The sequence below is a fragment of the Leopardus geoffroyi genome, chromosome B4 (genome assembly GCF_018350155.1).
Source record: "Leopardus geoffroyi isolate Oge1 chromosome B4, O.geoffroyi_Oge1_pat1.0, whole genome shotgun sequence".
In the NCBI taxonomy this organism is placed as follows: domain Eukaryota; kingdom Metazoa; phylum Chordata; class Mammalia; order Carnivora; family Felidae; genus Leopardus; species Leopardus geoffroyi.
Window position 1 is genome coordinate 114,973,625 of NC_059341.1, and position 144,179 is coordinate 115,117,803.

General features: G+C 36.9%; 1 protein-coding gene across 5 annotated transcripts; it reads right to left on the reverse strand.

The window, feature by feature from the left end:
- Positions 1 to 3,336: 3,336 nt before the first annotated feature.
- EEA1 (early endosome antigen 1) lies at positions 3,337 to 118,206 on the reverse strand. Of its 5 annotated transcripts, XM_045463564.1 has the most exons (31): positions 117,928 to 118,194; positions 97,089 to 97,181; positions 89,887 to 90,012; positions 85,206 to 85,330; positions 84,560 to 84,614; positions 84,402 to 84,467; positions 82,700 to 82,739; positions 81,182 to 81,295; positions 80,348 to 80,469; positions 78,819 to 78,974; positions 75,244 to 75,258; positions 71,898 to 72,014; positions 62,877 to 63,215; positions 56,796 to 56,945; positions 55,407 to 55,526; positions 46,332 to 46,535; positions 42,967 to 43,167; positions 40,469 to 40,582; positions 37,230 to 37,385; positions 35,357 to 35,496; positions 27,977 to 28,307; positions 26,785 to 26,886; positions 24,800 to 24,994; positions 18,659 to 18,841; positions 13,336 to 13,521; positions 11,534 to 11,665; positions 10,181 to 10,366; positions 8,991 to 9,229; positions 8,598 to 8,718; positions 7,669 to 7,767; positions 3,337 to 6,969 (listed from the first exon to the last, which is right to left on the reverse strand). In XM_045463564.1, the coding sequence occupies exons 1-31, from the start codon at positions 117,949 to 117,951 to the stop codon at positions 6,847 to 6,849; spliced, it is 4,374 nt and encodes a 1,457-aa protein (XP_045319520.1). In that variant the 5' UTR covers positions 117,952 to 118,194; the 3' UTR covers positions 3,337 to 6,846. The 5 variants fall into 5 exon arrangements, with proteins under 5 accessions (XP_045319520.1, XP_045319521.1, XP_045319522.1 ...); XM_045463565.1 differs by lacking the exon at positions 75,244 to 75,258 and having other exon boundaries at positions 117,928 to 118,196; XM_045463566.1 differs by lacking the exon at positions 89,887 to 90,012.
- Between the last annotated feature and the right edge of the window lie 25,973 nt (positions 118,207 to 144,179).

Sequence of the window (144,179 nt, forward strand, 5' to 3'; positions counted from 1 at the left end):
TTGAGTGAAGTATGGTGCTATTAGAATTTGTAAAGGGTGAAAGATCAGATGAATGGAGGGTCAGAAGGAAAGCAATGTCCACTGCTTGTGCTCAGTGTGAATTCTAGCATTTCACTTTGTGTATGTCAATAATGAAACCATATTTCCTACATGGCTCATAAACCAGTCGTAACTGCTTTACAGTCCTACCTCACATGCAATGATAATTCTTTTTTTAAACTTTTTAAAATGTTTATTTTTGAGACACACAGAGAGAGAGACATGAGCAGGGGAGGGGCAGAGAGGGAGACACAGAATCTGAAGCAGGCTCCAGGCTCCGAGCTGTCAGCACACAGCCCAACACGGGGCTTCAACTTCCGAACCGTGAGATCATGACCTGAGCTAAAGTTGGATGCGCAACCCACTGAGCCATCCAGGCACCCCTAAAGCGCATCGATAATTCTGATACAACTTTGGTTGCATTTTTTTTTTTTTTTTAATTTTTTTTCAACGTTTATTTATTTTTGGGACAGAGAGAGACAGCATGAATGGGGGAGGGGCAGAGAGAGAGGGAGACACAGAATCGGAAACAGGCTCCAGGCTCTGAGCCATCAGCCCAGAGCCCGACGCGGGGCTCGAACTCACGGACCGCGAGATCGTGACCTGGCTGAAGTCGGACGCCTAACCGACTGCGCCACCCAGGCGCCCCAACATTTTTAACAGATTAAGCAATCAATAAGGTCTATATTTAACAGTTTTTAAATTCCTATTTGCCAACAGTTTACTTACCTCAGGTATACTTGGTAATACCCTAAATTGAAAGTAGAAAATCCCAGAGATTAAATGCCCTTATTTTAAGGGGGAAAAAAGCAAGTGTCTGTTCCAGTTTCACCAGTTAACACTTTTATATGGGAGATTTTCATAGAAATAGTTAAGATAGCTTTCTCTGAACCTCATTTTTTGAGGAACGAACGATGAAGTTTGTCATAAAACCACTTTCTGGTTTGAGTGGTGTGTGTGCTGGCATAGAACAGCCAAGTTTATTTGGCAGAAAGCACTTGAAATGTCATTAGAATCTTTATCAAGTAAAAGTAGCTTGAATTATATTGTCATGGTGGAATATACTATTAACTTCATTTAAAAAAACGGGTTCTTATAGTCAGATCATATCAAGAGGAAATCCACAAATTTCAATTTCAGGAATGGTAACTTCTGCAATTTCCAAAACGGACGTATTGCACTTTTCAATTTGGGCTGGAAGATAAGTGATACGTTAACTGATCTCCTTAAGTTGGAGGATGAGACAGAGAGGATGGGGCTTGAGGAAGTCATGACATGCAGTTAATTCTTTGAGGAAAACACAGATTTCGCCACACTGCAGCATAATGGCTCTTGTCCAAGGGCCAAGCACTATTAGAAGGGAGGGGCAGTCTCTATATAATCACTTCAGATATTTATTAAGAATAAGTTGAATTAAAAGGAGAATCTCGAAAGCAATTAACTACTGTTAATGTCTAAGAATAAATGAGAAAAAAAAAGGGGAGGGCCAAGAATGGGGACTAGACTGCAGGTGAGTTCCTAGAGAGGGGACCTGGATGGGATTGAAAGCAATTACATCCAGAAGACAATACAGATTTGTGCAAGAGAAGATTTAGGAAGAAATATCTGACCAAAAAATAATATATGTATTTTAGAAAAAAAAATCAACAATCATCTTGTAGAAACTTTTAAATATTTAAAACCAACCTAAGAGGGAGGACACGGACCGGGATTAAGTGATCTCGCAAGATTCCTTTTAAAATCCTCTAAGTCCAGGGGCACCTGAGTGGCTCAATCTGTTAAGTGTCTAACTTCAGCTCAGGTCATGATCTCACAGCTTATGAGTTCGAGCCCCGAGCTGGGCTCTGTGCTGACACCTCAAAGCCTGCAGCCTGCTTCAGATTCTATGTCTCCCCCTCTGCCCCACCCCTAATCACACTCTGTCTCTCCTTCAAAAATAAATAAACATTAAATTTTTTTAAAAAAATCCTGTGAGTCCAGTAAGTAATTATATGTATAAAGAACTCGTTTACCCTTAAATCTCATTAAAGGGAAAGGCTGAGTAAATTAACATCAAGATGGAAAACAGCTGAAGAAGAATACGCTAGATGCAAAGAACTATTAGTATTCCCATGTTCATCACAGCACTATTCACAATAGCCAAGAAGTGGAAAACCCTTAATGTCCACCAACAGATGAACGGGTAAAGAAAATATGGCATATACATACAATGGAATACTATTCAGCCTTTGAGAAGAAGGAAATTCTGCAATTTGCAACAACAGAGATGAACCTCGGACATCACGCTAAAAGAAGTCAATCAGTCACAGAGAGACAAGTACTGTATGACTCCACTGACGTGAGGTATCGAAAGTAGGCAGACGCATAGAATCAGAGTAGAATAGAGGTTGCCAAGGGAGGGAGAAATGGGAAGTCACCAGTCAACGGCATAAAGTTTCAGTGAAGTGAGATGAGGAAGCTCTACAGGTCTGCTCTACTAGAATTTAAAAGCTGTCAAAGAGGGTAGATCTGTTAAATGGGATCACAATAAAATAAAATTTAAAAAAGAATATGCTACATATTTAAACTGAAATTCTATAGCACTCACAAAAGAACATGTCTAATATATAATCTAGGAAGTTCTTGAGGATATACACATTGAACTCTTCAGAGGGAAGCACATTAGAGTCAAAAAAAAAAAAAAAAAAAAAAAAACTTCTGGAATTTTGGTTCCCAGGAAAAACACAGTAATAAGCGACTGGTATACTGAGTCCTCAGAAAAGTGTCTTTAAATGGTCACCTGGGTACTAAACTTAGATGAACAATGAAAGAAGGAATGACTTTAATATTGTTTAGTATTTCTTCGTAGTTTTGTTCATTCTTCACAATAATGAATGGAATAAGAAGAGAATGTCTTAAGCAAAATGGCTTTAGTAATTTCTCTTGCAATTATGAACTTCATTCCTAATTCCTAAATTGAACATCAAAGCATACCCACGGTCTACATCCATGTGGAAAGTTCTAACAATCTGTAAATAAGTACAAAATGGTTAATATTTTGTATTCTTTTCATTTATTCTTATTTGAGAGACAGAGAGGGCGTGCACGAGCCGGAGAGAGGGGTGGGGGGAGAGAGAGAATCTCAAGCAGGCTTCACACTCGGTGAGGAGTCCGGTGCGGGGCTTGATCCCATGACCCTGGGATCATGACCTGAGCCAAAATCAAGAGTTGGACGCTCAACCAACTGAGCCACCCAGGCGCCCCATGTACTTTTTTTTTTTTAATAGAAAAAAATAATTTACAGTCACAGAATACATCTACTAGAAAGAAATGGTTTTTTAATATCATCTTTAACAAATTAAAAAAAACAAAATCAACAATTCAAGAAGGATCCTTCCATTTTTCTTTATACAGATTTAAATGCTGTTGTGTAATTTATCAGTTACATTTATAATCGATAACCTTCCACTCACTGAGTTTAGAAATTACAGTATTTACTGAGCTAAACTCTCTCACAAAATAAGGCACAACTACATGATCACAAGTAGTAAACACAATACAAACAATGAATCCAAAACCTAAATGAGAAAATATTCATGCAAAAGTTTCTATAGAAACTATGAATATATGATCCAGTTCAAGGAAGTACAGAATGTCATATACATAACTGCATCATGTTACAATAAATTCATTACTTCTACACAGAAAGAACTTAGCTATTTCCAATTCTATTTTATACAATTTTACATAAATTTAGTAAGTTTATGCACAATATTCACATCTGCAACAATAACAAATTGATCATTAAAATTCAGGCAAAGGGCAATTAAGACACGATAATGTGTGGCACATTATAATTACAGAATGCCATTCATCAAGCTCATGTCTAGGAATACTAAATTGATGGCACATTTAACTCTTATGGATCAAATCATCCATGGTTTTATAGCCAAAGTGCATTAAAAAAAATTGCTATAGTCAAATAGGTCATGAATATCAAAATATATGATCATAATTTGCTCTCCACTTAGAAGCTAAACATTTTTATGCAAATGCAAAGTTAAAAAAAAGTGGCTTCAAAGTTCTCAAAACTATAAAATAATCCAAAGCCTTTCTAAGAGAGATGGGAAACTAACAAATTTGGCAGTTACTATTTAACATTACTGTGAGGAAACTATCAAACTAGCTAATTCCACATTAAGAGGTAGTTGAACAAAATGTTATTTGTACACTGCATTGAGGTCTTTGTGTTTCCCTCTTTTTTCTTCAAAATGAACTAATCCTACACCAGCAGCTTTGTCTTCTTCCTATTAAAAAAAAAAATCTGTAGGTATACTTTATTGTACTCTAACCCAGCAAAACTTGATTTTAATTCACATTTCTATGCTGGGGTTTGGAATTTACTAACATGTGATGCCAACAGGCTTCGCATTAGAGCCAAGAGCTGGGACGTGCCACCCCTAACTCACTGACAAATAGTACCAGCAAACATCTAAAATGTAGAGCCAGTAAGAACTCAGAAGATGACTTTTTAGTTAAAAGAAAAAGAAAACCCTTTTTGTTTTCTTTAAAAACACATTAAATTAGTGAGAGTTAATAAGCACACACACAAAAAAGGTTCATTTCTGATAGCATTAGTGTAGTAGCCTATGGTAAATTATTCAGGACCTATAAAATGAGATTTAGCTAGATGAAAACTAGTGATTACTCAAACACATACAATTTTGTTTGTTGCCCTCCCGACATTTTTTTTGGTGAATATGTGGGTGGGTGGATAAGACGGGAAAAGGCCTTCAGCGCACCCAGTTAGGAGATGAAGTGAACAAATATTCTAACCTAGAATCCTCATGAAGTTTTACTATCTTAAAAAAAAAAAAAAAAAAAAAAGGTACTGTGAATATCTATTTTTCCAACATAGAAAATTTCTAAATTTCATATTAACTTCCTTATATTTAAAGTGTAGAATTAAGACTCTTTGAAAGGATTTATAAGCATATGAAAATGCATAAATAATTTTAGCTCAATTTATATCGTCCAGCTGTTGTTTTTAATAAAGAGTCATTGTATTTCTTCTTTATGTATGCTCAAGGATGTATGTCTATCCTAGTCTAGGGACACCATCAGGGTCCTTAGCTACTGACAGCAGGATTTACTTAACTGAGTTTTGTAAAATAATTAAATGAATATGACAATCTCTTCATTTATCGATGTTACAGGTAAAGCATAAACACGATAACTTTATTTCGGCATGATATTTGAAAGCAAGTGTATATTATAGACTATTGCAAACGAAATATTAACTCCCATTCTTCCTTATTATTACCAGATGATTACACTGCACAAATGTATAACTTTATATTTTTTCTCTAGAAAGAATAAACCAATATTAATGACCTCTCTACAGATGTTTCCCAAATTAAGAAGACTATGATAAATTAAAGTTCAATTCCATTGTTCAGCATACAAATAAGCTAACTTTTAATTACCCTTAATTAGCCATTCTGTTTCAGTTCTGATTATAACTTTGGGATTCCGAAATATATTTGTTTTTGGTGATATTCTATTCTCCAGCTGTTACTTTAAAGCAATTTCATAGCAGTATTTTTGCAAAGTGAAAAGATTTACCAGTTAATATGGAACCCCAAATTCATAACCATTTTAAATTTAAGTCAACTTCATAACTTTCAAAAATGTTTCCCTATTAGGTAAGAAGATGTAAAGTCGAATATTTAATGTCTCCTTCCCACGTGTATTTGTTTTCACAGATAAGACAAGAGCAATATCAGTTACTTGCTTTAAGATGCAAAATTATAAAACTATTACAGTGAAGCTGAGCCACGGTTCGAAAGGTTAAACCAAATAAAGGGAAAAATAGATCCATTAAAAAAGCAAACTCAGATTCCCAAAATGCTGGAGAGACAATCCGAGGGTATAACATAAAGGCTAATCTCCAAAACCTTCCTACTTACAAGAAACTGACAATAGAACCATTATACAATTTTTACGATTCATCCTCCAGCTGGGGGGTGAGGGTGGGTAGTTTTATAGAATTCTTAACAGTATGTGAGAGTTTAAACATGAGATAGAAAAAGACAAAGAAAAATTAACCCTAATCTTTAAAATACAACCCCAGGATAACCATAAAGTAAGCAAACTGATTTTACAGAGGTTTTCATAAAATCTACCCAAGAGAATTTAATCAATATTGTTAAAACAAAAACCATGTTCAAATTCATGGTTAGTACATATTTCAACATAAACTGTACTTAGAACACATGAGTAGTAAATTTATAACATAACAATGCAACTGAGCTATGGACCTATATATAAGAAAAAAAGAAAGTTTTATAGTTCTGTGCATGACTTCACCAAGAGAGTATCTAATATAATAATAATATAATGTGCTATTGTGCAACATATATGATGTGATAACATCACCCATGTACATTTTTGTATACTAAATTTGGGAGAAAAAAGTAAGCTATGGAAGCGTATATTCATGTCATTTGTGAACAATGAAATTATATTTAAAAAAATACATTGCTATTTTCTGTCCAAAGTTTATTTACATTTCATTGGCTAATTCTAAACTTGGCATGAAAGCTGTTCCAGGGGTTAAATGGAAAAAAGTAATGAAAGATGAGCCCAAGTCTCACAAAAATAGAAGAGTTTTACTTGATATTGATAACATTCCAAAATATATGAATTCTAATTTGGTCTAATATTGCAACCACTGTCCAAATCAAATAGTAGTCCAAGACCTCTATTAAGTGCATTTATTAAAAATCTAATGTTAGTGTAATACTATTCTGAAGTTGTGATAACCCATTATCCTTGCAAGTCATTGAAACATGCATCACAGACACGAACAGGCTTCTTAGAAGATGGAGTTAAGGCATTTTTGGCCGAACACTCAGCACAGAAGATATTTCCACATTGTCTGCAGTGATGCTGTAAATGACAAAAATTAAACAATTTCAAGCATAAAAACTACACCAAAAGCATGATGAGATATAAGAATACTGCAAACTGCACTGTGAATGTATAGTAACTTTCAAGGGATTAGTGTATTATTTAATAATATTTCAACATGTCAATTTAATCTTAATTTGAATGCTTTCTATTTCTCAGATACTGTGCCAAACATCTGATATAAAATTCATCAAGAATTCTCAAAAGAACCTCAAAAGAACATTCTTAAAAAGTGATAATAAACCACCTTGACCAGCTGAAAACCATTTCTATTTGCCAAGTGTTTCAGGCATAATTTCTTCAATAGGAATATAAACTTCACATGGTATTATTCACAATAAATATTTTTTTCATCTCTGCTTTTTCTTTAAAATAACCCAATAATGACTAAAACATATGAGTTAAACACATAATGACTAAACATATGGCCCAGTGGTTCAGAAAATGACTATTCCAGAGAGTAACTGAGTAGGAAGGCAAGGACAATACTTAAAACTAAAAATACATATGCTGACCAGAAACTAGACTGCATAAAATTTAATTATTCTATGTAGTTGTAAAGTTAACCAATAAATAGAAAAAAATTTTAAATCTGTCAAATACAAGATTTTGATGGTTAAAACATTGATACTGAGAAATAAAATCCAGAACCACAGCAATATGAACAAAATCATTTACCCGTCTCACTGTTACTGAAAAGCCTTTCCCACAGGCCATGCAGTTTTGTACTTCATTGTCTTCTGCCCACTTCCTATTTAACGCTTGCGTGTGTTTGATCTATCAAAAAGAAAAAAAAAAAAGGGGGGGTGTCCATACATTATAATACTCAACATTTTAAAGAATGATGGATAATTTCTAATTGGTGCCCAAGTTTCTCAAAATTTAGACTTATAGGCACCATGGGATAAAATTTTAAAAATCAGAAATACTTTGGTTGGCTTCCATTGTCAAAAGCTGCTACACTCTTAAGTCTGAATGACAAATTAAGTCAAATTTTTACCCTCAAAGGCACCGGCAATTTCTAATCTTTGGTGATTTCCCATCCCTTCTAACCCTAATGATCAATCCTTCCTAAGTACCCTGAGCACATATTCAGATCACTTCTTCAACACATAGCAGCTCGTCTGTTCCTTGATGTTCCTCAATTTTCCCAGAGCTGCCAATTCGTGAATGACAAGGCTTTCTAACTGATCCCTGGGGTCTCTCAGATTAATTCTTTATCACTTTTATTCAACTATCCATAACACCTACAATACTGCTATACAGATAGTAACCATTTAAAAGTTATTTATTAAATACAGGAGATTTTTTTTAAAGATTGAAAATACGCTGGGGTTTCTGGGTGGCTCAGGTGGTTAAACATCCGACACTTGGTTTTGGCTCAGGTCATGTTCTTGCCATCTGTGAGATCAACCCCATGTCGGGCTCTGCACTGATGGCATGGAGCCTGCTTGGGATCCTGTCTCCCCCTTCTCTCTCTGCCCCTCCCTTACTCAGGTTCTCTCTCTCTCAAAACAAAAAACAAAAAACAAAAAAGATTGCAAATATGCTTTCACTAAGAGTTAACTCCAGACTGAAAAACAGCCTCACATTACCAGATGACTTACTTGAAGGGATTGATTTTCTCTGCCCAGCTCCTGCACCGCTGCGGTTGTATTATCCAGCTTTCTTTGCAATTCTAGTACTTTGGTTTGAAGCTTTTCTATTTCACCTTCTCCTTTAAGACATCTAGAACAGATTGCAAAGCAATCATTAATTTTTTAAAAAAATTATCAAAGATCCTTCTAGAACAGAGATAAGAAACTACTTCGTAACCTCAAATATAATACTTTAATTTCAACTATCTGATCGTTTTAAGAGTAAGTTTTTAAATGGCTGCATAAATACCTGCGGGACCAATGTACTCTTCTCAAGACTCTTCTATTTAAAAAAATGTGAAAAAAGACAATCTTCTTGTCACTTAGAATGGAAACACACTAATTTTACTAGACATCAATCACCTTTCTAGTAGTGCTCTCCTTTCATCCTGATTATTCTGAACTGTGGCTTCTAATACTGCAATTTCACCCCGTAAGTCGTCCGTCTGTTTCTCGAGCTCGCTGACTCTACGTTGACTAGACTGCCACTCCTTCTTTACGGTGCCCAAGTTTTCATTTAATGCTGTAATCTGCATGGTAAGTTTAGCTTCATTTTCTTCATGCTTCTTCATTCCTATTTCTTTTTCTTTTATTTCGGAATGCTGAGAAAAGGAAGAACAGTGAGGAAAAAACCTATTCCTAAAGTAATGCAAAATAAATTTAAGTTAGCTATTGAACTTAAAATACTGGCAACATAAGTAATACTACTTCTTCAGGAAAGAAGGCAGGAGAATGTACTCATCTCATACTAATACAATTGATTCCACAAACATCTGTGTAATCTGAACTGGCTCAAAGGCCATAATGCTGAAATGAGAGTCAGCAAGCCTCTAAGAAGAACCACTAACATACAGCAATTTGAGGTTTTCGTTTTCCTCACTAGAACAGGGGAAGAACACATAGTTAGGGATAGCAAGGTGCCCTGGACACAAAGCTGGCATTTTCAGTCTCAAAATCCACATGTACCTCTTCTTCTATCAACCTGCCAAAAAAACAATTCCAAGCCATTCAACTCACTGTGTGAACTTGAAATCGCAAATCTTCAACTAAAACATTCAGCCCTCAAGTTATGTGGGGATATTTGGACTTAATTCAACAGAGGAAATCCAGATGCTTCCCATTTTGGCATGCACAATTTAGGGAAGGAAAAGTAGACTTTGGTCATCAAAATTCCACACTGAAGTTTCCGTTCTCCCTTATCAACACTCACTTCGACCAAACAAATGAGTTTAACATCATCAGCATTCATGCCATTTACCTCAATCTACATAGCTGTGGATTTGTTTGTTTTTCTGGCACTAAAAGTGTGTTTATTTTTTATGAGTTATGTTTCATTGAATTTTCACTTCTCTAAACCAAAATATAATTACAGACTAAAATATTTCCAATCACATATCAGCTATTTAAACAAATCAGATCTCCTTTCTCAATCAAAAAGTAAAATGCTAGGTAAGAGCACTTAAATCCTAACTTCCAAGTAGAAAAATCCTCTCTGACTGGATTGACTTACAAAATCAATTACAAAACACACTCCCCACCATTAACTTACTGACCAGTTTAGCCTCCTTCTCAGTAAACTCTTTCTTTAGTTCTTCTTCTTCCTTTTTCACCTGCTCTTTTAGCATTTGCTGGTTTCTCTTCTCCTGGTCAAGGGTTGCCTTCAGGGAATCTACTTTCCCTTGAAGCTCGAGTTTCTGCTGAATCAAAAGCTGTTTGGCATCCTTGAGATTTGTTACCTCCTATTGAAAAAGGCCAGAACTAAATCATCCTTTACAGTGAATATTTCAAAATGTAGCTGAAATTTATACAACTTATCCTAACAATATAAAAGAGTTTTAGCCTCTTCTCTTGTGAGATTCTTAAAGTTCAGTATTTCAAACAACTGGTTAAAAAGACGCAAGATTATTTATTTCCTGCTCAACAATCATTTAAACTCAAGTGACACTTTACATGCACGTTTTGATGAAATTATGTGAAGAACCTCTACCCCTTATTTTCCCTTTTCTCACTTAGCAAGCATTTATTGGTCACCACTGAGGCATCACACACTGTGTTAGGTTTTAAGGATGCAGATAAAGATTATATACATTACCTGCTTTAAGGAAGTCACAGTGTGTAAGAATATAATAGCATAAAGAGGTAATAAATTATAAAGCAAAATGGGAAGTATACTGATAGACATAAAAGGTGTTATTGAGAGCATTCAAGAGAGAATCTAACCTTTGAGAAAATGAATAACATTTTTACAAAGCAAATGACAGACAATTAGTTTCTTCAGCTGGCACCCTAGGTACACTTATGACAGGAAAGATGTTCCAAACAGAGTATTAAAAGATTTTAGGAAGAAAAACAACTGGAACACCAGAATCCCCTAAAAATCTTAATTCTAAACATAGGCATAATTTTAATTTTTTTTAACATTTATTTTTGGAGAGACAGAGAGAGACAGAGCACGAATGGGGTAGGGGCAGAGAGAGGCAGGGACACAGAATCCAAAGTAGGCTCCAGACTCTGAGCTGTCAGCACAGAGCCCAAGGCGGGGCTCAAACCCATGAACCCTGAGATCAAGACCTGAGCCGAAGTCGGACACTTAACCGACTGAGCCACCCAGGCGCCCCAACATAGGCACAATTTTCTAAATCAACAGCTCTGTTGATTATCATCTCAACAAATCTAAACTTTTAGACCTACTTTGCTTTATTCACTAATCTGCAAACAAAAGGAACATAGTTTCAACACATGTATATGGATAACACACAACACAGGGATGAGAGCAAGAGTATTTGTCAAAACAACAAAACTGCGTCTAGCACATAGTAGATTCTCAGTAAGATGTATATACATATTTTTTATTTAAATGACAATAATACAGGATAGAAGGAGGGACAATGATTATCTTAACATACCTTTATGCTTTCTTGCTTGTGAGACTTGAGTTCTTCACTCAATTTAGCAATTTCTTTTTCCTGTCTACACTTAATTTCCTCTATCTCTGCCAATTTAGACTTTTCATTTACTAGTTCTTTTTCTTTCAGTGACTGTAGAAAAATAATTTAAAAATAATTTTAAGTAAATACTTAGCTTAAAACTAATGTCATGAGAATAACTGCTACTGGGCATGACATGGTCTCTGCCCCTTTCTACCTAAGTTAACGTGAGCAAACTACTTACCTTCACTTGCCTCTGTGTCCTTATTTACACAATGTGAACAACTAATAAGAGCTTCATAAGCATTAGTTACTGTTAATACTGTGAAATAAATAGTGTCTAAGCAAGGAAAGAACACTATAAAATTTAGCCTATCGTTCTTATTCTTAATGCTATTATCATTATTACTATTATTACTATCAATGCCTTTATTTAAGGCGCCTAGCTAGTAGTGTGACATATTACCTAATTTAATATCAATACTAAATATAAATAGCTCTTTTTAATCCTCATGTGATAAGGAACAAAGGTTTAGAGAATAAAGGTTTGGAGAAGTGAAATAATCTATTAGAGATATAGTCAAAATTACAACAGTTCTGACTGAGCTAAAGCCCTTGCAACAAAGGCCTATGAAACTATAGTTCTCCCAGAATTTTCTAAACCCAAGACACAAATCATGAATATCATACCAGCTTCAATACCTCTACCTCCCCACAAAAACATCCCTTAATTTTTTTTAACTAAAAAGACTTTCAGGAATTGCACAATTAAGATACACCACAAACTTCTGGAATTGTATACTTCAGAATAATATCCTATCAGCTAATGGAAATATATTTCAACCATGAAACCAAAAATAAAGTGCTTCCTAGAATCTGAATTTCTCTTTCATATAGCATCTTAACTTTTAAACATAGTGGTCTTATAATACAAGGCTTTAACTTTATTTTTTTTAAGTTTACTTTTATTTATTTTGAGAGACAAAGAGAGAGAGAGAGAGAGAGAGAGAACGAGAATGGGGAATGGGCAGAGAGAGGGGGAGACAGAATCCCAAGCAGGCTCTGCACTGTTAGCATCATGGGGCTCAAGCTCACAAACAGGGAGATCATGCCCTGAGCCAAAATCAAGAGTCAGACGCTTAACCAACTGAGTGACCCAGGTCCCAAGGCTTTCAACCGTATAACTCAGCATCATTTATGTAAAATACACTCCCATTTCCCTAAGAAAAAGCTGGCTCTAAATTTTAAGAATTGTAAGAATAAGAGGAGCCTGGCTGGCTCAGTTGAAACAGCATGAGACTTTCGATCTGGGGATTGTGAGTTTAAGCCCCATGTTGGGTGTAGAAATTGCTAAAAAAAAAAAAAAAAAAAAAAAAAAAAAGTAGTAATAATAATAATAATAATTAAAAAAAAGAATTATAAGCATAAGAAGTATTTCTAGATCTTTTAATCTCATTCACACATCTAAAGAATATTATATAATAGTGGTGGGGCTATGATACCTGTTTCTAAATAACCAGGGGTCTACAATGTGAAAAAGATTTGTTTATAAAACTAAAAAGAGCAGTAAGAAAAATGAGTAGAAATGACAAGGGGGCTGTTAAGAAGTACTTCCCGGCATTAACATTCCAATTACCACGGTGTTGTATCAGAAACTAGAAGTCCATCTAAGGAGAGCTATTGAAGTGAAGTGATGCCCATATCGGAGAAGAGGTTTGACTAGATGATTTCTAAAGATACGGCAACTCTCAGATTCTAGATTCAGTCAGAAAATGAAATACCTTTTCTTTTTTAATATCTTGTAGCGTTTTACACTGCTCCTTCAACTGTTGCTCTTTCTTTGCTAAATCCTGCTCCAACGTAGCCGTGGAACTCTTCAGTTCTTGAATTAATTTATTTTGGTTTCCAATTTGATTTCTGTTTGAAATCAAGTCCTCCTGTGCTAGAGAAAGCTTCTCTTCTACAGACTTACAAAAAACAAACAAACAAAAAACCAATTTCCCCAAATTATTGTATGTCTTTTTTTGTTGTTTTTAGCAAATTTCAACACAAACATAACAGCGTAAGTATAGTAGAAAGAAATATACTATAAAAGGATAGCTTGTTATGCCCTTTAGTAATATCATGTAAAAGAGAAAGGACACTAGACCATTAACTCTCTTGCCTATGAAAAACATTTTAGTGTAAGATATTTAATAAAACTGAAGCAATTCCAAAACCTCTAGAAATAGTAAGTACTACTAGCTAAGTGATATTAAGGAATATCAAATAAAAAGGGATCTTATCGAACACACTTGTAATATATGAAAATATATACATATATGCCCCTTGACATGCTGAAATCCTCAATAAATAGTTTTTGTCTTGGGAAAAAAACAAAAAACAAAAACCAACAACTGTATTTCACATCTGCAAACCTGATCAAGTGAACCAAAAGAAGAAAGTCAACCAGATACATGGGGTTCTGTTTCTGAGAAGGCCATCACCCCATCCTCTTCACTTCCCATCGATGTGGCAGAAACAGTGTTGTCAGTTAACAATGCCCACAGTTACTGACTGTTCTAAAGCCCAGATATTTTGAGAAGCCAAAGCTTATGAAAAGGGCAAGCTTTGTGGCCCCTTAGATTTCAGACTGGGGTAGATATGGTAACAGGTGAGTAGTGGAAACTGGCAGGGACCTTGCCACTCTCAGCTGCAACTGCAAAGAATCAGAAGGGAAGGCAATGAACTCCACGATGCTCTTCTACCATTTGGAAGAAGTTAATCTTTCTTATTCTGGAGATACAGTTCCTTTGAAAAGGAGGGAGAAGATCTAATTTGGGAAGGATCCCTGCTGGCTAGGCTTGACTATAGTAAGCATCCAATGGAAAAGAAATAAACAAATACTTTTTAAATGAAGACTGTATTTAAGGGGTTTCTCAAGGTTCCCTAAAGAGACAGTTTATTCCTTACAAATAAACCCAGTTCTGAAGTCTTTCTGATATCAATGAAGTTTGATTTCCAGTGGCTTCTAGAGAACACTAAAAATCCCAAGGCTTCTTTTTAAAGAATCCTAAAGTCATCTAGTCCTTTACTAACCAAGCTGTTAGCCATTAACTGAGTATACTGGTAAGGTAAAAGACAGTCCTTAACTTAAAGAAGCTGGCTATGTAGCCCGAAAAACAGAACCACCACATAAAATGGAAGCTCTACGTAGCAGAAGAGCACTTGCTATAATGCCAAACGCACAGAAAAACAGCGAGTGCGAGAACTTTCCCTGAAATGTGTTTATGTAAGGCTCCATGGTACATGTGGGAACTGACATAAGCATCACAAAGGGTGAGAGTGATTTCAAATAAAGATAATAAAATTTGACAAAGCCTAGCCCATACGGTCTATAGCAATTATTATCAGGTAACAGAGGTCCTGATCTAATACTAAAGAACACCAAGGCTTGCTAGAGCCTGAAATTAACAGCTCCCCCAATCTCTGACCACAAGAATTCCAACCTGCCCATGGTTTAAATAATACTCAATAAAATTTTAAACTCCCAAGACCCAATGACTAAATCTTTAAAGTCAAGCTCAAAATCTGGGCTATGCTGACATACTGCTCTACCTTGTCTCTGAATATTTGTCAATGCCATTCAGTGATACACTGCCATGTATTTTAAATATTCCTTTTATCTTTCTTGTTATAGGCCATTTTATTTTCACCTACTCAGCATATCTTCCTTTGGGGAACTCCCGTCTCCCATTCAACAGTTTTGTGGGCCTATCTTTAACCCATTGACTCCCACTGGAACAAGCAAATCCCTGAGTAGATCAACTACCAATCTTGACCCTGAATACCACAATCAAATTACAGCAGTGTAGCTAAAAAAGAAATTTCTGCAGTGTTTTCTGGTAGCTATTGTTTTTTGTCTGCTCCACAATTTTACTCTTCTTTCAAAATAAACTTTTAAAATGTTTATTATTTTCTTGATGTCTGATTAAATGATATAAGGAATAGTATAAAGATTTATATTTAATTCTAAACTTATTATCCTAGAATTTTCACTTTACTCAGGGTGCAAAATGTACAGTTACATTCCACTTCTACCTTTCTTCGACAGCAAAGAATAGCACACAGCACAGCCGTTTGGAAATATACAGTCAACAAACATAAGTATTTCATAAATAATCCAGCAGATGGGGCTAAAAGCATGGATCAGACCAGCCTGTTTTCCATTCTACTGGTATCTAGATGTACAATGTCAGCCCACAGATGGCAGCCTTGACTTAGGTAGGTGTCATGCTACAAAGTTCTCAACCTCTCCCCTTCTCTCTCACATGCAACAAGATCATTCATCACTGAAGCAAAAGAAAAATAATGGCTGATAACCATCTCTTATTCTGGTCCATAAACATCATTTCAAGTTCTCGAGGAATTTACTTCTTTTTTTTAGCTTCCTAAGTAATTCAGATACTTCTCATTTTGGAAACATTAATAATAGAATTTAGCAATATTCTATTTCTTATTTATTTATTTATTTATTTATTTATTTATTTCAACGTTTATTTATTTTGGGGACAGAGAGAGACAGAGCATGAACGGGGGAGGGGCAGAGAGAGAGGGAGACACAGAATCGGAAACAGGCTCCAGGCTCTGAGCCATCAGCCCAGAGCCCGACGCGGGGCTTGAACTCACGGACCGCGAGATCGTGACCTGGCTGAAGTCGGACGCTTAACCGACTGCTCGTGACCTGGCTGAAGTCGGACGCTTAACCGACTGCGCCACCCAGGCGCCCCTCTATTTCATATTTAAAAATCCTAGTGATGATAAAAGAGTAAAGGGCTGTGAATCACAAGAACTGAGGTCTAATCATGGTTCTGTTATTGTGCAATTCTGGGTCTGTCACAAACCACGCCAGGCCTCACTCAGTCTTGTCTGCAAAAGGAGGCTTTGGAATAGAGGACCTAGCCATGCTTCTTAACAATTGGAAAACTCCTCAGCAGGCTTGACTCTCTGCCCTTCTCTTTTTTCTCCATGCCTTTGATTTGTTTTCATGTATAAAGTTATTAGTATACAACATAGCTTTCGAGCATAATAAAAACCATTGTTGGCTTAATGAAAGAATATTGATCAAAGATCTAAGTCCTGTCACCATGTAATGCTCTTGGGTAAATACTGTATCTGTATGAAAAAAAAGTGTGATTTCTATAGGACTTGTACAATCAATCATTAAGTTTCCTCTCCTTGATCAGCTAAACACCCTTCTAACCCATCCATATTCCCCATCCTTACTGTTACTGCCCACACCGCCATCGTGTGCACCTGGACCAAGTGCTGTCTCCTCTCTGGTCTCTACACTCAGCCCTGTTGCTCCATGATCCACTCCTTACTCTCAGCCAGTCCCTGGCCCAACCTACAGATCTGAGCAAATCTTTTCTGTGGTTCCCTACTGCTTTTACAATAAAGCCCAAACTCTTCCACAGACCTTCCCTGACTTTTAATAGTGTTCTAAAGGGGGAAAAAAAAAAAAAAAAGAAAGAAAGAAAAAAAGAAAAAGAATTTAAAGCTACTAAGGGAGCATAGCAAATAAGACATTTTCTAAATGTCAGGTGGTATTTTTTTTCTTATAACAACTGGGCACCATGAAAATTTTTTGACCCAAGTTTCCTATTTCTTTGTCAAATCATTAGTCACCCCTAGTTCCCTCAGTGCCCTTGCAGCCTGTCTGCATCCAGCCCTCCTGTTTCATCCTGTCTCTCTCATTAATCTCTTCTGCTCCATCCTCCTGAACTTTAAGCCCAGTTCTAGTCAATTCACACCTTGATTAATGGAATTTGTGGAGGAAGGGAGACAGCCTCTTCACTAATCTTCCTACGTCTTGTTTCCCCAGGTCCAAACCAAGCTATCTATACACCTCTTCCTGGTTAAGTTGTCCAAAGTACTGTCTTCTTCATTTTATTCCTCTGCTTAGACTCTTCACCCCCTCTCCATCCCCAAATATAAACTCCAATCATCTTTGCTCCGCATCTAAGAAACCTCACAATTTGATCCCAATCTTTCCAAATTTATCCTCCAAACACAAACCAGCATGCTAGCAACTGGTAACTGTCTCCTGCCTTTGTTCATTCCCTGCAGTACCTTTTCTCAAATGTGCCCCTGAGTAAAATGACCTTCCTCAGGACTCTCTATATATTCAAATTCTATATATCCTTGAGCACCTGTTCAAGTCCCACCTCCTTCAGAAAGCCTTCCTTATAACAGCCTATGATAAAATATAGACACAGTATATTTATGTTGTCTAAAAATATCCTGTGATATTCAACAAAATTCTTCAATAATGTACTTTAAATTAACAAATTAAAAGAAACCAGAAAGGAAAGAAACAAAAAGCATAACATTTCATGATGACAAAAAAAAAAAAAAAAAAAAAAAAAAAAGAAAGAAAGAAAAGAAAAGAAAAGAACTAGCTGAATCTTGTGGGAAAGAACACAAACGTTCCATTTATCTTACGGAACTCATACTTTAATAACACTGCATAAAAATTATTTATCTTTTTTCCATATTCTTCATTTTAATAAACATGATACATTAATCAAATAGATTTGTCAAGAACAAACAATATATGTTTAGATAATTATTTTTTTTAATGTATGAAATTTATTGTCAAATTGGTTTCCATACAACACCCAGTGCTCATCCCAAAAGTGTTTAGATAATTAGATTAAGGTTAAGTTTACTTTGAGCTATAATCTCCTAATTTTAATCATTAAACATTCTGGTAGTCTTGGAAAGCTGACCAACATAAAAACTAAAGTCAAAGTTATCTTTTTACATTTATAAGAAGACAGCTTTAGATAAGCTAATAATGTAGCAATTAGTATATTTCCAAATAATTTTACTGTTATGGATGTTATTTTTAAATGCCCATATTTAACATATGTCATATTTTGTTATAATATAAAACAATTTCATTATTAAAAAGCATATTACTCCAAAAATAATAATTTAATAGAAAACAAGCATGATATTCCACAAATACTAACATTATCTTGTCTATCTGGTCTCAAATCAACCATTTAATGAATGCCTATAAACAACTTCCTAATGTTTTTATGATATATTTTACTATACCTTAAGATCTTGCCTTGTGGCAAGAAGTTCAGATTCCTTCCCATAGAAATCAGATTGAAGCTGTTTTAGATTTTCCTGACTTTTTTCATAGGTATTTTGTAACACTGACATTTTCTCTTTCTCTGCTGCAAGTTCCTGGGCTGCTTGTGTTGACTGCTGCTGTAATTTATTCTCAAGCTCTGTCTGGAACACACAATAGTTATTTAGAACAGTATGCATATCACAAACCAGTTACAAATACAAAATGAATTCCACACAAGAAGATCCCTGAGAACAAATTAAACTGTATTTATGCCCTAAAAAACTTAAGAGATTTACAAAATACAAAATCCAATAAGTCCCCATTTAAAAACCAAAAAATGAAAAAGCATTGCATACAGAAAAAAAGCATTCTACTGGATAGTCCCAAGTATCAATGTCTCAGGAGACTGAGAGTAACAACCACATTCTGAAGGAAGATACAGTGCTAGATGCTTTAGAAGATGATATAATTTAAGGTTGAACTAAGGGAAATTTCTATAGGAAAGAAATAAAAAAGTCATTACCGCGTTCATCAGTTCTACTCCCTGAAATTCTAGAATAACTTAGGACATTTCTACAAGATTGTGTTTATTAACAACAAGGCAGAAAAAGAAATCTTGCAAAGATCTGACTCCTCTAAACACTAAACTTGTCTTTAGTCTTTACAAAGACTCAGAAGATATACGCAAATTATGACATAATTAAAATATATGTGTGCAGAGTATGAAAATAAGCACTGGCTTTTAAAATAAATACACTACCTCAATGCAACTTCTGTTTAAATGACCAGTGACCCCTTTGTTCCAAAACCCACTATTCATGTCCTTGTCCACAGCTGACTTCACCTCCCAGCAGTACTTGAAACAGTTGATAATGTTCCCTCCTAGAAACATTCTTCAACCTGGTTTCCAGGGCACCTATCTCATTGGTCATCCCTTCTTAAATTTTTTTACTAGCTCCTCTTCTTCTGTTTAACCTCTCAATATTGTAGGATGCCAGGGTTCTGACCTTCTTTTATTCCATATACAGTCTCTCTCTCTCTCTAGAAGATCTCAACTATACTCAACTATGGCTTTAAATATCATTTATTGACAACTGACTCCAGAATTTGTGTCTCTAGCCCTGATCTCTCTGCCTGAACTCTGGGCTCATTATAACTGAGTACTTCCCTGACCTCTCCACCTCAGTGACTGACAGAGATCTATCTCAAGCAGAACTCTTGATTCCTGACAGCAAGGCTGCTCATCAAAAAGCTTCTTTCCTCCAATAAATATGGTCAAGCCACAAATGTAGAGTTCTTTTTTTTTTTTTAAGGTTGATTTATTTTTGAGAGAGAGAAAAAGAGAGACAGAATGTGAGTGGGGGAGGGGCAGAGAGCAAGGGAAACACAGAATCCGAAGCAGGCTCCAGGCAGGCTCCAGGCTCTGAGCTGTCAGCACAGAGCCCCATGCGGGCTCGAACCTACAGGTTGCGAGATCATGACCTGGGCCAAAGTCGGCTGCCCAACCGACTGAGCCACCCAGATGCCCCTGTAGAGTTATTCTTGATTCCTCTTTCCATCACCTCTCATCATCTAATCTATCAGCAAGTCCTGATGACCCAAACTTCCAAAATAGATTTTCAAATCATCCACTTCTAACACTTTAATTCATTCTATCATCATGTACTGTCTGGACTATTGCAACCATTTTTCAATGTCTTCTCTGCTTGCTCCTTTATCTCTCTGTAGTTAGACTGCACCATTTTCTGCTCAAAATTCTCCAATCGATTCTAATTATCCTTAGAACAAAGTATATTATTCTCTGTTACCTTCTAATCTATAAATCTTCATGCATATGCTTTGGCCCTTATTTACTTCTCTGAGCTCATTTCATATTACTCTTCCTCTTTCCCACCACACTTAACCTACATTGGTCTTCTGTTTTTAGAAAATACCAAGTTTGTCATAGCTTAAGGTCTTTGCACTAGTTGTCCCCTTGGACCTTTGTATGGACAGCTCTTGTCTTTCAAGCTCAAATCTCTTCAGGGAAGCTTCTTTGGTCATCCAACATTTAGCAGGACTCAGTCCCATCACTGTCTTTCCCATCACCCTGTTTAGTTTCTTTCCCAGGAAAATGTAAGCTCCACAAGAACAGGTTCTTTATCTGTTCATGACTATATCTCCAGAACCTGAAACTGTGCCATGGCATAATATAGGTGCCTAGTAATATTTCTTAAGGGAATGAATGCAAATAGATTGGAGGTGGAAAAGCCTGGAATGACTCTTAAGAAGCTCTTATAATAGCCTGGTTAAGAGAACAAAATGGCCTGGACTAAGACTGTGACAGTGGGAAATGAGAAAAGGGAATGGATTCAATAGAGTTAGGAGGTAGGTTGACAGGAGGTGTGCTAACTGCCGATGGAGGAAAGGGGGTTTGATCTCCCTGTATGTTATCTCAGAACACCCCATGTCACCTCCTTTTCATTCCCTCCAATTTAGGTTCTTCATGATGAAGAATTCCTGTACATCTTTCTTCATCTTGAGGACTATACTGCACTTATATATTTTCTTTTATAGAATACTATTTTTTCTTTTTTTTTTCCTCCCCGCAAATCTAGTTTTCTTTCCCTTTCATCACCTTCATGGCTCTCAACTAAGCCCTCTGCAAAGTCTCAGTAATGACCATAAAAGCCCTTTGGGTTCATACTTGAGCCTTCATTATCTTTACTCTGACAGGATGATTCATTCATTTAAAAAAATTATCAATGGCTTACTTGTCAAAACACACAGTTCTCTGACTTTGAGAAACTCAAATCTATTAGTGGAGAAGTCAATTTAAAACAAAAACAAAACCAGACCAATGCAGCAGTTTGATAATTGCTTTAACAGACATACACCCAAACTTCCAAAGAAGGATACAGGAGGGTCAGTCATTTACAATTCATCCTTCACAAACCGACCAGTTTTTGCTCTAAAACAGGTCTGATCACACTCCTCCCTTCTTAAAAGTCTTTAATATTCCAATATTAAAATTGTAAAATGGAAACAACTATACAACATCTACTGTGATCTGACTTCACCTGATTCTTATTCTCCCTTATTCGCCTTATTCTCCCCTCGCTTCTTCACTTATCATGTACTCCAACAGCTAACCTTCTATAACAACATTTTCTAAGTCTTGCAAACTTTGCTAATATTGTTTTATCTCCTTGAAATATCTAAATTCCTCTTGTTTAACCTTTCACAATTATAATCATCTTCAAAGGCCCAGTGCAAATGCTAGTTTGCACTGGCTAGAAAGCCAGTCAAAATTTCCATTAAGTTCTAATTTTTCTATTTCTGTTTAAGTTCTGGTTTCATTCTCCTTTATACATTAGGGGTTTTTTTTTTTTCTTTTCCTCTTTACATATCTACTTCCTCATTAAATTACAAACTGATTGAGAGTTGGGGGCCATATCTTATTCATTCTGAATTCCCATAACAGATTCCAAATAAAGTTGGTGCAGGGGCCAATGACTTATAACCTACTTGCAGAATTCTTGATCTTTGGCTCTCAAACAATCATTTCCAAAGTGTGTGTGTGTGTGTGTGTGTGTGTGTGTGTGTGCGCGTGTGTGTAGCCACGCATTATATAAGTGTACACACACACATATTTATACCCATTTAAACATTATCTTTGTTTTTCCTATTTCACTGTGGGCCAGTGATTAACTGTCACAGACCATCGCTGCATAGTCGACCATGCACACTGACACACTTAGATCATAGTTTGCTATATTTCCACTTAATAGCCAAGAACCACTGTGCTTTACTGCACTGGGCACAGTAGTAGGCATTTTAAATACATTTTCTCAATCTTTACAACAACTCTATGATTCTATTTCATTTATCTCGGAAAGATAACCACTTCCCTGTGACCATAACCCTAAGGTGTGTCACATGAAACTTAAACTCAGATCTGACTAGCTACAACGTATGTCCTTCTTTCCATGCTACACTGCTTCTCAATAAAACCAAACAATACTTGCCTTTCAGTGATTCTCCAGTTAGTCTAAATTTATTTTTTTAAGTTTTATTTATTTTGAGAGAGAGAAAGAACAAGCAGTGGAGGGGTAGAGAGAAAGGAAAGAGAATCCCAAGCACTGCACTGAAAGTGCAGAGCCCAACATGGGGCTCGATCTCATGAATCGTGAGATCATGACCTGAGCTGAAATCAAGAGTCAGATGTTCAACTGACTAAGCCACCCAGGGGCACCTAGTTACTCTAAATTTAAAGTCTAATTTATAGCGGCTGGCTAGCCATTCAAAATTCCCCCCAATTTAAAAAGTGTGCTCCTTATTTTAGCATCCATACACTAACATAAATTAACTATATCCATGGCTGAATGCTTGTGTCTCCCCAAAAGTTCATATTGAAGCCTAGATCCACAATGTGATAATATTTGGAAATAGGACCTTTTTTTAAAAAAATATTTTAAAGTTTATTTATTTATTTTGAGAGACAGAGAGCACACGCGCATGTGAGTGCACACACATGCGAGTGCACACACATGCAGATGGGGGAGGGACAGACAAAGGGAGAGCGAATCCCAAGCAAGCTCCACACCGTCAGTGCAGAGCCAGAAGTGGTGCTCAGACTCGTGAACCATGAGATCATGGTTTCCTGAGATGAAATCAAGAGGCGGATGCTTAAGTGACTGAGCCCCCAGGTGCTCCTGGAGGTAGGACCTTTAGGTCATTAGCCCTCATACATGGGATTAGTACCCTTATAAGAAGAAACACAAGAGAGATAATCTCTCTTTCAGCCTTATGAGGCTACAGCAAAAAGCATCTACCTACAAGCCAGGAAATGGGTCTTCATATCACTGGATATGCCAGTGTCTTTATATTGGACTGCCCAGCCTACAGAACTGTGAGAAATAAACATTTACTGTTTAAGCCACCTAGTCTATGATATTTTTGTTACAGCAACCCAAACTAAGACAACTATCAATAAAAACATTTCCTTTAAATCTCATAATTCTTATGGTGTCAGCTAGTAAAGTCATACAAAGTATGGGCACATACATTAATCATAAATCTAAAAGAAATCATATTGTAATGAATAATTCAAGAGAAAATGTGTTCAAAATAGTTGGGCTTTTTTTTTTTTTTTTTTAATTCATGAAGTTATGATGCTATAGAAATGAAGATTTGGGGAATACCTGAATATGAGGCTAATAGATTTGGGAGAAAAGAATGACCTCAAGACATCAAATCATACAACAAAATATGCACTGTGATAATTACATCCTGACTTGGGATTATATGTAACACCAAAAATGCACAGGCAAATTTGTCTACTCTTGTTTATTAGAAAATTACTCTTTTGTAAAGTGGCATTAATAATGGTTATAAAAACAGTGGTCAACATAAATTACCTATTTGCAAGGTTAATTTTATTTTCTCTAGTAATATGATAGCCAACTCTTAATGATATGACATACTTTGTTCTACATAATAGAGATTTCACTTTTCTCTTTTCCATGGACCAACTGATATACACATACCAACAGTAGGGAAAAGCTTTTTGTTCAAATATTAAGTATAATACAACTTTGTCAACTCTTGGTGTGGACAAGTATTAAAACATACTTAAGAATAAAAAAATAGATACTTAATAAAAAATTAGAATAGTTTAGAAATGGAAACCATTAAAGACGTAACTTAAAATATCAAACAGTTATAACTCTATGAAACCTACATTCCTTAATTTTTTAAATGCATACCATTTTGTGGTTTTTGTTCTTATCTTCCCTTGGTAAGGATAATTTATTTTTAAATTCCTTTAAAATTTTCTAATACACTAGAGAGGTTATATAAATTACTCCCATCTCATTAAATGTTAATTGTTATTTATGTCTATCAAATCATTAGTACTAGAATTTTAAATAAACATTATCTAAAAGCGTAGTTATAGTGAATGGAAATCCAGACTTATATTATTTAATTACATGTTTAAGTGCTTTTATACATTAGAAAATACTTTAAAAAGTTGTGAGCACATGTAAATTTTTCCCTGTTGCAACTCATCTGTGTTATATTATCTTAACTGCAAAGACTGTCTTCCCATAGAAAGTAAACACATATCATATTACTACCTTCTGTGAAACAGCAATTTTAATTTCTCCTTGGAGTGCTTCAATTTGCTTTTTCTTCTGTTCAGTCAATTGCTTTAGCTCATTTATGTTCCCCTGAAGTTGCTGTTCTTCTTTTTCCTTTTGTTTTAAAGTATTCTGGGCCTGTGCCACTTGTCCCTGCATTGAACTGAGTTCCAAGTTCAACTGATGAGAAGTCTAAAGAAAATAAAATCTGTTTAGCATTCATTCCATGAAGACACATTTAGTACCTACTACACACCAAGCACTACTCAGGTAGAAACCACCACTCCCCTGATGGCCATAGGAGATCAACAGTAACCAAAAAAAAAAAAAAAAGAAAAGAAAAAATCCCTGCCCTCACGGAGCTTTCATAACTGAGACTATTTGCTATTAGATGACATGCTGGATTAATCGTCAATATTTGTTTAATCTTACCTTCCTTTCTAACTTGTAAATATATATTTGGATAGAACTTGTAAATGAGTGAAACTGCTATTACCTTGTATCATAGGAAATAGGAATATCAACATCAATCTTTAGATTGCTGGAATGTCTACTGACTTTCAAGAATATTCTCAAAATGCTAACTTAGTCTGATGGCCATGGTTAACCAAAAAGAACAGCTCCATATGAACTACGATAAAACTAAAATCATTTTTCGCAAGTATGTTTAGTATCTGTCTGATGACACTAAACTATACCATTCAATAGTTTCCTTATTTAGAGATCTGGGGCATATTGTGCTATTACTTTGTTTTTACAGTCTACTAGGATCTATTTCTGTTCAAAATTAGGTATTATAAAAAGTCACACTGAGGTTCCTCTGTGGTCAACGTGAACCACTATGATCTCCCACCCTTCCAGCCAAAGTCATGTTTTCATGTTTTATGCATATTATGAACCTAATTTGAGCATTTGACTATATTCGAAGTTAATTTTGAAAAGTTTCACTGCTACATATGGTTGCTTCAGCTCATCTCCAACACAAAGGGAAGCATTTTTGTGCAAAACAGAAGACGGGTAGCGTAACAATAATGATGATTATAATATGATAACCAATGAGAAACTGACAGCTAACATTGGAGCTTTTATTTGCTTATTTTGTTGAGTGTTCTATGGACCTTGAAATATATTAACCCATTTATCTCTTATAATAACCCTATGGCACAGATTCTCTTATTAGCCCCATTTTACTGCTGAGGAAACAGGAACACAGAGAAATTAAGTAATGTGCCTAAAGCAAGGCAAGTCAGCATAACAAGCAAATGGCACAGGCAGGATATAAATCTGGACAATCTGGACTCAGAGCTCAGGTAATAAGTCACCATAATTTTTCCAGTTAAAGGCTGGCATCTAAAACACAGGTGTCTTCTTTCCATCAACAACCAGACTATAATCACATTAAAGATTTCTCAGGACTAGGTTTTGCTGCTTTTATCAAATCATAGCTCTAGAAAAACTATATACCTGGGTTCTAACCGCAAGAGGTAGGTCTGCAGAGAATAACAGCTGTATATTATACCCATTTATTTACTCATTTGCTGGTTTGTTTTTGATGGACAGCAATAAAAGCATTAACCATAAAAGAATCTGTTGTTATACAACCATTAACATACCATTAAATATAAATGTCGATGAAATAAACAGCCCTTAAAATGTTATTTCTATTGAAAGCCTATCTAGATATTTTTTCAATCATAATAATGTACCCAAATCTAAGTTATCTAATTATAACTCTATAGTAAGTTGATTCAATTAACTTTATTAATTATAATCCTTTATTTTGGGTCTTTTATTATGAACTAGCTTAAATCTTTTTAGTAGTAGGTAGAACGCAAATGACAATTTTACACTATTTTTTTGTGATCCATTATGTTTCAGAGAAATAAACCTCCTTTGATCTAAGTATCAGTGTGAAAATATTTTGTAAATATAGAACTTATTATTCTTTACATATTTTATGTTACAGAAAAAGAAAATCTTACTTGCTTCTCTTTTTCAAGTGACTTTTTCAGTTCATTCTGTTGCTTAAGTGCATTTTCTGTCTGTACTTGAAGCTGATGCTTTAATTCTTTGCAAGTTTTTTCCTAAAACAAACAAACAAACAAACAAAAAACTACATTATGCAGAAGATACTTGTAGTAGGTTTAAGAACTCTGATTTATACACTTAGTAAGATCCACACATAGAAATAAACCAGAATCACTGATGGTTTAGAATGGGATGGAATCATCCATTTCAGTTATAAAACTGGCAAATATTACAGCAATAAAGGTAGAGGGACAGGAAAAGGTTAAGAACTTCTATCATCAATCATCAGCAGAATACTCTGGAATTCTCTGGAATCCACATTTTATATCACATAATTAATTATAATTAACTTGTCATGCTATTTTAAAAGCATAACAATCCTTAAGAAAATGGAAAAAAGGAAATTTTTTGTGAAAGAAAGCATTAAAAGAATAAATAAGGAATAATCACATATAACTTAAGAGGGAAGATGTACATGTAGGAGATGATTTCTCCAAACAGAAAGAAACATAAAAGTAACATACTAATACCATATATCTTTTATGCTACTAAACACTTTCACTGATCTTCACACTGAGAACAAAAGAATTTTACCTTTGCTGCTACTCTGTTTTTCTGGGTTAAAGTATTTCTGAGAATACATTCCCCGTTCAGAATTTCCTGAGACTGTGTGACTTTTTTTCCATATAGTTTAAATGTGTTTTATGGTATCTCCAAGGCATGGTATTATCTAGAGTTTTAGAATATTCAGTCGAGAAGTAGAAAGTTTATAGTGCCAGAATTAAAAGTCACGATCTTTCTGATCCTTTTCTGGTTTTTAGGCAAGTGAATAATGCCTGAACCAGCAGCTGTATTCTCTGTGAAAATTTCTCTGAGGACAAACAGGAGGCAGTCTCCCAAATCTAGCATCATACCAGCAATAAAGAAAAACTGTTTATTCAACTGAAAGTTTCCTGGGCCTCTGGAAAATTATACTCACAAACACCAATATCTTTTTCTCAGGTTAAGCAATCCCAGTTCATTTCCTCGCAAGAATTAAAATCATTTAAATGTAGGATAAAAAGTCATCAGTGAATTAAGCAGAAACAAAAGTACGTTTTAAATAAAAATCATTTCTACCTAACCAAGTAAACATAAACAACTAACCAAATCTAATATAGCAGCTTTTCCTTTCTGGTTTTCCTTTTCAAATTCACTTTTGGAGTTCTTCAAAGAATCAGAAACTTTTGATAAATTCTCTTTGGCCGCAGAAAGCTCTGTCATTAGAGTTTCTTTCTCCATCTTCGATTTCTGCAGTTCTGCTGCTGCTGTTTGGATTTTGTTATTCAATTCCTTGTGCTGCATCTTTGCATCTTGACTTAAATTTTCAATTTCTTGTTCAAGGATTTTTTTTTCTTCCTCTTGCTTGGTAAGCATTTGCTTAATATTTTCAAGAGCTTCAGATTTTTTCTGTAGTTCCAACTTTGTACTGGATACTCTAGATATTTAAGAAACAACTTTTTAAACGATGCATAATTTACCATGAAAAATTAATAATTATTGAGTTTTGAAACTTCCTTGTGTAGCTCAGAATAAAAATAAATTAATGTCATAAAACCACACAACTGAAAAAACCTTAAATGTGATCTGATCATGTAACAGAGATGATTTTCTTTGAGTCAAATAAGTTAGTGGTAAAGCTAAGACTACCTAACAATTCTCCTGACTTAATCCAGTCTTATCTATTGCAATAGATGCCCCCCCAAACTGTATATATAGCAGACCTTCTAACATATAGCACACCCTCTAATCTACAATAGCCAGAAAAGTTTTTCGTGTACCTTAAAGAACCTACTCACTGTGTTAGCCACCAAGCATATAGAGAATTTTGCCTCATTCCTTGAAAACATACAACACATTATGTTGTCTTTTAGGTATTAAACTTCAAAACATGATTAACCCAGAAAAAAATAAGGCAAATTTCATCTGAAGCACAGAGAAAAAAGATTTACTTTAATCCTAGAGCCTAACAGATTATTCAAGAAACTTGTTATCATTTGTCCCTTAACATAAATTTGCTACACCTGAATGAAAAAGCTGTAAGAATAAGGAAATGAAAATATAGCTTCAAGAAAGTTAAAAACTTCTATTGTTTTGATAAAATTATGAATAAAATTATGAACCATATTCAGTGAAATTATGCACTAAAAGAAAAACACATTAAAGGTAATTCTAAAAGTGAAAATGAAACTGGATGCAAAGTAATATTTCTTGAATACATACTATTTCTGATGCTTTATAATCAGCATAAATTCAATAATATGCTAAAGAGAGGTTGTTAAAAGATGTACTAGCCACATATTTGTGGAGTTGGGTATTCATACAATACCAGAATATTTACACTTTGAAAATTTTCAACTTTTAGTCCCAGAAACTTACTTTTACTTTCTAAGTGGCTAGAAAAGATGGGAGTTGGGTGCATTCATAGGATACTGCACCTCACTGATTTTCAAAGGTATAAATAGAAGTCATTACACTGGGGCACCTGGGTGGCTCAGTCGATTAAGTGACAGACTGTTGATTTCAGCTCAGGTCATGATCTCATGGTTGGTCATGAGACTGTGCCCACATCAGGCTCCGTGCTGGGCATGGAGCCTCCTTAAGATTCTCTTTCTCCCTCTCCCTTTATCCCACTCCTGTTCACACTCTCTAAATAAATTAAATAAATAAATAAATAAATAAATAAATAAATAAATAAATAAATAAACAAACAAACAAATTTAAAAACAATCAGAAAAGTCATTACATTAATATTATTTTACCTTTTTAATATAGTTATAATTCCTATCAAGCAACCGTAAATTAGGACTTGATATATATTACTATGCTACTTAACTTCCCCATAAATAATTATTATAAAATCATAAGATTATGTAAACCAAAGAAGGCAAAACAGAAATAAAGGCTTTCATGGTTACTATAAAACTTTATTTTTAAAAAGGGTACTAAAGTAATAAATCCACAATCATAGTTGGAAACTTTAACACCCCTTCTCAGAAACTGACAGAACAACCAGAGGGAAAAAAATGGCAAAGATACAGAAGGTTAAACAACTTTACTTGGAATGAATAAGTCAAGGGAACAAAAAGTACAGTATAGGGAACACAGCCAATGGTACTATAATAATGTTGTCTGGTGACAGATGGTAGCTACCATTTTGGTGAACACAGCATAACATACAGAGATGTTAAATCACTACGCTGTGCACCCTAAACTAATGTAACATTGTCAACTATACTCAAACAAAAAGAATTTTTTTAAACATTATCAACCACCTTGATTTAATTGATAGTTATAAAACACTTTATCTAACACAGAATACACATATGTGTACATGGAAAATTAACCAAGATAAGCCATACACTGGGTCATAAATAAGATAGTTTGAAAAGCTGAATTTTATAGAGTATGTTCTCTGTTCGCAATGGAATTAAATTAGAAGTCAATAAGTGTAAGCTATCTAGAAAATCTCCAAATATTTGGAAAGTAAACAATATACTTTTAACTAACCCAATATACTTCTAAATAACCCCATGCATCAAAAAAAAAAAAAAATCTCAAAGGAGATTAGAAAAAATATTAACTGTATAGTAATGAAAATACACCATAAGATGAGAGCTGGAAAGAGAATTAGATACATAGGTGTAGGTGGGCCTTGGGAAAGGGAAAACTTTACCCTGTTCTCTGGGTTGAGCCCTGGGATCAGAGATGAGGTTTAGTCAAATCCCAGATGTGTTTCCTTGGCCCTTTTTTTCCTATGTAGTACAGTAGAAATGCAAGACTCCACATAAAAAACATTTCCATAAAGTATATAGGCAAAAAAAATCCTTTAATATTAAAAGGTTTCCCTACCTCAAAATGATATAGAAGTCTCTGAGTGAGTTCTGAACCATACATTATTAGAACATAGACTAGAAATGGGCGCATTTACACTGAACCCATTAGAAACAGAAAGAAACACTGGGCCCATAGGGACCTCGGGAAGGAGAATAAGAACTAACTCAGAGGTGATCTTCATGAACTGATGACTGGGTTCCAGAGAAGACAAACTACTCAATGGGTGATATGAGGGATCAGATGTGCTCCCCAAATACCTGTGCACTGGTGTGAGAAGGAAGGCCATTTAAGGTATCGAATGTACCTCTACATCCTCAAATTCAAAGCATCAGGATCCACTCTACTAGATGTGAAAACAAGAAATCTTTCATCATCACTTCCAAATACAAAACCATGAAGGTGTCAAACAACTTAATCAACAGTCTGATGGGTTTTATTTCATTTTCCTGAAGGGTACCTTTCCCAGGCTCTCAGCTTCCATCTGTAGGACTGAGAGTCAAAACTCTTCATACCCTTGTTACAGATCAAGTGTGTCAACTCACAGTGGCCTACTTAACATATAAAGGCAAAGTCTACTGAAATGTGACTGGTCACAAGCCCTCTCATAAGACATCCAGATGAATGGGGTGGAACTGGTTTTTACCCATCATAATTCTGGTGAGTTTTGTGTCCATTGTAGATCTTGTAGCAAGACCCAAACCAAGCATCAACATCAAGAACAAGCTAAGAGATTAATTCTATCTTCGTAGTGAACAAAAGATAGCTCATCTTTGCAGCTTTAATCACTATTTAGGTTATGTCTGGAAGCACACACCCTCTCTGCCACCAAGGACATTTGAAATTTCATACATAAATTAATATTTTAGATTCTAATATCTTCTAAACTAACCCATCCTTATACTCAGAGCTTTCATAAGCCCATTAAGCACTTAGTGCAAACTAGAAAAGAGACAATCTTCCTCAAGGTAATTTACTCCATCTGTTAAAAAAACTGTCATACTATACTGATTTTACTAGACTAAGACGTGTAACTACCATCTGCAGAAGCCTGACATCTGGCATTGACAAAATACAAAGAGGGTGAGGAACTGAGAAAATGAAACAGATATACTACAAAAGGTAAACATTCACAGGGAAGGTTGCACATTAAAAAACTATAAAGAGAAGAGCAAACTAAACCTAAAATCTAAGGAAGAAAATGCTAAAGAGAAGATGAGGTATAAATTAAACACAAAAGTGACAAAATCAAATTACAAGATTCTTTTAGAAAATTGACAAACCCCAAATTAGACTGATCAAGAAAAAGAGAACACCAATTACTGCTATTAAGAATAATAAGACATCACTATAGACCCTACAGACCTTAAAAAGTATAATGATACTATGAACATTATACCAATAAATTTGAAGTTTAGATGAAATGGATGAATTCCTTCAAAAACACAAATTACCAAAACTGACTCAACTAAAATGTTAGAAAACAATAATAGCCCTGTATCTATTAAATAAATTGAACTCCAAATTAAGAAGCAACCCAGAGAGAACTTCAGGCCAGTTGGTTCATTGGTGAATTCAATAAAACATTTAACAAATAATACTCATCACATACAAACTCTTTAAGAAAGGAGGGGAAGAGGGAATACTATCAATTTATTTTTAAGACCAACATAACCATGATTCCAAAGGACACTGCAAACCAGTAGTCCTCATGAATGCAAAGAAAATTTTAAACAAAGTATTATCAAGTCAAATAGAGTAATATATAAAAAGAATAATACAGGATGATCAAGTGGGATTTATCCCAGGAAAGCAAAGTTATTTAATATTTAAAAAGCAATCAATAAAATTCACCATGTTAACAGAATAAAGGAGGAAAAACATATGATCATGACAATAGATGCAGAAAAAAGTTAATAAAAAAATTTAAGAAAACTAGTATATACAGAAATGTGCTCAATCTGATAAAGGAATCCACAAAAAACCTACAGCTAATTTCAAAATTAACAATGAAGTCTATCAAGGATATCTACTATCTTTTCACATTCAAATGTTCACTGGAGGTGTTGGCTAGCAGTAAGTCAAGAAAAAAGAAAAAACATCAGAGACCTACATACTGAAGAAAAAAAAAAAAAGGATAACTGTTGCCAATTCACATATATCAAGACTGTCCACTTGGAAAATTCTAAAAACTCTAGAAAACAAAAATGCAAACTTAACAAGGCTAGTCAACAGATAAGACTCAATTGTATGTTTATGCTAGCCACAAGTGATCACAAATTTATATTTAAAAAACAATTCCATTTGCAATAAAATTGAAAAACAAAGTTTTTAGGATTAAATTTAGCAACAGATATTCAAGATCCCTATTTTAAAAACAACAAAATGTTGACCAGAGATATTAAAGAAGACATAATTATTAGACATATACTATGTTCACAGATTAGAAGACTCAGTATTGTTAAAACATTAATTCTCTCCCAAAGTGAACTAGAGATTCACTGAAATTCCAATCAAAACCCAGTAATTTTATTTGTAGAAATGGACAAGTTAATACTAACATTTATATGTAAAAAGCAATGAACTTTACCAAGACAACCTTGAAAAAGAATTAAGTTGGAGAGCTGATACAGCCCTGATACCAAGAAGATACAAAAATCAAAATAGGACGGTATTGATGTCAGGATATCATATAGACACACAGACCAATAAAACAGAATAAAGCCCACAAATAAACTCACATATATTAGGTAAACTGCTTTTGACAAAGGCACCAAAGGCCACTCATTGGAAGAAAAAAGTTTTATCCACAAATGGTACCAGAACAACTTAATGATGTACAGGAAAAAAGGTGATCCTGGACTCCATCTCAGACCTCTCACAAAAGTAAGTTCAACATAGATCCTAGACCTAAATGTAAAAACTAAAACTGTAAAACTTCCAGAAGAAAACATAAGAGAATTCTTCATAAACCCTGGGGATAGGCAGAGGTTTTTTGGAAATGACATAAAACATTAAACATAAAATAAAAATAAATGGCAAATTGAATTCAAGCAAAATTTAAAACTTTTCACTGAAAGACATCACCAAAAAACAAAACAAAACAAAAAAAAAGCTGTTAGGAAAAGTCTTGATAATCTATTTGGTTAACTCAATGGCTATCTGGCAAAAAGAATCAGAACTTTGCATATATAAAGAACTCCTACAAATCAGTAATAAAAAGACCCAATGGGGAAAAATTTTTTAATAGGTGAAATAATTTAACAGACACTCCACAGCGAAGAAACGCAAATTAAACCCACAATAAGACCTCATTTCATATTCAATAAATAGCTAAAATTAAAGGACCAACAACACCAAATACTAGCAAGGATATGAAGCAATGAAACATTCCCAGTAGAAGTATAAAATGGTACAGCCATTTTGGGAAAAGGTTTCGTAATTTCTCATACAGTTAAACATACATCTACTCCACCACAGCCCTGTGCTTTCACAAAAATACTTGTATAAGAACGGATAGCATCTTTATTCATAACACCTAAAAACTGCAAACAACCTAAAAATACTCACCAACAGAAAACAGATAAACAAACTGTAATGCATTCAGTGGAATAATATTCAACTATACAGACAAAACTAAAAATAGTGCATTGAGAAAAAAAAAAAAAGCCAGTCATAAAAAAAAGAACATACTTGTATGATTTCATTTCAAAAACACACAACATTAATCTATGAAGGCTGAAAACAGAACTGTGGTTTTCTACAAGGTATTGACTAGAAGGGCACCCGAGGAAACTCCATGGGTATGAAAATGCTGTGGGTGGGAGGGCATATTATTACACAGAGTATACACTTACTAAAACTCAAAATTTTATATGTAAGATCTGTGCATTTAACAGTATGTAAATTTTACTTCAATAATTGTTAAAAGGTACACTGATTCTGGTGTTTCCCTTGTGTTCATAAATACGATCTGTCAAGATGTACCACAAAGCTAAAATAAGTCATTTCTTGTAAGAAAGTATACATTCCCTACTTGGTATAGTCCCTCAACACAGAAGCCTGGTTGCTCTTGGGTGATATATATAAATACTCCTCTATTTGTTAATTTCAGAATAATTTATTCAAATCAGTGAACAACTCAAAACAATTGCTTTAACCCAGATAAATGAATACCATATTACTGTTGAAAAGAGATTAGATGACCCAAATTTTCAGTCCTTTCTAGTGAAGGTAAATTTAACCATAGTATGATGGTTTTATTTTTCATTCAATATTAACATCAGATTATAGAACCAATAGGAAAAAACATATAATAAATCTTTAAGCACTGTGATAGCAAAACTGAAATCCCAAGAGTTTTTTAAAATATTTGAGAGGGAAAAGAGAAAATGGGAACGCACTCACACAAGCACGCACGCGCGCGCGCGCACACACACACACACAATGGGGGTGGTGGGCAGAGAGAGAATCCCAAGCAGGTTCTGTCAACGCAGAGCCTCACACAGGGCTTGATCCCACAAACCATGACATCATGACCTGAGCTGAAATCAAGAGTGGCACGCTTAACTGACTGAGCCTCCCAGGCACACCTGAAATCAGAAGATTTTAACACTTAGTTTATAATCCTCTCCCTTAAGTAGTTTAGCTTACATTTCTTTCTCCATTTCAAGTTGTTTACTCAATTCTGTGGCTCTAAGCTCTAAATCTGTATTCAGCTGTCTTTGCAGTTGTAGATCCTGCAAAGCTTGCTCCTTGTTTCCTTTAACTTCAAGAGTATCAGCTTCTAGTTTCTATGAAAGAAACAGAATACAGTAACCATTTTAATGTCAATAATTACCCATTTATTATTAAATATAACATTTTTGTTTATACTCAAATTGGTGTTGACATAACACAGAGTAATAACCATAAAATGTTTATGTTATAACAAAAAACACATTTTCCATTCTGAAGCCACTACTGAGTAAAGGAACTATTTATTTTGGAATCTTTCAGAGGACCTACCAGCAGGCTTTGTACATGACAGGCAGTCACCAAGTTTGTTTTTTAAAATTAACTCTAAATAACAGAATAAACTTAAAATAATTGTGTCTATTGCTAGGGTAAAAGTTATTAAGTCAAGTACGAAAAAACTAGGTAACAGGTTCATACATAGGCTCATTAACATATATTATCCTTTATATCCAGTAAACAACACTGATGTAATTGTAAATATTCAAAACTAAAATGGAGTTGTCATATCATCCTTCTCCTTAGTACCTATTGCCGCTAAATATAAAGACAGCTGAATTCCTGATATTGCACCTTTAAATTCTCAGTTTAGAGACTGTTGTTCCTCACAGTGTAGTTTCTGTCTCATACATATACATATAACTGTGTGCATTTTTGCAAATTTGCAAAATCAAACTGTTAAAGTTTGAATATATAGGAGTAATGCATTTTCTTGCATAGTTGTAAAAATTTTGCACCCTAAATATTTTATAAACCAACCTAGGTATCTATAGCTCTTACGCAACTCTTACAATAGATTTTTATGCAACTGTAAAATTTTGTAACAAATAATTACAAAAAACATATGGAATACTCCCTAAAATAATTACCAAATGTTAAAGATCTGATAATCACAAGAGACACTCTCGGTTCTAAACAATTATTTGTAAAAGATACCCAAAAAGAATTCTCATTTGATACTTTTCGGTAAAATCGTTTTTCTGTTCTTTTCAAATTATTACAAAAAGTAATGTGTCATTACTATCATCACTGGCCATAAAGAAAAAGAAACTCATAAATAGAATTAAAAATGTAATTCTTCTTCCATGTTATATTGGTGTGGATATACACATATACATGTACACATCCAATAGTTCTACAGAAGTGTTCTGTTTGTGAAGGTATAATTTACATATATATAGTAATTTGAGAAATCTTTGTTTAATCAATAGTAGATCCCATTTCAAGGACAAAGGACTCAGGTCAAACCCTTGTCTGACAGGTCTACTCATTTAATCTCTTTAGTACATCAACACTTTCACTTGGAGTTGAAGTTAAGAAACAGTTTACCACAGCATAAACTTATTATTAAACTAAAGACAAAATCCAAAAGATATAAATGTAAAATTTAAAAAGTGAAGAGGTCTGTCATATGTGAAATATATTCTGAAATAAGGAGGGAAGGAGATAGGAATGATGGAACAGAAGAGGCTTCGTAACAACAATAACAACGACAACAAAATGGTAAGTTCCTTGTAATTACAGAGTAAATCCCTGGTTGGTTGTTTTTTTGAAACATTACAAAGGAACCAGTATAACTGCCATTTGTAAAAGCCACTCATTAATAAAGAAATTAAAATTAAGAATGCAATTCAAAATTAAGACCAGAAAAATTCCAGGTAATTTAAAATTCTATAACACAACTTCACCTTTGTCTGCAAATTTAAAACCTTTGATTCCTTCTAGGTCATCAGTTTCCATTACTACAGTAGCAGGAAATATAAGTAATACACTCAATATCTTTTATACAAACCTTAATTTGACCTTCTAATTCTTCAGTTTTTTGTTCTAAAGAAAGGTGTTTCTCTTTATATTCTTTAAGATGACTTTCCAACTGACTGCAATGTTCTTGCTTATCCTGTAACTTTGCAGTGACTTGATCCAACTGAGTAGTGATCTTATTTAACTCCTATAGAAAAGTACAATTGAAAACTTTGGTAAGGTTTTCTTTCTTGTATTCCCAAATGTTTGATCAAAGTACTACTGAAAACTCTAATTCTATTTAAGAAACTATTTGAAGGTTAAGAAACTATTTGAACTATCAGAGGTTATTTTACTAGTACAAAGGACCTGAACTGAAATTGTACATAGCATGAGATATTAAGTTTATATGCATCACCACTTAACTTTTTCTAGAAAGAGTTATTTTAGGACTCAAAAGATACAATAGAACATTAAATACACTAATAATAAAATAACACTTTTATATTATAATTAAATGTTTTCAATGTTCAAGATACTATTTTTATGTTGGGATGAGCACTGGGTGTTGTATGGAAATCAATTTGACAATAAATTTCATATTTAAAAAAAGATGCAATTTTTAAAAATAACATTTAAAAACTATTACAGTGACTATATCTATGAAACTTGTTCATTTGTAATATCTAGAGGCACTGAAAGAATTAAAATCACTAGTAAACCCACCACCCACAGATAATCACTATTAATGTTTTGATAACTTTCCTTTCAGTCTTTTCTGTATGTTTCCATTTTTTAATTTACACTTTTGTTCTTACTTGATTTACAATTGGTATTATTTCTTTTTTTTTTAATATGAACTTTATTGTCAAATTGGTTTCCATACACCCAGTGCTCATCCCAACAGGTGCCCTCCTCAATGCCCATCACCCACTTTTCCCTCCCTCCCACCATCAACCCTCAGTTTATTCTCAGTATTTAAGAGTCTCTTATGGTTCGCTTCCTTCCTTCTCTGTAACTTTCCCCACCCCTTCTCCTCCCCCCACCCCCACGCACCCCAGTCTTCTATTGAGTTTTTCAGGATCCACATATGAGTGAAAACATATGGTATGTGTCTTTCTCTGCCTGCCTTATTTCACTTAGCATAAACTCTCCAGTTCCATCTACGTTGCTACAAAAGACCAGATTTCATTCTTTCTCATTGCTAAGCTGCTAGGAATTTACCCAAGGGATACAGGAGTGCTGATGCATAGGGGCACTTGTATCCCAATGTTTACAGCAGCACTTTCAACAATAGCCAAATTATGGAAAGAGCCTACATGTCCATCAACTGACAAATGGATAAAGAAGTTGTGGTTTATATTTACACTTTTAAAATAGAAGTAGAACCTCACTTTACATACTACAGGTTTGTAAGCCATACAAAGGTTTTATTATAACCTTTTTTTTTTTTTTTATTAAATTTTTTTTTTTTTTTCAACGTTTATTTATTTTTGGGACAGAGAGAGACAAAGCATGAACGGGGGAGGGGCAGAGAGAGAGGGAGACACAGAATTGGAAACAGGCTCCAGGCTCTGAGCCATCAGCCCAGAGCCTGACGCGGGGCTAGAACTCACGGACCGCGAGATCGTGACCTGGCTGAAGTTGGATGCTTAACCGACTGCGCCACCCAGGCGCCCCTATAACCTTTGTTTTTACATAACAATGCATCATGAAATTGTGTCATTATTTTCTAAAATATTGTATTTGACTGCATAAATTCCCATTTTATTGATTCAGACCTTTTATTAGCCAAATGTCCTATTTTAGATTCTTAGATTGCTACTAAACTTTCCGTATTTTATTAACAGAAATGTAAATAGCATCCTAAAAGCTATGATTATTCCCTTAGCATAAACGACTAAAAGTGAGCTAAGGAATATGAAAAACCCTAAAGTTCTTGAATATATTGGCAAACAGCTCTCCCTATCACCATTAAAAGGTTGAACTTACCTACCACCAGCAACGTATGAAAGTGACTTACTCTTCCTCTTCTACACCATCTCCAATCCTTCCAGTATTAAACAAACACATTTCACCTCAACAAGGGCATACTGTCTTAATTTACAATTGATTCTTAATCTGAACATTCACTAATATATTTTTGATCATTTACTCTTCTGTAGCTTCATGCAATTCCTATCTGTTTTAAATATTGAAGATATTAATCCTTCGTCAGACATATTTCAGAAAGTGTATTATTCTTTTGCTATGTGCTTTCTAATTTTGTTAGTAATATTTTTGGCAAAAAATTTTTAAACTTTTACGTGATTATTCTTATCAATAATCTTTTCATTACAGTTTCTAGCACTGATCTTGTGATTAGATCATATTTTCCAGATGTATGTAGCAATGAGTAAAAAGTTGCAAAACATGCATACACAGTAATTCTACGTGCATAAAAGAAAATATTAGTGTGTGTGTTATATATGAACATACACACACTATTTGCCCAATGCTTATAGAACTCTGGACAGGTACATACCAAATTTAAGAGCAAACATTCCCTCTAAGAAGGAAAACAGGACTGAAGTTTAGGGTAAATATAGAAAACAAAGCTTTTATTTTGTTAACTTGATATATTACTAGATTGATTAAAAAAAAATCAGGCCAACAACCAGTGTTACCACTCAGATAAAAAGTAAATTTAAAAAATGTCATTTGCTAAAAGGGAAGAAAAATCTATCAGCATTTTGACCTTGGCCCTTAAGTAGGAAGCCTTTATTCTATTAGAAGTATTGAGAAAAGTAACTTATGTATTCCCTGCAGCCCTACTTATTCTTATCCCCAAAATAAAAGAGGAACTCTTACTGCATTGGAATACACGGTGCTCTTTTCCTGCTTCCAAGAGGTAAGTAAATCTAGGTCATGGCCCAGACTACCTACTAAGAACAGGTGTGAGAGTCTGTCTCCCTTTACCAATCATTGATGCAATGAAGCAACAATTCAACAATTAGGAACAGATATTTCAGCTGCACATCTTAGTCAACACTAAGGACTTAATACAAAATTAAGAAGCCCAACCATGCTTACACACCAATTGCGCTTTATCAAAAACAAAAATGATATTTTTATCTTCCTCTGTCTGACTCCTGCATCTAGAACTGGTTCTGAACTCAGGCAGAAATTAAGGGGAATAAACAAGTAGATCACAATATTAATAAAATTGAGTATCACTTTCATACACGTTTGCAATTAATTTATCTACCAAAACATTAGGTTATGGGATGAGACTGTATCACGTTCACCTACCTGCTGTTTATCTTGTAATGCATTTTGGGCTGTGTCCAAATGATTCTGAAGATCTGCTCTTTGAGCAGTTTTTGCTGCTTCTGCTGATAGCAATAATTCAGTTTTGGCTTTAATCTGTAACAAAATTTGCCAGTCATTTAATGTGTATTTATTTCTTGATTTTCTCTTGCTTCAACATGCATTGCTTTTGTCAAATTATTTTAAAAATTAAGCCCTTTGGCAAAAAAAACATAAGGATTTAGACACTGAAAAATAAGTATGTAATAATCCCAACACAGGAATGAATATGGGAGAAAAGACTCCTAACAATGTTTGGACAAATGATGAGATTTATTATGATATATATATGTCCCTATATGACACCAAAACACTTCTCCCTCTTTCAAACTGGACTTCCAAATATTGGGTTATCATGTAACCCACCTAACAAATATTTATATTTTAATTAGAAAGAAACGTGTATCCTCTTCCTCCAAGTTAGTATGCATGCCTGTTATTTTATATTTCTTACTTTCAATAGAATTGTTTTCCTAAAATAAAGATAATCAAGGCTTAGATATGTTTCTATAACTTTCTCTAGTATAGAATAGGAAACCAACGATGACAATGGAAAAAGAAACACGTTTTAATTCCCACCCCGTCACTGATGCATTGAACGTGAATTCTGTACTGGCCTCTGAAAGAAGGTTATTAAAAATATATAATGGTAGCATATAAAAGTATTTTTTTAATCTAACCTTTAAAGTAAAATTTAAAAATCAAAGTCAAAAAGTATTTAACAAGAAATCTAATGGTGTAATATCAAATGACTGAATTTCAAAAACAATAATAAGGACTTCATGGAAAAAAAAAAGAAAAGCAAAAGGCTCTGGTGGTTTCAGAAGGTGTAGTTTGCCAGAAGAGATAAAGAGGGAAAAAGGCAAACAGGAAAGCTAAACAAACCGTCTAGATAGCACCTTTATTTAATTCTTGTTCCCAAGGTTTTTCCACTACTAAGTAAAGCAGAGAGTGAGAGAGAGGTCAGGGATTAGGGGGAGAGAGACAAAGACACAGGGAGACAGAAAGAGAGATGGAAAGACAGAGACACAGGGAGAAACAGAATTTAAAACATTTGATGGCCTCAGGAAATACGAATCAAAACCACAATGAGATACCACCTCACACCTGTCAGAATGCCTAACACTAACAACTCAGGCAACAACAGATGTTGGTGAGGATGTGGAGAAAGAGGAACCCTTTTGCACTGCTGGTGGGAATGCAAACTGGTGCAGCCACTCTGGAAAACAATATGGAAGTCCCTCAAAAAATGAAAAACAGAACTACCCAATGAGCCAGCAATTACACTACTAGGTACTTATACAAAGGATATAGGAGTGCTGATTCAAAGGGGCAAATGCACCCCAATGCTTACAGTAGCACTATCGACAAGAGCCAAAGTATGGAAAGAGCCCAAATGTCCATCGATGGATGAATGGATAAAGAAGATGTGGGATATATATATAGATATCTATCTATATATATGTAGATATCTATAATGGAATATTACTCGGCAATCTAACAGAATGAAATCTTGCCATTTGCAACAATGTGGATGGAACTAGAGTATACTATGTTAAGCGAAATTAAGTCCGAGAAAGACAAATATATGATTTCACTTATACGTGGAATTTAAGAAACAAAACAGGAACACAGAAGAAGGGAAGGAAACATAAAATAAAAACAGAGGGAGATAGGGGCGCCTGGGTGGCTCAGTCGGTTGAGCATCCAACTTTGGCTCAGGTCATGATCTCAACTCAACATTCCGGAGTTCGAGTCCCACATCGGGCTCTGTGCTGACAGCTCAGAGCCTGGAGCCTGTTTCAGATTCTGTGTCTCCCTCTCTGTCTCTGCTCCTCCCCTGCTTGTGCTCTCTTTGTCTCAAAAATAAATAAATATTAAAATTAAAAAAAAATAAAAAAAACGGAGACAAACCTTATATAAGAGACTTTTTTTTTTTAATTTTTTTTTTTAATGTTTATTTATTTTTGAGACAGAGAGAGACAGAGCATGAATGGGGGAGGGTCAGAGAGAGGGAGACACAGAATCTGAAACAGGCTCCAGGCTCTGAGCTGTCAGCACAGAGCCCGACGCGGGGCTTGAACTCACGGACCATGAGATCATGACCTGAGCTGAAGTCGGCCGCTTAACTGACTGAACCACCCAGGTGCCCCAAGAGACTCTTAAATACAGAGAACAACTGAGGGTTGATGACAGGGTGCTGGGTGGAGGGATGGGCTAAATGGGTGATGGGCATTAAGGAGGGCACTTATTGGTATGAACACTGGGTGGTATATGTAAGTGATGAATCATTAAATTCTATCCCTGAAATCATTATTACACTATATGTTAACTAACTTGGATTTGAATTAAAAAAAAATCTACAGTCTTAAATTTTTGATGGCCTACAATTGGTGTTTTATTCAGAAAAACTCACATTAAATTGAATAATTCAAAATTACCTGTATGTCAAGCTGGGAGACCTTCTCCTTGCTCTCATTTAATTGACTATTTAATTCATTGACACTAGTTTCTAAGGAAAGGACACGGTCTTGTGCAGCTCTAAGATGTGCCTTCTGCTCTTGCACTTGGTCATGCAAATTCTCCTGGGCTTGTTTATGGCTTTCTGACTGATTCTTCAGCTTCTCTGTTAGTTGAATTACCTATCGTACAAGGAAGACTAATTATGAAGGTCACAAATGATATAAGAAGAATTAAAAAAAAAAAAACAAATTTAAGGACCATGAGAGTATTAAAGTGCTCTATAAGTTATCTCATATTTTTAAGAAAATTTATTCATCTTTCCACAAATAAGTAAATAATCTTGCAAAATCATAAGAAAACAACATCAATTCAGAGATTCCTATTATTTTTAAAACCATCTCTACTGAGCTAGAATTTACATGAAATAAAATTCACCTAGTTTAATTGCACAGCTTGAGGAGATTTGACAAATATATACACTCACTTAACCATTGCCACAATCAGATAGAGAACATTTCAATTACCCCAAAAGGTTTACTCATGCCCCTTTGCAGTCAGTACTCTCCACTCATCTCTAGCCCCAGACAATCATGGATATAATTAATAAGAGTTCCTTATATATTCTGAGTATTTCTGAATTGTCAGATATGTGTATTTCAAGTATTTTCTCCCACTGTGTCTTGACTTTTATTTTTGTAACAGTATCTTTTGAAGGGTAAACAATTCTAATTTAGATGAAATCCAATTCATCTAATGTCTCTTTGGTGCACCTTGCTTGGAATTCAATGAGTTTCTTGAATCTGTGCGTTCATATTTTTTTTTTTTTTTAAACTTTTTTTTTCAACGTTTATTTATTTTTGGGACAGAGAGAGACAGAGCATGAACAGGGGAGGGGCAGAGAGAGAGGGAGACACAGAATCGGAAACAGGCTCCAGGCTCCGAGCCATCAGCCCAGAGCCCGACGCGGGGCTCGAACTCACGGACCGCGAGATCGTGACCTGGCTGAAGTCGGACGCTTAACCGACTGCGCCACCCAGGCGCCCCTGTGCGTTCATATTTTTAATCACATTTAAATTTTTTTCAGCCATTATTTCAATAAATATTTTTCCCCTCCCCACTTTTCTGTCACACCAATTATATGTATGTTAGATTACATGATCTTGTCCCACAGGTCACTAAAGTATAGTTTTTTTTGGTTTTTAGCCCAGTCTTTTTTCTCTCTGTGCTTCCTTTGGACAGTTTCAATTGCCTTGTCTTAATGTTCACTTTTGTTTTCTATTTGGTTGATTAAGCACATCCAATAAAATTTTAATTCCATATATAGAGAGAAAAGTTCTATTTCTTTTTTTTTAATCATTCCCACTTCTATTTCCATTATAGTTTTTCCTTTACAACCATAAACATATTTTAAGAACCATACATGTTTTCTTCTTCGAATGTCTAGAAAGTTTTGATATTTATGGAAACAAATCTTGACTTTGTTGCCTTCTTTCAAAAATGCTTAATTTTGTCCCAGCAGGCAGTTAACCCACATATGGCTCAGCTGGATCCTCCGAGGCTTGTTTTCATGCTTTATTAAGTCAGGTGTACACCAGCTTTTACCCTAGCTGGTTTATCTTTATCCCAAGGTGTGACATTTCCAGGGTTTCTACTAAATGGCCCCAAAGTGCTCAATCACATCTTTGTGCTCTTGCATAAACATCTCCAAGCTCTGATAATTTTTCAGTTTGCAACTCCTAACAATTGTTCATTGCCTGGCCACATGAAATCCCACATAAGAATGCAAAGTTTAGCAGTCAGCTGAAGGCTTAAGTTGATCCCTATGCAGATTTTTAGAGCTTCTTCTCTCCACTGTTCCCTCCTCTCTGATATTCTGCCCCACAATTTGAGGTTCCTCAACCTTCCTAAACTTTAATCTCTTAGTACTTTGTTCAGTGAGACCACTGTGCTTTCCTTGGATTCCCCCAACCTACACCAGTCTGGAAAATGCCTCTGGGTTACCAGAAGCTGGAATGGTCAAAAGGTTCACTTCCCTTGCTTCTCTTCTCTCAGGAATCAAACCACTGCATTGCTTGTTGTACAGTATCTGAAAATAGTGATTTGATACTATTTTGTTCTTTTCTAGTTGTTTATGGTGAGAGGACAAAATAGGTATCAGTTACTTCAACATGGCCAGAAGCACAAATAACATAGATTTATTTTTATTTATTATTTTAAAAGAATTACAGGAGTGCCTGGGTGGCTCAGTTGGTTAAGTGTCCAACTCTTGGTTTCACTCAGGTCATGATCTCATAGTTTCTGGGTTCAAGCCTCTCATCAGGCTCTGCACTGACAGTGTGGAGCCTGCTTGAGATTCTCATTCTCTCCCTCTCTCTGCCTCTCCCCAGCTTGCGCTCTCTCTCAAAATAAATAAACTTTAAAAATAAAATAAATAAATAAATAAAATTAGAAAAGTGGTTGTTACTTACTGATATTTTGTTTTACTATATTCTTATTTAGATAATTATAACTCTCTTACTGGGAAATTCTTCCAAAAAAGCAACTATAAATTCTTTCAGTTTGAAAATGGATTAAGCCAAATTTTGTTAGGTTTCTCTTAAACTACATATGAGCAACTTATCAAAATTATTATTAGCTATGTGTTCCAAAAACATAATTACCAAAATATAAGTAACTAGTAAGCCTGCATATTAACCAATACATAGTAATAACTAGCAGTTGATTAGTGCTTTTAGCTTATAAATATAATTTATTATTCTTTTTTTTCAAAACATCACAAAATGCCATGAGGCAAGTATGTATTATTAACACCATCTCTATTTTTCTAATGAGCTAACAAGATGAAATTACTTGCTTGTGGTCACACAGGTAGTAGGTTATATACTGGGACATGAACTGAGGTCTTTGTCAAATCATGCTAACTTACTTTTACTACAATAGCAACCCATCTCTAAGGTAAATTGGATGGTATTTGTCAAAAAAAACGTAGTATTTAAAAAGTACTAATAATAACCAGAATGAAGAGGCATTTAAATAAAGTACTTAGCAATATTTAGAAAGATAAAAGTGAGTTTTAGAAACAGAACACATTTGGGGCACCTGGGTGGCTCAGCTGGTTAAGTGTCCAAGTCTTGATTTCAGCTCAGGTCATGATTTCCTGGTTCATGAGTTTGAGCCCCACATCAGACTCTATGCTGATGGCGCAGAGCCTGCTTGAGAGTCTCTCTCTCCCTCTCTCTCTCTGCACCTCCTGTGCTCATGCACACTCTCTCTCTCTCAAAATAAATAAATTTAAAAAGAAAAACAAACAAAAATAGAAATAGAACACATTCGACAGGCTTACTTGTTCCTGTAAGGTATGGTTTTTTTCTTGTAACTGGTTGAGAACAGCAGTCTCTCCTTCACCAGCCTGAATTTTTGCATAAAGATCTTCTCTTTCTTTTTCTAGTAAGGAAATATTTTCTTTACTCTTCTGTAATAAGGCTTCAAGGTTCTGGATCTTCTGGTCCTTATCGCCAATTTGACGTAGTACTTGTTCTAAATCATTCTGTAAAGAAGTGAAAACTACTACCTTAACGATAGAGAACTTAAAAAGTTATTCCTCAAACAGAAAATGACTGATAATATATTTTACAACTCAAATTCTGAGTCTTACGTCTTTTTCTACTCGTTACATTTTAACACAGCAAACTTAATTAGAACTACGTGTTTAATAATATAAATCTATATTATCAATAGTAAACTAGAATTTAACCCCCCCCAAACCTTCAATTAACCACATTCTTACTCTAACACTCTGACCTCATTGCCCAGTACCCTCTTGTTTAATCCATTTCAGACACAAGGGACTCTCCTTATTCCTTCATCACACCAGGAACACTCCCACCTCAGGGCCTCTGAACTCACTGTTTCTTCTGTCTAGAATACCTCACCCACAAGGTCACATGGCTCATTCCCTCTCCTTCAAATGTTTGTTCAAGGGATGCCTGGGTGGCTCAGTTGGTTAAGCATCCAGTTCTTGATCTTGGCTCAGGTCATGATCTCATGATCCGTTGGATCAAGTCCCATTGACAGTGCAGAGACTGCTTGGGATCCTCTCTCTCCCTCTCTCTCAGCCCCTCCCTGACTAGTGCACATTCTCTATCAAAAAAAAAAAAATAAACTTACAAATAAAAAAATGTTTGTTCAAATGTCACCTACTCAATCAGGCCTATCCTGACCATTACATTTAAAATTGCCGCCTTTCCAAATATTCCTTCTCCTGAATATTTTCTTTCCATTGCACTTATAACACAATAAATTATTTATTTATTTTTCATGTTTATCTGCTTCCCTCCACCTCACTAGAATATATGCTCCACAAAGGTTAGGATTTTTGTCTGTTTTATTCATTGATGTATCCAAGACACAAATGTTCTACGATATTTGTTGAATGAACAGAAAAATAAAGGATTGCACTCAAACACAGACATACTCATGAAGGCTCACTTCAATACCCCAAGAGGAATCTTCTATCAATACATCAAGGGATCCCTCTTCTTTTACTTTACCGAGGGTCTTAGTGTTTACTTTTTACTAAGTGTTTACTTAGTCTTTACTTCTTTTACTTTACCGAGGGTCTTAGTGTTACACAGAGCACGGTGTATTAGCCCACATCCAGAACAATGTCCATTAATATTCTGGAGCTATCCGACCCACATTCTTTGGCTCTGCCTCACTTCTCCCCAGAACCAGGTCCTAACAAGCCCTTCCACAAACCTTATACCCCATACCACCTTGCTCGGACAGAGTCAGCAACCACCTGGTACTGGTACTCTCCAAAATTTGCACCAATATTACACTATTTGAGATCACTTTCAAACATGTTTCTCATCTAAGTTTCAATCACAAAATGATGAAAGGCAACCTACCTCTCTGCTCTCATTCTCTACTCCTGCCACTAATGACCCTCTTCTCCACATCCCACTTATCTTCTGGAACCACAGTTCCAGGCCTAAGTTTTGTTTCCAGAACAGTCAGAACTGAAATTTTTAGTTCACCCTTTATAGATGCTGATTCCCCTTCAACATTCTCAGATACGTAAGGACCATTCTGCTGGGCAAGCAGGGGAGGTTGACTTCTTTCTGGTTTTTCACCACCATAACTCTCCCCCTCATGTAAAAGCTTCATGCTGCTTTGGGAAGTATGTCGTTCATTTATTCTAGCTTCTATTCTGTGTTGCTATTATCTATAAATCCCTACCTCATTCACTGAAGACTTGAGACCTGATTTAGTCTTTCTCTCAATCCCAATTTCTGCCAATTTCCTGGGAAATACAAAATACACAAAGAATTAAGAGCACAGCCTCAACAGTCATATCATCTTAATTCCTGGACCTCATTCTATTCACTCACTCACATGTACGATCTTGTAATCACTTGAAATTGTTCCAGATGAAAAATTTCAACTGTCCTACTCTGTGACCACAACTTCCTGACCATCTTCCAATTTCATGACCTCATTTCTGCTCTTCAATGCAATGCCAAAGAGACACTGACCTCAATTTTCTTCTGACTTATATAGCACATGCCTCATTTCTCTTCCTGAACCTCATACATGGATACGAACTAACTTAACTATCCTCTCAACTATTCAACATTCTCCATTTCCTTTCACCTACAAATTCCCCACAGAGCCACCCTAAAAAAGCCCAATCCTAGATCAGTGTTGCAATCTTCTTACTCCACACCTTCATTTCTAAGAACTGTTAGAGCAAAATCATAAACCTTCAGAGATTGGTGCCACTACAAAGTTCTAGATCGCAACCTCCATTATATACTTAAAATCATCTTGTCAATCCTTTCACTTGAGTAAGATTCTTACCTCAAACATTCCCCTCAATAACTATTTAAAAGCTTCAAGGGGCACCTGGGTGGCTCAGTCAGTTAAGCATTCGACTTCAGCTCATGTCATGATCTTGCAGATCGTGAGTTCAAGCCCTGCACTAGACTCTGCACTGGTGGTGTTGAGACTGCTTGGGATTATCTCTCTCTTTCTCTCTCGTCCCCTTCACCACTTTCACTCTCCCTTTCAAAATAAATAAATAAATAAAATAAAAAATAAAAAAAATAAAATAAAATCTTCAATATTCTCTCTAGATTTTTAACCTCTGTCTGCCTTCCATTCAACTATCTCCAACTTTATCCATAAAAAAAAAGGGAGATCCATAAAAAAAAAGGTACTTCAGGGATGATGCACCTTGATTTTTCACTCTCTTATCTATAAAGATAGACAACAGACAGATAAATCCATATTTAGTTCCTTTCCTCAAGCTTCAAAGAATATCCTTCAGAGAATAAGTTCAAATTTACCACCACCCACTGTATCAATGACCTCACAGCTTATCAATACCCTATTCCTTCAGTCACCTCTCCTTCCATACCCTCAAATGACTCCCTCTCTCCCAGACTGTCCCAGACTATAAACATGTTCAGGTATCTCTTGTTTTCAAAACACTTCGCAGACCAAGCCCCACCCACTACTGTGCAGTCTTTATACAATTTGTATTTAAATTTCAAAAGGAATTCAAATTTACTTTTGCAAATCTCTCATTTACTCATCAAAAATCAGCCTTTCATCTCTATCACTTTATTGCAATTATGTTTAGCAAGAATATTATATAAGAATCCTTCATATATATAAGAATATATATTTATAATAAATAATTATAGCTTAATATCATGGACATTTTTCACTTATCATACTTGGCATCCTTACTACACATGCACATTTGAAGTTGCTGATTAATCTGAAATTTTGACTCTCCCCATTCCTTTGGCTTCCACTTGGCAGGTTCTCCTTAATTACGCTGATCATGCTCTTCCTTTGGGGTGCGATTCCTCCAATCCTCCATCCTGTTAGGTGCTAATGTTTCCCAGAAGTCTTGTGTTACCAGTTGTCTATTCTCCTCAGTACACTCCCTCCCCGGCTGATCACATCTATTCTAATAATTCCATTTGCCCCATATATACTGTGATGTTTCTCACAGCTTTAAATGAATATATACCATAGGTACCTCAACAACGTCCAATATTGAACTCACAACACTGCCCAATGAAATGGCCATTTGTCTCAGATGCACTAACAAAGTTGATGACACCTCCATTTACCATGTACTCACTGTTATCACTCTGGAAGTCATTTACTTTCTTTCTCATTCCCTGCAACTATTAAGTCCTACTTTTTTTTTTTTTTTTTTTTTTACTGCCCAGGTATTATTCATATTTGCCCTATAACAACTTTAACAATTGTTTGAACTAACGCCATTATTATTTTTCATCCAAACGACTGCATATATTAGTCTTTTAACTGATCTCCTGCTTCAGAATATTCACTCTGAAATCCACCTTTCACACAACCACAGGAATAACTTATTTAAAAATCAAATCTGGGGGGTGCCTGAGTGGCTCAGTCAGTTAAGTGTCTGACTCTTGTTTTCGGCTCAGGTCATGATCTCACAGTTTGTAAGTTCGAGCCCCACATAGGGTTCAGTGCTGATGGTGCGGAGCCTGCTTGGGACTCTCTCCCTCTCTTTCTGCCCCTTCCCTACACTCTGTCTCTCTCTTTCTAAATACTTAAAAAACAATAATCAAATCTGGCTATGGCACTTCTCTCAGGACATTCAATACTCTTCTTTTTTTTTTTTTTTTTTTAATTTTTTTTTTCAACGTTTATTTATTTTTGGGACAGAGAGAGACAGAGCATGAACGGGGGAGGCGCAGAGAGAGAGAGGGAGACACAGAATCGGAAACAGGCTCCAGGCTCTGAGCCATCAGCCCAGAGCCTGACGCGAGGCTCGAACTCATGGACCGCGAGATCGTGACCTGGCTGAAGTCGGACGCTTAACCGACTGCGCCACCCAGGCGCCCCCGTTCAATACTCTTCTGTCTTCAAGGACAAATGTCACAAAAGACCTTCTATAAACTCACCCATGTCTAATGCTCTGGTCTCTTCTCCAATCTCAGTTTAGTTCATATCAGCTTCACTATCCTTGCCCTTTTAACTCCTTGATTCGGAGTATAATCTTTACTATCACCATCTTCACAACCCAGGAACATCTGCACATGCTCTGCAACTCAAATTGTCACTGTTAAGAAGTTTCCAATGACTGCTCTTTTCCAGACTGAGTTAGATAACTGTCCTCTGTGCTACCACAATAATTTTATACACATATATACACCTAGAACGACACTGATTCTACTTCTTTAATTAGTTTTTAGGACTTCTGAAATTTCCATAATGAGAGACTTTGCCTGGTCTCTTTGTCATCCTTTTCTTATTCTTCTTCCCCAGGGAATGGGGAATTCAATTTAACCAACTGAAAGTCTGGAATAAGAAACTAAGCATGTTTTGCAGAATGAACCTGGACCAGTGTCTTACACCATACACAAAAATAAACTCAAAGTGGATGAAAGACCTAAACGTAAGACAGGAAGCCATCAAAATCCTTGAGGAGAAAGCAGGCAAAAACCTCTTTGATCTTGGCCACAGCAACTTCTTACCCAACACGTCTCCGGAGGCAAGGGAAACAAAAGCAACAATGAACTACTGGGACCTCATCAAAATAAAAAAGCTTCTGCACAGCAAAGGAAACAATCAGCAAAACTAAAAGGCATGCGATGGAATGGGAGAAGAAATTTGCAAATGACATATCAGATAAAGGTTAGTATCCAAAATCTATGAAGAACTTATCAAACTCAACACCCAACAAACAAATAATCCAGTGAAGAAATGGGCAAAAGACACAAATAGACACTTCTCCAAAGAAGACATCCAGATGGCCAACCGACACATGAAAAAATGCTCAACGTTACTCACCATCAGGGATATACAAATCAAAACCACAATGAGATACCACCTTACACCTATCAGAATGGCTAACATTAACAACTCGGGCAACAACAGATGTTGGTGAGGATATGGAGAAAGAGGATCTCTTTTGCATTGTTGGTGGGAATGTAAGCTGGTGCAGCCACTCTGGAAAACAGTATGGAGGTTCCTCAAAAAACTAAAAATACAACTACCCTACGACTCAGCAATTGCACTACTAGGCATTTATCCACGGGACACAGTTGTGCTGTTTCGAAGGGACACATGCACCCGCATGTTTATAGCAGCATTATCCACAATAGCCAAAGTATGGAAAGAGCCCAAATGTCCATCGATGAATGAATGGATAAAGAAGAGGTGGTAAATATATATACAATGGAGTACGACTTGGCAATCAAAAAGAATGCAATCTTGCCATTTGCAACTACATGGATGGAACTGGAGGGTATTATGCTAAGTGAAATTAGTCAGAGAAAGACAAAAATCCTATGACTTCAGTCATATGAGGACTTTAAGGGACAAAACATGAACATAAGGAAAGGGAAACAAAAATAATATAAAAACAGGGAGGGGGACAAAACAGAAGAGACTCATAAATATGGAGAACAAACTGAGGGTTACTGGAGGGGTTGTGGGAGGGGGGGCGGGCTAAATGGGTAAGGGGCACTAAGGAATCTACTCCTGAAATCATTGTTGCACTATATGCTAATTTGGATGTAAATTTTTAAAAATAAAAAATTAAATAAATAAATAAATAAATGGGAAGGAAGGAAGGAAGGAAGGAAGGAAGGAAGGAAGAAAGGAAGAAAGAAAGAAAGAAAGAAAGAAAAAGAAGGAAGGAAGGAAGGAAGGAAGGAAGGAAGGAAGGAAGGAAGGAAAGAAAGAAAGAAAGAAAGAAAGAAAGAAAGAGAAGGAAGGAAGGAAGGAAGGAAGGAAGGAAGGAAGGAAGGAAGGAAGGAAGGAAAGAAAGAAAGAAAGAAAGAAAGAAAGAAAGAAAGAAAGAAAGAAAGAAAGAAAGAAGCTAAACATGTTTAATTCAGCCCCTTCCTTTCCCCTCAGTCTAAGAGACAACCTGCCTATAAGAAGTTGAAAGCCTGTCATTTCCAGCTTTGTCTGTCATTGGATAAATAAATTTAATTCTGGGGCACGCTATAAAAAAGCACACTTGGGGGGCGCCTAGGTGGCTTGGTCGGTTAAGCGTCCGACTTCGGCTCAGGTCATGATCTCATGGTCCATGAGTTCGAGCCCCGTGTCGGGCTCTGTGCTGACCGCTCAGAGCCTGGAGCCTGTTTCAGATTCTGTGTCTCCCTCTCTCTCTGCCCCTCCCCTGTTCATGCTCTCTCTCTCTGTCTCAAAAATAAATATACATTAAAAAAAAAATTTTTTTTTAAAAAGCACACTTGGGGCTCCTGGGTGGCTCAGTCAGTTAAGCGTCCGATTTCAGCTCATGATATCACAGTTCGTGAGTTCGAGCTCCACATCAGGCTCTATGCTGACAGTGCAAAGCCTGCTTGAGATTCTCTCCTTCTCCCTCTCTCTCTGTCCCACCCCCACTTGTGTGCACCTCTCTCTCTCCCCCTCAAAATAAATGAATAAACTTAAAAAAAAAAAAAGCCCACGGCTGCAGACCTATGACAAATTCTCTACCTCAGTCTTACTACTCTATTTCTTTGCTACTCTTTATAGTAAAACTCCTACAGTTATCTACATTCATTGTATCAAACTTCTCTTGCCCCATTTTCTCTTGAACCCCTTACATCAGGCTTCCATTCCTACTTCTCTATCCAAGTTGCTCTTATCAATGTCATCAATGACCTCCATGTTGCCAAATCCAATGGATTCTCAGTCTTCATCTTGCTTGACCTCCATCCTCCTCATTAACCAGGCCAAACTTCTTGAAATCATCCTTGACTTCTCTCTATATATATCCCACATCAATCTATCAGTAAATGTGTCAGCTTCACTTTTAAAATATATGTAGAATCTGACCATTTCCCATTACTTGCACTGTTTCTACTCTGATCCAAGCCATATGATCTCTTTATCTGGATCGCTGTAGTTGTTTCATAGCTAATTTCTTTGCTTATAATCACATGTCCCTACAGTCTACTCTCAATACAGCAGCCAGAGTAATCCTGTGAAATTATAAGTCAGATCATGTTACTCCTTCGCTCAGAACCCTGCAATGATTTCTCATATCACTCACAGTAAAATCCTCAGAATTATCTATGAGGCTTGACATGTTACTCCTCTGTGATCTCCAGGACTCTGTGACCCTCTAACCCTCTCATGTCTCACACCACTCCAGTCACCAGCTTCCCAATAGTCCTTAGACATGTTCCTGCCTCAAGGCTTTTTAATGTATGGATGTTGTTCTCTCTGATATCCACATGCCTCACACTTTCTATTCCTTTGGCTCTTTCATCTTCTCAGAGAGGTCTTCCCTGGCAATCCCATCTCACACTGCAGTCCCACCTACAGCTCCCCAGATAATTTCTAATCTCCGTTCCTTTGTCATCTCCATAGCACTGACTGCCATCTAACACACCACACATTTTGCCTATTTACCTTGGCTATTGTTGGTCCCCCTCACTAAGCTCCATGAGAACAGACAGCTTTGTCTATTTCATTTGCTGTCACATCCATAAAATCACTTCCTTGGCTAAGAGTAGATATTAATACATATTTGTTTACTGAATAAATGAAAGAACAAGTACATGAATACAATAGTTTTATCTCTACCCATCTGACTCCCATCCCACTCTCCAAACTCAGAAGGGAAAGAGACATCTTACTTATAGCCTCCTTTAAATAACTCCAACATTGTTTCTGTTTACACATCATTAGACTACCATTTTCTAGAAGGCAAGCACTTTGTCTTACCCATCTCTACTTTCAGTGCTTACCACAGTGCCTGACATGTAGTACTCAATAACATTCAATGAATTAATGAAAGACTGAAGGAATAAACAAATGTCAAAAGAGGGCACCCTCTTCCCCTCGCTGTAACAAAACAAAAATTTAACTTGTTTCAATCTTCTAAGCTATGCTATAGAATCTGTATAAGTTTAACCTAATCACTTATATTTTCTATGCCTACAATTCCAATGTTCCTATGATGGTTCTAAAGCAGGAAAGACATGACCAACAAATACTAAGTTCTACTGTAGAATATACAAAATGTTCTTTTTTACTGGGCTAACTAAATCAGGAAATTTGTACTTGTTTTAATTTTTCAAATAAGGTACTTTTAAAAATAATAAATAATAAGCAATAATGTATTTCATCTACATAATAAAGAAATTTAATAAAATTTAAATATTTTATATAAATAAGTACACTTACAATAGCAAATCTAGTTATAATAATTTTAAAATAGAAAATTTCAACATAGCAATCAAAAGAAAAAGATTTTCTGCTCATCTAGACACTGAAAATTATCAAAACCCTTCAGAGTCAAGTTTTTTGCATTATCTAGTTTTACTACAACAAAAGAATAATGACCTGGTTAATTCCTGTTTAAAAGGCTAATAATTCAAAGAATATTCACCTGAGCTTCTCGAAGTTTTGCTGTAGTGCTTTGCTGAAGAGCTTGTTGTTCTTGATGTTGTTGCTTCGTTTTATCTAATTGATGCTGCAATTCTGTGGAATTTGTTACTTTTTCTTTCAACTTAAAAAAAAATGTAGATTGTCAGTTAACAACTTAAAAGCATAATGCTATCATTCGTAAATATCTGGCATTACTTCAATTCTCAAAATTCTCGAGTCTGAAGTAAACACCTAAATTCAAGGGGGCGCTTGGGTGGCTCAGTTAGTTAAACATCCGACTTCGGCTCACACGGTTCATGGGTTCGAGCGCTGCATTGGGCTATGCTGACAGCTCAGAGTCTGGAGCCTACTTCAGATTCTGTGTCTCCCTCTCTCTCTGCCCCTCCCCACTCACACTCTCTCTCTCTCTCTCTCAAAAAATAAACATTAAAAAAAAAGAAAAAAAAAACCCTAAATTCACACAATATATAAAATCAACTTTAAAAGCAATATCTCATTACTTATAGAATTCTAATCTCATGATTATGAAACTATTCCCTAGGTATTCCTAGGGACTCACCCTAAGAACACAATTCTTTCTTTAGGTTGGCATTTAGTTTATTATTGCTTTTTTCTATACTAATATGATCAAGGAATTAATTACATACAATTTTTTTGTAACAACAATCTAAATCACAGTACCAATATTTGTTTTATTTTTTTCCAAAACAATCATAATTATCGCTTATTGGGACAAAACAGAATCATCTACCATGTCCAAGATTCTGGGTCTAGAAGAAAATCCTAGCTTGATGAAGCTAGATGTAGCTTGATGCAGCTACAGATTTTAACTCTCATTGTTTGTTCAATTTTAGTAAAAGACATAATTTAATGATAACTTTAACCAAATAATACTTATCATTTTTAGCAACCACACCTTTAATTGGAATAGCATTCAATCTTATGCTTTAATTGAAATTGAAAATCCCTAAGTGCAAACTCAAGGTTTATATGCACCAAATATGTGTCATTAATGATCCTCACCAATGTGTTCATTTTTCACTGTTCTATTGGGATGCTGTCCTTCCTGGGTAGGGAGATTCTTCCCTCCCAGCAGCCTATGAAAGGTTCACTCCCAGAATCTTTCTTGCGTAAAGCTAAAAGAATAGTCTTCTTAACACATTTTAGTTGAGAACTTTAGAGGATATAGTCACAACAAAATGACCCATATATAGTGAATAGGAAGTAGGATGTTTCTAGTGGGGAGAAATAAATGTCACAATTTAAAGTTAAAAAAAATGTCCAATTAAAGCTCCTGACAATAAAAAAATTGAACCATCATGAATATTTAACATGCCTCAAATCTATCAATAAACTTACTAACATAAACTGACTTGAAATGTTAGCTTACCTGTTCTTCTAAACGAGAAAGTTTGAGTTGTAGATCAGCCACTTGTTGTTCTTTATCCATCAACTTTTCACTTGAAAGCTGTCTCTGTTCCTTCAGCCTACCATGAGCTTCACCTAGTTGGCGCTCTGTCTCCAGAAGTTTGCTATGTAACTTTAAAAAAGAAAAAAAAAAAAGGTTGTATACTACCTATGTACAAACACACACTCATCACTACCATCTAAACAATGTGTTTTTTTTTTAATCTTAATTTTCATATACTTTGGGGGAACCTAAGATCCAGCTGAATTTTAATCACATAAATTATGATGGATCACATAAAACTGTGATTAAGCATCACAGTTTTGGGGGTTTTTGTTCTCTTAAAAATATAGTGAACCAAAGGCTCTTTTTTGGACTTAAGTATTACAATCACCTGAGGAACTTAAAATAATAAAATGAAATGTAAAAATCAAGACACTCAGGGGTGCCTGGGGTGACACAGGCGGTTAAGCGTCCAACTTCGGCTCAGGTCATGATCTCGTGGTTTGTGAGTTCAAGCTCTACGTTGGGCTCTGTCATCTCAGGGCCTGGATGGAGACTGCTTCAGATTCTGTGTCTCCCTCTCTGCCCTCCCCAGCTCATGCTCTGTCTGCCATTCAAAAATAAACATTAAAAAAAAAAATTTTTTTTTTTTTTTAAATCAAGACAGTCAAGGCACATACAATACTATTCCACAGTATTTTTTTTTTTTTTAATTTCATACTGGTTCTTATTTTATCACAGTTATGAACCACCACAATTAACTTCTTACATTTGGGTATTGAATAGAGCACAAACCACTCCCAAATCCTCAAATTGGCACATAATTTCTTTTTTTTTCTTTTTAATTTTTATTTTTGAGAGAAAGAGAGAGGGCATGAGTGAAGGAGGGGCAGAAAGAGAAGGGGACAGAGGATCCAAAGCAGGCTCTGCCCTGACAGCAGAGATTGGCAAATAATTTTCTAAATAAAAGAGAATAAAGAATATATATTTTTTTAATACTAGGTGGCCCTCATTCATTAACTTTAAAATTACCACCCAGTTAAAACTAATTGAAAGATTTGCCCGGGAGCTAAGAACCATCACTTTCTCAAATTCTTTATTTTCTCTAATACTACCAGAAATAGCAATCGGTTTCTCTTAGGAGAGGGGGAGTTCTATCAAAAAAAGAAAAAAAGTTTGTATTAATTTCAGAAGAATTACTGCATAAGTGCTGGAAACATAAAACAAAAATGAGCTGTATGATATTTGAAAAAGTTGCAAGACATTTGGCAAGGCTTATACACTATGAGTGCTCCTCCACACCAGCCTCGTAACACATGCATGTGCCTCACTAAAATTAGAAATTAATAAAAAGCATTCTGTACAACTGTTCTCAATCAAAGCTATTCAGGTTAATGGTGAGAATATTAAGAATCTCTAGCCTTTGTGTCATATTCCTATATATATGCTCTATACTTGCATATTTCTCCATAAAAATTCATAGTTGGCCAGGAAAAAACAGAAAAGTTTTATCAGAAAAGTGGACACCCACTATTTTCTTATGCTGTGAAACACCCTGAGGCTATTAGAATATATTCTATCCTTAATAAGGAAAACCAAAGTCAATTTTTAAAGTAAAACGTGTTTCCATCTAACTAAAACAAGAATCAGTACTAAAGAGAATGCATTTATTTTATCTTTGTCCTTAGCCAGCACCCTGACGTCTCTCTTTTGATTCTTCTTGTTAAAATGCAGTGGATTAGCTCTATAAGGTAAGTACCCAAACTTCGTTCTTATTACAAGAATTAGGCAAAATCCTGATATGTAAAAGGGAGGCCTTCAAAGTAAACTCACATTTCAAGCATCTAATGTGTGTGATCTCTTACAAACAGGCATCACCCATATCTAGTTCTTAAAACTTGTTGAATAGGAATCTCCTGCTGATTAAGAGGTATAAACTTCAGTTATAAAATAAGTCACAGAGATGAAAAGTACAGCACAGCAAATAGAGTTAATAATAATATTATAATAACATGGTAGGGTGACAGATGGTGACCACACTCCCCATGGTGAGCATTCAGTAATGTATAAAACTGTCAAATCGCTATGCTATACATGCACCAAAAAAATAATATAAAAGGGTCTCCTGATATCATTGTTAATACACAGATAATCAGACTCTTCCCATATAAATTTAGATTTAGTACATTTGAGCTAAAGCCCAGAAATCCGTGTTTTCATCACAAGAATCAGATTATACTGAGTTTCAGGAAACTCTTTAGAAAGGACTTACCAAAAAGTAACACTTCAAAAAGTAGCAGTGTTCAATCTCAACTGCATAGTACAATTACAGGGGAAATGTTTAAATATGACAATGCCTAGGACTATGCCAGCGATCAGGAATTAATAGGACCAGGGGTAAGGCTTTGATAATGGTAATTTTTTAAATCTCCCCAGGTGATTCTAATGTGCAGACAGAATTGAGAACCAACCGAATTAAAGAGAACTATTGCTCTGAAGATTTACTAAAGGGGTGAGATAATACTATAAATAACTTTTTCATTCATTATGGTACAATTCCTGGTAAGTCCCTGATCTTTAATTTAAAAAGAATCTCAAATCAAGGCTGTCCAATGGTGGGAGTAGGCCAAAATCACTTAAACAATGATGTCTATACTATTTGTATAAACATATTAAAAAAGAAGAGGTTAAATCAAGAGTAAAAATCATATACACTGGAATTATTAATAGAATGGTCTGTTCTAAAGCACATTTTAAGATATATATACAATCTATAATAAATTCACTTTGTAAACCTATAGATAATATAGAATTCTTTATTCATTTTACTCCTAACATTTACTATGTGCCAACATTTACTATTCTAAATGTAAATATTAACTAATTTAATCCTTATATATATACAGCCTTATGAAGATGATTCCACTATTACTTATTAGAGATGAGGAAACTGAGGCACAAATTAAATAACGTGCCTGGATCACATGGCTTACAAGCCTTAGAAATGGAACCCAGGCAGCTGGTTTCTAAATCCACTATGCTATTCAAGATGTATGTTAGATAATTTTTTTAAATTAAAATGATGACATCTAAGCTTTCAATTATATAACATCATTATTTGCATATTTGTGGCTACTTAAGAAGTGGTCATAAACCCAAATATGAAGAATACAGGCTGCTGTGTTTTCAGGTCCTTTCATGACAATCACCAGCTATCTACCTGTGTCACTACTGAAATGGGTGCTGAGGATACAATGGAGAGCAAGACAAACCCGATTCATGCCTACACTCTTTAAGGATATGAAAAAAGGTTTAAGGGAAGATCCATGTCCATTCTTCCAATAAATATTTGCTGAAAGCCCTAAGTATAGAGGCCGACAGTATAAAATAAAACAAATTCCTCACATTAAGGAATGTGGGAATTGCATCCAATGGGAATGCCAGACAATACGCAAGTAAAACTAATTATATATAAAATGTTCTAAAGAAGAATATAGGGGTGCCTGGGTGGCTTAGTCAGTTGAGCGTCCAACTCTTGATTTTGGCTCAGTTCATGATCTCATGGGTTCACAAGATAAAGCCCCATGGCGGGCTTTGCACTGACAGCCCAGAACCTGCTTGGGCTTCTCACTCTCCTTCTGTCTCTGCCCGCCTCCAGCTCACACTCTCTTTCTCAAAATAAATACATAAACTTAAAAAAAAGGGGGGGAGGAGAAGGAGGAGGAGGAGGAAGAGGAGGAGAATAGATTATGGAGATCACTAGAAGGGAAACTTTAAGAAGGCTAATACAGTGCCCTAGGTGAGTAATGATGGTGGCTTAAATTAAGAGCGGTAGCAGTACAGGGGCACCTGAGTGGCTCAGTCAGTTAAGTGTCTGACTTTAGCTCAGGTCATGATCTCGTGGTTCGTGGGTTTGGACCCTGAGTTGGGCTCTGCACTGACAGTGCAGAGCCTGCTTGGGATGGATTCTCTCTGTCTTCCCCTCTCTGCCCCTCCCTCGCTTATGCCCACTCTCTCCCTCTCTCTCATTCTCTCTCTCAAAATAAATAAATAAACATAAAAAAAAAAAAAGAGTGGTAGCAGTATAGATGAAGAGAAGTGGACAGATTTGAGACATATTTTGAAGGTAGAATGCAAACGGCAGGCTAAAAGAAGATAAATGGTGTCACTTCAAGGTCTTCAGTATGACCTCTTTATTTATTACAGAATTGTGACTAAACCAACTAATCACATGCTCAAGTCTTTGTATAAAAATATGTTTGAGTAGGTTCTCAAATTCCTGATACCCCTCCTCCCACTGACAACCAAATAAAGCCCAAATTCCTCAGCTTGCTATTCAACACCCTACACAATAAGGTTCCAAATGCTCTTTCTAATCACAATAGTCCATTCCTATTACACACACCCTATCTTAAGAGAAAATCAGTGCCCCTTCCTGGTTCTTATAATACTTTGCTGACACTAGTTTCTTCTCACTAATCCTTCTGCCTGGAAGATTCTCCTACCTTCAAACTGCCATTTGTCAATACCTACCCAAAATCATAATTTCATGCACCACCTCTCTCTCTCACACAAAGCTTTTCCTGATCACATACTGGATAAAATAATTACACAAATGAAGTGCTATAGGAGAAGAAAACAGAAGAGGAACTCTGCAAAATTCCCATCATATATAGGATCATTTTATTATAATCCTCACATTCTTTGGTACAGGATAGTACTTGCCTTGTCCTCAATAAGATTTACATAATGATTTAAGGTAAGTACTGTTTCTTTTTTCAGTTCTCTATCTCCCAACAACTAAAACATAATGTCTTTTAGAAACCATAAGTACCCAATTTCTTTATCTGAAATGAACATCAAATATCTAAGTTATCCACTAAAATATTTGCTCATTAACATGCAATGTGCCAGGTAGTGAAGGTAAAAAATGAGTAAGACGTGGTCTTTGCATCCAAAGAGTACAGAGTCCAGTGAAGAAAGACACATAAACTATGATAATATACTGTACTGTGGTAAGTAATGCTTAAGCCATCTCTGGGGGATCAGGGTGGGAGAAGTGGCAATGTACAGGAAAGGATTTCTATAGAAGAGTGACAACTGAAGTAAGCCATGTGGTCATCAAGGAGAAGAGGAACAGGAAAAATATCTCAGGCCAAGAAAGAAGGACTGATGCCATGAAAACAAGTATCACTGCAATATTTAAGTGAAAATTGGTGAATATTATCAAAAAAGTGGCTGAGGACTTTAATGTCTCCCAAATATCCATTCTTCAACTGATTTTTAATGTTATCTATAAGCAATAATAAGAATACAGAACTTAATTTAAGTTAATGGCAAAGTCAAACTTTCATTAATCAAATTACTGATTAATCTGATAGACATTTACTTCTAAAAAGTTATTAGGGCTAATTTGTTTTTTCTTTTAATATATCTAATTTTGAGGCACCTGGGTGGCTCACTTGGTTAAGTGTCCTGCTCTTGGTTTTGGCTCAAGTCATGATCTCACAGTTCGTGGGATCAAGCCCTGAGTCAGGCTCTGTGCTGTTAACACAGCGCCTGCTTGGGATTCTCCTTCTCTCTCTACCACTCCCCCTTCACATGTGCACACACGTGATAAATATTTATCTCTCAAATAAACTTTAAAATAACTAAAATATCTAATGTTTAAATTATTGATTTAACCATAATTATATTTTAAAAATTTAGTAACAAAACATAAGAATTTTTAAATTAAAGAATAGTCAACGATGTGAATTAATTATAGTAACTAATACATGCGGAGTACCCTGTGCCAGGTACCATCTTAAGCAATTTATAGGTATTAATTCATAAATACTTCACAGCAATACTATATGATGGGTGCTAACATTTTTTTCTCATTAAGGAAAACTGAAATGAAAGGAAATAAGATCTGATTCAGTACTACCGGTTATGAAAATTAAGAGTTAATTTTTCAAATGACTGTTTTTTTTAATGAACAATATTATGATCAAATAACTACCAAGCACACAAGAAACCACAGGAGGAATTCCAATAAATAAAAGTGACATCTCTTACTTGGTTAATTTCACTTTGGAGTTGTAACCCGTGCTGCTCTTTCTCTTCTCTCTGTTGTTGTAGCTGTTTAAATTCAGCCTTAAGATGCTGGTACTTGGCCTCTACTTCTGATAATTCTTCCTTGAGCTTCTGCGTAGCTTCCCCCTTTTCACCTAGTTCTGCCTGTATTCTCTGCAGGGAGGTTTCAGATGCAGATAATCTTGACTGAAGTTGCTGACAATCTAGGTCTTTTTGATGAAGGCTTGCTTGTATATTCTTTTTACTCACACATTCTTCGTTATGTTTCTCCTCTAACTGAGTACACTCCAGTTCTTTCTTTCGAAGCTTTTCAGTCAAGTTCTGAAATATCGATGAAACAATTTCCTTTCTTAATATTTCTAATTATTCTAATTATTCAAACTATCTTTACAACAATACCACTAAAATTAGCCACACTGCAATATAAAAACATTTGGCTGAATATATTCTGGCCAAAATAGGACTAAATTATTACATACTAACTTGTTTTATTATTGGCCCAGTTGACTAAGCTCTACTAATACAAGGATTACCAACTGAATTTTGACATAAAATGAAACACTAAAATCTACTAGATTCTTTAGGGTATACAACATATTTATATTCTCCCATTTGAGTTAAATAATAAAACTACCTTCTATCACTGAGGTGCCTGGGTAGCTCACTCAGTTAAGTGTCTAACTCTTGACTTTGGCTCAGGTCATGATCTCACAGTTCGTGGGCTTGAGCCCTGCAGCAGGCTCTGCACCATCAGCTCAGAGCCTGCTTAGGATTCTCTTTCCCTTTCTTTCTCTGACCCTCCCCTGTTCATGCGTTTATTCTCTCTCTCTCTCTCTCTCTCTCTCTCTGTCCCTCAAAATAAACATTAAAAAAAACCTACCTTCTATCATCAAAAATTACTTTGAATAACAATATACAGCAATTGATTTGAGGTGTTGTAATTTCTTTTAATTTTTTTTTTTAACGTTTATTTATTTTTGAGACAGAGAGAGACAGAGCATGAACGGGGGAGGGGCAGAGAGAGAGAGGGAGATACAGAATCCGAAGCAGGCTCTAGGCTCTGAGCCATCAGCCCAGAGCCAGATGCGGGGCTCAAACTCACGGACCACGAGATCATGACCTGAGCTGAAGTCGGGCACTTAACTGACTGAGCCACCCAGGCGCCCTGAGGTGTTGTAATTTCATAGCTGATAAGAGCTTTAGCATAACAATACCACTTGCTGCTTTAGTATGTAGATCCTACTGATCCTTTATTTTTACTCTTCTTGATAAAGACCATTTATAAGAGTCACAAGTTTAAGATTAACTCAAATTTCTTTCTAGGTGTATAAAAATAGTGATCTAAACATAATTTACTTGCCTTATGTTTTATTATTTTAATCAGTACTATCAAGTACAAAATACAAAAAAATGACACCTCCAATTAAAGATCTGGATCAACTAGCCTATTCAAATGTTGACATCTAGTCTCAGTGGAGTTGTTACAATTAATATAGAACATTTTAAGTCAACACACTTATATATAAGACCTGAATCAGAACTCTGACTCAATGCTAAAAGAACGATAGCTTGGGGCGCCTGGGTGGCGCAGTCGGTTAAGCGTCCGACTTCAGCCAGGTCACGATCTCGCGGTCCGTGAGTTCGAGCCCCGCGTCGGGCTCTGGGCTGATGGCTCAGAGCCTGGAGCCTGTTTCCGATTCTGTGTCTCCCTCTCTCTCTGCCCCTCCCCCGTTCATGCTCTGTCTCTCTCTGTCCCCCAAAAAAATAAATAAACGTTGAAAAAAAAAAATTAAAAAAAAAATAAATAAATAAAAAAAGAATATTCTAAGTCACTGAATTTCATGAAGGCCGCCATGCTCACATATACTAAGAATGTGGGCAGGATATAATTTTAAAACATGCTGCAAAAATTGAAGGCTAGTAATGAGCTAGCAAGTCTTCTCCACAGGCTTACTTATGGTGTGACCAAATATTCCCACCAATTTATACACAGATGACCCCTCAGACAGCTTCAACCTTTAAGAAGTAAAGGCACATAACAACCGTAGACTTTAAAATTCACTTGTCCTAAAAAATTAATTGGAAGCTACCGGGCTTTATAGCACAGATGAGAGATAATTAAATTTTCCTTAAAAGAACCTCAACCACTTTCTTTTTAAAAGACCTAATCCAGGGGCACCTGAGTGGCTCAGTCAGTTAAGTGACCAATTCTTGATTTTAGCTCATGATCTCACAGTTCATGGGATCGAGCCCTGAGTTGGACTCTGTGCTGACAGCACAGAGCCTGCCTGAGATTCTCAATCTCTCTCTCTCTCTTTGCCCCTCCCCCACTAACGCATGCACGCGCGCGCACACACACACACTCTCTCAAAATGAATAAATTAAAAAATATATTCTAAAAAAAAGACTTAATCCACTCACACTGCATAATTTTTACATGCAGAAGGCTAACTATATTTAGTACTACAAATTTTCATTCTTACTACAGTCTTCCCATGAAATCTGAAGCAAAATATTATAGCAAATACATGGTTTTTGAAAACTGATTTAAGTATAGTGAGAGTCATTAAAGAACATAGTAATTGCCCTTTTACATGTCCATATTAATTCTTAAAACAAAACATGAGATACATTATTATCTCCATTTTCTGAATGAGGAAGTGAAAACTGAAAGAACCTCTATGACCTGGCCAAGTGGCAGAGTCATATATTATGATTCCAAGTCCAGTAAATTGTCACAACACAATTTAGACACGCAGTGAGTCAATTCATGCTTCCCCCAAAACACTCTATTCAAGCTTAAATTCCAAAATGATTGTTAAGCCTAACTTATAACATAATTATCGTTTGGGTAAGCAAAACTCCTTCCTTCCAAATGTTGTCCCGTCCTCTTGATTTCCTCACCAACTGCTCTCAACAGATTTTCTTACAGAGATAATTTCCCTATATTAGACTCCAGTTTTCACTTATTACTTGCCCAAGTAATGAGAATGAATGCAAAAAGATGGCATTTTTTTAGCTTACAAAGTAGTTTCAGGCATCTCATTTGTTCTTCAAAACAGCTTGGTGAGAAAAAACAAATTGAACTACTACAGCTCTCCAACATCTCATATTCTCTTGTGCTCTTACATGTTCCCATGCCTTCTGCATATCTAACTCTCAAAATGAATGCCATCAACCCCTCTGCCATGTGAAACGTTCCTTAACATCCTTGAAGACTAAGCTAAAAAGTTGTCTTCTACAAAAGCATTTGCTGATTTACTAGGCAGTAAGTTAGGAAAACTTCCACCTTGGTCTTGACCCAACACTGCACCAACACTTACCAAATAAAAACAAAAACAACAAACATTGACTGGGAGGTTTACTAAAAGCCAGACACTGGTCTAAGCACTTAAACATCTATTAATTTATTTAAGACCCATGCCACTCCTAAGAGGCAAATGGGTAGGAAAGGAAACAAACTTGGAGAGGCTGTCACAGTCAGTCAGTGGCAAAGCTGGGATTTAAACATGCCTTCCACCACTGTACTACATACACCATTCCTCAGTGCACCACTCTGCAATAAATATAGTGGTAATACACAACAACAGAACTACTTGTCACATCTGGCTCTTGCTTTGGACTATGAGCACCTTAATACTAGGACTACCGGAAAGGGAAAGCAATAAAAGGATGGAAAAAGGATGAGAGGTAAAACCCAAAAAATAACTCAGTCTCTTACAATGACCTATACTAGTAGCTTTAACTAAGCATATTGTTTTGTTCAGAATTTACATAAAAATATTGAGTTGCAGAACTGTGTTTAAATATTAGTGTACAAATGAATGAATGAATGAATATCAGACTATGATTCTTATTTGAAACTAAGAAGAAACTTTTTTCAATATTCCCTTTTATTTTTAAGTTTTCAAAAGCAGTAATTACAAAACACTGGTCTAATACTGAGGATACCTTGATATTAGTGCAAAAGCAATTATTGTTTCTATTCATTATGTATTAAAATATTGTCTATCCACCTTGATGCTGCTATATAACCTATAACAAATGCCCAAGGCATTTCATGTAACGGTCTTCCTAAGACCAAATACAAAGATTTCCAAATTCAAAACACGTGGATGTCACCACTGTCAGCAATCATAGTTTGCCAAGGACATGGGATAAGGAGAGGTGGGAGAGGCAGATAGCAAGGATAATAAGAAAAGGATGCATTTCTGCACTTAACTTTAACCGGTGAGCAAATGCTAAACAGGAAAACATTTTGGAAAAAAAATTGTTAAGTCTTACACTGATGTAAGGATTAAGATGAGTAGAAGATGCTATTATTCCCTAAATCAATCATATTCCAGTCTTGCCACACTAAATCATCTTGATTCTATATACTATTTATCAAATTCTCATAGTACTTCTTTTAATAATACGTGTGTGTGTATACATACAATCTGTGCTTCATTATCTGACCATACATTTCAGTCTATCAATGTCAAATCATGTCCTGTATTAATAGTTTAACGCTTCAAAATTATATAATAAATGACACTGATCATAAACATCCACTTTATGTACACATCTTGGTCAATTTCTGAAAAGTAGAATGTCAATTTTTAAGAAATTAAAAATCATGGGGCGCCTGGGTGGCTCAGTCGGTTGGGCGGCCGGCTTCAGCTCAGGTCATGATCTCGCGGTCTGTGAGTTCGAGCCCCGCGTCGGGCTCTGTGCTGACAGCTCAGAGCCTGGAGCCTGTTTCAGATTCTGTCTCTCCCTCTCTCTGACCCTCCCCCATTCATGCTCTGTCTCTCTCTGTCTCGAAAATAAATAAAATGTTAAAAAAAAAATTTAAAAAAAAAAAGAAATTAAAAATCAAACTGAGGGAGAAAGATAAAACTAAATTGTATATAGAAGTTTTCCACATATAGCTTGACAGGAGACAAAAGGGGGAGGGGGATGGACAGGTTTTCATAAAGCCACAGAAAAAGATCAAGTCAGCATCAAGAGTTGACAGAGAAATGGACAACGGTAAACTGATATAATTACTTCAGAAAATTGAGGTCACGTACTAAACTTGAACGTGTGTAGCCTGCACCCCAGCCATTTCACTTGGGAGACATAACAAAGAAATTTTTGCACAAATGCATGAGATTTATATGTGAATGTTCACAGCTGCAATATTTGTAATAGCAAGGAAAAATAAAATCTATGTGAAAAAGTAGAAGTATGCATAGATCACTTCTGCTGCATACCAAACAATAGTAGGATTGTCACATGGAAAAGCATTTATGGTCTTAAATTACAAGCTGAGCTAGTTGCTGTTTTTCATAAAACACCATTTTTACTGGCAAGAGTAACAAAATATGATTATTCATACTTGGTAGGAAAAGAACCTATCACGTAAGAAAACAGAATTGATACTATTTGTTTCCAGTAATAAAATTCAAGCTTTCAAAGAAGGGCAGAATCTTGGAAAACTAGTATCCATCACCATGAGCTTGACACTTCCTCATACTTAAAGCCTATTCAGAGACTGATGGAGATATTGACAAATGATACTGTTTTTATATTGCACAAGGTAATGTGTTAATATTTGGAAGATCTGCATAACCAATATTTTACACCTGACTAATGCATGATGTTATAAAACCCACTCAAAAGGCAAAAAAAAAAAAAAAAAAAAACTAATAAATTTAATGTTACAAATATATAAACAGCATTGATATGGTTTCAGATTCTAGACTGTAACTAGCTATTGAGAAACTATGCCTTATCTAGTTTTGGTGTAGTATCAAATAAAAATAGCTATAATTATCCAAAAAAAAAAAGCTATTCAGAGATTCCTCTTCTTCCCAACTACATACCTATGTGAGATTGAATTTTCTTCATACCCTTCAACCATATCACAACAGACGAAATGTAAAAGCAGATGTGAGAATCCATCTGTCCTAATATTGAGCTAGACATTAAAGAGGTTTGCAAAAATATAAAACACCACCACTATTTTTTGTTTTAGAAAATAGTCATCTTTCATAAGAAATAGTATTGTTAATATTTATTAATGTTTTAAAAACACATATTTTTTAAATTTATGTTTTAATTTCTAATATACTAAATATCCATAGATATAACCCCAAAAATAAAAGCTCTTCGGAGTCTATAACAATTTTGAAAATACACAGCTTTCCTGAGATCAAGAGGTTTGAGGTTGGCCAAGGGCACAAGCAACAAATTACCCTAAACCTTAGGTTAAAATTGTGTCTATTATCTCACACAGTTTCTGAGGGTCAGGAATTCAGAAGCAGCTCAGCTGACGGTTACACCTCAGGGTCTCTCATGAGACTGTTGTAGTAAGCTGTGGGCCAGAGCTACAGTCTCTGATGATTTGAAAAGAACTGGAGGATGAGGACCTGCTTCTAAGCCCATTCGCCTGGCTGTTGGCAGGAGGCCTGATATTTCCAACCAATTATACTTACTTCTTTTTCCCCTCTACCATGTTCTTTTCTTTGGTTCTTCCCTTGCTATATTTCATCAAAATATTAGGTTCAACTTATTAAAAAGCAAGCCAACAAATTCACCATACCATTGAATATAATAAGGGTTTAGTGACTCTACTCCCCCACGACCAAAAAAGTAAAGACACAGAAAAAAAGTACTAACCAATACTTGCCCTGCCCCCAAACTTAATATTATCTGTTGCTCATCTATAAAGAAACAAGGTGGGAAATAACAGGCTGAAGGTCTCACATTCCCTGATTTAAAACTTACTGAAGGCTATAGTAGTCAGAGGCACCTGGGTGGCTCAGGAGGTTAAGCGTCTGACTTGGGCTCAACTCATGATCTCGCGGTCTGTGGGTTCAAACCCCATGTAGGGCTCTGTGCTGGCAGCTCAGAGCCGGCAGCCTGCTTTGGATTCTGTGTGTGTCTCTCTCTCTATGTCCCTCCCCACTCATGCTCTGCCTCTCTCTCTCTTTCTCAAAAATAAGTAAACATTGAAAACAAACATTTTTTTTCAAAGTTACAGTAGTCAAAACAGTAGAGTACTAGCATGAAGACAGACATATCGACTAATGGTATAAAAATAGAAAGCCCATAAGTAAACATTCACATACATGGTCAAATGATTTTTAACAAGGGTGACGAGACCACAGGAAAGGACAGTCTTTTCAACAAATGGTGCAGGAGAAACTGTTTATCTATATGCAAAAGAATGAAACTAAACCCTTACCTTTCACTATTAAAAAAAATTAACTCAAAAATGAATCAAAGACCTAAACATAAGACCTGAAAGTATAAAACCATTAAAAGAAAACAGGGGAAAAGCTGCCTGACATTGGATTTGGCAATGATCTCTTAAATATGACACCAAAAGCACTGGCAACAAAAGTAAAAACAGACACTAGATTACATCAAATCAAAAACTCTGTGCATCAAAGGTGTGATAGTAACGTATAAAAAGAAATATACATTTGGTGTTCATCTCCATTTCTGGAACAGAACTCCAAAAACCCTTGCAATTTCCTAAGTGAAAAGAGTAGCAAAGATGTCTTTTGTTAGTCATAACAACTCCCTTTCAACCACCAATGAGTTTATGTTAATGAAGTGATTTTTTTTTTTTTTTTTAGAAAGCTCCTAAGGATGGGGGCTGGTTGCCATGGGAACCAACCAAAATGAAAGGGTTGGAATTTTCAACCCCACCCCCTACCTCAGAAAGGGGACAGGAGCTGGAGGTCAAATTAATCAGCAATGGCCAATAAATTAATCAATCATGCCTCTGTAAGGAGGCCTCAATAAAAACCCACAAGGACAGGGTTTAGGGAGATTCTAGGTTGGCGAACACATAGAAAGCACCCAGAGAGAGCGTGGGAGCTCCATGACCTCTCCCATACATCTTACTCTACCGATCTCTTTCATCTAGCTATTCTTGAGTTCTAATCTTTTATTTTTAATGTTTATTTATTTATTTATTTTGAGAGAGAGAGAGAGAGCACGAGCGGGGTAGGGACAGAGAGAGAGGAAGAGAGAGAATCCCAAGCAGGCTCCACTCTGTCAGCACAGAGTCTGACATGGAGCTCCATCTTATGATCTGTGAAATCACAAGCCAAATCAAAATCAAGAGTCGGAAGCTTAAGCAACCCAGGCACCCCCTGAATTATAATCTTTTAAAATAAATCATTAATCTAGTAAGTAAAATGTTTTTCTGAGTTCTGTGAGTCATTCTAGCAAATTAATCCAATCTAAGGCAAGGGTTGTGGGAACCTCCCATTTACAGCCACAGCCATTTGGTGAGAAGTACAGGTAACAAGTTGGACTTTGAACTGGTATTTGTGGGGGGAGGGGGCAGCTAAACCCCTGTGGGATCTGACACTATTTCCCACTATCTCCAAGTAAATGGTGGTAGAACTGAGTTACACTGTAGGTCATCCACTGGTGTCACAGAACTACTGATGTGTGGAACACTCATATGTCTGGTGTCAGAAGTAAAGGTGTAGTAAAGTACTGAGTAGAGGAGACACACAGGAGTGTTTTTCCTCTACAAAAGGTAGTGGTGAATGGGGTGTTGTTCAGAGTACAGAATTTTAGTTCTGGAAGATGGAAAGAGTTCTGAAGATCGGTTCTGTAACAATGTGAATGTACTTAACACTTAAAAAAAAAAACAACAGGGGCGCCTGGGTGGCGCAGTCGGTTAAGCGTCGGACTTCAGCCAGGTCACGATTTCGCGGTCCGTGAGTTCGAGCCCCGCGTCAGGCTCTGGGCTGATGGCTCAGAGCCTGGAGCCTGTTTCCGATTCTGTGTCTCCCTCTCTCTCTGCCCCTCCCCTGTTCATGCTCTGTCTCTCTCTGTCCCAAAAATAAAATAAACGTTGAAAAAAAAAAAATAAAACAAAAACAAAAACAAAAAAACAACAGAGTAATAAGTCACACTGTACTCATGCTAATATATAAATAACATACACAAGATTAAAATTTAAGATACATAAAACCAATTCACCACTCTATGTAGTTTTTAAATACTCACCTGATTTTTTTGTGTTAATTCATTAAGTGAACTTTTAAGTTTTTGTAGTTCCTGCACATATACAGCAACTTCCTGGGGGCCTTTGGCAAGTTCGCTCCTTAGCTGGCTTATTGTGGCCTTAAGAAAGAAAGAAAAAAAAAAAGAAAAAAAAAATTAGAGGGAACTAAAATGGAAAAGAGAATGGAAGTATCCAAAGGTTTTAAAGTTACACAGATTTTTGTCACTGTTGTTGTTAAATTGATATAATACTTCGAAGTTTCAATTTAGTTCTTTTTCCTACCACCCTACTGCCACCCCACATCATTTTTGACTGAAAATTAATTTTTAAAATTTATCCAAAATGTTTAACCTCATTTATTTAATAATGAATGAAATGAATAGTTGGCATCCTACTTTATGTATCTGAGTCAGCATCAAACTACCAACCTGAATTTACTGGCTTTGAAACTCTGTACTTTAATCCTTCTGAATTTAAAGAACATATGCAAGCTACTGCCTACCTTTTGTCCCAACTTCTACAGGATAGCCTTTAGTTTTACTTTAAAAACATGTTAAATAAACACAAACACACAATACAGAATCACCTTGGAAAGGTAGCGAATCATCTTTTTGACTGTAATGGAAAGTATCTGTCCAAAGAAGTTATACAGAGTTTTATTAGACATAATTTTATTAAACTGGGTCATTCCATGACTAGGTATAATATCTGGACACGAATTTGCTTTAATGCATCTTAACGAAATTAAGACAAAGGTTTGATCATTTAAAAGTAAGAGAAAATTAAGCAAAGTCTCAGAAATAGAAACTTCCTATACATGAAAGCTTCAATGACCAGAGAGAGAGACTAAGTACTGCTTTTTAAGTATGGTTTCTTGCAAGTGACATTAACAAAAGAACTTTTTTATTTCTAATATTTAGCTTATTGACTTCACTTTTTACATTCTTAAAGCTACATTTTCATTGTCTATATTCTTTATTAGTAAATAAATTTTATTATGGAAAACATTTTTAAAAAATTTTTAATAAACACAAGAGTAGTTATCTACATCAAATATTACAAATACATCTTCAAGGGAGAAACCTTAGAAGGCTACTGATTTATTTTGACAGTAACGCCAAGAGATCTGCTACTCTTCTCTTAAAAACCCTTCCAGTATGTGTGGCACTTTTTTTTTTTTTTTAAGGATTCTCTTTGGTGGTATATCTTCATCTATTACAGTGCTTTGGTTTTAAGTTTTGGAAAACCATCTAGTAAAGAAGGTAAGTGATTGAACTGAACGATTAAACACTTGGGCTTATATTATTTTAATAACCATAAGTTGATGAAACTAGTTTTTTGAGTGTTTTCCAAACTGGTTTAAAGTCAACTAAAAGAGGTTTCAAAAAGTTTTTACAAATAGCAGCATGTCTAAGATATCTTCCTGGCCTAACCTTTTAAGGAAAACATTCATGTAAATAAACCAATTCTGATATACTGACAGGCAATCTGTCATATTGCTTTACAGTTACAGCTTCTACACAGGGTGTTTCAACATATAACAACATATATATATATATGTATGTATACACACACACACATATATATATAATATATGCCATATATATCCTATGCTTGAAAAAAGGAAATGTTTAAATATTCATTATTTTTAACTATATTCAAGTTAAAGGCATATCCTAATAATTTCTTTCTTAAACTGATCATGTAATCTTTTCATTGATACTGGGAGTTTATTTCAAACTGCTATCCCTAATAACTTTGAATCTCAGGATCATTTTCTGTTAGTAACATTATGGATGTTCAGAGAAATATTAGGAACAGTTTGGCTATTTTAAGTTACCCTATTTTAATCATTAGCGTAGATGCCAACTTATCACAAAAGAAGATATATTATTGTATTTAAATCTTGACTTGTAAATATCTTATCAAAGGATTTAGCAGAGTGACACATAATAAACAGAAATAATAGTGCATATTAAGATGCAAATTAGGAGTATATTTCATTAAAAAACCATGATTCCACATTAAAGTTTATAAGATATAGTAAGACAAGAGTAACATCTGTCTTGCTGATTAACTCCGACATGTAGAAAAAACTAAACAAGCAAAATGTAAAGCAAATATATTCAACAATATCTTGTTATATTTTACAGTTTTAAAATATGTTCTTATAAATGACTATATTTTAATACCTAAAGAATTAAACATTAGGTATATCATTTATCCTTTGTACAAATATGTATATTTTTAACTATAATTTTTTTAAAAGCAACCATTTGAAATTTTTTAGTTTACTCAAGGGTGGAAAAAAGAAAGATGTGGGAAGAGTTTACACCAAAAGGTATACTTTAGTCATGGAGAGGGGAAGGAGGGGAATGAACTACAGATAAGGTTCATTTTCTCTGTTGTACATCATGAATCATTTCAATGTTTTACAATGATCATGCATTATGTTTGTATTGGGGGAATATACAAATTGAAAAGTCAAAATGTGCAAGAAAATATATTCCCTGTTCAAATATGACTATGGGTCAAATTCAAACAAAAATGGCTCTCCACTCCAGCCACAAAGACATTCCTCACTGTTTAACAGGCCAAACTCATCTGTGCTTTGAGACTTTACAGTTGCACTCCCTCTTCCTGAGAATGCTTACTCCCAATTCTTCACCCTCTTGCTTACTTCTCACACATTCCTCCTCGAGAAGATCTTCCCTGATCATTCTATCTAAAACTGTCATACATTATTGCCAGCTCCACTACTGCCCATACATACCCTGCTTTATTTTTCTTTATAGCATTTATTATTACCTGATTTTCCATCATGATTTGATTTATTCATGTATTATCTGGCTTCCACAAAAGACTATAAGCTTTATGAGAGCAGGCACTCTGTCTTATTCACTGTTGTATTCCCCACACCTAAAACAGCTACTGACCCTAGGCATTCAAAAACTACTCTCTAAAGGAATGAGTGATTCGTCTCCAAGGAGTTAATAGATATTTGTTCCCAGTATCTGAGACCCGATAAAATAGCCTCCATTTCCTTGAAGCCATGTTACTGAATTCAAGTTAGACTTTTACGAAAAAATTTTAAATTAAAAAATAATTAGAGATATTTTGAGCAAATATCCTGCTAGTGTTTTAGAATTATAATTATTGTCCTAATAATATTCTACTACAATTTGTATGTAATTATTTAAAGACGATTGAAAATTCACTTGATTAACAAAAATAAGCATATCTTTGAAGTTCTGAGATTGCCTTACAACACAAAATTTCCATTTGACAATAGAAGGAGCTATATGAAAGGTATTACTAACATTAAAAAGCCTTCCCAAAACACATTACCTCAAGTTTAAGCATCTCCATTAGAAAGCAGAAAAAAAAATAATAAAATGATGGATGAAAGGTGGAAGACTGACAAAAGTACACACTGAACACATAATAAAAATGTCCAAACATACTGCTAAAACTGACCTCTAATATTAGTACACTTTTAAAAGATATTTAAGTACTCTTTAATAACTATGCATGAGTATAACCATTTTTATTCCATATCCTTGTAAATATTTTAGCTTTTAAAATGAGTTTATTTGGAATTCAAATAAAATTCTTAAAAAACCATTTACATTAAAGACGACACCAAATGTAAGTTGATTATAGCTTTGATATTTTCAGTAATGTAAATTTCTAAAAATAATACTTATTTTAACCCTTAAATCCTCAATTTCTGATGATAACTATTTATAAAGTACTTTCAAATGCTTTAGAATGAATTATTTTTCTATATGCCTTTTAAAATATCTAAACCAAAAACACAACAAAACAAAACCAAACCTGTCAATGAATTCATAGGCATATCTAAATGAATGTAATGGAACATAAGGACATACTTAACAATGTATATTACATCATATGTCTTTAGCTTCAATTAGAAATACCAAACAAATCATTACATTTTTAGCTCCTTTAACTCCTGTTCGTGTATTTTGTTTCAGATACCAGTGTTTAGGTTCAGTAAAGTAGTAATAAATACATAAAGTAAGTTTTTCATTAAGTGCTATAATTCACCAACAAATTTAAGAATAGGATTTAATTTTAATAAATTAATAAAATACATGCCACATATTTAAAAAGTAAGCACAAGCTAAAAACAAATGGTTTATAACATTGTTATAAACAAATGAGATGGAATATCTAGACATTAATTGTTTTAATATAAAAATGGTGTGAAACAACTCAAAAGTATTTTAAGTTGTACTCAATATAAATATTACATCATATAATATGGCAAAATATAAAAAGTAATAACAGTAAGTATTAGGTCAAAATTAATAGCACAAATTTACTTATAAGGCAATTATCAGACCACCCTAAATGAGAGAGAACATGATTCAGAAAAGACTTGAGGCTTTGGAGGAGACCTGGGATCCAATCCTAGCTTCCTTATATGAGGTACATGAACTTAAACAAGTTATTTCACTTCACCGAGCTTCAGATTCCTTACACGTAAAACAAACTTAATACTTAATTTACAGAGTTAAAAGAAACAAAAGAGACCATATATTTAAAGTACCTGGCATATTATCCAAAACTTGGTGGTGCTCAAAACCTAAGAGCTTGTTTCCAATAATAATATTACTCTGACTCATGCTACCACTTCCTAAACTTGTTCAACATAATCTGAAGTCTCAATCATTACACACCTATTAGTTAACTACTAGAAAGTAAATATTACCCTTGTTTTACTAAAACGATGATGAAATGTTAAGTGCTATTCAGCAAATCTCTTTATTTTAACATTTATTTCAAAACATTTAAAAAGATAAACCTTTATGAAAATGTAAAAGTTAAGATGTGAAGAATGAATTTCTATGCCATTTTTCTTCTTTTCCAGAAACATCTTTTTGAGAGAGAAAAAAAAATTGTTTCCCACAATTACTCTTGTTGATAGGAGGACAGTACAGGGAAGTCACTAAATCCTTTTCCCCCAAATCTTATAACTCTAGTTATACTTTTTCATCTTAAATGACTTCTTCCCATAACATAGAAGATAATCCAATCTACATGAATAAAAATACAAATTTACAAAAATCCTCCATATAAAAGTAATTCTTAAATATTACTCAGAAATATTTTCCCACGTATATTTTTCCCAAAATGCAAGCAAATATATAAATTTCTTCTCCCTGTTCAAATTCTATTTGTATAACAAGTATATGTATAACTCCACAATTCTCAGCAGGAAACAGTCAGAAAGGATTATACTTTAAAAGAGATATATTCTAAAAGTGCCATTGCTGTAATTCAATTTTAGTCAACCTGTTACATTTGATTTGAAACCTCATATAATATTAAAGGAATTTTTAACCAAAAGAGAGTATAATTTTTTAAAAATTTGAGAAATACCAGTGGGCAGGCAGATTTAATCAAAAGTAATTCTTATTAAAACACAGAAATAAATGACTCGATTCACTCAGATTCAAGCATTTCTACTTTCACATTATCTGAATGGGACTTTTCCTCATGAGACTTCTTTGATTCAGCATCTCCTTGACTGCACATTAAAAGCTTTTAACTGCCTTCAATAAATTTATGAACTCCCTAAAATTGTTTGAAAAATTGTGGGGTCAAGTGTCATTGGGCTAAAAAGATCACTTTTGGGAAGTCTGCACCTGAAGTTCATAAACTTTAAAGTCTAAAGTGTTAAGTAAGCATCATAAAGCTTCACATGCCTATGCATGTTGTACCTACAAAGGTTCACCATTCCCCCTTTACAAAGATACAGGAAGAAGTAAAATAAAGGGTGACATGGTTATCTATAATATTTATACTCCATAGCTCATTATGTTACTAATTATGAATAGAATGGCTTTTAAGATCACCAGCTTAAAAACTCTAAGAAAAGCAAACTGCAACGTTACTATAACAACCTCTTAAACTGAAAATATGAAAAATAGAGGTCCATGTCACATAAGGCAGCTTAAGAACTACAAATATCTATTAATATTTTGTTAACTGTTAACAAAATATCCTCTATAATACTTTAGTAAAAAAGACAAAGGCTACATTTTTAAGCAAATATATTTACTAAAAATCCTAGAGCTTGCCATATACTAACATAATTATATCAAGGATTTACAGGTCAAAGTCAAGTCATGTGACAAATGGTGGAAGGAACTGAAAATGTTTATCCTGAAAAAGAAAGAACTCAAAGTAAATATGAACAGCCTCCAAATATCTCATGTGGAAAAAAGGAACAATTTATTCTGTGTAATTCCTAAGGAGAACCGGAATCAGTGCATGGAAATTCTAGGGAAACAAATGTCAATTCAATGGAACGGCTGACTTATGAAGAAATATGCATCCCTACACCACCTAGCAAGAGTTGGGGATCACTTATCAGAGAGACTACAAAGGAGGGTCCTGGGTGAAGTGTTAGTCTAACAGATTTTTAAGATTTCTTTCAACAACATAATTCAATAATCGAAAAGTGAAAAACAAGCCTACTAGAAAATAAGTTTTCCTAAATATTTTTCCTAAACAACATTGATAATACAATTGTAAAAAAATGAAATCATGCTTCCTTTACTCCTACACCAAACTGAGATAAACTCAATTACCACTTATTGACTAGCCTGGATCAAATTTAACTTTAAATAATCATTTCTCCACAATATGTACATTTATTAAATAGACAATACTCTTTTATACATTCTTCTCTAAATGTCTAGCTTTATAAAGCAAAATTAAATATTGTCTCTCAGACTATACTGACTATACACAAATATCACTCAGGGCAAATGAAAGTCAAGTATTGTTTTGATAGATCGCTTGGAAAAATTTCAACTGCTGGCTTCACTCAACAGTATACACTAAACAAGTTAACAACAATCACATTTAGGCACACTGAACTTATTTACCTCTGAGTTAGCATATTCTGCTTGTAACTTTTTACACTCATCTTTGAGTTTTTCAGATTCTTTTTCACGCTCCAACGTCATGTTGTCCATTAGTGTTTGAACTTGGACCAGTTCTTTCTTTAGCACAGCAACATCTTCTATACCAGGTCTCTGAAGCTGTGAAGCATGTTCATTAAAAATTATAGTGAAAAATGAAAATATGGTTTTACTACAAAGAAATCAAAATGAAAATAATCTTTAATATCAACTGTTAGAGGGGCGCCTGGGTGGCGCAGTCGTTAAGCGTCCGACTTCAGCCAGGTCACGATCTCGCGGTCCGTGAGTTCGAGCCCCGCGTCAGGCTCTGGGCTGTTGGTTCAGAGCCTGGGGCCTGTTTCCGATTCTGCGTCTCCCTCTCTCTCTGCCCCTCCCCCGTTCATGCTCTGTCTCTCTCTGTCCCAAAAATAAATAAACGTTGAAAAAAAAAAAAAAAAAATTTAATATCAACTGTTAGACTGCAAATGTTGACCACTGATACCTTTTTCCCAAAAAGCCTCTCCTCTTCCCAATCTTTGTCATATTTAATAGTATCACCACAATGTGAAAGAGAGCAAATTCACAATTATCCTTAGTGCTTTATTTGCTTTCTTTTCCTTCACAAACTGCACTCCATGGTTATAACAATCACTTAATAAATGCCACATTTTGAAGCATAAATGCCCCATTTTCTATCCTAGGAAACTGATAATAAAAATAAAGGAGCAGATGTAAGCATAATCAGGGTTTGTTGCTAATGGATATGGATATACATATGGTTGATTTTATTCATATATTTATTGAGTGCTAAATAAAGGGCAGAGAGGCACCTGGGTGGCTCAGTCGGTTGAGTGTCCGACTCTTGGTTTCAGGTCAGGTCATGATCTCATGGTTCATCGGATCGTGCCCTATTTCGGGCTCCTCGCTGACAGCACAGAGCCTGCCTGGGATTCTCTCTCTCCATTTCTCTCTCTGCCCCTCCCCTGCTCATGCTCTCTCACTCTCTCTCTCAAAATAAATAAACATACATACATACATACATACATACAGGACAGAAAGGAGACAAGGACAGATCCAAAGTTGTACACCTTGGGAGAGCACTGAAGACGTATAGTACCAATGACAGAAATAGTTGGGGAGGAAATACGATGACCTGATGCTACACTTTTTGAATCCAAAATGAAGCTAGAAATGCATCAGAAGTTTTCTAAAAGTAGGTGGATTTATAAAAGTAAAGGGCAGGGAAAGGTCAGGATCAGAGACACAGATAAGGAAATTAGTAAAAAGACACATGATATTAAGATAGAAACAACAAAAATGTTAAGGTAATAAATTTTGTATCACACATTCCATTTTTATTTAAAAAATCACATTGGTATATGTGTAAAGGATAGAACTAGAGGGAATTTTCCTTTCCTTCATTTTACTCAAACAATACTTTTAACATTTTTTCAGAGTATATATTTTTCATTTAGAAATTATAAAAGTACATTTCAATAAAGTTTCTGAATTACCAGTTCAGTCTTCAGATCTTGAATTATAATTGTTTCTTTGTTTAATTCCTCTGTCAGATATGTCACTTTTTGTTCAGCAGCTTCTCGAAGACTCCTTTCTTCATCATATTTTGACTTTATATCTAATTAAAGATAGTTATATAAATATTAGTTTCATGACATTAACTCTAGGAAAGGGTAGTTTTATAAATTCTTATCTATTACATTGCATATCTACATATTATTAATATGTATTAATTACATATTATTATGTATGCATAACTACATATTACTAATATGTACATATTATTAATATTAATTCAAATTCACATTCCTTAGATAACCCTAAATATATACAATAAACTTTTACTTCTGATTAAATGATGAACTTAAAATAATCAGATGTTTTTGTCTAAATTCCATACAGCATTGTCACTAATTATCATCTTAATGTATACTTAATCACATATAATAGTTTAACCTAAAAGCATGTAGTTAAAGAAAAAGTAATTGATTGCATAACCAAATGTTAAATCTAACTGTATTATTTAATTTCTTCAAAATGTTACTTGTTAATCTTTAAGCATGCCCCAAAGAAAATTCACCTTTTCTAAATTAGAAGAAAAATTCTACAGAGAAAATCGATCCTTTGAAAGGAAGAGGTGAGAGGACAAACAAAATAATTTATACAGCAACTCTATTATTAAATTCCAATAATCACTACCATAGTCTATAACAAATGTTTTACCACATCAAAATACAATACACTAAAATACAATGCCTTATTTCCAGGATATACAATGGCAAAAAGGTAACGAGACTCATCATTGGCTAAAAAGATCTGATTCAATTTACCTGCAATTTCAGTGGCAAGTTGGGCTGCTTTCTGTTCAAATAAGTCTTTCATTTGCTTAATATTAAAATTTTCTGTTTGGGCTTCTTCTAATTGTTGTTCCAAAGACTGTAGTTCTACAAAAATGTATCATAGCTATTTAAATACATAATTAATGCTAATTACATTTCCTAAACTGTTATTACTTATATCCTAATCATTGTTGTAGTTAAAGACAATCAACATGAAAAGAAAAAACAAAAAAAGAGAATCAACATGAGTCTATCATCCAGTTATAAATGGAGAATCTTCATATTTCAAGAATTAAGCATATCTGATTCATTTAAACACAAGTCATAATTTATAAATATATAAAACAAATTAAAGGAATATTTAGCATCATACTCAAATAATCTATAAATATTTGTTTCAAAAGTATTTTGCTTTTACATTTCAGTTATTTTCCTATAACCATCAACTGTCCAAAAAGGAACATATTCTGGCTTTCTAAATAAAATTGATTATATTGAGAAACAAAATTAGAAATGGTTTAAGAACAGGGAGCCTGGGTTAAGCATCAGTTAAGCATCCGACTTTGGCCCAGGTCATGATCTCACAGTTTATGAGTTCGAGCCCAGAGTAGGCTCTGTGCTGACAGTTCAGAGCCTGGAGCCTGTTTCAGATTCTGTGCCTCCCTCTCCCCCTCCCCCACTCTCTTCCCCTCTCCTCCCCTCCCCCACTCACACTGTATCTCTGTCAAAAATAAACATTAAAAAAAGAAAGAAATGGTTTAAGAACAATCCAAGTCTTAAATAAAATAATTAAAATATGCCGTCAACTCCTAATACTCCATTCTCCTAAAGAGATTTCAAAAAAAAAGGGCGAGACAGATTTCAGAGGGAAAGTAAATACAACAGCTAACCTCAAAATACAAATCTGATTATTCATTGAGCATTCCTCCAAAGCCAATTACAAAGATGCTAGCTTCATCATTTTATTTCAAGAGAAAAAGAGGACATCATTCTTCAAACTAGATTTAACTTTTCACTAAAATGTACTAATGTGATATTTCAGAAGTTTATAACTTCAGAATATACAGAACAAAGAAAACACTAAGATTTTTATCAACTGATTAAACTATAAAGTTCACAAATAATATTCTAAACCTAAAATATAACTATTACCTTCACTGTTTTAAAGCCAGAAAGTACAATCACAATACAAATTCATGTGGCAGGGATCAGAGAAGAAGAAAGTAAAAAGTGAAAAAGAAGAATGAGAGGGGTGCCTGGGTGGCTCAGACAGTTAAGCTTCTAACTCTTGATTTGGGCTCAGGTCATGATCTCACGGGTTCCTGAGTTTGAGCCTCTAGCTCTGCTCTGCACTGACCATGTGGAGCCTGCTTGGGATTCTCTGTCTCCCTCTCTCTCAGCCCCTCCCCTGCTTGAGCTCTCTCTCTCAAAAATAAGTAAATAAAACACTTAAAGAAGAAGAAAAAGAAAAATAAAGAAATATCTGCTTTAAGCAAAGTTCAAAGTTACCTGCTGATGAATCAGCCACCAATCCATCAGGTTTAGACTCCTCAATGGAAACAAGACATAAACAAACGCATTAAAAGAAAAAGACAATACTATTATAATGTGAAAAAAGTCTCTACAAGCTACATTCTATCAGGTAAGTAGCAAGATTCTGATTAAATTTTGGTCTGTTCACAATCTTCCAGATTTCTAAAGTACCATTAGACAGACTGGCATAATGATCTAGCTGCAGTCACTGGTTCTAAGAATTTTTTTTATGTTAACATATATTTAAATTATTGTGAATCTTATAATAGGTACCATCTTAAGTTCTATAAATTCAGTAAAGATTTTAAAATAATATAAATTATAATTATAAATATAGATTCTAAAGCCAATACTGAAGTCAGCAAATAAGATTCAATACTATAATATATAAAAATCTGCAGAAATGAAAACATGCCATGAACTATCACTACTATAAAGTTTGGCATTAAAAGCACAAATTTTTAATTCATGATTATAAATCATCTTTTAAAAAAGCAGAAATAAAGAATATATTCCATAAGGTTTAATTTATTATGTGCATTAGGAATAAAATACTATACTGCCAAGTCATTATTTCCACATTCTAAAGAATTACACATATCTTCAAGAGTTTAATAAAGCAACTCCTGGTGTATCTGACTTATTTTCCTATACATTAGATTTAGACATATTGGTTGCTAAGAACCATCAATATTTTAAATACATTTTCCCCAAGGTAAATTTCCTACCAAGGCAATTTCACCTCGCACTTTGCAAAAGCCAATATAATTTTAATATAAAAATCATAGTTGGTTAAGACATTTAGAAAATACATTAAATTATGTATCAACAGAATCTTACTCCGAAGTAACCACTTTTGTTACCCATGATTTTCGTTTTTTCTACATATTATTTTTATATAAAGCTGTGTGTGTTTGTGTGTATACATACACATATACATAAATACCTTTATTCTGTTTTTTAAAACCTAATACTGTTTAAAAAAATAACTAAAATTGTTAATACAACCATTTCCCCATATTTTCAAACAATCTTCAGTAATATTAACAGGGGTGCCTGGGTGGCTCAATCGGTTGAGCAACTGACTCTTGATTTCAGCTCAGGTCATGATCTCACTATTGGTGAGATCAAGCTCATGTCGGGCTCCATGCTTAGAGTGCAGAGCCTGCTTGGGATTCTCTCTCTCTCTTTTTATCTCTCTCCCCCTCCTTCCCTCCCTCAAAAATAAGTAAACTTTAAAAAATTTTTTTAAAAAGAATATAAACAGTAAACAGTTAATAATAGTTCTTTCCCTACTAGTAGACAATTTAGTGATCTCCCATTTGTCACAACACAAATGCTCTGAAGAATCTCACTATTGTCTGAACCTATATTTTTTAACCATTTAGGGATATTTTCAGAAAATAAGAATAATGCAGGCTGGTATTAAGAAAAAAAAAAAAAAAAAGCCCACAGGTAACTGATTCTTAATGGAGCACCTTTAAGAAATAACATCTGAGCTTCCAAAATATTTGTTTGCATTCATTAGAATTACAAAGGCTATACACTGTAGGCTATTAAATACAGATAAATTCATTAGGAAGTTATTTATATCAGGCCACCTGCTTACAAAATGCTTATTTTTAACAATGAAAATAAACATCTAATAAACACACTTCAAGTATTTAAAAGCATTTACTTGCTGTTGCAGCCCTTGAAATTTTTCTAATTCTTTCTTTAATTCTTCTGAGTACCATTTTTCTTCCTAAGGAAAAAAAAAAGATTTTTAATTAAATTTCAAAAGATTTATTATCTGAAACACTGAAAATACACAAATGTAATCATTTCTACTCTTACCTTAAGTGAAGCCTGAAGGTCTTGGACCTCTTGTCTAAGTAGTGTTAAATCATCTCTAAACATATATTGGAGAAAAAAGGAATTAATAATTAATGTTCTCTAACAATCTGGTCTCTTAATAAATCATGGTTAGTGACTGCACATTAATTTCTAGTTTTTGCAATTCTTAAAAAAAAAAAAAGCTGCTTAGAATTTTATTTATACTGGCATATATATATAACCCTTAGAAAAATAATTTTATTCTGAAAGCTCCTCATTCATAAATGGAAAAACACTTTATCACAGAAATGATACAATCATTAACTGCCTGAGGCCAGAAACAAAATATCTCCCATTAATTTACTAACCATAAGGATCAATACCTTCCTACTGTAGTTAGCATAAAATCTAAACTCATTAACAAGGACTATACAATCTATACAATCTAGTCCCTGTCTTAACACTCTCCTGCTCATTCACTCAGCTCAAGCAACACTGGCTTCTTTCTGTTCCTTGAGTCTTGTCAAACTTCTTACATTCTGTTGTCCTCACCTAAGAGTCAGTCTGACAAGGAATGGTGAGCACACTCTCAAGGCCCTAACACAGGAAAGAGGTAAGATCACGTGCATTCATAATAGCATTACACTTCAAAGCAATTGTACTGTACCGCTTCAGAGCAAGAGCCTCTCCTCCATGACTTGAATCATTACCAGCATCATGAACTACCTCATAGTGTTTGAAAAGTTCATCAGCAGACCCAAGGGATTTCATACACTGGGGACATATGAAACCCTATAGAAAGAGGGAGAAAAAGGTTATAAAACTGTGTTGAATATTGTAAAATAGCAATTTGTATGTTATGAAATACGGTCTAATGTCTTACACCAATGGTGCCATTAGTAAATTGTAACTTACGATGTTAAGCCCAAATTCAGGTATTGTGCAAAAGTACATCACCATCTATTCTGATTGAAGTTTACAAAATAAAAAAAAAAACAAAAAACAAAAAAAAAAAAAACAACCTTACAACTATCTTTTAGGTTGAGTAAATTGATGGCTAGAGCACAGAATTCTAATTTGAGAACTTCTAACCTAGAAGACTAGTTAAGAAGTCTGCCATCATATTCCCACCCCTCTCTCTAGATATCCCTTTAGTAAAATAACAGCTGTTCCAATCTACTTCCTAGTAATGATAACCAAAAAATTAAGAATATAAAGCATTCTGATCACTGAGGGAAAAGGTACTGTATTAAATAACTCGTAATTACCACAGAGTATCCACAATGCTTGAGAAGTATTCTAGTCAGTAAATTCTTTGCTAACCTAAGATGAACACTGTAAAAGCCTAAAATTAATAGACCCGTAAAATATTAAACACTTATAAATATTCTCAGAATTATATGGTTATGGCATACAAGGTCCTACATGAATATTTCCTCAATGAGCTAATAATCACTCTGACGCTGGGGCACCTCTCACTCTCCACAACTATACTGACACTTTCAACTATTCAGATTTACCTACGTTCTCCAAACCCACCACGGTATCCCACATTTCTGGGCCTTTGCATATACTGATTTTCCCTCCAGCACTACCCTTAGTAGCTTGTCAAGTTTCTACATTCCTTATAATACACAACACACTGGAGCTTTTCATCCATGTTTCCCTAATGGCTACTGTAGTGTTTTTGAACACACTCTATATTTTCTATGTTACATATTTATTTTTAAAATATGAATAAAATAAATTAACGACTGGCTGGCTCAGTTGTTAGAGCATGAGACTCTTGATCTCAGGGTCGTGAGTTCAAACCTCACATTGGGCATGGAGCCTACTTAAAAAACAGATAAAAATAAAAAAACAAAAATATGAATGAACCGGGCAGGGCAGAATTTGGCAAAAAGACAGAAGAGCTTTAACATCTTGCAGGTTATAAAACTTTCCAAGGAATAGAGTGAAGTGCTAAGTACTCCAAACAAGTAAAAACTTAAAAATAAAGAAACTTCTCCTTCATTGGGTGCTATACAAATAGCATATATTCATTTATTTATGTACATTATATAGCAGAATGAAGGCTCACTGAGTACTAGGGAATACTGATATGTAGACAAACATTACCAGACAATGGTATAACATAAGTAAATATAAGGAACTATAGGAACACAGGAAAAAAAGAATCCAACTCTGTCTGTTGCAGGAGTTAGTGTTTTACAAAAACTACACAGAAACTCATTTATGTTATATGTATGTGTATATACACTGGACACTGGAATTGGGTACTGAAGAACGAGTAGGAGTCACTTGTCAGAAATAAAAGAGAGGCATTCTAACAAAGGTGTGGAAAGAGGTTTGAAACACAGACGTGCTGCATTTGGCAAACAGAGGTATGTTCTGATCATAGAAGTAGAGCGAAGGGCAGGGGCACAACAGGTGAGTGAACGCAATGATCACCTATGAAACTCTGAAATAAGCAAAGGTAGTAGTACTAAGTACTCAGGATGTACCTTTGCACATCTGAATGACGCCATTAGGCTCCAGAGATATTTGATGTGCAGCACTGTCTTTTGAATGAATGAATGTCCCCAGCCTATGTGTTAATCTAGCTCATGTTATGCTCTTTCTTCAAAATCATCTATTATCTACCATTATGTTTTATGACGGCTCCACTTTATACCTAATTTGCCATTCTTATAACTTCTACTCGGTAACTGTTGTACCACAATAGTTAACATGCTTTTAGTGCAACAGCTATACTATTTAGCCGGTCATTTCTCTTTTGCATGTCAGCTTCTACTAGTATCTAGAAGGCAAATTTCAGAATGTTCGCCAGAGAAGCCACAGACCAATTACACTATTTAATCTTTACAACTTTGGCTTTTTGACTATTGTCTCTACTTCCAGATTTTGGGTCTAGATATCTAAAGATACCAAGAAAGCTAACGATCACATTAAGGTATGCCATACCTTCTTAAAGCTTCTAAATATTACCAGGTTAATACTCCAGAAAGAACTGATTCATCCCTAAAGAGAAATTTTAGAAATTCAGTAATATATATTTAATCATAGAAATATTCCACCTAAGTGAATTTTCCATATGATTCACCTAAATGAATTTTCCATGTTTAAATAGCACTTTAATTTTGGGACATTTCTAATAAAAATAAATCTTTCTAAAATACATATACTTTCTCACCTTCTTAAACAGAAGATACTAAACTGTTGTTTGGTGTTTCAGATGCATAAATATTTATCACTGAACGGGTGACTTTTACTCTATTAATTCTGGCCTCTTTAATCTCTGGACCCACAGTTTATAGTTTTTTCTTACACTCTGTTTTGTCTTTCCACAATCATTTCTTAAAATTATTCACATAGTGGGGCGCCTGGGTGACTCAGTCGGTTAAGCACACAACTCTTGGTCTCGGCTCAGGTCATGATCTCGCAGTTGGGGAGTTTGAGGCCCGTGTTGGGCTCCACACTGATGGTGCAGAGCCCGCTTGGAATTCTCTCTCTCTCCCTCTCTCTGTCCCTTCCCCACTTCATTATTCTCCCCCACTTGCAGACTCTGTCTCTCAGAATAAATAAACGCAGACAAAAATGTTTTAAAAATATTATTCACGTGCTATTTCTAGTAATGCTATCCTGATATAGATGGGAAGGATAAAGAAAAAAGCCTATCAAGACCACATCACTCATTTATAATAAAAGTAACATAAGCTCAGAGTGAATATCTGAGGGATGCCCCCTGAATACAGTGCATGATCTTTCATTCATGGGCTTTGTAATACTAATTGTGGATATTAAGAGACTGCTTCTCTATTTCTTCGCAATCACCTTCGAGGGTAGATCGATAACTTCCACAAAAATGCTGTTAGTAAACAGTAAAACACTAAAAACAGCCAGCTACATTTTTCCCTTAATTATTCCAAATTTCTCACCAACTTCCAAACATGCACACACACAGACATACACACACACTCTACTTAAGATTAAGCGATCTCTAATCCTTTCTCAGATACACTAAAGAACTTACCTTAACTTGATATTTATGGTATCCTTCTTATACCAAGTGCTCTTTCAGTTAAAAATAAAGTTCTTATTTAAATGACAAGTAGGTGATTTGTCACTTTTGATTTTGGCTAACCCATAAAGAAGTAAAGTTGGCACAAGAGGTATGAAAGACAAGTGGGAAAATGCTAAGGAGAGCTCCAAGAATCTTTTAGGTCTCTCTTTTTGCTTGCACCAGTTAGCTAGTTTAACCAGTTGGTGTCTTCCTATATTGCACCCATTTCCCGTATCACCCTAGAAAATGTCTGGTTTAACTGTTCCCCAGTAAAGCTTTTCTGGGGTTCTCCTCAGGTTGAATCACCACTGCACTCTTTTTACAAATAATATTTATCACAGAAATTGCCTGGGATAGAGATCATATCTTTTTTTATATTCTTTACTTACCAAAATATATGATGCATAAGAAGTACACTACAAATATGCCAAATAAGTGAATGTTTGGTGAAATACTTTCTTATATATATAATTGCCAGACAGAAAAACACATGTCTTTTTTTTTTCTTTTGTCTTTCTGGGTACAAGGAGTTTCATTCTTTTGTGAGACTTGCAAAAGAATCAGAAAAGCTATGTTTCTCTTTGTTTTTAGATTATTGCAGTGATTTTCAAAAGAAAGAGATCAAGATCATCTAACAAACTTTTTCCAGCCTGCAAAAGGGCAATACTTGCCCTCACTGGCTTCCACCCTCAGCCTTAGATATGGGCCATCCCACACACTACAGAGAGACATTTGGATGATACACTGTTAATGATGAGTATGTGCCATTTGTCACCTTCCTCAAGTCTAGGGAGTCAAAACAAAGACTGAAACAATGGTACATCCAGGCTCTAATGCTGGATACTTTCTCAAATAAAAACAGCAACAATTAATATGCAAAGTCCTCTTTCTATATACGAGTATAAAGCATTTTAACCCAAAGCATTTTTAAATATGCTTTAATAAAACATTAACTAAATGATAAAGATACAACTTACAAATGGTGAAATCAGACATCATTCACTTTATATTTTGAATTTCATGGCAAAATTTATGCAAAAATATTAACTTAAACTTTTATATTTGTTTACAGATTCACAAAAAAGACAGCTGCAAACAGTAAGAGCAATGAACCCAACTTCCCAAGAGCCTGCTTTCCTTATTGAACCTTCTTTTAAGCATGCATGATTAAAGCAATCCATATTCCCTTTGTAGCAGAAAAAGTTAAGCAACACCAAGGCAAGGAAAAACAAAGCTATTCTGCAACCCATAACCAAGCTGCTAAAGCAAAATATACAGGACCCACAGTAACACTGGAGTCATTAAGAAGTTCCTGTCCTCTTGTTTCATTTTCAGCGTGCACTTGCTGGTAATGCTCCGACAAATCACTAGCAGTTATACATCTTTTCATACATAATGGACAGATGAAACCCTGTGAAATAACAACTTTTAGGAGGATATACATAAAAAGTTATTTATAAAACAAAATACAGACAATGAAAACAGACATAACAGGAAAATAATTAGTATATCTCTTTTTAGTATACATAAGGGAAATTTTCAAGTAGTAACTATATACAAAAACTGAAAGATCTATCCAAAGTAGGACGTCTAAAAGTAGCTCCCATCCTTATGCTGGAAATTCCCATTGGTTCAATTTTATTACAATTACCAGTTGCTTTAGTTGGAATATTATTATTCTTTTTGTTTATGACAGTCTGTCCTTACTTATCTAAGAGCCATTATTGGCAAGTTAGCTTTTATTTTCGATCAAGAAATGACAGGCAGTTATAACAAATAGCTTTATGCGACATCATGTTCTCAACAAAAAAAGTCCTTACAATGAAAGCAATTTTTAGTTTTTACCATAATCCACTAGCCTAAGACCCCATATTTGCCCATAGCCGTAATTCCCAGTAGGGGACTCTTCCTTCTAAATTTATGAACCAAATAAAACCATTTTAAGTCAATCTCCCCAATTCCCTATTCCTAACAGTATCTGTATTTTCAAATGTGGGCCATTACACTGATCTATGGTTTAATGTTTTGTCAGACAGGAAAGTAGAGGGATAAGAGAACAGAGGAACTGAGAGTATCGGAAAGTGAATAAAATGGAGAGTGTAGTGAAGGACAATAGGTTATAAACGCCATGGGTTTTTGTGTCAAAAATAATGTGGATTTGAGACTCAAGCAATGCTAACTATATGACTTAAGGAAGTTACTTTACTTTGCTAAACGTCAACTTCCTCATCTATAAAATGGGGTTAATGTTAGTACCTATTCTTCTAGAGTTATCATGAAGTACATAAAATGCTTAGTCTAGTCATAAGGCATTGTTCAATAAATATTCTGTCATTAGATGTATGGTTAGAGAGGAAAGGAAATGAAGCCAGGAAAGGTTGAAAGACCAGAAGATAGGAATTAAAAACCTGAAATATTCAGCAAGGCCAAAGAAGTAGTAAGAACATGAGAAAGTTTTTGAGAAGACAGGTAGTTGTGTAAGAATGGAAAGATACAGTTTTGACATCTCAGGTGAACTATTCTACTGCATAAGATGGAAGGTACTGCCATGAACTTGAGTAGCCAGAAAAAATTAATAAAGATCACTGGCATTGAAAACACTAAAAACTGGGAGACTTGGATGTTCCTTGAGTCACTAATGTCACTAAGGATATAACAAAGGAGAGGATGACTTAAATAAGGACACAAAGTGGGAGGGCAGGCAGGGCAGTAGTTAAGAGCTAGGCTTCGAATCCTGGATTCACACCACTCTTAGTAGATTATATGACCTTCAATTTCCTCATCTGTGAAATGGGGTAACAGTAACACCTACTTCATATGGGGGGGGGGGTCTCATGAAAATTAAATGAGATAGTACACGCAAAGTGCTTAGCATAGCATCTGATACAAAGAAAACATTCAATAAATGTTAGCAATGATTAATATCATTAATTCCTTTTGTTAACAACCCTTAAAGGAGATTAGCCAGAGGATGAAAGTGAGGAACGTGAATTCTTTCTTTGTTGTTTTCTCTTTTTACTAATGAAAGAGTTGTCTTCTAGGCAACCACAGTCCAAAGTGCTGGAACCACAGAATAGTAATTCCTTAAAGGAATGCATCATTTGCATATTTTTTTTTGCCATGATAGCTTTGTTCTGCCTTTGACTTTACTAGTTTCTTCACTGTAAGTTTCCACATACAATATTCAATCATTCACTCAAAATGTGTGTACCGAGTGTGATTACTGTGTTCCAGCCATTATTCTACGGTGCTGAGAACAAAATGATAAAATAAGGCACAAAGTCCCATCCTCAGGAAGCTTACAGGCTTCTTGAAAAAGTTATGAAAGAAAGTAATTACATTTTAGAGCACACTAATCAGAAAATCCCAGTAGAGGGGCGCCTGGGTGGCTCAGTCGGTTAGGCGTCCGACTTCGGCTCAGGTCATGATCTCGTGGTCCGCAAGTTTGAGCCCGGCGTCGGGCTCTGTGCTGACAGCTCAGAGCCTGGAGCCTGTTTCAGATTCTGTGTCTCCCTCTCTCTCTGACCCTACCCTGTTCATGCTATCTCTCCCTGTCTCAAAAATAAAATAAACATTAAAAAAAGAAAAAAAGAAAAAAGAAAATCCCAGTAGAACCGCCTTCAAACTATATTTAGACCCTCAGGACCTCCACTGTTAACTACCCTGTCGCAGTCAGTCTCACACCGCACAGGGATCACTGCAACAGCCTTTCAACGGCCTCTCTGCTTCTATCCTTACTCCACGAACAGTTTATTTTCCACACAGCAGTGAGAATGTATCCTATAAAGATGTAAACAAGTTTTGTCACTTCCCTTGTCAGAACTCTCCAATGGCTTCCCATCTCATCAGCAGTAAAAACCAAAGTCTGTACAAAGGCCTGAAAGGCCCTGCATAAGGTGGACCTGATTAGCTCACAGACCCAAACTCTCTTCACTCACTGTGCTGGAGCCACACTAGCCTCCCTGCTGGTTTTTCAACATGCCAAGCATGCTCCTACCTCAGAGACTTTCCACTTGTTCCACATGAATGAAACATGGTTGTTCCAGAAACCCACATGACTCATTTCCTCACTTCTTTCAGTTCTTCCTGAGCTATGCCCTTCTCAGAGAAGTCTTCCCTGACAATCCTATTTGAAATTGCAACCACCCAAAACGCTTCTTATGCCTCCTTCCCTGCTTTATTTTTCTCAATAACACCAGTTGTTTCCCTCTGTCCGTTTTCGTATGTTTTGGGGGTTTTTGCCTATTTCCACCTACAAGAATATAAGCTTTACCAGGATAAAGATTTTTTTTTTAATGTTTATTTATTTTTGAGAGAGGAAGAGAGAGAGAGACAGAGCACGACCAGGGGAGGGGCAGAGAGAGGGAGACACAGAATCCAAAGCAGGCTCCAGGCTCTGAGCTGTCAGCACAGAGCCAGACGCAGGGCCCAACTCACGTACGGCGAGATCATGACCTGAGTGGAAGTCGGACGCTTAACCGACTGAGCCACCCAGGTGCCCCTTCCAGGATAAAGATTGTTGACTATTTTACTCACTGTCATATCTCCAGCATCCAGAACAGTGTCTGACAACAATAGATATTTGATAAATAAGTGTATCTCAGAATAATCATTATCAAAAGGATAGGAAATACAACTCCCCAGAAGCACATGGAATAAGCATCTATCCTACATGTGAGTCAAGTGAAGTTTACTGAAAAAGTAATTATCTGTAATGAGACCTGAAGGATAATAAGATATTAACCAGGCAGAAAAGTAAAAGAACAGGTAAGACATGGGGATCAGCATACAGATGTCCAGAGATAAGAAAAAACTTGGCACACCTTAAAAGCAGGAAATCTGTATGCCTGGATCAAAGAGCATAAAGAAACAGAACCATACATATAAGGTCAATTGATTTCCCACAAAAGCAAAAATTTAATTCAATAGGAAAAGGTAACATTTCAACAAATAGTACTGAAACAACTATATAAAAAGCTGTGGTTTCCATATCCATATGGAAAAAATGAACCTCAACCACTATCCCATACCATACACAATATTTTAAAAGAAACCACAGACTTAAATATACACACTAAAATGAATTTTTTTAAGGACCATTGGTACACATAGGAGAAAGCCTCTATGACACTGAGCTAGGCAAAAAAATTCATAGAACGACCCAAAACGCACTATCCATAAGAGAAAAGGCTGACAAACTGGACTTCACCAAAATTAAAAACTTCTCTTTGAAAGACACCATGAACAAAATGAAAAGCAAACCACAGACTAAGAAAAAAACATAACATCACATATATCTGATTGTGGTGTAAAGTCGAAAATTGAGACCCAGTATTATGCACTCCTTTGTCAACAGGTGAGGGAAGAGCTTCACGTGGCCTAACTACAAGTTCCCTCCCCACTCTGCTCCCACAGATAGGGGCCTGCAGTCAAACACCCCTCCTCTTCACAGAGCCTGCGTATGCCTAAACAGCAGATTTCAGTTCCCTGTCAGCCCACAGAATTATTCTAACAAGCCAATCATATGCTCCAGGAACCAAGGGGCATCTCATCCTCTTGATACTATAAACCTTGCCTCTCTCAGCCCGTGGTTGTTCATTTCGTTCCCGAGTCCAATCCTCATATGGCCCTTCATGGCATACAGTGTCCTCCTGGGCCATGAGTCTTTTGAATAATAAACTGCTGTTGACTTCATCTGTCCAGTGTCAGGTTAGTTTATGTTCAGCCATCCCTGTGAGCCCAGGACAGGAATCCTTCCCTAGCCAACAGGGCAAATAGGAGGCAATCAAACTATCGACAAGACTTGCACCCAGAGTAGATAAATAACTCTTACAATTCAATAATAAAAAGAGAAATAATCCAACTTTTAAAGTGGTCAGATTTCCAGTTGCAGACAGAAAGGAACAGATACACTTTTCCCTATTCTTCCTGTTGAGCACACCTAACATCCCTAGACATTATATATAAAACAAACATAAGAAAACTCTAAAAGGTGAAGAGAAGGAAGACCAGCTAAGGATCTTGGGATCCAAGCACTGATACAATGATGAATACTCTGGGTTTTCTTTTGCATCATATATTCCAGACTGGGTGCTGGAGAAGCTGGCAACCTGGAAACTTCAGGGAGCGCTTACAAAAAAACCTGCCCTCTCTAGCCAAAGGAGCAGGAAAATGCGGGTCATCAATGAGTAGTTCAGTGGGTACTAAGGATGGAAGCCAGACTAGAAAGGGATAAAGAGTGAACAAAGACATTTGCTTCTGGCGATTCATTATACTAAATACTCTGAACAACCATCCTGGTGATAACTAAAGGATATAAAAAATGACTTATTATATTACATATTATACACATTACATGTTTGATATAAACTGAATGTGTATCCTCATATTGGAATTATGTTGAAGTTATATTGAAATCCTAACTCCCAATGTGATGCTATTAGGAGATGGGGTTTTAGGGAGGTGATTAGGTCAGAAGGGTGGAACCCTCAGGAATGTGATTAGTGCCCTTGTACAAGATCTCAGCTCTCTTGCCGCTTCAGCAATATGAGGATGGCCACCTATAAACCAGGAAGCAGGCCCTCACCAGACACAGAATCTGCCTTGATCTTGAACTTCCCAACCTCCAGAACTCTTGAGAAGTAAATGTTTGTTGTTTAAGCCACTGAGTCTATAGCACTTTTGTTATAACAGCCCATACGAAGACAATATTACACATTATCTTAAATAATAAAATATGACATAAATATCATATGAATAAAGCAAGGTATTGCTTTATTTCTATTTCTTTTTTAAGTTTTTTATTTTGAGGAGGGGAGGGGCAGAGAGAAAGGGAGAAACAATCCCAAGCAGCTTCTTCACTGTCAGTACCAAGCCTGACATGGGTTCAGTCTCACAAACTGTGAGATCATGACCTGGACCAAAATCAAGAGTAGGACGCTTAATGGACTGAGCTACCCAGGTGCCCTTCTGACTATTTCTTTAAAGTCCCAGAGACATTTCAAATTCCATATAGATGGCTGCTAAGGGCACAGAGTTAAAACCTAGGGTTTGTACAAAGTGGGATGCCAAGGTAAAAGGGAAACAAACTGAAAGAGAGACTGATAGAAAGAGACAGAGAGAGAGAGAAAGAGAGAGAGAGAGAGAGAGAGATCACCCAAGACCTTGACAAATATGTACCCAAGCACTGGGCATATGAACCTCTGGAGCAGTATTATATGCCAATAGGAATAATTCATGACATGGGTAAAAACTAGTGGCAGGAGGGACAGAAAATAAAATGAGAATGTGAGAGAATGGAATCCGGAGCACAAGAGAACGGATTGAAATTTGATAAGAAAAGGAACTGTTTTCTGTGTACTAAAAAAAGAGAGAACAAAGGTGCCAGGTATAGCTTTGGACATTCAGCCAATACTTCCTATGATATAGAAGGTGACTGAGGGAAGATGGGAGAGGGTAGCACACATGAGAGATATGAGGATATAGAAGGCAGTAAAACTATCTCAAAGAGTAGGAAAATGACCCTAAGAAGAAAATACAGCAGGATCACCAGGCACTGCTCACTACGCACTAGAGACTCTTTTTTTTTTTTTTTTTTTGATCCAACTGAGGTCAACAGTTAAACTTGCTCTTAATAAAGTTCAACTGATACTTTTATTCTCACTTTCATGGTCTTTTACATCTTCTCAAGGTTAATACCCATATACATGAAATCAGATGGCCAGAAAGAGACAACACAGGGAGATGAATGCATAGAGACAAAACCAGAAATACACAAGACAGAAAACAGACTCACCAGCAAACAGGTGTGGAAAGGGGAGCACAGAAAAGGGGAACTAGGTAGGCAGTACAACTGGGCCCAGAAAGGGGCAAGTGACAAAAACTGTCAGAGCAGAATGTGAGTGCATCCATATCTTAAGGACATTATTGGTGGTTTTTATGTTCTTCTCTTCCCTTTTCTCATTTTTCTATAATGAGCAAACAATGTTTGTTAAAAATAATTAATCATAATAAAGCAAATACTAAGGCTAACTTCTCAAAAATATTGAGTTCTTTCTTACTTTCCCCATTACTTTTTAATAAACTATGAAAGATAAAAGTTCTTGCAAAGTTGTAAAGACAGCAAATAATGTATAAACTTTATAGACAAGTTAATCTAATTTTTCATTAACTCAGTAGTTCATGCCAGTACAAACACTAATTAATTGGTAATTTTTATAAACAGATGTTAAAATCTTCCTTAAGTTCAGATGACATTAGTAATGAAGACAAATTAACAATATTAATTTTCAATTTTAATATACACTTTCTTAGTCTTAGAACTAAACACCGTATTTTTCTAGAAGTGTGATTCAAAAGTCACATTCCAGTTTGTAAGAAGGATGAGACCTTTCCTACGAAAGTTTAAATTACTGACCACTACTTCAAGCCTCTGCTCGTTTTCCTCTAATAATACCAAATTTTATTGCCAAATTATTATTTCCATACCTCTGAAGAGCTTTCATTATTGACATCCACTGTGTTTATAGGAGCAGCTGATGAATCTAAATCAGAACCTTGAGAGCCAACTCTCCCAGGAGTCTGAAACAGAGAAAAGAGAAAAAAAAATTCAAAGTAGGTATTAATAATACATTCATAAACTACTTAATAATCTAAACAGTAAACAGGGCTAGCCTTACACATAAAAGGAGAAGACAAATACCACTAGCAGCTATCCTTCATTGCAGAGTGTGCCCAATACTGTATCAAGGTCTCTGTATGCATTCTCTCATTTTTAGTCTTTTTAAATTAATAAAAAGCTTACATTTGTATATAGTGCCTTAAGTCTTCAACTCACTTATAGTCTTCAACTCACTTTAGTCATAATGACATCTCTGAGAGAGGAAGGGTAAATGTTATCTCTAGAGATAAGAAAACAGATTCAAAGTGGCTAAAAGACTTCTCAAGATTGTATTGTTAACAAAAATCAGAAAGAAGACCTTAGAGAAAAACTGAGAGCTTTCCCCCTAAGATCAGGAACACAACAGGGATGTCCATTCTCACCACTTTTGTTCAACATGGTGTTAGAAGTCCTAGCCTCAGCAGGCAGACAACACAAAGAAATAAAAGGCATCCAAGTTGGCAAAGAAATCAAACTTCCACTCTTTGCAGATGACATGATACTCTACATGGAAAACCTGACAGACTCCACCAAAAAACTGCTAGAGCTGATGATACATGAATTCAGCAAAGTTGCAGGATATAAAAAATCAATGTACAGAAACCGGTTGCATTTCTATACACCAATAATGAAGCAAGATAGAGGTATCAAGGAATCGATCCTATTTACAATAGCACCAAAAACCATAAAATACCTAAGAATACACCTAACCAAAGAGGTAAAAGATCTGTACACTAAAAACTAGAAAGCTTATGAAAGAAACTGAAGAAGACACAAAGAAATGGAAAAATATTCCATGCTCATGGATTAGAAGGACAAATATTGTTAAAATGTCAATATTACCCAAAGCAATCTACTTATTCAATGCAATCCCCATCAAAATTCTTCACAGAGCTAGAACAAACAATCCTAAAGTTTGTATGGAACCAGAAAAGATGCCGAATATCCAAGGTAATGTTGAAAAAGAAAACCAAAGCTAGAGGCATCACAATCCCAGACTTTAACCTATATTACAAAGCTGTAATCATCAAGATGGTTTGGTACTGGCACAAAAACAGACACGGAGACCAACGCAACAGAACAGAGAACCCAGAAATGGACCCACAAATGTATGGTCAACTAATCTTCAACAAAGCAGAAAAGAGCATCCAATGGAAAAAAGACAGTCTCTTTAGCAAATGGTGCTGGGAGAACTGGACAGCAACAACATGCACAAGAACGAAACTGGACCACTTTCTTATACCACACACAAAAATAAATTCTAAATGGATGAAAGACCTAAATGTGAGACAGGAAACCATCAAAATCCTATAGGAGAAAACAGGAAGCAACATCTTTGACCTCAGCCACATCAACTTCTTACTTGACACATCTCCAGAGGCAATGGAAACAAAAGCAAAAATGAACTATTGGGACCTCATCAAGATAAAAAGCTTCTCTGCACAGCGAAGGAAACAATTAGCAGAACTAAAAGGCAGCCTATGGAATGGGAGAAGATATTTGCAAATGATATATATCAGATAAAGGGTTAGTATCCAAAATCTATAAAAAACTTACAAAATTCAAAACACACACCAAAAATAAATAATCCAGAGAAGAAATGGGCAGAAAACATGAATAGACACTTTTCCAAAGAAGACATCCGGATGGCAAACAGACACATGAAAAGACGCTCAACATCACTCATCATCAGGGAAATACAAATCAAAACCACAATGAGATAATACCTCACACCTGTCAGAATGGCTAAAATTAACACCTCAGGCAACAACAGATGTTGGCAAGAATGTGGAGAAAGGAGAACCCTTTTGCACTGTTGATGGGAATGCAAATTGGTGCAGCCACTCTGGAAAACAGTATGCAGGTTCCTCAAAAAATTAAAAATAGAACTACTCTATGACCCAGCAATTGCACTACTAGATATTTATCCAAAGGATACAGGAGCGCTGCATTGAAGGGGCACATACACCCAAGTGTTTATAGCAGTGCTACTGACAATAGCCAAAGTGTGGAAAGAGCCCAAATGTCCATCAGTGGATGAAAGGATAAAGAAGATGTGGTGTATATATATACAATTGAATATTACTCAGCAATCAAAATGAATGAAGTCTTGCTATTTGCAACAATGTGGATGGAACTAGAGTGTATTATGCTAAGCAAAATAAGTCAGTCAGAGAAAGACAAATACTGTATGATTGCACTCATCAATGGAATATAAAAAACAAACAGATGAACTAGGGGAAAGGAAGGAAAACTAAGATAAAAACAGAGAGAGGCAAACTATAAGAGACTCTTAAATACAGAGAACAAGCTGAGAGCTGCTGGAAGGGGGTGGGGGGATTTTAAATGGGTGACGGGCATTAAGGAGCACACTTCAGATGAGCACCAGGTATCATATGTAAGAGATTAATCACTGGGTTCAACTCCTGAAGCCAAGACTACACTGTATGTTAACTAACTTGAATATAAATTAAAAAAAAAAAAATCTAAAATGCTAATCTTCTGATTCCTCTTGCATTGCTCTCTCTACTACACCAACTAAACTACAATCATTTGAGGGTTGCTAAAAAGATCAACACAGCCCATCCATCTGCCATCCATGCCAACCATTACCAATCTGTCTCTAATACTTGATATTCCATCCCAATGATATATACAATCTGGAGGATTAAAGGTCTTCTTCTTTTTCTCCTCTAACATCATCATTCATTACTATCTAGATGTTACCTTAAAGGAACTGAAAATCTAGTAAAACACTGGGCAAGATTCAGAGCACAACAACTAACTTAATAATCCTCAGCAAAAAAACATTAATGGTACATACTATCATTATTTCCATTTCACACGAGAGAAATGAGGTGTGGAAATAAGTAATTTGCCCAAAGTCACATGGCTAATTAATGGAAGAAAGGATTTTAACTTGAGCAAACCAGCTCATCACTAAACCATACTGCTTCTCTGCTGGACATCTCCACTGAGATGTACCGTAAGCACCCAAGACTGAGAGCAATTCACTACACATTTGTCTCAACAAGCAAACATCCTATTCATAACTATTAAATATTTAACATAAAATGCCGAGTAAGGAAAAAGTGATACTACTTTGAAATTCATCCATTAAAATGATTATAAAAGCTGCACAGAAAAATAAGAAAACATACACACTGTAATTATAATTGTGTACAAAAACTATTTATATGAGAGATTCAAAGGATATATATCCCAAAATATAAATAATGATTTCTGTAGCAAAACAGTTATGGATATTTTGGTTTTTAGTTTTTCAGGTTTTGGTGTTGCTCACTTTTTTTTTTTTTTTTTTTTTCGGAATTTTAGATCCATAGTCAAATTACTTGTACAGTGAAACTTTTCTTGATATTAAAAAGAAAAAAAAAAAGAAGCAAACCTCAATAGATGATCCACATTCCTGTCACATTTTCCCAAAATGTAACCTTCTAAAACGTTCTAAACTTATCCAGAGTCTGTCTTTATTGTGTTCATTTAAAATCCATAAGATTCTCATGTTTTAACTATTCTATCATCTATTATCTACCGTACTCTAAAAAACATAGTAAGATTCTTTCCCAAAATGGTATGCTTGAGACATGAATTTATAAATAAGTCAGGTATCTGGATCTGATGACAACTCCTGCATCTGAGAAAAAAGAAAGAAGCTGAATGGTGAAAAAGTTAAAGAGCCTTTAAATTACATACTTAATATAAAGAACTGTATAAAACTAGCAATTCATTTTTGACCCATCAACATTTCAACAGTTTCATCCCACAAGAGGTTTTAAAACTAGTGACCCTATCCTCAAAAGCACTGGAAACAAAAGCTGTACCTCCTAAGAACTACATTTTCCCCATTTCTGTACCCTTTATTTTTCCAGAGTAGAGGTGGCTTTTCTTCTGGGATTTACCTTCCCAGAAAAGTAAGCAAGTCAAAGATATAACTACATAATCCTACTACCACCATCAAAAAAATCTTTTATCAAGTTTGCCAAAAATAGTCCTAGTAAACAGACCTAAGTAAGCCCAAGAAGCCTAGGGAGTAAAAGGAAAGAACAGGGGACTAGCCATATTTTGCTAATCCATAGAATATAATGTAGTTATTAAAAATAAACAAATAATAAAAGAAGTAGTTCTGAAAGTGCTGGTACTTAAAGATCTCCAAACTATATTCAGTGAAAAAATTTCAAAGCCAATATGAAGACTATGATCATATCTGTATAATATTAATGGATATATGCGTCAGAAAATTGTGGAAAAATACAAAGACACTATTACCAGTGTTGCCTAGGGAGGGGACCTTCTACTTTTCATTTCACACCTCCTGTATTCCTAATTCTAACTCCTGGCTGTCAGCCTCAAACTTCACGTAAAATTTGTCTCTTAAGTCCTTCTTACTTGCTCTAAGTCTTCAACCTTGAAAATGTTCACTAATACTCTTTATTCTCATCTCCATTATAATTCTAACACCTTTAAACTTGTTTCATAATTCATTTTTGCTAATTACTTTTTTTTTTTTTTTTGTCCTGAAACTTCCTTCTTATTTCTCTGCCTTCCTAAAACAGAATATATCCTGAAGGAAGAAAGCTTACTCAGACTGTTGCAATAATATGACCTAGAAAACTTATGGTACCAATGACCTCACGGAAGCTTCTCTATCCATCATAAAACCACATACAATAATAGTAAGCTTCTCAGGACATCTGGCTGGCTCAATCGGTAGTGTGTGTGACTTTTGATCTCGGGGTCATGAGTTCCAGCCCCGTGCTGGGTGGAGAGGTTACTTAAGATAAATAAATAAATAATTTTTAAAAATGGCGAGCCTCTTTGCCAACATACCACATTTAACTAACTCATTTTCATCAGCTTTCAACTGAGAACAATTCCTATTTTCTGAAATGTGAGCAATTCCACCTAACCTGGAACCATCCTACAACTTTAATGAGTAAGCAAATACAATCACTCATGTTGTTAAATTATTAATGTTAAATTGAGTGCAATTCCTATTCAATTTGTCTTTCAAAGGGGCTTCTAAGAGGCTATCCCCCGGTTGTATCTAATTTCAATCCTCTCCAAAATTTCCTAAGTACTAACACACAATATACTTCTGAATCCTAAGTCTTTCCTGACTAACATACTGACACGCAATACTACCCTATGCCAGAGACGGGTGTCAGAAGCATATATTTACCTAATGCAACTGGCTCCTATTTTCAGCAGCGCCTATTAAGTGTTCCAAAAGCAAAAGTCCACCTAAATCTAGGAATAGTGATTCAGAATACAGAAGCCGGAGTCTCACAGATCTACATTCATTCCAGTTACCCACTAAGAAGCTTTGTAGATTTATTTAACTTCTCTAAGCCCCAAATTCCCATTTGTAAAGTGGGACTAATAATGTCAGCCTCACAGAACGGTTGTAAGAATTACATGAAATAATACACTTAAAATGTTTAAAACACTGCCTAGCATTTGGTAGATATACTGTACATAGTAGTCATTCATATCATTAAGACGAGAAACAAAGTTTAAAAGTTGGAAAACATCTCAGAAATTATATTCCAATTGTATCACTTCATAGATGATGAAACTAGCCCTAGAAACTAAGCTTACTTGATTGACATCACTCTCGTAATGGTAAAGTTGCAATTAAAACAGGTTTCCCAGGTCCCAATTCAATATTCTCTCTACTAACCAAAATATTTCTTGGTCATCTGTCTGATCCCCATCAAGAAAATTTCTCTAATCTCAACTTCTTCAAGGAAGAATTACAGGGACAGGACAAGATCACGGGTCCTCCCAGCTCTAAAATTCTCATTCCATGATTCATTTGAGTCCTAAACTGGCTAACTTAAAAGCATGTCCAGGGGTGCCTGGGTGTTTAGTCAGTTAAGCTTCCAGCTCCTTTTTGGCTCAGGTCATGATCTCATGGCCCATGAGATCAATTCCCATGTGGGGCTCTGTGCTGATAGCAAGGAGCCTGCTTGGGATTCTCTCTCTCTTTCTCTCTGCTCCTCCCCTGTGCTCGCTCACTCTCTCTCAAAATAAACAGGAAGAAAAACACAGAAACAATCAACTATATTTCCAATCTCTATATACACTTTGCTTTCTTATGAACATTTTCAAAACTCTAAAACTTTTACCAGTTATTAATGGTTATGTGAAAGTAACATCTCTCAAAAGCAGCCAATCAAAAAGAAAAAAAAAAGAAAAAGGCAGTCAAATCAGTAAGAGACTGAGACTATTAAAACTAATTACAGATAAGTTATTAGTAACTAAATTGGGCTTACAGACATCATACAATTAAGTCAATATTAAGTAAAGGAGTAAAAGTATTTAATATCCAACATTTTTTAAATATCTAACATATAATCACAATTGAGCTATATATTTGAAGCAAATTTAGAGTATCAGGTGTTTTGATTCAAAAAATAAGGATAGGCAGACACAAAAATATACCAAAATAGGGTTCAAAATCTAGTTTTAAGAAGAGGCCACTTTTCAGGGCACCTGGGTGGCTCAGTCGGATAGCGTCCAACTTCAGCTCAGATCATGATCTCACAGTTCGTGAGCTCGGGCCCCACATCAGGCTCTGTGCTGACAGCTAGGAGCCTGAAGCGTGCTTCAGATTCTGTGTCTCCCTCTCTCTCTGCCCTTACCCCACTCACACTGGTCTCTTTCTCTCAAAAATAAATAAACATTACAAAAATAAAAAGAAGAAGCCACTTTTCATTCTTTAAGTCTTAAAATCTGTTGAGGGAACTGGGAATGGTGCTGATAATAAAACCTCCCGAACAGAGCATCAGTGTGCCACACTCAAAATCCCAGCAAATGGTCTTGCATGGTACTTTAGAATCTAGCAAATTCTAATCTACTGACTACAGATTCCTTTTCTAAGAGATCTATAGAGGATCAGTTTCAAAGAAGTAGAACACAAAGATAATAAAATTAAAATCCATCCTGAATATAATCATGTTTTATGACACAAAAATCTCTAAGACACACTATCCAAATAGCAGATGATTCATAATCTGGGCTCCCAAGGAAACAGACTCTGAGGCCCTGAAAACTACAAGCAGTTTTACTGGGCAGTGCTCCCAAGAACACCTGTACGGGCACAGGGGCAATACAACAGGGCAGAGGAAGCAGACGAACAGTACTAATCAGTAGCACAATTATAACAGTGGCCTTAGTTAATCCCACCAAGAGTCCTAAAGCTGGATGGCCCTTCACAGAAGTCCCTAACCAAGGCAAGAGGAGGATTCTTTGTATTCTCCACATTAACCAGTAATGAAGTACAGGCTGTTTCCAGGAAAGGGACATAATCTTGGATCAGGCAGCTTCTTTCTGTTAGGGCAACTCCCAGAGAAGGATGCAGCCAAGAGCCATCGGCAGCCATGACTCCAGGCAGCTAGGGGAATGTGACTCCATCTTAAAGGAAGATCTAGGTGCTGCATCAAAGCATCTACTGCAATGAATGTCCCTTACTTGCATCTGAGATACTTATAAAGGGCTACACGCTGGGGGCAAGGAAGATCTCAGTAGAGAAGGGGACCTACTATCTTCTGGAAACTACTACATGGCAGTGCTGTGACAGTAACCTTACACGAGTTATCAAATTTTATCACTGAATTCTTGCTCTAAAGACAGGTTTTTTTTTTTCCTTAGCAAAGATGCTAGAAAATAGGTTAAAAGTTATTTTGATTTGTTATATAACACTTAAAATGCTACTTCAGGGCTGCAAATGATCTGCAGACTCAAAATCTTGGTACTCTTTTGGTTTTCAAGTAACAGGCTTACCCTGAAAAGCACTTTAGAAATTGCCTAGGTGATGATGCCCTCAGTGGACAGATAAGGAAAGTGAAGTCAAGAGAAACTCCATGATTTGCCTAAGATCACACTGACTGCAGAGATAGAGAACATGAACTCAAGTCTTCTGATTCAAATTCAGGGATTTCTCTACTTGCCCAGGTGCTTTTATACTCAAAAATTTAACAAAATCAAAATAACCCATGAATCTTATTGTAAAGCTGAGTATCCACTTCTTCTAGATTATTTGCATTTTTAAAATGATGCAAGTAAGAAACTTGAATTTTATACTAAAAAAATGTCAATCGGTCATCTGCTAAATGAAATATTCTATCTCTCTATTAACAACTGCTAACATATAACCTCTATGACAGGCATAATGCCAAGCACTTTGTCTACACTATATCATTTACTGCTTTTAACAATCCTTGAATAAAGTCAAAGGGATTGTTCCCATTTAGCCAAGGGGGGAAATACAGTTAAAGAAAGTTAAATAAATTGTCAGCTAAGCTTACATATATAATAACACACTGGGGCGCCTGGGTGGCTCAGTCGGTTAAGCGTCCAACTTCGGCACAGGTCATGACCTCACGGTTCACAAGTATGAGTCCCACATTGGGCTCTGTGTTGACAGCTCAGAGCCCGGAGCCTGCTTCGGATTCTCTGTCTCCCTCTCTCTCTGCCCCCTGCCTGTTTACACTGTCTCTCTCTCTCTCTCAAAAATAAACATTAAAAAATGCATTTTTTAATGTAATAATGCATAAAGCTGGGATTCCATCTGACTTCAAAGCTTGTGCTCTTAATGTTAAACCATCCACAATGCTATAGCCCTGTTGCTTCTCAATTTTCCTTTTCTGATATATTCAAACTTCTATGATATACATGGTTTATTTTCATAACCAGAAACATATTTTATTATTTTTAAATATTTTTATTTTAAAACTAGATCATTGCTTCAAATATTTAAAAGGTACAAGCAGATATGGTTAAATTTAAAAAATGTCTCACAGGACAAAATAAATGCATACTTCCTTATCAGAGATCTGACTCAATATGATTTACCATTTAATCCATCTCACAAGACAATGTATTCTGACATAGCACTGTATAAAGACAGAAATTCTTAATACATTTTCCAAATATTATTTAGCCAATAAAGTCCAAATAAAGTATCAATGAAACTCTAAAAACTTTTATATTAGCATATTTATGTAAAACTTAGCCATAGTCTGATATTAAAAACTGAAATGACGGGGGAAAGGGTGGTTTTAAATTTCAACTACTGCTACAGTCCATGCAACACTTAAACAGATGTCAGTGCAACTAAATTATTCATGTTATTGTATTAAATATGTCAATCAATCATAGTACAGGCAATGGCCACGGTTCCATCCTAAAGTAAACTATCCTACCATAGCCCAGGTTGAGAATACAGTCCAAGACAGCCAGGTTATATGACCCCATGTCTACTGCCATGACAAAAGATGTGATCACCTGGACCAAACAGCAAATATTCACAAGCTAGCTAGCAGCCAATAACATGGCCAAAAAAAAAAAAAAAAAAAAAGAAAAAAAGAAAAAAAAAAGCACCCCAATACCAAGAATGAACTACTGCTGAGTTCCATGCTTATTAGGCCTCTGAACTGCAAACCATGAAGAAAAGTGATCAATTAGCCACATAAACTGGCACTAAATAGATAAACAGTGTAGTCAGGAGATAAAGTAAAAGTACATGAAAGACTTCAGCAAATCAAAGCTATAAACCAGCTAAGGTTTCAAAAGACCATAGACTCTGAGTATGTAGAAGCCATGAAGAAAAAAAAAAAAAAAAAAAAAACTAGAATAGAGGGTAAGAAAATTAGCTGAGAGCAAAATCAAAAGTATATAGATATAGGGGACACAAACATATGAAGAGTTACTGAGTCCTTTAATAGCTCAACTCTAGAGTGATAATCTATAAAGCCCTGTCACGAAGTTCCGAATAGCACTGCCTTAGAGCCTTCAAAGCCTTCCAGTAAAAATGTCTGAGAGGCTCAGCACCATATTAAATGTTTGATTTTGAAATTCTATGAAATTCCATCTTATTGCCAAGTGCATCCTTAAAACCACTACTATGCTATTTTTGAGCTAAGCTGATGGATCCTTTATTCCTAGAACCAAATGAACTTAATCATAACTATTATCACTATTTCAGAGCCATGGTAAAGCTTATTTCTAGAAGAATGATATGTAAAATGTGTGTTTCATGATACCACTCCTAGAAGGAACAGTCCTAAGTATCATATGACCAACTCCACTTCCAGCCTCAGTTGACTAAACCATCAATGAACACCTTTGGCCAGCCAGACACCTATGCACAACCCAACAAGAAAAGATGCCGAGGACATTTTAGTCTTCTCTTGGATTTTGGGAATTGAGACACTGAGTCAGTTGGCTACACAAAACTAAGGTGAAAAGTAAGTAGAACTGTGTGGTCAGATGACCATTTAGGGTCTTCAGCATACTGAGTAGGCAGCAATGAGGAGGATGCACACAGAGACACAATGATGCCAGTGGTCCATGAAAGAGTGAGGCAAAGAGAAAAACTCCCTCTGTCCCTGACACCATTCTCTTCAGACCCAACTGTATAGCAATTCTTATTCATGGATCACTTTGAAATTTTACAATAAATCCCCCTTTCAACTTAAACTGATTTAAGGAAGTTTATAATTCTTGAAAATAAAAATCATTAGGGCTACCTGGGTGGGTCAGTTGGTTAAGCAACTGAATTTGGCTTGGGTCATGATCTCACAGTTCATGGATTCAAGCCACACATCGGGCTCCACGCTGGCAGTGTGTGTGGAGCCTGCTTCGGATTCTCTTGCTCTTCCTCTCTCTCTGCCCCTTCCCCCACTTGTGCTTTCTCTCTCTCTCTCTCTCAAAAAAAAACAGGGGTCCCTGGCTGGCTCAGTCGGTTAAGCATCCGACTTCGGCTCAGGTCATGATCTCACGGTCTGTGAGTTCAAGCCCTGCGTCGGGCTCTGTGCTGACAGCTCAGAGCCCGGATCCTGCTTCAGATTCTGTGCCTCCCTCTCTCTCTGCCCCTCCCCTGTTCATGCTCTCTCTCTCTCTCTGTCTCAAAAATAAACATTAAAAAATTAAAAAAAAAAACTTTAAAATAAGATAAAATCATTTATTAGAACGTGGTCTAAGGATGACAAATTTCATTCATGCATTTAATATTAAATTAGTTTCTGCTTCCTCTACTCTACACTCCTCAGGAAGTAATCTGTGCTCCCTGCTTCTACTTCCTTACTTCCCAATTTACCCCTATGACTCTCCTGAAACTGAACTAGGTATGACTCAACTGTTCCATTCAGTGGACACTTCTCTGTCCTTATTTGACTTGACTTCTCTACAACATCTGTACGTATCTAATACTTGCCTCCACTTGTCTCCTGTGTGTTGGACCTATATTTCCACCTGCCTCGTGAACATCTCCACTGGGATGGCCACACCTCTAGTTCACATTCATCTTCCTCCCCAAACCTGCTCTTCTTCCTCCTCTACTCTTTACCTTAGTCCATTCCATCATCCTCTCAGTTACCCAAACTACTCACAAGTCCAAAAACCCTATCAATTTTACACCTTAATTTTCTTGAAAATCATTCTATTCTTTCTCTATCCCCAAACCATTGTCTAAATTCAAGCTTTAACCATCTCCTGAACTGAAAACTAGAGATCCAGAAATTCTGTTTCAATGGAAGAATTTGGATAAGAGTTCCAAATGATTCTAATGTGCAGCAATTTTAGGAATAAAAAGTTATTATTCTCTAGCCAGTCTCTCCCCTAATGTAGCCATCCTCTCTACACAGCCACCAAGTAGTCAGAGTATGTTAGTGAAAAACCACCAAGCATCAAACACTAACTTAGAGCCTACCCACTAAAAAAGAAAACAAAATCCCCACCATAAGAGAGCTCAAGTCTAGTAGACAAATAGTCAAGTAAACAAATTACAAAAACAACATAAAAATTTTTCTAGAGACCTGAAGTATAATAGCTCTCAAATACTAAATGTGTACCGAATGCTAGATACTGTGGTGAGTGCTTCATGAACATTATTTCATTTAATCCTTCCACAACACTTGAGGTATATAAAATCCTCCATTTACAGATAAAGCAACTGGGTCTCAGAGAGCCTGAAATTTTGTGCAAGATCTCACCCTCATGAGTGGAGGAGCCCAGACCTTAAATGATAGTCTAATACCAAAAGCCTGTTCTCCTAATTAGTATGGGATGTTTTGGGAGAAGAGGAGGGGAAAAAAAAAAAAGCAGGCAAGTAAGTCCCAGTGTCATCTGAACTGAGCAATGCCCACAAGTGATGGTAGGACACTGTGAGCAGAACGAAGCACTTCTACAGAGGTATGAAGGGATGAGAGAACAGGGTAAACACAACTGGTGAGAAAGGCAGGGGCAGAGCATGTGCAGTAGATGGAGATGAGCCTGGAATCCTATAAAGGGACCAGGGCATTATGGGCCTTGTGTGCCAAAGTAAAAAGTTTGGACATCTCCTGTGGGCAGTGATTAGTCACCAACAGATTGTAGACAAAAGAGTGGTTTACCCAATTTACTTTTTATAAAGATTACCTGGAAAAAATATTTTTGGAGGGTTTTCCTTATTACAGATTTCATCATTTAAAAAATTCCAAGGCTCCTTATCGCCTATGGTATATAGACCAAAACTTTCCAGTCTCATCTCTTATAACTACCCCCATCCACATACAGAAATGCTCACAATTCCCCTAATGCTGTGCTCGGCTATTTCATGCTCTTGCATTTGCTTGGCCCCCGTCTCTAAAGATGGCTTCTCTCCCTTGCTCCTCTTGGCCTGTCACTGCCAGTGTCTGTAAGGCCTTCAACAGTCTCCACCCACCCCTCCCCTCACAGTATTCCTCTTTCTTTTGTGCTCACAAACTCTTCCTCTGTGTATCTATTAACACTTAGCACATTACATTGTGGGTTTTTTTAGTTTTTATTTATTTATTTTGAAAGAGGGAGAGCGCACATGAGCAGGGAAGGTCAGGGAGAGAGAGAGAGAGAGGAAGAGAGAGACAGAGAGACAGAGAGAGACAGAGACAGAGAGAGAGAGAGAATCCCAAGGAGGCTCTGCACTGTCAGCCCAGAGCCCGATGTGGGGCTCGAACTCACAAACTGTGAGATCATGACCTGAGCCTAAACTGAGAGTTGGAGGCTTAACCAACTGAGCCACCCAGGTGCTCCAACATCTTCCAAATTACTTTGTAATTATTTAAGTATCTGTCTCCCTCATTAAAACTCCGCAAGAATTTTTATCCCCAAGCCCAGCAATTTGCACAGAATAAATGCCCAATAGTATGATGAATGACTGTACACACATGTACACACACACATACACAAGGAGATTGATAAGAAAAGTGTTCCTTGAAGGAACCTGGAGTATATAGTAACAAAATACCAACATCAGCAATAGCTAACATTTATAGAGAGGTAGTTACTCTGTGCCAGATACTGTCAGAGACGTTTACGTGTATTAATTCAGTCCCCCCTCACAACAACCCTATGAGACAGGTACTATTATTATTAAGGAGACAGAGAAATCAAGTAACTTGCCCAAAGCTACTCAGCTAGTAACTAGGAAACAAATATCACCCTAGACAGTCTGGCTCGAGAGTTCAGACTGTTAACCACTAATTATACTGTCTCTTTAGTTCAAGCAAAAGACCACCAGGATAAGAAGAGAAAACTTAGTTCGAGCCCTGGTTCTTTTGTATCTCAATCGCTATTCTTAACACACTAAAAATAAATCTCCACAGAGAGAAAATAATACCACTTTTTAAAATGTGTTTCATAAATTAGTAATAACTGCATCAAACTTAAATGTGTAACCAATCTAGGAAGCCTTCCCTAACATCTTAGTTTAGATCAGGTCCCTCTTGCTGTATGCTCTTGGGGCTCCCTGTGCTTTTCCTTCCTAAGACTCACCCACATGACCATATAGCTGTGGGATTTTTGAACGTTTCTCTTACACCAAGCTCCACGGGGGTTTATGTCTTTTACTCATCAGTGTGTCCACAACACACAGTGGGCCCACACTAGACATGTGAGGAAAAGATATGTTCAAAAGGTCTTCCTTATACATTACCTTTTTCTGCACACACTGTCGTCATTCTAATGTAAATTATAATTTCTGAGCGCCTAAAATATCAAAATCTCTCCTATCTCACCTCTACCTATACTCTCCTATGGTTTTAATCCATCACATGCAACACTGACAAATTACTCTTCCTTAAAACATTCCTCTCATACTCATTCCACAAACTTTTTAACTCCCAACTCTGTGCCTGAAGAAAGCCAGAATGTCATTCCAAAATATGCCAGGTTAGCATATTGATTATCTTTAATTAAAGGCACTAAAACAGCAGGTATAAGAACACTCTGACCCTCTTTTTTCTTTTTGAAAGCAAGAGATAAAACTCTCATGTGAAAGGCACCCTCGCTGTACCAGGAGGAAAAAAGATTTTCTCATCAGTAGACACAGAGAATTTGCAACTGAGAAATCTGCATAAACAAACCTCTTTAACTAACCTTTATCTTCTTGGCTACTTCTTCACCATTTACTACCCCTAACCCAAACCCACTGTCTTGTCAATTCTTCACAAACGTATTGTTTCTTTGTCTACAAGGTATAAACACCTGGTCTGGTCACTTCTTTGGGTCCTCATACTCTTGTGAAGCTTCTCATATACATGTAAAAATTTAATAAAACTTGCATGCTTTTCTCCTGTTAGTCTGCCTTATGTCAGTTAAATTCTTAGGCCCAGCCAGACACACCCTAAGAAGGTAGAGGAAAATTTTGCCTGTCTTGCATACCAGATATATTTCACTGCTTAATAAAATCTTTTTTTTTTTTTTAGATTTTATTTTTGTAATCTCTACACCCAACATGGGCTCGAACTCACAACCCCAAGACCACGTATTGCATGCTCTTACAACTGAGCCAGCCAGGCACACCTGCTTAATAAAATCTTACTGATTTCATAATGCCTACAGAATAAAGTTCAAAATGTCAGATTTGTCTGCTGAAATAAACAAGAAGAAAAGTTACCCCAGATCTGGATCCCCACTAAAAGACACAGGGCTCCTCAGAGAATTGGCTATTTTCAGGGCTAGGAAAGAGTAATGGATGAGCTTAGAATACACTGTTATACCAAAAAGTAGCGAAGAGGTTAAAAAAAATTATTGGAGAATGTCAAAAGGACACAGGGCCAACCTAATGGGCTCCCACTGTTCAAATCTGACACGATTAGAGCACCAAAATAATTAAGAACAGTGATGAGTTATAAACCATTTTTAAAAACTGAAATTAGTAAAGAAAAAAGGAAGCTGACAGAAAGGAAATGGAGAGGGAGGGAGAGAGGGAAGGAGGAACGGAAACCCAATGACCAATTGGTGAAGGAGAAGGGAATGCTGGAGTGGGAAAATCATCATTTTGCAGTCATTATGGTGAAGACTAGATAGGCAATGAACAACAAAGAATGAACAATGGATGCTAAATTTAAGGGAAATTTTTGATAAGGAGCAAGATATTTGCAGGGTCTTATAAGTAGATGCCTACTAATGGCAAAAGAAGAAAGAATAGTATTATACAGTCAAAAATGGGCTACACCTTGACCTTTGACAAGGTAATCAAATCTAACAGCATCTACGGAGGACAGAAAGACACCCTGGGTCTCCAGATGTGAGGCAACATCTTCTAGGCAACATCCTGGCCAAGAATGCATAATCTCAATCTAATCACAAGAAAATATCACATAAACATAATATGAAGAACAGTGTAGGGGGAAAAAAGCAGGAGGGGATCTGTACTCTTCATAAATACAAACAAATGCTGTGGAAATGTTCCAGATAAAAAGAGACTATAGCAATATGACAACTAAATATAATACCTAATCCTAACTGGACCCTAAACTGGTGAGGGCAAAATGTTACAAAGGACATTCCAGATCAACTGACAAAACTGGAATCATAGATAGTAACTGAACCAAAGTATATTTATGAAGTTGGCAACTATACAGTGGCTATGTAAATAAATATCCCTATTCTTCATTGAAGTATTCAGAGGCAAAAGACCATAACTGATCCTCAAATGAGTCAGAGAAGAAAAAAAAAAAAAAAAAAAAAAAAAGACACAGAAAAAGAAGAGAGAAGAAAGTGAGAAAAATGTTCCTTGTAGTGGCACCTAGGTGCTCAGTAGGTTAAGCATCTGACTCTTAATCTCAGCCCAGGTCATGATCTCACAGTTTGTGAGTTCAAGCCCCACATCTGAAAGCCTGCTTGGGATTCACTCTCTCTCCCTCTCTCTCTGCCCCTCCTCTGTCCTTTCTCTCTCTCTGTCTCAAAATAAATAAATAAACTTGAAAAAAAAAATTTAAAAAGCTGTTCCTTGTTCCTATTATTTTATTCTTGCAACTTTTTTGTAAGTTTGAAACTAGTTCCAAATAAAAAGTTTAAAGTTAAATATGTATTCAACTAAAACGGCACCACCCAATACATAGGGCTATAGAATAATTGAAATATGATTAGTACAAATCGAGATATACTGTTAGTACAAAATACACACCAGATTTCAGATACCTAGTTAAAAACGAGAGAGAGAGAGAATGTAAGATATATCATAATCTTTATATTGAATATCTTAGATACATGGTCAAAAGAAATATGTTTTAAAAATTAATTTCACCTCTTTTTACTTTATCTTTTTTCACCTCTTCTTACTTTAAATGTGGCTACTAGAAACTTCAAATTACATATGAAATTCACATTTGCATTGAACAGGGATGAGCTAGAAAATCAAGCATCTCCACAATGGGGTGTCACACTATCTTTGTAAATTTCTCTCAATTTCTCTGTGCTGTAAACAGATCTCTTCTCTCTAAAAGTCACTTGGTGTAAGCTACTTGAGTGTAAGGACTGTATCTTATTCACTGTTGTATCCCCAGTTTCTAGCACATAGCCAAGTGTTACAAATATCTGCTTACTGAAAAGTAACATGTAAAGGAAGGAGGAAGGCAGGAAGAATGAACTCATTCCCATCTCTGCATCTTTACTTATACTGTAACTCCTTCCTAAAAAGAAACCTTCCTAAGACCTCTCCTACACACACACATTCTCCAAAACCCCACCTCATGCTCATTTTCTCCAAGGAGACTACCCACTCACACAGGATCATTCTGATCTTTCCTCTTCTGTACCACTACAGCCTTCATTGTCTGTACCAATTTCTCTGGCACTTAATCATATCCTTGAGGAAGAAGTTAAGTCTCATATTTTCCCAATATCTTCCACTCTGATTAGCAGAGTGCTGACCATATCAATTGAGTAGTAGTGGAAAGGGCAACAAGGTACCAGAAAAAGAGAAATGGATTGAGTTGGGAAAATCTGGCTCTTGGCTCAGTTTTGACATCTACTAACCGTGTTGCCCTTAGATAAATCACTTAATCTGTTTATACTTCCTCATTTTTAAAATCAAGTAGACCTGCTGACCATAAAAGAAGCCTTTTATTTCTACAATTCTAGAATACTTAAGTCCATTTTTTTCTTTAGCAATGTTATTGGCATAGACCAGCGAAAGGAAATCTAATACTCTAATTAAACCACTGTAAATTCCTTAAGAAAGAAATAGCAACGAAGTTTACATACTGCCTAAAGTACTAAATGCTGATCATCTATCTGTCTGGTCATCAAACACTTTATTATTTTTTTTAAGATTTTATTTTTAAGGAATCTCTATACCCAACGTGGAGCTCAAACCTACAACCCCAAGATCAAGAAGTGCATATTCCACCAATTAAACCAGCCAGATGCCCCATGGTCATCAAGCACTTTAAATTCGTAATTCTCTTCAAAGGACCATTAAGCGAAATAGTCAATACATACATGTTGAAGTAACCATAAAAAGAATTTTTTTTTCTAAATCAGACCCTTTCAAGCCTCAGAAAGACAACTTATAGTAAGCTAATGGAAACAAAAAAAAAAAAAAAAAGGAAGAAGAAAACAGAAACATTTTCTGTAAAGTACCCTGGGACCTTATTGGTGATGTTCAGTGACTCAGAGTTACAACTGACTGCAAGCACATTGTCTGTTTCTTCTTTAAAAATGCTTTTTAAAGGACACTATTCAGAAGAAAATAACAGCAGTTAAAATGAAAAGGTCATCTAAAAAGAGAACGCTAAAGCATGGAGACCATTTCAAACAAATCCCTAAATTAGCAACTTTCATCTTAATATCTTATCACCTCCGCTGAGAAATAAGATTATCAGGGTGGGGTAAAATAAAATGGTTGCCATGTTACATAATTTAAAGATTCTAGTTATACTTGTTAGTGAATACCACCTGTGGAGTCAATAAAGTATATACTGTAGGAATATGCCCTCCTACCAGAAGTTTTCCTGATGGTCCCAACACCCTGACCCAGAGTGGCACCCAGGGCACTCTGTAATTACTTTTAAATGGTCGACATCCTCTATCTGGCTGTGAGTTTTAAAGGGAGGACCCATTTATCAAGTGTTTCCCAGCCCCTTGCATATGTCTGACATTTACTGACACTTAATAAATACACAGGGAACAAAAAGTAACTGAGAAACAATTCAAATTTTATACGTATAAAAGAGTATACATATTTAACACAGTGGTTCTCAATCAAGGGCAATTTTGTCCGTAGGGGAATATGGTAAAGTACGGAGATATTTTTGGTTGTCACGAGGGGAAAGGGAATGGGGGAAGGGTGCTACTGGTCTGAAGTGAGGAGAAGCCAGGGATCCTGCTAAACATCTTATAATTCAAAGGACAGCCCCCCACAACAAAGAATTATCCAGTCACAAATGTCAATAATGCTTTGGTTAAGAAAGTCAGTCTTCAACTGACTTAGTCATATGTGATGATTCTATACCACATCTCAGTAATAACCAGAATAAATTCCAATTTTGCAGTTTTAATTAAAACTTCGGTCACAGTTGATGTGTATGTATCAACACGTGGTCTTTATATAAAAACAGTCCTAATATGATGGTAATGCTTAACAACATTAAACCAAGAGTACTGGAAAGTATTCCATATTTCTGAAAACGAATCTATAAATGCCAGAATACTTTTTTTTTTTAATTAATCTTTTTTTTTTTTAAAGTAATCTTTACACCCAACATGGGGCTCGAACTCACAACTTGAACCCAAGCTCAAGAGTCGCACGCTCCCCGGACTGGGCCAGCCAGGCAACCCTACCAGAAGCTGCTGGTAAGTCAGTAAACACTTTGTTTTATTAATAAACTTTAAAGCAGACCATAGGCAAACTAATTTTCAGATGTGGAACTGTGACAGAAACACAATCTGAAGCATGAGCTAATCCGTTCCTCCAGGTCCCATAAAAGAAAAATCTCCAAGTACTACAAGCAAATCACGCACAGATGTCCTTACTATCGAACACAGGAACTGACGGCAAGGGTAAAGGGCATGCCCTTGCTACTGCCAAAATCATCAGCTTATCAAGATTTTAAAAGACTCTGACAAAACCACTGCAGAAAATCATCAAATGTCAATACAGGGTGGTAGATTCAAAAGTTAACTATTTCTCCCCCAGACGGATGACCAAGTTTCACATGACTTGAACATTTCACAAAGCTATGCAGGAGCCAAGAACACTCCCTTTCCATATAGTGGATGACTCAACTGTCTTTGGCACATTCCTTGGCTGAATACTACAAACGCACTAATTTCTTTTGTCCTCTGAACTAGTGAGGCTACTTCCCCAGCAACCATCTAATGAGTGTGGCCCCAACTTTTCAATCATTTACATTTTGTTGCACCCCCCCCCCCCATCACTTTCAAAAAAAAAAGAAAAAAGCTATCCAAAACAAAAACTTGAGTACAGTAACTCTTGTAGGAAAATATGCCCTATTATTATTCCAGGAACTGATTTCTAAACAACACACCTACAGCTTTCCAATGTTCTTATTTTTTATATCTTAAGGGTTTTTTGTTGTTTTTTTTCCCCCCAGATTTCCAATAGGGATAGTAGCACTGGCAGAAAGTGAAGGAGTATGCGTATATCACTGGATAAGGCTTACTGCGAATTTATTCTTGGAGAGCTCAAAAAGGGTCCTGGGCTGAGAGAGGGAAACGCATTTTTAATTGGGAGTTGGAGGGGGGGGGGGGTTCCAAGAGTGAGTAATATCTTCTTCCTCAGCTGACTTGGCCAGTAAGTGTCGGTACCACGATTGGGCCCGAGCTAGGCCGGGTTTAACCACATTACCCTGCAATACTGTCCAGCCGAGAGTGGCAGGTGCGTGCAAAGTTGGGGGGCGCGGTGGACGCGAAGGATGCAGAGGCTGAGCAAGCCTCCCGCGATCTCCCACGGGGCGCTCTCCACCCGTCTGGACGCACTAACTCCCTTTGCGTTGCCATTCCCGGAGCTGGAAGGAACGCGCCGGCACCACACCCTCCCGCCCCGCCGCCCGTCGCACTGACAGCCCCGCGCGGGAGCGCGGCGCCGGGCCTGGGCGCGCGGGGCCGCCGGGGACTCGGCGCCGGCCCGGGCTCCGGCCTGCCGCCCCGCCGCCGCCGCCCCACCCGCCCTCCCTGCCCCCGAGGCCCGCCCCCGGAGAGGACGGCCGAGGCCTAACCGCCTCCCGGGGCTGCGGGGCCTACAGAAGGAAGGAGCCCGCGCTGAGGAGGGGCGTCCACGCCGCCGCCTGGGCTCCTCAGCTCGGCGGCGGCGCCCGCAGCCCCGGACTCGGGCTCTCCCGCTCACGTGCTGCCGGAAAGACGGTTTCACTCTCTTACCCTCTGCAAAATCCTCCTAAACATGGTTTAAACACCACCCGGGCCGCCGCGGTGACTCTCCGGACCTTACGCGGGACCACTCACTACTCGGGGGTGCGCGGGCGGGAGAGACTGAGCCGGGAAGGGACCGGGGAGGAGGTCGGGGCGAGGCGGTGGCGGCAGCCGCTCGGGCGGCCCCGACTTCCCCACAGGCGGCGAGAGGGAGCGCGCGCGAGCGAGAGACGAGGTAGCCAGCAAGCGCCCGCCCGCCGGCCGGGCTGCCCCCGTAACTGACAGCTGGGCGGACCCGCCCGTCGCGCCACGCCCTCCCGGCCTGTCCATCCGCGGGGGGCGGGGCCCTAAGGGGCCCGGCCCGGCCTGCGACCAATCCGAAGCGACGGCGGCGTGGGCGGCTGCGTGACGGACAGGCGGCAGGACGCTGGCGCCGCCGCTCCTTCCGGCGGGCAAGGGGACGCCGCGGCCGCCGAGCGCACGCCCGCGCTCCGTCAGAGGCCGTGCCCGCGCGCCGACCGCGTGCCCGCCGGGGAGGTGGATGGGGAGACCTGGGCCGCGGCTTGGGGTGGTCCCAGACCTCGGCGGGTGAAGGGGTTACGGGGTGCGCACCTGCGACCAAAACTCAGGCTGCTTCGTCAAATTTGTCAACGTGACCCTGGTCTCGACCGAGCCTGGACTGCATCTTCATTTCTGCTGGAAGAGTTTAGCCCCTGGGTGAAAGCAGAGAATCGCAGACAGGATTCACCTGTCTGTTGGGCTTTCCTCCTCCTCTTCAACCCCTGCTTTCCTTTCTCTACTCCCTTTTTGCTTCCAATTTCAGCCAAAGAGAAAGTATAGAATCAGAAGAAAGGATAGGAAGAAACTGGAATTTGAGTTGGCAAGAGAAGTTTAGGGTTCTCCTTTCTGGACCATAACAACAACATTTAATGGACTGATGTCGCTAACATGATGCACTTTGTCTTTCTAAAGCGCATGTGTGGCCCATTCTCCTAAGGAATTTTAAGTCCTATTCGAATAATAGGTATATGAGTTGAGTCAACATTAATGCGTATGTTTCATAAAGAAGAAATAATAAGGTCACAGATAAACAGTGTGCCAAAACAAGGACGTGGACTTCAAATTGACTTCCAGGCACCATGTCATCATTTAAACTCAACAATCACAGCTCCAGAGTCCTACCATTCTGCTAATATTCACAAGCTAAGAGGTTCAGAAGTTTTACCCTGAGAAGAAGAGAAAACTTTAATATTATTTAAATAGGAAAAGAAGGAGTAATGCAATTGACCTTGTCTACCCAAGCAATGAATGGAATGCTTTTTGGAAAGTACTTCCAGATTGTTTGAAAACATGCAGCAAATACTATTTTCAAATGAGTTAATGTAAAAGTGTTTTTTCTAAAGTGTAAAGCATATGATATAATATGTTTCTATTCCAAACATGTTCTGTGTTTTAGTGTGTGTGTCTATAGTGCAACAAAATAGTCACACCTAAAACTAATACATTATTAATCACTATTGATTATTGCACTTAAATATTTCCAGACAAACATAGCAAAGCACACACTTTTCCATCTTTCCAGACACAGGGTGCTTTATTTTCAGACAACATGGGAAATACTTTGACCAACATAGGGTGATAAAACTATGTGGCATAATAAATACATACTTGGTCTCTGTTCCAAGATCCTGACACAGAGTTTGTAAGACCCTTGTAATTTCCTGACTGACAGGATGCTAAAAGCATCTTTTGTTCTAATATTTAATCTTTGACCCTAATTCCTGACACCAAAGCTTCTAAGACCCTTGAAAGAGAGCAAGAGCCAGCAGGGGAGAGGTGCAGAGGGAGAGAGAGAGAATGAATGAATGAATCAGCATGGAACACTGAGTCTGCTCAGCTCAGAGCCCAACACAGGGCCCAATCCCAGGACCATGGAATCATGACCTGAGCTGAATTAAGAGTTGAATGCTCAAGGGTCTGAGCCACCCAGGTGCCCCTTGAGTGTCTTTTTGTGTGCTAATGGGATGACTGGTGGTTGGGGGTCCCTAGATAGCTTTCTCATAGGAGCTAATCTCCAGAAAGGTCAAGGCATGATTAGAAGGTTGCAATTTTTGAGGCCCCCCCAGCCCCCCCACCTCCTGTAGGGAAGAGGGACTGAAAGAGTTAATCACTAATGGTCATTGACTTAATCAACCATAGCTATGTAATAGAACCTCTATAAAGATCCTAAACCCAGGAGAGCTTCCAGGTTAGCCAACACACCAAGGTACTAGAAGAATGATATGCCCAGAGAAGAGGGAACCCCTCCCCCTTCCCCCATAGCTTGCCCTACGAATCCCTTCCATTTGGCTGTTCTTGAATTGCATCTTTTATGATAAACCAGTAATGGTAAGTAAAGAGTTTCCCTGAGATCTGTGAGCTGTTATAGCAAATTATCAAACCTGAGAAGGGTGTTGTGGGAACCTCCAATTTATAGCCAACTGGTCCAAAGTAAAGGTGACAACCTGAGCCTTGTGAATGGTGTCTGAAGTGGGGGCAATCTTGTGGACTGAGCCCTGAACCTGGAGGGTCTGCACTGGCTCCAGGTAGTTTGTATCAGAATCGAATTAAATTGTAGGACATGTTACAGAACCAGGCTGGAACGCTGGCGGAAAAACCAAGCGGCACTCGGAGATCTTGGTGGATCGGAGATTTATTTAGCACCAGCGGGTTCAGAGGAGACCGTTTCTCCAAGATCTAAGCCCCGAATGAAGGGGGGAAGGGTAATTTATAGTTGTCAGCTTCCATATCTGTGATGGGTTTTCACTCGCGCGGCAAACAGGGCAAAAAGAACCCAGAAGAGGGGTCTCTAAACTATACCCCAGAGCTTGTTTTAGTCCCATCGGCCATCTTGTGGTGTAAAATTTTATTCATTTTCCCAACAGACACCCAGCTGCTATCCAGAAAATTGGCAAACTACCTGGTGTGGAAAAAAACCCCGCACACTGGGTGTTGGAAGTGTTAGAAGTAGGGGTTCCTGACTGATACATTCAGTAGAGTGTGTGACTCTTGATCTCAGGGCTGTGGGTTCAAGCCCCATGCTGGGTGTTGAGATTACTTAAAAATAAAAATAAAAAAATCTTAAAAAAATAAAAGGGTTGTAAGTAGAGAAAGGAAACAAGTGTTTTTTGTAGTTGTGAAATCAACATATATATTTTTTGTTTTTTCTTATTTAACCCTTTTTCTTTTTTTTTATTTTTCTTTTTTCTTTTTTAAAATTTACATCCAAATTACTTAGCATATAATGCAACAATGATTTCAGAAGTAGATTCCTTAGTGCCCCTTACCCATCCCCCTCCCACAACCCCTCCAGTAACCCTCAGTTTTTTCTCCATATTTATGAGTCTCTTCTGTTTTGTCCCCCGCCCTGTTTTTATATTATTTTTGTTTCCCTTCCCTTATGTTGATCTGTTTTTTCTCTTAAAGTCCTCATATGAGTGGAGTCATAGGATTTTTGTCTTTCTCTGACTGACTAATTTCACTTAGCATAATACCCTCCAGTTCCATCCACATAGTTGCAAATGGCAAGATTTCATTCTTTTTGATTGCCGAGTAATAGGCCATTGTGTGCGTGTGTGTGTGTGTGTGTGTGTGTGTGTGTGTGTGTGTGTACATATACCACATCTTCTTTATCCATTCAATCCATCAATGTACATTTGGGCTCTTTCCATACTTTGGCTATTGTTGATAGTGCTGCTATAAACATGGGGGTGTATGTGTCCCTTCAAAACAGCACACCTGTATCCCATGGATAAATGCCAAGTAGTGCAATTGTTGGGTCATAGAGTAGTTGTATTTTTAGTTTTTTGAGGAACCTCCATACTGTTTTCCAGAGTGGCTGCACCAGCTTGCATTCCCAACAAGTTTCTTTTTTTTAAGTGACATTTGTTTCTCTTTTTTGTTTATTTTTCAAAAGTTTATTTAGTTTAAAGCTGTTTGTTAATGTCATATGCTAAGGCCTTCTACACTGGAATTCTGCAGAATCTTTTTTTTTTTTTTTTTTTTAGTAATCTCTATACCTAACGTGGCACTTGAACTCACAGCTCAGAGGTCAAGAGTCTTACACTATTCTGACTGAACCAGACAGGTGCCCCTCCTCTGGAATATAATAATATTATAACATGTAGTTAATATAATAATAATAATATATAATTAATATAATAATAATATAATTATTATGTAATTAATATAATAATAATATAAGAGACTCATCTGCTCAGCTAGGTGGATTATTCAAAAGTTTGTGTGCTCCCCTGCAGCTTATGTTCTGACTGGAATAATACACTAGAGAATGTAATTGCTCAAAAGTAAATAAACACTGGGTGAGACATAATAATGTAAGAATAATCTTCACTAATTTAGCATCTTCCCACACATAACTGCTTACTCTCTCTGGCCACTAATCCCTATCTATTCACCTCTCTTACATTAACATTCCATTAATTCTTTGACTCCATCAAGATCTTCACTCCATTGGCTCCTCTCACTTTCTTACTATCAGTCATTTCCCTAGCATCCTCATTTCCATCAAAACCGAACCTAAAGCCACGATCCAGCTTCATAGCCACCCCCACCCCCTTATGAATATACTTAACACCTTCACTTCCCTCTACTTCCTCCACTGTTTTCATCAAGCAGAACCCAAACCCAACTACCCATCTACTGTGTGCTGCACAGGAGGAGCGGAATGTTGTTAGAGGTGCACACATATGTACCACGGGGGCTATTGTGCTCATTTTACATTAATAGCCACGGAGCTCGGGGGCACCTGGGTGGCTCAGTCAGTTGAGCATCCAACTGTCGATTTGGGCTCAGGTCATGATCTCACAGTTCCCGAGTCCAGCCCCAAGTCCTGCTCTGGGCTCTGTGCTTACAGCTGGGAGCCTGCTTGGGATTCTGTCTCTCTGCCCCTCTCTGTGCTTCCCCTCTCTCAAAATAAATAAATGAACTTAAAATACCACAGAGCTCAGAGAGTCACTGAACATGATCTGGCAGCAGTCTTGTTACCCTTTCCCCACCTTCTTTCTCTTCTCTGGTCTTTGTCCACAATGGCTATCACACCGATAGTGGTTTCACTGTCTTACCTTGCATTTTCTTCCTAACTCACTCCAATCAAGCCTCCTTCTCACCTACTCCAATGAGACTACTCATGTTAATGCTAATGACCTACCTGTTGCCAAATCCACAGACAAGTTTATTGCTTTGACTTTGTTACTGACACTGAGAACAATTGACTACTCTCTCCTCAAATCACTTTATTCTCTTGGCTTCCTTGACAATCCACTTTCTGGCTTTTCTCCTTGATGGCCATCCTTCCAGACTCCTTTGACTTCTCTACTGCATAACTTAATGTTATAGTGTCCCTGCTCTGTTCTAGGGTCCCTCCTTTTATCTGTCCCACAGAGCCTAGAAGTGATCTCAACCAGTCTCCTGGCTTTAAATTTCATCTGTCTGCCCAAAGATCCCCGAGTCTATATCTCCTGCGCTGACCTCTCCCCAGATTTCCAGACCTCCACAACAAACCATCTGCATAGTTCTCCTTGGATGTCTAATGAGCATCTCAAACTTAACATGGCCCAAACAAAACGGCTTCATTTTTATTACCGAAATGCTTCTCTGCCAGTTTTCTTGTCTCTCTATATACTTCCACTAGGAACTTGGGTGGATCAAACCCAAAATCTTGGAGTTTGATTTCTCTCTTTATCTTATCGCTTCCCCTTCCGCCAGTCAATCCATCTGAAAGAAAATCCCAACAGGTCTACCTCCAAAGCTAATCCTAAATCTGCCACTTCTTTCCATTATCACCCTAGTCTTAGCACCTTCATCTCCTGTCCAGACCACTGTAAGAGTTTCCTGGTCAGTCTCCCTGTTTTCACTTTGACTTCCCTATCATCCATAAACTACAGAGCAACTAGGAACAACTTTTTAAAATGCAAATCAAATAATGTCACTGTCCTCCTTCATTGAAGCTTCCAATTACAATCACAATAAAATCCAAAGACTTTACCCTGGCTCATGCACCCTGTCCATCTGGCCCTGCCCACTTCTCTGCCTTCCATTTATAACACTCTCCCCTTGGTTTACCATGCCCCAGACTTTGAACTTTTATTCTTCCATTGCACAGAGGTCATTCCTGCCTTTGTGCCAACCTGTTCCGATTTAGGAAATGTTCCCTGAGATCTTACTAACTTTACGGCATTCATGTTGCACCTTATAAGTCACTTCCTCAGGGGCACCTGGCAGGCACAGTCAGAAGAGCATGTGACTCTTGATCTCAGGTGCTAAGTTCAAACCCCGTGCTGGGTGTAGATATTACTAAAAAAAAAAAAAAAAAAAAAAAAAAATTGAAAGCTTTAAAAAAAAAAGTCACCTCCTCAGAGATATCTTCAAGGATCACCTCTTCTAATGGGTCTCCAGTCCATCACATCACCCATTTTACTTCTCTGCATAGCAGAAAAAAACTATCATTTCTGACTTTTCTTGTTTGTCTATTTATGTCTCCCCAAAGAATGTAAGTTCCCTGAGTATAAGGACCTTGACTCTTGTTCACTGCTGAATCCTCAATAATTTAAACAGTGCTCAATAAATATTTGTTGAGGAAGGAGGGAAGGAAGGGAAGAAAGATGGAAAGGAGGAAAGATTGAAAGAAGGGAGGGAAGAAGGGAAGAGAGAAGGAAGGAAGGGAGGAAGGAAGGAAAGGGAGATGGAGGAAAGGAGGGAGGAAAGAAAAAAGGAAGGAAAGGGGCTATGGTTTGAATGTTTGTGCCCCCACCCAAAATTCACATGTATCCTAACCCCCAAAGATGATACTAGTAGGTAGGGCCTTTGAGAGGTAATTAGGTCATGAGGGTGGAAGCTTCATGAATGAGAGTAGCGTTCTTATAAAAGAAATCATAGAGTTCTCTAGGCCCTTCCTCCATGTGAAAATCCAAGAAGTCTGCAGTCCAAAAGATGGCCCTCAGCCAACCATGCTGGCACCCTCATCTCAGACTTCCAGCCTCCAGAACGGTGAGTGATACATTTCTGATACCTGCTCCGTAGAGTCTTGTTACAGCAGTGCAAACTAAGATAGAAGGGTATGCAATTATTCTTTTTTTTTTTTAATTTTTTTTTTCAACGTTTATTTATTTCTGGGACAGAGAGAGACAGAGCATGAACGGGGGAGGGGCAGAGAGAGAGGGAGACACAGAATCGGAAACAGGCTCCAGGCTCTGAGCCATCAGCCCAGAGCCCGACGTGGGGCTCGAACTCACGGACCGCGAGATCGTGACCTGACTGAACTCGGACGCTTAACCGACTGCACCACCCAGGCGCCCCTGCAATTATTCTTATAACGGCTGCCTTACAAGGTACCTCAAGCTAGTATCTTCCTACTTGTGAAGATATGGTCCAAATCCAACAATCTTGAGGGCAATTCAATAATCTTTTGATCCTATTTGGTCATCGTTTTTCTTTTCCTTTAGTATGTATGTATGTTGCTTGACTCTTGAAAATTTCCCAGTGTTTCTGGGAAACAAACTATTCCTGACCCTCTGTAAATTAGAACATTTTTCTTCTTGTCAATTTAACATGTGACAACCAAATAATTCATTTGCAATTAGAAGCAAAGCAAATCCATGAAAATTCACAACACAATAAGCAAAATGCAGATGATGGCTTTGTATATGTAAGACAAAAATAGTTTAGAGATCCTAAGGTATATACACAGGACTACCAGACAGCTATTTGTCATCAAGTAGATTTTTTTTTTTAACTTAACTGAATTGTTCACTTTTAACAAATTATATTAGCAGCACTGAACCAATTGAAGCCTACTCTCAAGTTGTGCTTCTTTTAGCCTTTGAGGGGATCATGAGGAGGGAGGCAAAGGCAAGGACTTCCAAAGCGTGGGAGATACGTGAATTCTCCAGAAGTCTCTACTGGTTTTTTCCATATTCTAGTTGACTTGATTAACCTCAAAAAAAGTATCAGGTCACCACTGAATTTCTTTGGAGGCAGGTTTAGGGAAGATCCAAAATAATAGTTATATTTTAAGATGTAATAAAAATGACGCCCTTAATATATATGTGATAGGCCACGGCCAATTGCATTTAAACCACACGTTCATGGAGAATGAAACAAACCAGGGGATCACGTAGAGGTGGCACAACAAAAATTCTCCCATTTATGATAACAGGGCAGAGTTCTTGAGTGCTGAGATGGTTCATCCAATACAAAGTTTATGGTTGGGATTTCTGACCTGGTAGACTTCTCGTTCTGCATGGGTTTTCCAAAACCACACATTCTGGGAACTAAGCAAACAGTGGCAAGCTAGGATAACTCATTTTTTTTTTTTATCTTGTGAATATTCTCTACATTGTGTATTTGAAGAAAAAATTCAATAGTAAATCAAAGTGAAATTGATGTTAGGCCAAATCCAAATAATCACTTTAAAAAAAATGTATTTGTATATTTTTGAGAGAGAGAGAGAGACAGCAGGGGAGGGGCAGAGAGAGACAAAGAGAGAAAATCCCAAGCAGGCTCAGCTCTGTCCGTGCAGAGAGGCTGACACCACGGAGCTGGGACTCACAAACCGTGAGATCGTGACCTGAGCCAAAATCAAGAGTCAGACACCACCAACTGAGCCACCGAGATACCCCCAAATCATCATTCTTATCAGCCCTTAAACTGAGAAACCAACCTGTAGATCCCCTCGCTGAAACAGCTAACCAAATGTAATAAGTAAGGCACATATAAGAGACAGTGCGGATGCCTTGTAGAAATGGAACCAGGATCTAAAGCTGTGCTCTCACATGTTTCCCAAGTGTGCGTGTATGTGTGAGGTCAGGTGAATTTATTTCATGAGTTTGGTAGAGAGACGCCATCCAAACGTGGGTCAGGGCTGGCATTTCCTTGGATTTTCTCAGTCCAGTGTTTTTCTAAGTGTGTCCCTCCAAACCCTAAGTTCTCAGAAGTCACCTCATTCGATGGGGAGAAGCAAGCAGTTGAGGCCCTGTATTATTCACCCTCGCATCGGCTGATGCAGCTTCATTTTTATCTTTTTTGCACAATAGAATTCTGAGTAAGATTTGTTACAAAAAAACAAAAAACAAAAAAACAAAAAAACAAAAAAACAAAAACAAAACAAAGGAACGTATCAATCAGGGGCCCAGAAAGAAAGAGTGTAATTGAAAACATTTTGGAGGCACCTGGTGGCTCAGTCGGTTGGGCTTCCGACTTCAGCTCAGGTCATGATCTCGAAGTTCACGAGTTGAAGGCCTGCGTCGGGCTCTGTGCTGACAGCTCAAAGCCTGGAGCCTGCTTCAGATTCTGTGTCTTCCTCTCTCTCTGTCCCTCCCCAGCTCACGCTCTGTCTCACTCTCTCGCGCGCAGAAATAAATAAACATTAAAACAAAAATTAGAAAATATTTTGAAGGAGGGAACTGTTTAAATGGGTATGGTCAGAGGTTGAGAAAACCAGTAAGAAATGGGAAAGCACACCTTTGTTAGCAACAGAAGGAGTTCCCGCAGATCTAGTTGGACTAGTGCCTAAAGGGGCAAGAGGAGGAAGCCGTTACCAGAACTCAAGGAGAACTATGCGACAGACCGGCGGCAGCAGGACAGGAGCTGTGACCTTCAGTAAAGGAATATTTAGAGAACACTTAGACATGAAAGGGAGGATACCAAGGAAGTATACGTCCTGTCCTCTCTCCCTTCCACCTTCAGGATTTCCCGCAGGTGCTTCCCACTGGTCCAGCCAAACAAGGAGCCAAAGAGCAAGGGAGCCAGTGGACGTAGCGAGCAGATCAAGTTCAGTCTCCGGAAGCCGGGCAGTTAAGATCTCACGTTAAATAGGAGTCGAGCTATCTTCCTCCTGGAGAAGTGTTGGAAAATAAACTAGATTTGGAGCGCCCGGGGGGCTCAGTTGGTTAAGCATCAGATTTCAGCTCGATTCAGCTCAGATCACGATTTCACAGTTTATGAGATCGAGCCCCATGTCTGGCTCTGTGATGACAGCATGGAGCCTGCTTGGATTCTCTCTCTGTCTCTCTCTGTCTCTCTCTCTCTCTCCTCTCTTTGCCCCTCTCCCTCTTTCTGCTCTCTCTCTCTCTCAAAAATAAAAAATTTTAAAAAACCTTAAAAAAAAAGAAAATAAACTGGATTCTATATGTTCATATACACTAGATCTAAATAAACTATTAAAAGCAAAGAGCCTGGCCTAGTTCCAGACACCTCATTTATGCTGTCTACAACTCTATCTAAATATCATAGGTGAATTCACTGAGGATCAGAAGTTGGAAACTTGTCCATGCCTACCAAGCTCTGCTTCTTCCCATATACCACATTGAAGGTAATGATAAAAATAATGGTCAGGGTGCCTGGGTGACTCAGTCGGTGAGGCATCCCACTCTTGCTTTCAGCTCAGGTCATGATCTCACAGTTGTGGGATCCAGTTCCTTGTCGGGCTCTGCACCGGGCACGGAGCCTGCTTCGGATTCTCTCTCTCCCTCTCTCTTTGCCCTCCAACCACTTATGCTCTCTGCTTTCTCTCTCTCTCTCTCAAAATAATAATAATAATAATCATAATAATAATAATAAGGGTCAACATTTTAAAAGTCTTTTCAATTAAAAAGTTCTGGAAATAGATGGTAGGAATGGTTATCCAATGATGTGTATGTATTGTATGCCACTTAAAAATGATTAAAATGCTAAATTCGACGTTAGGGACATTTTACCACAATTAAAAAATCAGAGAGATTTGAGACACGGGGAAGTGGAAAGTGTGACAACGGAAATAAGGGGTTGGAACTGATGCCAGCAGGCCGGGTCCAAGGACTCAGAGGGGGGGTCCCACAGGACCAGCCAAGGGGGGTCCTTGGCTGAATGCAGGATCGAAATCGAATGTAAGCCAGCAGGAAGCGAGAGCAGAGTTTTTTGAAGACCTAAAGAGAGAGAGCAGATATAGAGGGAACGAATGTCTGGGAGACTCAGAAAAGAAAGAAGAATGAATGTCGTCTTTGCTTGGGGTCTAGGGCTTTTATGGAGGATGATGATCTGGGGCACATGTCCTCACAGGCATCCGGGAACTTAGCGAACAAGCCCTTGCTCAGGTGTCCTCTATATGCCACTTATGCTCTGGAGCCAGGGGTCTTAGAAAACGTACATGATGACCTCAGCTGATCACTCCGTACGTATTCTGTCTGTTGGGCTGGAAGGGTCCAAAGAAATCCTTAACTTCTTGACCTTCATAAAGAGGAAAGAAAGAAAGAAAGAAAGAAAGAAAGAAAGAAAGAAAGAAAGAAAGAAAGAAAGAAAGAAAGAAAGAAAAAATTAAAAAATAGTAAAATAAAAGGAGGACATACATTAAGGTATGTGGAAGGCAGGGGCGCAAGTCTTAGGTAGAATGGAAGCAAGAAAAGGAAAGGAAAAGAAAAACAGCTTGTTTTTCTCAGATTCCCTTCAGTTTCCTTGTCTTGGAATGATGTGAGGAAGGGGTCATGAGCCAAGGAGTACAACCAGGCTCCAGAAGCTGGAAAAGGCAGAGAAACATTCTCTCCTTGAGTCTCCAGAGGGAACCAACCCCTGAAGACACCTTTGACTTAAGTCTAGTGAACTGTAGATGTCTTGCCTCCAGAACCATAAGATAATACATTTGCATTGTTTAAAAAAATTTTTTTAAAGAAAGATATGTGCTTTCAATTTGGAATTTTTTTATTGTGACAAGATGGTAGCCAATCTCTGTAAATGAGTTTTGAAGGAAGGAAGGAAGGAAGGAAGGAAGGAAGGAAGGAAGGAAGGAAGGAAGGATTAAATTTCAGGCCACTTATTCATAGTAAACTTACTGGGTAAAGCCTCCAAAACATGTAGCCTATGTTTTCTCTGACTGTAATGATCGTAAATTATATCTGCAGATTATTTGACACTCTTCCCACCAAAAGGTAGGCTCTCATTCTTCCCTTGAAGGTGGGCGGGACTTAGTGACTTGCTCCGAATGAGTAGTTGTTGTGTGACTTCTGAGGCTACTTTAAGGCTGTTTAACAAATACAAGTGAAATGTTTTTGTTTTATGTGATTGTTAGCTCAATAAGTCTTCCAAGAGGTTGCCTTGTTTGAAAACAAATCATGTCATGAACCTGGACTCAAAGCCTCTAGTCATGTACTAGAACTACTCAACTCCGGAAGGAGGTTGCCAGAAGGCACCCAGAAGAGTGATTGGTATTATGATTATTACCTACCTCCTATATCTTCTCAATGGGTCACCACACATTCTTATGGTTTCTATTACATACTATTTATTTGCTGGTGATCCCCAAATCTGCAGTCTGGCTCTCTCCTCTAAATATGAAGCTTAAATATTTAATAGCCTGCTAGACAAATCCACTTCAATCTACAGAATCCTCAAGCTCAATTCGATATGCCTAACCTCTAAACTGACTCATCATCTGCTTCTTCTGCTCACAATTTCATCCAATTTCCTGTGACCTCCAGGGTTCCTGTATCAGTGCTGGCATGCTCAAGCCAGAAACTGTCTTCTTTGTTCCCTTTTTATTTTTGTCCATATTCAATTAATCACCCACTCCTGCAAATTCTTTTTTTTTTTTTAATGTTTATTTATTTTGAGAGAAAGAGAGAGTGTGAGTGGGGGAAGGCAAAGACAGAGGAAGAGTGAAAATCCCACACAGGCTCCATGCTGCCAGCACAGAGCCCCACGCAGGGGCTCTCATGAACCAGGAAATCATGACCCGAGCCGAAATCAAGAGCCAGGCGCTTTAACCAACTGAGCCACCCATGTGCCCCCCAGTCCTGCAAATTCTATCTCGCATCATCCCGTTTTTTGAGTCATTCCATTGTAACCTGAGATGCCAGCTCATCTCTGTTTTTGGTCTGCATTCTTCTAATTCGTTCTCTACAGTGCTGCTGGAATGATCTTTCTAAAGCACAAATCTGATCATCATTATTCCCTTGCTTAAAATTTTTCATGAGTTCCCCATGATTTTGAGGATACAGATTCAAATCCCTTACTGTGGCTTACAAGGCCATCACATGCTCTTGCTCCAGCTGCCTCTGAGTTCTTACCTCTTGACATTATTTTCCTTGCACTATACAATTCAGGCATGCTTGCTGAACTATTGCAGTTTCCTGATTCATCAGTCTTTCCCCTACTCTTGGTCATTACATATGCTTGAAATGTTCCCTACGTTCATCCTCCCTTTGTCCAATTCCCACTCATACCCAACTCTTACCCCCACCACATACCCCCAACTAAGCTACACAACCTATGTTCACCCTAATTTTGTACTCAATCCTATTCTGGGGGAAAAGAGACCCTGGCGGTCTCAAAACACTCTAGGCTACAGGGCAAGTCTGTCCCTAAGGTACATCAACCTTCAACTGCCTCCTCTTGTTCTGAATACAGACCCCCTCCCCACCCCTGCCAATTTTTCAATTATAATTGGCTTCCCAGGCAGTGTTGTCTGTAAAGAGTAAATGCCCCAGTCCTGTTGATGCAAGCGTAACAATCTGCATGAATATTTTATTGCCCACTGTAAATTAATAAAATGACATTTCAGTCTCGGTGAGCTTGGATAATATGAGTTTGCCAAGAGAAAACTTTACTTTCAATGTGCTGACAAAAGTTCAAGTTCTGAGCCTGCAAAGCAAAGATTCAGAGCTTGTACCACAGCAAATTTACCAATGTAAATGAACTTCCCGAGGTCTCTTGACAGCCAGTTGCCTTCCCTGGGCTGCATAATTAGAATGATAAGTTGTATAGAATTTAGACCTACCTCACTTCCATCTCTCCTTATGAGTTGATAGAAACTCAGTGCTAGAAGATTCCAGAGGCCATCTATTTCAAACACTACATTGCTTAAGAGCATGAATTGCTTTAGAATTGTCTGAAAATCTAAAGTAGAATATTATTGTCAGGACTCAAATAAATGATCCTTTATAATATACTAATCTGAAAATGCCTTGCCACAGAAAAGGTGGATGAATAAGGAATGAGAGATGATAAAGTACTTTACTTAATATTATTATTATTAATAGTTAAATTATTATTATGTAGAAAATATTCTGGGTGGAAGAGGAGCTCTTTCTCACACACTTTCTCTCCTTCCTCTATATCTATCTGTACTTCAAAAAAGAAAAAAAGAAAAAGAAAAACCTCTTTTCTTTTTACAGGAGAAAAAAAAATCAACCTTATAATTTAGGGCAATCACCTCCTTCATGCTGTCACTTCTACATATATTTAATATCAGCACTTGCAAGATTACATAAAAAATACAAGGTACACCTTTAAAAAATGCTTAAAGGACAATGCTTTTTACAGGTTAGTTGACTAAAAAATGAGATCCAAAAATGCATTTCATTTGGCAGATTTCAGTCAATATATAAAATGGACAAGCAAACAAAGTAATCTGGTGAGAAAATTAAAGGCAACTTTGGGGAAATACCATCTCCTCTCCTTTTTGCCTTGTAGAAGAAGAAAAACTTTCCCTTTCCCTTCTCTCTCTTTTTTTAAATGTTTATTTATTTATTTTCAAAGAGAGACAGAGAGAGAAAGCAGGGGAGCAGGGGGGAGGGGCAGAGAAGGAGAATCCCAAGCAGGCTCCACACCGTCAGCACACAGCCCAACACAGGGCTCGATCTCACCAACCGTGAAATAATGACCTGAGCAGAAATGAAGAGTCAAAAGCTTAACCAACTGAGCCACCCATGCACCCTTTCTTCTTGTCTTTTTTAATGTTTATTTATTTTGAGAAAACGTTTCCTCTACTTTCTCATCTTAAGTACTACCTGAGGATGTGCAAAGTAAAGTAACAAAAGACAGATTAACAGAAGAAGCAGACCATTTCTATTGATACTCATTTATATGTGCGTAAGGTCTTCATGAAGGAAAAAGACAAGAAGGAGGAGGAAGAGGAAGAGGACGAGGAAGAGGAAGAAGAGGGAGAGAAAAACCCAAAGAAGCGGTTGGATTTTCAGGCTTATATATCATTTTAATAAAGGGTGACTTTGAGAAGCGACTACGCAAAGGGAAAAGAGTTTTGGTTTCTCGGGCAGATAAATGGTGGGGAAAGGGCAGGCTGCCCCTAGACAGGCCACTTCAGCATGTGGATTATTTTGAGCTAAAGGCAGTCAAGACCCTGAGGGCTCAAGGAAACTTTTACCCCTCCTTAAATCACCTAGAAGAATCTAAATTGGAGGTCTTTTCCAGAATAAGAACCATTAGTAGAGACGAATGTTATCTGAGTGGCCCTTCAGGAGCCCAGGGCAAATATTTGTTTACCAAATGTTTACTCTTTTTCATCTTCTGTGAATTGCATTCCTTCCCTTTGAAGTCCCAGACCCCTACCCCTCCTCAAACATACCTCATTTGCCTGTCTTTGGAATTTCCACGTCTATGTGGATTTCCCATATATAACACTTTTAAGTTTGGTTTTCTCCTGTTAATCTGTCTCATGCCAATTTGATTCTTAGGTCAGCTAGTAGGCTCTTGAAGGGGACAGGAATTCTTGCTCCCCAAGAATAGGAAATATAAGTCTTGCCCTTGGCTAGGTGGGTAGAATGCTAACCACTTCTGATTTGGAACTGCCCGACGCTAATAAACTTTGCTCAAATAAACTCTTAAAATTTTTAATAAGCCTCAGTTTATCTTTTAACAAGTAGTAAAGAGAGCTTTCCTTAGCTGGTACCGGGAGGAAAGTTTATAACTTGCTTTTAGGCAGAAAGAGGGAGGGCAGAGAACTCTGCTAAGAAGATGATTGAAGGGGTGCCTGGCTGACTCAGTGGAGTGTGCAACTCTTGATCTTGTGTTGTGAGTTCAAGATTGTGTAGAGATTACTTTAAGAACATTAAAAATCTTGAAAAAAAAAAAAGATGATTCAAGAAGACAATTTAAGCTGGGGTACCTGGGTGGCTAAGTCGGTTAAGTGTTCAACTCTTGATTTCAGCTCAGGTCATTATCTCAAAGTTCATGAGTTGGAGCCCTAGGTTGGGCTCTGTGCTGACAGCATGAAAAGTCTGCTTAAGATTCTCTCCTTCTCGGGGTGCCTGGGTGGCTCAGTTGGTTAAGTGTCCGACTTCAGCTCAGGTCATGATCTCACAGTCTGTGAGTTTGAGCCCCGCGTCAGGCTCTGTGCTGACAGCTCAGAGCCTGGAGCCTGCTTCGGATTTTGTGTCTCCCTCTCTCTTTGCCCCCTCCCCACTCATGCTTTGTCTCTCTCTGTCTCAAAGATAAATAAAAACATTAAAAAAATTAAAAAAAAAAAAAAAAAAAGATTCTCTCCTTCTCTCTCTGCCCCTCCCCTGCTCATGCTTTCTCTCTCTCCCTCGAAATAAATAAATAAACTTAAAAATAAAATAAATTGGACAATTCAGGGTATATGAACGAACTTTATTTAACATTTCATTAAGTGGACAGTGTTTCAGAGAATGGCAAAATGGAGCAAAAGGCAAGAGGCTTTTACAGGATAAAGAACAAAGAACAAGGAAGAGACAAGTAGAAAACATCTGGGGACCTGGGTGGCTCAGTCGGTGGAACTTCCAACTTCGACTCAGGTCATGATCTCACGGTTCATTGAGTTCGAGCCCCATGTCAGGCTCTGTGCTGACAGCTCAGAACCTGGAGCCTGTTTGGGATTCTGTGTCTCCCTCTTTCTCTGCCCCTCCCTCACTCATGCTCTGTCTCTCTCTCAAAAATAAATAAACATTAAAAAAATACAAATTTAAAAAATTTAGAAAATTCATTTATTAAAAAAAAAAAAAAAGAAAATATCTGATTGGTGGGGGCCACGTCATCAATTTCAGTGAGAAGGCCCATGGTTGCCTTGGCATTAAAGGACTGATTAACTGGGTATGCTATGTTTCTGGTCGGGCTCCCACTGGAAAGGTTATCTGAGTTTTGATTTGCTTACATGGCAGTCCCCACCCCTCCCTGGCCCCTACAGAAGCAGCTCCATCTTGGGCCCAGAAATTTATTTCAACGTCTCTGGCTCTTTCTATTTCTCAGTTGCCTTTAGCTCAAAATAATTAATACACTCAAGTGGCATATTCCGATCCCCTTCAACCTCATACATCTTGCTCAAGATGTGGAGCATGGTGGGGCCTTCAAAAACAATGGTTAATTTGCCCCATTCAACTTGAAATCCAGATGAGAATTTTGTTCTGATAGATAGCAGGATTTGTCACCCCAAAATATACCTCTTTGGCAGAAGGATTATTTAGAACTGATTATTTTGAGAAGTGGCTGATGCAGGAACACCTGAGTGGCTCAGTTGGTTAAGCTCTTGATTTCAGCTTAGGTCATGAACTTACAATTTGTGAGTTCAAGCCCTGCATCGGGCTCTGTGCTGGCAGTGTGGAGCCTGCTTGGGATTCTGTGTCTCGCTCCCTCTCTGCCCCTCCCTCACACTGTCTCTGTCTCTCTCAAAAATAAATAAACTTAAAAAAAAAAGTGGCCGATGGAGATGCTGTGTGAAAAGGGTATAAGTTATCATTTTGTAAGGAAGTCTCTATTTGTAAGAGTGTCCTCTCTCAGTACCAGGAAGAGGGAATATGGCTTTTCCTGGTTACCTCCCAGAACTGGCTTCCCTCCCCCACCCAGTGAGAAATAAGCCCACCGACCCAGTCCAAGGATGGACACAGAGACTTAGAGCACAGTGAAGCAAGGCTTTAATCAACATTCTTACAAGAGCGAGTGTCTGAGGGACAGGCACACTTGGGGCAGTTACAGCAGACAATTTATCTCCTAGCATGCAAGCCCCTCCCCCCCAGTCCTCATTGGCTGAGTACTAGAGATTACAGCATTAATCTAGTCAACACCTGTGCCCACGTAAGGCAAAAAAGTAGTCTGATTGGAGCAAATGTACATTCCTTGAGGTGATGCAGAGACTTTAATTCCCTCCTCCCTTTGTTTTTTGGTGCATGCTCATTGTAAAGCCCACAAAAAAAAGTCCTCAAAAAGGAGAGGGGGAGAATCGGGAAGTGAAGTGTCTAAGGGTTTGGGACTCCATTGTGGGGAGGAGGGGGTTCATCAATATTTCCAATAGGTTGTAAACCTGCTGTTAACTAGACAGCACAGCTTTTATTTGGTATTTCTGAAGATGAATCATCTCCCTTAAGTCTCACAACCTACCAGCAACCAACACATCTGTCCGCTTTTCTTTCATCTTTAGCTGAAGATGGGTTTGGTTTTGTTTTGCTTTCTTTTGTTTTGTCATTTTGAGAGAGAGAGAGAGAGAGAGAGAGAAAGTGGGTGACCAGGGGAGGGCAGAGGGAGAGGGAGAGAGAATCTGAAGCAGCCCCACTCAGGGCATGGAGATCTCACAACCGTGGTGTTGCAGGACATTTTACCTCAGTACCCAGGGTTCGTTGTATTACCACTTCAAAGAATGAAGAGGTGGACACAAAATAAAGTGAGCTGCAGGCAAAAGCTTATTAGAGTATAAGATTAGAAAGAAAGAATTAGTAGGAAAGCTCTCTTAACAGAAAGGGGACATTTGAAAGTGAATGTCCCAGGACTATAAGCAAGGGTCCTTGTTTTATAAGGTTCTGGTCACCGCCCCCTTCCTTCCCCCTTGTTCCTTCTCAGGTCCCACCCTTACTGGCTTGACAACTCTAGGTGCTGGGTTGTCCGTTCCTGATTGGCTCGACTCCATTGTGTGAGGAGTCAGACTGGTCCTACTATCCCTCATGTAACATAAGTTTTATGGTTTAGGTATTTTGATTATCAAATTCCTGAGGGGAACCTGAGGGGGAGTAGGTGGTGTCTGTTACGTTCTTAACAGGGATAAGGTCCCAAACTGCTCAGGCAGTTTGCTGTAGTCAGACATTCCCAGCATAGTTCCAAAATGTGTGTCTTCCCCCACCCAGGGACCTCAGGTGCCAATCCTTTCTCTCTCTGCCTAGTCTATCCTATTTTCCCCTATCATAGTGAGATCATGACCTGAGCCGAAATCAAGAGTTGGATGCTTAACTGACTGAGCCACCCAGGAGCCCCTGAAGATGGTTTTTGAACTGGCAGCTTAGGCCTCCTTGGGAAGCTGCTCATTTCTCCCTGGCATCTCTCATGTGTACACAAAGGTACATGTTAATACACTTCTATTTGTTTTTCTCTTCATCTGCCTTTTATTACAGGGTGTCTCAGCCAACAACTCAGAGGGTGAAGGGAAAGTTATTTTTCCTCCCCTACAGTTCACTCAAGAAACTACTACATATAACACAATTGGATTATAACATCCTAAGATGAAATTTGTTTTTAAAAAAATTCAGCTAAGTTGAATTTTAAAGATCTAATTGGCTTTATGCAATGACTTCGGAAGCAGGCAGCACCCCACATACCAAAGAGAGGGGAGCTCTCCACAAGTTGTAGAAAATGGAAGTTTTTATGGGCAGAAGGAGGGTGGGACAAGGAAGTTAAAAGCGGATTGCTTCAAGCAGGGTTACCTTCCCCCAGAGGAAGGCAGGGATGCATCAGACAGATTACCTCATTGGTGCTAACCAGGAAATTCCAGACTGATTGGATTAAAATTCCACCCCTGGGAGAGGCTGGAACTGCCATTAGGTTAGGTATTAAGTCTTGGCAGGGCTTAGCAAAAGTGACTATTTGGGGCCCATTGTTTCTTTTTAACAAATTGAAAGCTAATAATAAATGATTTCATCTTGTGATGAGAAATAATCGACAAAAACCATCTTTAAATCCTTTTATATATGGAAGAAAACTTTTAAGGTAGTGTGTCACCAACTTAGTGGAGCAATTTTAAAATGGAAAGTTAAAGGAATTGTTAGTACGTCAAGATTTCTGTCCCTCGATTTTGACAATCTGGGTGTCAAATACTATGAGGTAGAATAGAATCAAGGGATCTGTTGTATCTTCTGCTGTGACCTGGAAAGTTGAAGACACTTGAAAAGACCAAGTTACTTTTCCAGCCTGCATAGTATTTGCTGAACCCAATTAGTACGTTGGCTTGAATCATTATGTCAACCGTCTAAAGGGAGCTGTATCTATTTTTTTTTGTTTCATTTTATTGTATTTAATTTGGGGCGTGTATTTTATTCTGTTTGGGAAATTATTAACTGCCAACATTTTGCAGAAGTGGGTTCACTCATAAACACTCCAAAGAAATGTTTGCCTCATCTTTCGTTTGTATTGCCAACCGCTTACTCAAGTAACAGTTTAGGAGGTTTCTTTTTCATGCCAAAAAGTACTATTTCTTGAGACATAGATTTGACTAGAAAACAACATTTAATTGTAGTTGTAAAATGTTCTGTTATTCTATAAAATAAAAATAAAATGGAGGACTATTTTGGTGGATGAGAATCCATATTGATTTGAAAAATTTGATTTGGTAACTAGAATTTTTCAATATTGAGAAATGTCATTCTGTTAAACATTGCAAACATTGTGTATTGTTTTTATTTTATTTTATTTTATTTTATTTGAGAGAGAGAGTGTGTGAGTGGGGGACACAGAAGGAGAGACAGAGAGAGAGAGAGAATCTAAAGAAGGTTCCATGCTCAGTGAGAAGCCCAGTATGGGGCTCAGTCCCACAACCTGAGCCAAAATCAAGAGTCCAACACTCAAGGAACTGAGCCACCCAGGTGTCTCTGTGTATTGTTTTTAAATAAAGTTGCAATGGTTACTTACTTGTTCTACATTGCTTTGTGTATCATAACTTTTCAAGGACAAAGTAACCCAACAGACAGCTTACAGGTAACATGAATTGAGCACTTACTAGCACTGCTCAGAACTCCTTACATCACTTCATTTATTCCTCATGATCATCCTACGAGACGGAGAGAGATTAAATAACTCTTCCAGGGGTTCATGGATGGCTCAGTTGGTTAACAGTTCCTGTCATGGTCTTGAGGTTCGTGGGATGGAGCCCCAAATCAGGCTCCATGCTGACAGCACAGAGTCTGCTCAGGATTCTCCCTCCCTCTTCCTCTGCCCCTCCCCTACTCGCTCCATATGGGCACACGCGCACTCTTTCTTTCAAAATACATAAACATTTTTATAAATAAATAAATAAATAAATAAATAAACAAACTTTTCCGAACCAAGAAGTGATTGAGCAGTGGTTGAAGGTGGGCAGTCTTTATTTATTTGTTTGTTTATTTATGTTATTATTATTTTTTATTTTAGAGAGAGAGCATGCATGCATGAGCTGGGGAGAGGGTCAGAGGGAGAGGGGGGTGGGGAATTCTAAGTAGTCTCTGCGCTCAGTGTGAAGCCAGACAGGGGGCTCCATCCCACAACCCTGGGATCATGACCTGAGCCAAAATCAAGAGTCGGGCGCTCAACCGACTGAGCCGCCCACGCACTCCAGATGCAGACAGTCTAACTCCAGAGCCTGTACTACTAATGATTTCAAATACTTCAATATCTAGTGGATTGGTATAAGATCCCAGTGAAGTAGCCGATATTATTCTAGGGTTCAAATGTTTTATTTATTTGCCTAAATTACTTAAACAAAGAGGTCATTGATGAGGTGACTTTAACACCTCAGCAGCCTACCCAAGCAAACCAAAACCTATACCTGAAATGCTTCAAGATTAAGAAATCAAAACCTAAGGACATCTAATCACAAACAGCCAAATAGACTTTTCCAAGTAAGGCAAATGCTGACGCTGCAGCCAATCAAATAATTCCCTTGCTTTCCTCCTGCACTTGCACCAGATCTATGTAAGTTTCCCCCTACGCCTGTTGGTAGAGCACTGCTAACCACTTCTCATTTGACATTGCCAGATTCAAATGGATTTTTGCTCAAATAAACTTAAAAAGTTTAATATGCCTCCATTTATCTCTTAACACTACATATTTTTGAAACATTCTCAGAACCTTTCATCCCTTATAACTCCATGGTCTTCAGGATTTCCATTTTTAATGCCTAATATTCCATCAACATGAGAATATTAAAAGTCAACCCATAAGGTTTTTTTTATTTCTAGTTTTATTTTTTTAACATACATATTTTTAGCATATATATTTTAGTTATTTGTTTGCTCATTAAAGATGGTTGGTCAGGGCATCTGGGTGGCTCAGTTGGTTAAGCGTCCAACTTCAGCTCAGGTCATGATCTTATGGTTTGTGGGTTCGAGCCCCATCTCGGGCTCTATACTGACAGCTCAGAGCCTGGAGCCTGCTGAGGATTCTGTGTGCCTCTCTCTCTCTCTGCCCTTCCCTGTTCATGCTCTTTCTCTGTCTCAAAAATAAATAAAGCATTAAAAAAAACCTTTTTTTTTAAAGATGGTTGGCAAATCAGAGCTATATAAATCACTTCTATATCTTAATATAGAATTTTCAGAATGTTAAGCCCATGATGCTCAGAGGGCACATATAGAGTCAAAGAGCTGTTTACCTCATTAATGAGAGTCATAAAGATGACACACCAGGTTCAAAAGGGAGTAAGACATACAAAGTATTTCTAGTCACTGGGGTGGGGGGAATGCTGGAATAAGATTACTAAATGACATAAAAATTGGTTAACACCCCACTGGGCAATAAATTTACTCTTTGGGTTATAGTATTCTACCTGACACAAATCATTTGAATCTCTAGGGGACAAAGGTTATTTGCATATCCCTAAACTTAGGGATTATTTGCATCAATCACTGTCTCGTTTTCTACGATTTACCATCTACTCTTACAGTCATTGTTAACATTTGTCACTATTACAGTACATGTTTTACGTATTTATTTTGTTTATTGTCTACTCCCTCCATTAAAATATAAAGGTAGCGTATCTTCCCCCTTTTGTACATTATGGTATCCCTAATCCCTAAAACAGTACCTGGCACATAACAGGCATTCAAACATATGCCTTGAATGAATAAATGAGTAAAATCAAAGAAGGCTGTGGTTCACTGTGGCCTTAAGAACACAAACCATTTTAAGAGAAAAACTGAAAAAAATGTACATAGGCCCAAGGTAAATTAAAAAGTAAACTAAGCTGGATGCCTGAAGGATACTCAAGCCCTTAATAGCAGTGCTTGAATAGAGGAAATTCCCCCCCAACTTTCTATGCAAAGATTAATAGAAACGACATATGATGAAGTAGAAAAATAAGGAGCATCTGGGGAAAACCTGTTTGCCTCTCATTTCCAAAGTGGAGAAGAAATGTCTGTGCTCTCTGAAGAGGGCTGGGGTGGGGGGGAGGGGAGCAGATCCAGATTGTAAAACTCACCAAGATAAATCCTGCCTCAGGAAGCCACTTGTAGTTGAAGGGGACCAGAACATGCCACCCCAAAATATGCTACTTTGGCAAAATGACTATTCTGAATTGAAGGCAATTAAGGAACTGCAGTCTTGGGGGAAATCTCTCTGCCCTCCTCTCATCTAGCTAAAAGCAGGACAAATATTGCCATTCGTAGAGGTGTCTCCTCCTGTACCAGAAAGAGAAAAACAACTGTTAATCCCTGGGACTCTGAATCACTGGAGACAGCTCCAGACCAGAGACTGCTACCTGACGAGTCTGCATGACACAGTTTGCAAAATCCCCTTACTTCCTTCTTCCTAGAAGCTCAAATCCCTTTTCCTTTGTCTTGTCAATTCTCCGCAAATATATTGTTCTTTGTTAAAAGAATATATAAGCCTTTGGGTCTGATCTCTTTGGGGCTTTCACTTCATTTCTGTGAGGACTCTCATACATATATAAAATAAACATTTTTCTATTTATCTGTCTTTGGTCATTGCAGTTTGCAGGGCTCTAGGCACAGAACTTAAGAGAGTAGAGGAAAAACAATTTTCGTCCCCTACATTTTCCAGCCACTAATTTCCCTTGCTGGCATTGTCTCTGAAAATGGGGTAATATTTTTGGCATAATATTTTTTAGGTTATTACCTAAATAATCTTAAATCACTTTATCAATAATATATTAACTCACTTCAGTCCAAAACATTTGATAATTATATGAAAGGAAGCAATTTATTGAGATAAATCCAAGTTGACCATCTTTTTATATATAAACATTTTGCTGTCTCAGTTGTAGACTTATTTCATATCATAATAGAAAATGTGGCTCTTAAACGGCTCCTTACACCCTCAAAAAAACCCATACACATACAACATTTCATCCAGTCTTTAGCATAAAGACTGATTTGTAAAATCAAATCTCTAGGCATCTTTTAAAAAAATTTTTAATGTTTATTCATTTTTGAGAAACAGAGAGACACAGAGCATGAGCTGGGGAGGGACAGAGAGAGAGAGACATAGAATCTGAAGCAGTCTCCAGACTCTGAGGTGTCAGCAGAACCTGATGTGGGGCTCAAACCCATGAACTGTAAGATCATGACCTGAGCCCAAGCCGGACGCTTAACCGACCAAGCCACCCAGGAGCCCCTATAGGCATCTGTCAAAGTAAGGCAGTAATTCCCATAACTTTTTAAGTGCTAATATATTTATGATATGATTTTATTTGTAAGTGTAACATTTATGAGCTTTATAGCAGGGATTGGAGAAATTTCTTTGTCAAGAGCCAGAGAGTAAATATTTTAGGACTTGCAGGTCATATCATCTCTGGGCCAACTACTCAACTCTGCTGTTGCAATGTGAAACAGCCATAGAAAATACCTATAGAAACGGGCATGCCTGTGTTCTAATAAAACTTCATTCGTGGACACTACACTTAGATTTCATAGAGTTTTCATGTGCGATAAATTTTTTTTTTCAACTAGTTAAGAATGTAAAAACAATTCTTAGTTTGTAGCTGTATAAAAACAGGCAGCAGGCAAGATTTAACCCATGGGCTATAGTTTGCCAACACAATAGTATATAAGACAAAGTAAAGGCTCACAGAGGTCGACAGTCGGGCACAGGGGTGGTGATGCCTCATACCACTTTTCCCAAAGTAACCTGGCAATTTTCGTCATAACTAACCCTGTGGTAAGCCGTGACACCCGCATGACCATGGCCTCCCAGTGCTTCCAGTGCTTACGATGTGATGATGGCTTACAGGACCCCAAGGGTTGGAATCTTCCTAATCTAGTTAGTATATCTAAAGCCAGGCCAAAGGAGAATCAGTATGGTGTTAGTCTGCATTTTGTTTACATCTTAAAGTTTATTTATTTGAGAGAGAGATAAGTTAGTTGATTGAGTGATTGATTGATTGATTTGAGAGATAGAGAGAGCACGGAGGGGCACAGAAAGAGGGGGACACATAGAATCCGAAGCAGGCTCCAGACTCTGGAGCTGTCAGCACAAAGCCCCACGTGGGGCTTGAACTCAGGAACTGTGAGATCATGACTTGAGTTGAAGTTGGATGCTTAACCAACTGAGCCACCCAGGTGCCTCTAGTATGCATTTTTTTAGGGAGATTGAGCACTTTTTCTTTTTTTTCTTTTCTTTCCTTTTTTTGACATTTGTGTGTCTTCTGTGAAATTCCTATTGATGTCTCTTGTTCTTTTCCATATTCTGAATGTTAGTATTTTTGTTGGTCATGCGTGTTATAAATATCTTCTTCTCTTAGATTGTGGCTTGTCTCTTCACTCTCTAGTTTATTTTTATTTTTTATTTATTTATTTATTTATTTATTTATTTATTTATTTATTTTAACGTTTATTTATTTTTGAGACAGAGAGAGACAGAGCATGAACAGGGGAGGGGCAGAGAGAGAAGGAGACACAGAATCCGAAACAGGCTCCAGGCTCTGAGCTGTCAGCCCAGAGCCCAACGCAGGGCTCGAACTCACAGACCGTGAGATCATGACCTGAGCCGAAGTCAGATGCTCAACCGACCGAGCCACCCAGGCGCCCCTCTCTAGTTTATTTTTAAATAAATAACCATATTAATTTTAATAAATTTAAATTTATTAATATTTCTCCTTATGTGTTTGAGAAATCCTTTTCTATGGTGATGTCATAAAGACATTAGACTACCTTCTCAAAGTTTGTAGAGCTTTGTTTTTCACATTGAACTCCTTTGTCAGTCTGAAACTGATTTTATGGCCTAAACTAGGAAACCAATTTTCAAAATTTTTTTCCACGTGGATAACCAGTTGTGCCTGTACCATTCATTGAATAGTTTCTGCTTTGTCCCACTGCTGCACATTTTTAGCACTGTCAGACATCAGGTTTTTACGTAAACATCTATGTAATTTGGGAAGGTGGTTTTCCATATTGTTATATTGGTCTATTTACTGTCTCTTGCCAGTTTCACATTATTATAATTACTACAACTTTGTAATAAGTCTTGACATCAGCTTGATCTTGTTTTAGTCTCACTTTGCTAGTATTGGCCTTTTG

Bases quoted from the DNA above. Each gene is read 5' to 3' on its own strand.
- EEA1 (XM_045463564.1), bottom strand. From the start codon at position 117,951: ATGTTTAGGAGGATTTTGCAGAGG. The intron at 13,522-18,658 runs GTATAGTAAAAT...GTTTTTTGTAAG, and splicing joins CCACAAGGCAAGATCTTAAG to TCTGTAGAAGAGAAGCTTTC. The intron at 6,970-7,668 runs GTAAATGATTTT...TGTCATTTACAG, and splicing joins TTTCAGTAACAGTGAGACGG to CATCACTGCAGACAATGTGG.